We start from the raw sequence: 144,179 nt of genomic DNA on the forward strand, positions 1-144,179 counted from the left end.
TGCCATTGAAACGAATATGTATTCATTCGAATGTATTGGAAATGAAAACACACAAAAATGTGAGACATTCCATTCCAGAATGAAACCTTTAACACATATAACAAGATAGAAATGTTATACAAAAATTATAAATTGTTCTACAAAAAAGGTAAAGTGCTCCCCTGTGCTTACCACCACGCCATGAAGGCGTATAGGGTGTGTGGGGGTAACGCCCCGCACTTTCTTGATCCGGTCATGACTGGGGATGATGTGATCAGCATCACGCCCCTGACCGCCTTTACCCCCCAGGGTTTCCCTCCCGTACCCATGTCATTCGACGCTGGGTTGGCGCTGGGGCCGCTTCCAACGTTAGAAAAGTTCCCGGATTTGAACCGGCCGGGGATCGAAGCCGGGACCTTGAGCATGGTAGTCAGACGCGTTACCGACTGAGCCACCGCGGCCATGTTCTACAGTTACAGTTTTACAAATTAAAATAAAACATTATAATATATGCATTGTTATATAATTACAAAGTGTGAGACTAACAAGGGTATGTTATCTAAGTGTCCCCCTCAGATTTCCATGAAACTTGGCATGCGTATAGTGGGGCCCAAAGGAAGAAATACGTGTTTTTTTGTTTCAGCTAAAAAACTGTTTTAGGGGGCAAAATCCCTTCAAATGTCAAGGTGAGGACAAATTGAACTGAGGATCTGACCCCTGTGTCCCTCCAATTTCCATGAAACATGGCAGGTGTATAGTGAGGCCCAATGGAAGAAATACGGTTTTTTTGTTACGGCTAAAAAGACGTTTTTAGGGGGCAAAACCTCCTCAAATGTCAAGATGAGAACAAATTGAAGTGAGGATCTGACCCCTGTGTCCCCCTCCGATTTCCATGATACTTGGCAGGTGTGTGTATAAACGGGCCCAAAGAAAGAAATACGTGTTTTTTTTGTTTCAGCTAAAAAACTGTTTTAGGGGGCAAAAGCCCCTCAAATGTCAAGATGAGGACAAATTGAAGTGAGTGTCTGGCCCCTGTGTCCCCCTCCGATTTCCATGATACTTGGCAGGTGTGTGTATAAACGGGCCCAAATGAAGAAATACGTGTTTTTTTTTGTTTCGGCTAAAAAAACTGTTTTAGGGGCAACCCCCCTCAAATGTCAATATGAGGACAAATTTAACACATTGACTGCCACCGTGTAACTGAAAATGTATCTCTTCTGGGCCAATCCGATTTTCTTGTTACTGACCGACTGTGAATGAAATGTGTATGCATAATATCTCAATACAATTGAAATTAAGCCCATTGTTGAGGTTTTTGTGGTGTGTATGCATTTCTATACACGCGGCGTAGGTTTTCAATTTGACGTTGTATGCCACGTGTATATGATTTCATACACGTAATTATTCGCTTTGTGTTACCACATTTTGTCTTGTTCTTTCCGAATATCACACTGTTTTAAAATTTTGTGGTGATCAAAGTACCAAAATTATCAGACTACTGGAGCACTAGTGCTTTGTTTGATTTCCTCTTCCCCGAAGTATAATGAGTAGAAACAGTTTTGAACTGCTTCTAGGAATGTGGCATTTTGCAGACAATTCACGTGCTGTCCCTAATGATAGATTACATAAAATTACGAACATCACCAACAAACTCATTTCACAATTCCAAGAAATATACTCACCAGGGGAAAAAAATTGTGTCGACGAAAGTATGATACCATGGCGGGGAAGACTTTCATTTCGGCAGTTCATCCCTTCCAAAAAGAATAAATACGGAGTGAAAGTTTTCAAGTTGTGTGCCAGCAGGGGCTATACATGGAACATTATTCTTTATGTTGGAAATATAAATGGCCGGTAACATGCCAGTTCCTGAAACTGTTGTGTTACAGCTTGTAAGAGATCTTCTCGGTGAAGGCCGGCATCTTTACACAGATAATTATTACACCAGCGTTCCTCTTGCTTACCTTGCCATTGACAATAATACCCATCTGATCGGTACAATTATGTCTAACCGTAAATATTTGCCAGCAGATGTTGTTCAAGATAAACTGAGGAAAGGTGATATTGTAGGAAGGGAAACTCAGGAAGGTGTGACTATTCTGAAGTGGAAAGATAAGAGAGATGTGTTAGTCCTATATATCTACAGCTCACTCTGCTGAAGAGGTAACTGTAACAGAAAGACGTGGTTCAGAAATTAGGAAGCCTACTGCAATTATTGATTACACTACTAGCAAGTCCTTCATTGACGTAAGTGATCAATTCGCTTCATATGGGAATGCTCTGCGAAAGACTACAAAATGGTACAAGAAAGTTATTATAGAATTTATATGGGGAACGGCTCTCGTGAATGCCTACATTCTCTACAGTAACTGCATCCAGTCCAGTAACATACACATAAATGAATTCAGGAAACTTGTAATCCTAAATATTCTTTCTGAAAAATTACCTCCTGGACAGCAAACTCACTTTACCTGTGCAACAAGGCAGAAAAACTCAAACTCATCACTTGATAAACAAAGTAGGGGATAATGGAAGAAAGAAGCAAGGACGCTGTGAACATTGCTGCAAAATCTATGGCAGAAGTGGAAATTCTGACTCGACAGGGAGGAAGTTTGCCAGGTGGGTGAAGACAGTATTTGACAAATGTCCCAAAAATCCTTTTATGTGCCGGGAGTGTTTCAACAAAAATCATTGAACTTCCAAAGTGTTCGGTATAAAATATGCCATCCTTATATCTATCTATACAGGGTGACTGGTAATTAGATGTATTCCCTGAAAGGGGTTAAAGTAGAGACAATTTGCAATATATTTGACCATATGATACCCCGTCCGAAAATTAGTAGTTTTCGAGATAATCGAATTTCAATTGTTTTTTTTAAAAAATGACAATTTTCCACATAAAAAGATGAATTGAGAAAAAACTGCTCATTGTATGGAACTTATTTCAGCGTTTGCTGATAGCTAACAAATAAGTGGTTAGTTGAAAAAAAAAGTTTTTCCCAAATAACAATCACATGTAAGTAACGGGTGGGTCTAAACTTACAAGTGATGATAAAAAATTGCACTCTTAGTTTACTTGGCAACGTATTAATAAAAAAAGTGGTATGACACGAAGCGTACAAATTACTTAAATTACTTCCTTGATTCATCAGCTATCCAACAAGGTACAAATGTTGCTGACATTCACATTTGTGTACAAGAAATAACACTTGATTCATCTTCATGTGAATGGAATCAATGAACAATACAATTAAAGAACATTACACGTCTTGCTCAAAGTGGGCACCTCCGTTACGAATGCAGGCACACAGGTTTTTACGGGTCATTTGGTCTCGTAACTCGTGATGTGATGGTGGCCTTGACGTGTTGACCAGCTGTTAAGATCCTCTCCATGAGCTCTTCTTGCGAGTTTACCGGTGCCTTGTCATGTGGCTCCAAATGTAAAAGTCGCAAGGCGTCAAATCGGGGGATCAAGCCGGTCAGGGAATCGGTCCGCCTCGGCCAATCCATTTCTTTGGGTAATTTTTATCCAGCCACTGTCGCACGCCTAGGCAGAAGTATGGATGGGCGTAATCAACAATAATTTAATCGAGCTATTTTTCCTGCCCCAAATCTTAAATGGCATCACTTATGAACATTTTTTTGCGGAACGGGATGGCAATGTTGTTGGAGGATGTGCCTCTAGCTACAAGACGTGACATGATTTACCAGCATGATGACTGCCCAGCTCGATCCCCCGATCAATTTGACGCCTTGCGACTTTTACATTTGGAGCCACATGACAAGGCACCGGTAAACTCGCAAGAAGAGCTCAGGGAGAGGATCTTAACAGCTGGTCAACACGTCAAGGCCACCATCACATCACGAGTTACGAGACCAAATGACCCGTAAAAACCTGCGTGCCTGCATTCGTAACGGAGGTGCCCACTTTGAGCAAGACGTGTAATGTTCTTTAATTGTATTGTTCATTGATTCCATTCACATGAAGATGAATCAAGTGTTATTTCTTGTACACAAATGTGAATGTTAGCAACATTTGTACCTTGTTGGATAGCTGATGAATCAAGGAAGTAATTTAAGTAATTTGTACGCTTCGTGTCATACCATTTTTTTTATTAATACGTTGCCAAGTAAACTAAGAGTGCAATTTTTTATCATCACTTGTAAGTTTAGACCCACCCGTTACTTACATGTGATTGTTATTTGGGAAAAACGTTTTTTTCAACTAACCACTTATTTGTTAGCTATCAGCAAACGCTGAAATAAGTTCCATACAATGAGCAGTTTTTTTCTCAATTCAACTTTTTATGTGGAAAATTGTCATTTTTTTCAAAAACAATTGAAACTCGATTATCTCGAAAACTATTAATTTTCCGACGGGGTATCATATGGTCAAATTTATTGCAAATTGTCTCTACTTTAACCCCTTTCAGGGAATACATCTAATTACCAGTCACCCTGTATATCTACAAGGAACATAAGTTTACAAAAAAATATTATATAACGAATCGTTTTGTAAGAATTATGATGTACTAGCAATGTATTCCATAATGTATAATCGTTTACTGTGAATTCCAACCAGAAAAAAAATGTATTTACACATTTACCCTTCCTTTTTTAGTTGTCAATACATCTGTACTAGTGAAAAGAATACGTAAGCGTAAATAAAGATTTGAAGATTTTTTTACTCTTGTAAGACATTACAGAAATTAAAATTATTACTGCCCCATCTTAGCTGTACGCCACGGCTATTTAACAGTCATATAGTTTTGCTTGAACTGTGTATGCGTATCCATACACGCGGCCAAGAATCAGGTTCTTGTTTGTGTATGGAGTAGCATACACGTGGCCCAGAAGCAAGAAGCCATGTGTATGACATATCATACACACGGCAGTCAATGTGTTAAGTGGGCATTTGATCTATGTGTCCCCCTCCGATTTCCATGAAACTTGGCAGGTGTATAGTGGGGCCCAAAGGAAGAAATACGTGTTTTTTTTTGTTTCAGATAAAAAAAAGGTTTTATAGGGCAAAACCCACTCAATTGTCAAGATGAGGACAAATTGAAGTAGGGATCTGACCCCTGTGTCCCCCTCCGATTCCCATGAAATTTGACAGGTGTATAGAGAGGCCCTATGCCCCCTGTTTCTTCCTATGCCATATTTACGTGGTTTCGGGGTCAGATCCCCACTTCAATTTCTCCTCATCTTGACATTTGAGGGGGGCCTCTATACACCTGCCAAGTTTCATGGAAATCGGAGTGGGAGACTTAGACCTCCCTTGTAAGTGTATTAATTAATTATAAATCGCGCACGCGCGCACACACACTATATATATATGTGAATGTATGCATATTATATATATATATATATATATATATGTATAGTAGCAGGTAACAATATGTTATAAGCACATTCTTACTTTCCAAAGAACAACATGTGGGATGGCAAAACGGATCCGGATCCAAAAGTACCAGATCCGGATCCGAAAGTTTTGGATCCGGATCAGAAAGTTCTGGATCCGGATCTGAAAATTCCGGATCCGAAAAATTTTAGGATCCGGTTCCTTAGGATCCGGAACCAACCGGATCCGAATTTCGGATCCGCCAGGATCCGGATCTGGCCATCCCTACTTGAAACTACATATAAAATGTGAAATGTATGTAAAGTGTTACTTTGTTCTATAAACAATATATTCAAATTTAAAGTGATTCTATTTCTAGTTTAGCATTGCTAGCATTTCCTATTTTTAAAAGAGGTTTCCTTTATTTTTAAGATAATAAGAAAAAAGAGCACCATCTGTCGTAATTTTAAAATGAATTTATGAAAACTAAAAATTAGATATGCAAAGTGAAATATTTTAATGGAATATTTTTTTTGTTGTTTAAGTTATATAAATATTTTATCCTATCCAACATTTTCTTTCTGGTTTGTGTCTAAAAAAGCAACTGACGTGTCGGGGACTGAGAGAAAAGGGGATATTATGACTTCATTAGATAGCAACACTGACAAGACAACCCCGCAACGCGGTTGTCGTGTAGTGTTGATTTAGAACAGCTCTTTTCTAGTCCGCAGCACAATTAAGCTATTTAGCCTTTAATTCCGCTCTCAAATCTAGGTTGAAATGTGAGCGTGGAATTAGTCATGTAATGTTATCCTGAATTACTAAAAAAAATTCTCACCTTCGGTTCAAGTATTTAAACAATTTGGTTCCGTCGCGATATTTAGCGTTCTGCACATGTTCTGTCAGGTTTGTCGTTACGGGGAAAAGTGGTCACGTGAATATTATGAGGAAGATGTAATTGAATCAGATGTTATAGGTACCTTCCCTACGTACGACCATAAGACATGAGCTTCTTGTATATGCTACCTAAAGATTTTCTTAGCCATTTCACACCAGAGCTACAAAATGGGTGAAGTAAAGCCATAGAACATTTCATTTTCAATTATTCAATTTTATTGTATCAGTTGTGGAACTAGGATTGAAACCTTTTCCCCTGTAGTTCAATATTGATTGAATTCGTTTTAAATCCACTTCCACTTGATGCACAGAAAGGCTAGCCGGGACTGGGAAATCCAAACCACCATGTGTCTCCATTGGGTTTCAATGATTGAATTGGTGTTTTAAGTCCACTTTATGTACAGTAAGGCTAATCGAGACTGGACCTACAGTTTAAAGTGGGATCCGAACCACTATGAAAGTGTGGCAACCAATCAAATAATGCCTCAATAACATGTAAAAGAAGGCTCTTAGTTGCTTGAATCACGCATGCGCAATCACGTTGAAGTCTTTGGTGTAACTATTTCAACTACAGTATATATTGAAGATACTCTTTTCTTCTGGCATTTTTAATTTGTTTCTTCTGGAACTGTGTTTTGAATTTCATTATGTTGTTTTTTGTTTAAAAGCGATTGGAGTGTGTTTATTCAAAGGATGTGCGTCTCCTTTGAAATTGTACATGTACGTTAATGAAATTGAAAACAATTGAATGTTTACATTAAAAATATCTAACAGAAATTGTCTGTAGGGTGAAATGAGGTATGCAAATATCACACACGCACGTATCACGTATATCCCTCTAATCTACCAAACGAGGACATGGAAAAATTACCTGCAATTCCAACATGTTACTTAGTTGTCTTTTGCCGTATTGAAATTGATGTAGTTTACAGTTTACGTATGAATATTAGTGTGTGAGTACAGAAGGTTAATGAAGGTAACATGAAGAGATCATGTACCGTGGGCAAAATGAGCAAGTTGGGGAACAAAATTTAATCTGAGGACGTCCTCAGATCTACGGTCTAAGCACGCGCTCACACACACACATTGTCAAGAACTAACTACCAGAAAACAGGCATAGAAAGTTGATTTTAATTACTGTGTGTATGTGTATGTGCACACGCACACACAAATATAAACCCAAGGTCTGTTTCTGCCATTCAATTATAGTTAGTCTATCCCTGCAGACAGGGTCTTCCCTCTCTCTCCAACGGTCTCTCCTCGGTGTGTTAAAATATGGGAATTGGCAGCCAACCAAAGAACGTTAATGGAACCTCGGAACGCTGGGAACAAATACCAAAGTTTACCGACGACTCTGCGTCGGGAAAGATTCTTGTCAATGCGGGTACTTAATAGGGGGAGCCCCAGAAAGCCAAAGTCAAGCCTAAGTAGCTCCTTCTCGTCTGCAAAACTTCCAATACGAAGCTTGACCTTCAAACTTCCCCTCATATTTTCTGATAAGTAGGTCGACTGGGGATTTTCCAGGCGCGTTAGAAATTGAAAATGAACTGCGAGAAGCGTGGACTATTAACGCCAGTGACAGGTATTCAAACTACAAGGTTTAAAAGATTTTTTTAAGAAAATCTTCTTTCTTTCGACAGCAGGGGATGTAAAGGGGTGATCATATGGAAAATCAACCTCTGCCCCACATTGTACACTCCGGAAACTACATGCTCAACAAAGCTTATTTCCATGCAGTGATTTTAGTTCGTAGATGTGTTTTTCATTTTTTCTAGGTAAGGGTTTCATTTCCATAATATTTATTCTCGATAAGAAATTCATCTCATATTTGTTCTTGTTAAGAAATTTGTCTTCGTAATATTTGTTCTTCATACGGAGCTCATCTGCATAATATTTGTTTTTCGTATGGAGTTCAGCTGCATTTTGTTCATGAAAGGAGTTCATCTCCGTCATTTTTGTTCATAATGAGGAGTTTATCTGCATAATATTTGTTCTTGCTATGGAGTTCAGCTGCATATTTGTTCTTGACATGGAGTTCATCTCCATCATTTTTGTTCATGATAATAAGTTCATCTGCATAATATGTGTTCCTTATATATAACAGTTGGGCTGAAAAGTTCGTAGGCTAACATAGTAAAAAATATTTTTTTGACAAAATTCGATTTTATTATTCAATATAGTTGCCTTCGAGGGCGATACAACGATTATAGCGGTCATACAATTTTTCGATGCAATTTTTATAGTACGATTTCTCTTTAGCCTCAAAATAGGCCTCACTTTCGGCGATTACCTCTTCATCAGTGCTAAATTTCTTTCCAGCGAGCATTCTTTTAAGGTCTGCAAACAGGAAGAATTCACTGGGGGCCAGATCTGGAGAATATGGTGGATGGGGAAGCAAATTTATTATTGTTGAATATCGCTAAACATTGCTCCTAATCATCAAAACGTTGTTGCTTTTGATCGATTGTGAGCACGCGCGGCACCCATTTTGCACACAGCTTTCGCATGTTCAAATATTCATGCACAATATGTCCAACACGTTCCTTTGATATTTTTAAAGTCTCAGCTATCTCGATCAACTTCACTTTACGATCATTTAAAATTATTTTGTGGACTTTTTTGATGTTTTCGTCGGTAACAGCCTCTTTGGGGCGTCCACTGCGTGCATCGTCTTCGATGCTCATTTCGCCTCGTTTCAATTTAGCAAACCACTTCTCAACGGTTGATTTTCCTGGTGCAGAGTCCGAAAAATGTTTATCAAGCCAAGTCTTGGCTTCAACAGTATTTTTTTCGCCAAAAAGCAATGCTTTATTAACACACGAAATTCTTTTTTATCCATTTTTTCACAATAACAAAAGCTGCTTCACTCACAATGCTATATCTCACGAACTAATTATCCGGCAGCTGTGAAATTTATACACGTATCTTTTGAAGGTTAGTACTAAGTAAAAAACACATGGATTTAATTCTAGTAACGCCATCTATGAGTCAGCCTACGAACTTTTCAGCCCAACTGTTAGTTCAGCTGCATATTTGTTCTTGATATGGGGTTCATCTCCATCATTTTTGTTCATTATAAGGAGTTCATCTATATAATATATGTTCTTGATATAGAGTTCAGCTGCATATTTGTTCTTGATATGGAGTTCATCACTATAATATTTGATCTTTATACGGAGTTCATGTGAATAATATTTGTTCTTGATATAGAGTTCAGCTGCATATTTGTTCTTGATATGGAGTTCATCACTATAACATTTGTTCATGATAAGGAATTCATCTGCACACTACTTGCTCTTGATACGGAGTTCATGTGCATAATATTTCCTGTTGATAAGGAGTTCATCTCCAAAATATTTGTTTATGAGAAATTCATCTGCATAATATTTGTTTTTATATGGACTTCATTCCCATAATATTGTTCTTTTAGTGCCAGAAAGGTATAGAATAAAAATATTTTAATGCTTAAGGGAGGGAGCAAACAAAATAAAATGTGCAAGCTTTATTCACGATTCAAACCTATGATCCCTAGCATCACATAAATTGTCGCACATTCACCTCTGCTGTTTTACATGAAAATGAGTAATGAGCATTTCTATGTTTAAAATGCGTCGATATTTGTGAAATCTTTTGATTTTTTTAAATACGCTTAAATTTATTAAGAAATATAAATTGTGGATGAAAATGGACAACAGGTTTTCCTGAAATTATTACATATTTGCACAATTTTGCATATTTATCAATATATTATACTCTATTTTGCTGCATACTTATGTGTTGAGACCCGTGAATCTTGAGAAGAATGAAGCATACCAGTTTTTGTTTACCACCAACTTTACGAATTAAGGTTTGAGAGCTGTTCGAACATTAATTTTACATGTATTCATGTCATATTTCACTCTTTAATGTATCTTGTTCAGTTCAATACAGTTTTTGCATTGACTGCCGCTACCGAATTTTCTTTCACAATATAATTATAATATTAAACCAATATTCAATATTGACTTCGACCCACCTTGTAGTAGTGTAGCTATTTAATGTGCTGTGTATATATGAAAAATATAAGTGTGCAATCCAGAAGACAAAAATTCAGCCTATTTCAAATGTTGTGCTGATTGGTTGACAACAATGACCAGTCCCTCAACATTGTATATCTATTGTCTCTGAGGTTACCATTGTAGCAGAGTGGGTGTAGATGATGTAATCGTTTAGAAGAATAACAAAAGGTAAATAATTATAGTTGTGTTATATAGGTTGATAGTGTGTGGCAATAGGACATAAATTCTTCACCAAAGTAAGATTTGTAGAGATGGGTCCGTAGGACAAATCTTTTATGAGGTAGTCTCAAATGTGCAAGAAGACAGTTTTGAAATGCTTTTCTTCCTATCAAGGCTTGTCAATGATAATTAATCTGCAGTTAATTAGTATGAAGTAAATAATTGATTGAAGATGTTGAAATAATAATGTGATTATTCTTCTGAAACCTACTTACGGGTCAACGAAGTTAGTAATAAGGTGTGTTTTATACAGCGTATATTGATACACCTGTAGATTGAATTGTATCTTCAGTAAATATGCTGTATAAGGAAACAAACTGGCGGAGTACTAATTGAGGTGAGTGTACATATAAGTGATGTCATATAATAGTATCGGTTAAATATCCATACAGTCTCATCTCTCACCTTGTTTCTGAATTAATACTGATATTAACACGCATGCATATTAACATGCTCAAAAAAGCTAGGACTGTTTCAATGTATCCCGGTTTTATATTAGCATCTATCAGAAGTAATGAGCTAGAAGGCTCGATAGAGGAAAACATATAAAAATCGTATTTTTTAGAAAAATGGAATACCATGTTTTTGCCTAACTATTTCACAGCGCCAGGCGACCAAGCATCGTGAAAGGTACTATACTCTGTCCCGGGAATCTCTGGAGCTTGCGAACGAAAGCAAGTCTCTGCGCAAGTAGTGACTCGAGAGGGCTCGACCAATGAACAAGTGCGAGAGAACGGGATTGCGTGGTGGGGGAAAGCTACTGCCATTCCCAGCCTTTGCAGCGTGTACTGCTTCGATCCGCTCACTCGCTTTCTCCCCTTTATGCGCAGCTATGCTCCAGGGATTCCCGGGATAGAGTGTAGGGCAGAAGTCGCCAAACCATCATCACGAGCTAAGGTTGCACGCGGAGATATTTCCAGTGGCTTGTGAATAGTTTGCCCACACACTGGTGGCCTGGAGGGAATCGTTTGGAACACCGCGTTTTCATGCTGCTTGCAGTGGTGTGCTCGGGATTTTCTAAAGGAGGGGGGTTAGCCCTCATTTTGACATTATTTCCTGCCATTGACGTTCTTTTTTTTTAATACTGGGCCAAAGGGAGGTTATGACCCATCAATTCTCACTGGCTGCTCGCAACTCCTACATAGGAGCTTGGTGAATATTTCGAAAAGCAATAACAACAGTAATCCTCTAATACACTAGATTCATACTCACTAACACTAAAACATTGACACTGACGATCACTTGCGTGTCTCTTGCTTGTGTTTTATTTCTGACGCTTGGGTTAATCTCAACGGTGATGAGATTATGATACAGGTGAGAGGTAAATCACATATGGACAGAACACACGCCCCAGACAGAGAGGAGTGTGCTGGCTGTGAGAACAGGCACAAATAGCTCTCAGTATGTACAGTCACCGGCAATAAAGATGGGACACCCAGATCCTGAAATATCCGCTTCCCTGCAAGGCATTATGTGTGCTGCCTAACTGCCATTAAAAATTTGCTATAAAATTCACTTATCGCCGTAGAGTTAGGCAACACACATAGCCCCTTGCAGAGAAATTAGAAAAAATCGATATCTTAGTGTGTGATAATAGAGTAATCTTATATTTAATAAAATATTTGAAAATTGCAGCAACCGGAAGAGAAAGGAAGATATAATGAAGAAGATCGTGCAGAAACACCGACAACTGGATGGACATTCCATTTGTATATGAGAACATCCTTTACTCACCGACGAGTGGATGGATATCCCATTCGTATATGAGAACATTCTTTACACACCAAAGGGTGGATGGACATTCCATTCGTATATGAGAACATCCTTTACAAACCAAAGAGTGGATGGACATCCCATTCGTATATGAGAACATCCTTTACACACCAAAGAGTGGATGGACATCCCATTCGTATATGAGAACATCCTTTACACACCAAAGAGTGGATGGACATCCCATTCGTATTGAGAACATCCTTTACACACCCAAGATTGGATGGATATCCCATTCGTATACGAGAACATCCTTTACACACCAAAGAGTGGATGGACATCCCATTCGTATATGAGAACATCCTTTACACACCAAAGAGTGGATGGACATCCCATTCGTATATGAGAACATCCTTTACTCACCGACGAGTGGATGGATATCCCATTCGTATATGAGAACATTCTTTACACACCAAAGGGTGGATGGACATTCCATTCGTATATGAGAACATCCTTTACAAACCAAAGAGTGGATGGACATCCCATTCGTATATGAGAACATCCTTTACACAACAAAGGGTGGATGGACATCCCATTCGTATTGAGAACATCCTTTACAAACCAAAGAGTGGATGGACATCCTATTCGTATATGAGAACATCCTTTACTCACCGACGAGTGGATGGATATCCCATTCGTATATGAGAACATTCTTTACAAACCAAAGAGTGGATGGACATCCTATTCGTATATGAGAACATCCTTTACTCACCGACGAGTGGATGGATATCCCATTCGTATATGAGAACATCCTTTACACACCAAAGAGTGGATGGACATCCCATTCGTATATGAGAACATCCTTTACACACCCAAGATTGGATGGATATCCCATTCGTATATGAGAACATCCTTTACACACCAAAAAGTGGATGGACATCCCATTCGTATATGAGAACATCCCTTAAACACCAAAAGAATGATGCAAATACAAGGATAGTATGAGTTGCACACGCTACGAGGATGGAAGAATAATATTATTATGTTTTTAAGTATTTAGAATTGTGTTAAAATCCAGCATCAATTAAGAAGATAATTCCTTTTGTCTGAAAATGTTTAAAAATTGAATGTTTATTGTTATCTATATATGCTCAAATACATGTAGTCAGGAACCACTATTGAGCAATGATTCATTTCTTTTCAATATCATGAATGTGTTTGAAATCCATAAAAATTGAAATATCCATGTTGTTTGAAGTATAATATTATAAATTTTTTGAACTACTATTTGCTGTTTATTTAGCATGAAGTGTTTTTTTGAGTTTAATATTCGAACTAGCCTCAATTTTATTAAATGATATATGAAACCATCTTCTTACAAAACCACAATTTGGCTTTATATTTGTTTTGATTTGTTACTCTTTGTACTTAAGAATGTCATTAAATTTATCACACAAATTAGCATTTGAAATATAAATTAAAAAAGTTTTGGCATTTTTATTAGCTTTTACTTTATTTTTAAAGCTGTGTTCGGGATTATCTATTTTAAAATTATATTGGTTTATTGTATATTCTTCGTTAACTTACGTGCTTTCGTGCCATCTGTTGGCACCTTTTTAAAATTCTCATCTCTACAATAACGATGAATCCAATAGAATAATGGAAACGTGAAAACAAATCTTGTCTGTTATCACGCAATAATAAATTTATGATCAAATTAACTTCAAATTTAATCAATTGTATTCTCTCTAGACATTCTACATAGTGCCAAATGGATTGCAAGAACTGATACCAAAAAAGGCGGGTCTCACACACACACTTACTACATTTCTGGCTAAGCCATTGCATCTTTAATAAATTTCAGCATACTGAATCATGATTATTGGCGAAGCCAGGTGTGCGGTTCTAGGACCGGCCGCCTCTGGAATGTTTACAAAATTGCACTGTTATACAATGCATTTTTACAGTTCATCGTTGCCCAAAATTGATTGAAATTAGTAGATATAATGATAGGTTCTAAAAAAATTTCCATTAATAATATACCTCGAAATAATTCAAATTTAGCATTTACGTATTTTTTTATGTGGCACGAATGGGAGAGGAAAGAAGAGTTTCCAGGATTCTGGTTGGGAAACCTGATGGTAAGAGACCAGTAGGAAGACCAAGACGAATATCGACGGATAATGTTGAGATGGACCTAAAGGAAATTGGTAGGGACGGAAAAGAGTATATAGGCTAGATCTTGCTCAGGATAGGAACAGATCGAAGGCCTGTGTTGCCGCAACCATGAACCTTCTGGTTCAAGAAAGCGATAGAGTTAGTTAGTTAGTATTTCTTTTATTGTTTATCAAGAATTTACACTTTACACATATTTTGTGAAGAAGACCACCTCGAAAATTGTATACTTTCAGCTGTATTCAGTATTTGCTATAATATTCTAGCAACAGCAGTATTTTATGATCACAATGGTCTCAATTGATGTGGGAGGGCCTCCTCGATGACACAGTGGTATTGTCGTCGCCTTGTAATCAAGGGGTCCCGGATTCGATACCAGGTGGAGGCAAATAGTCGTTCGGATCCTACTTTAAACTGTATGTTCAGTCCCAATTAGCCTTACTGTGCATAAAGTTGACTTAAAACATCAACTCAACTTAACTCAATTGATGTGGGCTACATTGTGTCAGTACTATTTTTAATATCTCCTAACAAATTTTCATCACTCTTTCTAAGATTCGGTCCTGTTACAAGCGGGTCTGGTTCGGGGCATATCTAGCAGCTATCAGAGTTCTAAAACTATCCCTTCTAATCTAACAATTCCTAACCTATAATTCCGTTTAGGCCTAATAATGCATATGTGGCTAAGTTAGGAGGGGCACGTTTAGAGCTCTTAGGAATTAGTTTTAGCGCTTGGTAGCAGCTGGACGTGGGCAGTTCCAGACTCGTTACAAGCCACAAGAACTGCGAACTTTAATAAATGACAAGAGATGGCAGCACAAGATCTTTAGATACTTCAGTGACGTGCGGTGACGTCGACGCTTGGGGTAGTAATCAGTGACGTGCTCAAATGATGTAGATTTGGGTCATAACTAGGAAGCGGAAGTTGATGACCTAAAAAATATAGGTATATGACCTATAGAATGTCCTAAAAAATGGAAAAAATGACGTAAAAATGCAAAATATGACCATTAAATTTTTTAGTTTCAGATTAAAAATTGAAATGAAAAGGAAATTAAACAAAATGTAATCTTGCTTTTAAAAAAACGCACCAAATGATACCACATGCACATTCAATTAAAATATGCAACAAGGATTTCCAATGGAAACAACACAATAAATTTAAAACAATTTAATGAAAGAGTCGTATACACTGAATGAATTGGTGTAAAATGCATTAATTTCCCGCATCTTTCCCTGGTGATGTAGTGTGGTGTGTTTCTGTGGCACTGTAAAGAAAAGACTCAAGAATATTGCCAAAATGAAAGTCACAAAATATGACGAAACAATACACCGAATATTGCGAAAAATGACGGGAAAATGCCGAAAATCGGGGAAAATGAACTAAAATCTGAAAATTTGCAAAAAAAAAAAAATGCACTTTAAAATAACCTTTTCTGGGTTCTAGACGAAGTGTAATATTGTGTATATTTAATGGGCATCGTGTACGAGATGTCAGAAAAAAGATGACATTTAATCAACTTCCGCTTCCTAGTCATAACCCCCTTCCCCCTTTAAGGCCCAGTATTCCTAAAGAAAAGAACGTCATAGACATGAATAGATTGCAAAATGAGAAATGACTACTAAAAAAGGTAACTCCCACTCCCTTTCGAAAATCAAAAACAATTTGATTTGACTACTAAGCCAGAGATCCCATGTTCGAATCTCGGCTTGGCCATGAGTGTTCTTTGTGTTTGTCCCTTCATCAATTTTATCGTATCATCTTCGCGATTAGCCAAAAGTGGCGGAAAGGGAAAGTAAAATGAACAAAATCAAACAAACAATCAATGATTTAATTTCATTTCTGTTATTTAGAGTCGTTTTTTTTGTCATATTTGGTTAATCGCGAAGATGATATGATAAAATCGATGAAGGGACAAATACAGAGAACATCCATGCTCAGGTTGGAGTTCGGACCCGGAACTTCTGGTGTGGTAGCGCGCTGTGTTAACCACTCCCACGGTTGGTTGATTTGGTGTTTTAAGTCCAATTTAAAAACAGAAAGGGTAATCTGGACAGGACCTACAGTTTAAAGTGTGATCTGAACCACTATGGTGCCTCCACTGGGTACCGATCAGGACCACTTGCACTCCCCCACGGAGGTCGGCCAACACAAAGAGGAGAGGAAAGCGCTAGCCATTTGGATAAGTGGGTGTCGGTAAAGCAAACTGCAGTTTTCCCCAGTGGTAATTTTCAATTGGATTTTTGAAACATCATCTTTGTATATGATTAACGGTTGCTGTTTTTTTTTTTCAAAAATGTTGCATTGTTTGATTTCCATAATTTATCCATCTCACGATCTCGTTACTGAAAGATCCGGGCTCGAGCCCTGGTCTGTGCATCAGTGTTTCTTTGTATCTACCCTTTTACCACCACAATCAAAGTTAACATCACGTCAACCATGTTTACCCCTAACCACAGACTATTGTCCGCGTAATGTGTACATTGTGGCCAAGGCATACTACAGTATTTTGTATGCATTGTATAAGCTAATGATACTTAAAATTCAGATTTAATAATTATACTACAAGATGGGCGGGTGGATACCAGCGCTAGGCCTAATTCTTGTAAGGTAGGTGAGCCAATGGTAGCCCGTGTTCCCAAGGTGACTAACATTACGAAAATCATATTAGTATTTAACACAGCTAACAAATTGCACTACATTAACATACCCAGTCCCCCTCTGGTGCACCATGCAGAAAACGAACTGTTTCGGGTTGCCAGCAGCTATTTTATTTATGTTATTGTGAAACCCCTGGCGTCGTTGGGAAGTGCAGACCAGTCCTCCACTGAGGTTGGCTATTCGGGGTCACTGTATATAATGCATGTCAACAATCAAAAGTTAGGCACCAACAATTTTCTCCAATAAGTTGTAGAATCGTGAATAAACACGAATAAATATGTTTTCTTGAGCACAAGCATAATTTTCTAAGCCAACTATAAGCCGTGGGCCATCTTTGGGACCCATGGCCTACCTTGGGAGCAGATGTAACGGTTTTGTATTTTTTTATTTTTTTATTTTAAGTTGCAAGCAATGTTACAAAATATCCATTTGGTACACGTCGTTAATTAGTTATAAGAGTTATTTCTTATAATTTCAGAAATTTATCTTAACTATGGCCACCTTTCGTTCACCTACCTTAGTAAAGCACTGGTGGACCAAGAACGAATTTTTATCTCATCTTTCCGGCAACACTATTTTCTCCAACTTCCTTCTTGCGACGGAACGGATCGCATTTTAAACAAGCGACGCGGTTTTCTAGTCAGGATTATTGCGGTCGAGATGAAAACCGCTGTCACCAAGAGTTTACGTTCTATCCTGCACCAGCAGGATGCTCCCTTAAGTGGCGACATCTTGGGGTAATTCCATTCTCATGACGTCCAGCCTCCAGTGGAGACATCTGGTGCAAAGATATTGGCAATTCTGGGAGAGGAAGAAGAGAGCCTGGATGTTCTTTCATCTCACAACGAAGACCCCGGAAGAATTATAAAAGGTACCTTTCCAAAGATATTTAATATATATAAATATGTTGGGGTCTTCCTATATTACTTCTCAGCTGCGGACACTACTAAGACTATAAAAATGTAACGTATGGTTAAATAGTTAAAAGAATTGAGGGCTGTTGAGATTTGAGATTTATTAAGAACTGTTGACACCGAAAATGCCCCTGATTATAATGTAGATTCAATACAGATTATAATATGTTGACAGCGCGCATAATTTATATATGCATAAATTGGGCATTATACTTTTATAGTACTACAACGATGATATAAACAAGTGATTTACATTTGGGTGCCTTCTCAAAATGTCACCCCTTACACCTCTACACTAATATTTAGAAAATCCAAATTACATAATTTATACAGTATAAATTAATATTAAAAAATATTTAATTCCTGAAATTCTTCAATTGATTATAATGTATGTTCCAACAATATTTTTTTCACTTTTTAAAACCGTGGTTCTTTCAATATTTTTGTAACTATTTGGTAAGGAATTGTATAACTGGATACCTGTGTAAAATTGTATTTTTTGTATGCATATGCAGTTAGCAGCACTTGGGAATGTGGAAGTTATTTTCTTGCCTGGTACTGTAATTGTAAGTATCTAAGTTCTTTGTATCGTATGTGAATTTTCTAAAAACAAAGATTGCACGTGTATATCTCAAATAGTTAACGCTCGACAAACCTGGTTACAGAACTCTGACGTCATTTCAGAATCGTCCCATATGTAGAAATGCTATGTCTTTCATGTCGATAGTAATTTAGGCTAAACCGCCTGTCACATTACGACAACTCGTTACAGGGGAGACGGCAGACCGAGTTAAATTTAAGCACCAATCCACGAATCAACGTTCTAACTTCCTGCTTACAATAATGGGTCGCAGCTCTCCGCATGATCGGCGTCGTTGCCATAGGAACCCGCACTGACGTCTGTTCCGAGCCCACGGGTCAAAGGAACCACAGAATCACGCAACGTCATCTCCCGCGATGAGGTCAAGTAAACTGTTGCGTGAGGGAAGCTTGTCAGGCGAAGCATTGCTCTGTCCTCATTTCAAGCATCCCTTATCGGCCTCTCTTGATAAAGCATCTCGCTGTGTGGTCAATAATATTTCCCTGTCACTGTGCAGCCAAACCGTTTTCATTAGCAATCAGGCTCTCTCTATAAATTAACTTGCTATGAGGTCAACGATATTGTCCTGTCACTGTGAAGATAAGTTATTTTTATTTATAATCAGCCTTTCTTTGTAAACTTTTGCAGCGCGGCTGTTTTCCTTAAGAATTAGCTCCTCTTTATAAGCCAGCTTTACATGTCAATAATTCTTTCTGTGCAGCGCGGCTACTTTGGTTAAGAATCACATCCTACTTATAAACCAGCTTTACATGTCAATAATGCTTTCTGAGCAGCGTCGCTGCTTCCTTTAGAATTAGCTCCTCTTTATGAGCCAACTTTACATGTCAATAATGATTTCTATGCAGCACGGCTACTTTGGTTAAGGATAACATCCTCCTTATAAACCAGCTTTGCATGTCAATAATGTTAACTGTGCAGCGCGGCTGCTTCCTTTAGAATCAGCTCGTTTTATGAGGCTACTTTACATGTCAATAATGCTTTCTGTGCAGCGCGGCTACTTTGGTTAAGAATCACATCCTCCTTATAAACCAGCTTTACATGTCAATAATGCTATCTGTGTAGCCCGGCTGCTTCCTTTAGAATTAGCTCCTCTTTATGAGCCAACTTTACATATCAATAATGCTTTCTATGCAGCGCGGCTACTTTGGATAAGGATCACATCATCCTTATAAACCAGCTTTGCATGTCAATAATGTTAACTGTGCAGCGCGGCTGCTTCCTTTAGAATCAGCTCGTTTTATGAGGCTACTTTACATGTCAATAATGCTTTCTGTGCAGCGCGGCTACTTTGGTTAAGAATCACATCCTCCTTATAAACCAGCTTTACATGTCAATAATGCTATCTGTGCAGCCCGGCTGCTTCCTTTAGAATTAGCTCCTCTTTATGGGCCAACTTTACATATCAATAATGCTTTCTATGCAGCGCGGCTACTTTGGATAAGGATCACATCATCCTTATAAACCAGCTTTGCTTGTCAGTAATGTTAACTGTGTAGCGCGGCTGCTTCCTTTAGAATCAGCTCCTTTTATGAGCCAACTTTACATGTCAATAATGCTTTCTGTGCAGCGCGGCTACTTTGGTTAAGAATCACATCCTCCTTATAAACCAGCTTTACATGTCAATAATGTTGACTGTGCAGCGCGGCTACTTTGGTTAAGAATCACATCCTCTTTATAAGTCAGCTTTACATGTCCATAATGCTTTCTGGCCACCGTGGCTGCTTTTCTTAAGAACCAACCCCTCTTTTAAACCATCTCGCTACTACCCTGTCCCTACTTAGTGAAATTGTTTTGTTTGACAGTCTCCCCTACTTTTAAATTACCTTGTTAGAAATTGATATACTCTTTACCTTTGGAATTATGTTTCTATAAGGCCAATAATACAGATGGCTAATGCTAATTCCAACAACAGTTTTCATAATTGTTTTATGCTTGATCTCCAAATTATTTTCTTCGTTTAACCACTTTACTGTACAACCGTCTTTATTGACACATTTGTTTTCGTGGGGGTCAGGCTAACGTTCTAGCAAGACAAGGTACTTGGTTCAGGTTCAGGCATGCAAGTGCCATTGTGTTTTTTACTATCAGTATATCCTCACCGTATGACCTTACCGATTCAAAACAGTCAAAACTAAAGAGCCGATCTCCGTGGCGTAGTGATTAGCGCAACTCGTCACGACGCCACAGGTCCTGGATTCGAATCTGGCCTGGATATGGGTTCGCTTTGTGAGCGTATCATCAATTTCATCATCCTCATCGCCGCGATTTGCCAAAAGTTGCAGAAAAGTGACGCTAAATTTGAAAAAAAAAATGAAAAACCGAGAGAAGAAGAAAGATACTTTGTTTTCGGGCATCCTCCTATTGTTATGTTAAGAATTAAGGACACAAAACGCTCTCATCTCAACGGTTAACCTGTGTCTGTATTGAAAAGACCGCCCGCGAGTGTTTCTTCGCGCACCCACGCAGAATGATACGCCGTTTAACGATCGATCCGTGCGGCGATAGTCGAACACTTTTTTAGAACGACCGCAGGCAATCGATGTATCGATCATACGTCGTCACGGAATAGCAAGGTTAACATGATATTTGATTTTTTTAGGAACTTGCAAGGTGGCGCGAACCGGAAAACCACGATTTCGCATCATATATTTCACATTCGAGAAAAAGCGGTACCGTTCCTAGGCCACAGCTGCCTCCATGTGATTCTCTTTTTTTTTCTATTTTATTGCTCGCTTTTATGACGTTCATGCGCCTTCGCTTACGTCGGATGACGTCACTCCTTCACTCCCACGTAATCTGAGGGGGATTTTCCGGCGGTGGCGCATTCCGCTGGGGGGTAAGACCGCCGTGCCTCGACAAGGAATGTTTCATTTCCTTTAACCTCGCCGGAGGAGATAACAGCGTGGTTCTACCGGAGCGGTTTCCAGAAACATCTGATCAGGGCCCATAGAAACGTGGCGATTTGGGGTTCAAACACCGGATGCTGGCCCGCAATACTTCCTCCCACCTCTTAACTAGTAGGAGCGACTGCTATTGATTTCGAGAACCCGCCTCCGCGCCCCCTCAAATCGAGTTGCCTCAAACACGAAACGGCATACATAAAACCGTCCATCTTAGACAAAGGAACCCGCGATATGATGTTCCCAGAGTATTGACTAATAGTTATCTTCGCAAGGGCGTTCGTTTCCTTTTCTATTCAAGGGAACGTGTTGGATGCTGATGCGCACATAACACCTTGATGAACGATGAGGAAACTGGGATGTGAAGGAGGGACACGCCTATCTAGGGGAAATAGGATGAATAGGGTGGTTCTTTTTTCCGTGGAGCAACGGATTGTTGATCCTCTGAGCTTATTCTGGGAACTGCAACCTTGTAAGGTAACGAAAATGGATGGATGAATTTTGGATTGTAATTTCTTGGACACATACCCTTGTAGATTTTCATTTGATTTATATATAGTATATATATATATATATATAATATATATATATATATATATTTGGCGTTGCTTTTCTGCAAATGTTGGTTAATCGCAGCGTGGTAATATGATGAAATTGATGAAGAGGCACTCACAAAGAACACCCATGTCCAGGCAGGGATTCGAACCCTGGACGCCAGGCGTCATTGCGCGCTGTGCTAAGCGCTCCGCCACGAAGGTTGGCTACTGTTTTCAAGATACGAGTATTTTATTTATGATTTTAGAGTTATGGGTATCGAATCTTGCACGATTCGGGATTCGCGCAATGAATCTTGCAGACTCTTATTTTCAGATTTGCGTTCGTTGTTCCGGTAAAGATGTGCATGCCTAATGTTAGGGTAAAGAAGCCTACGTTTGAGATTCGGTAAAATAAAGTCCAGGTTCGAGATTTTGTTTAGAAGAAGCCTGGTTATGGATTTGGGTCAAGAAGTCTATGTTTGAAATTTGGGTCAAGAAACCTAGTTTCGAGATTTGGGTCAAGAAGCCTATGTTCGAGATTTTGGTCAAGAAACCTATGTTCGAGATTTGGGTGAAGCAACCTAGGTTCGAAATTTTGGTGAAGAAACCTAGTTTCGAAATTTGGGTCAAGAAACCTAGTTTCGAAATTTGGCTCAAGAAACATAGCTTCGAAATTTGGGTCAAGAAACCTAGCTTCGATCGAAATTTGGGTCAAGAAACGTAGCTTCGAAATTTGAGTCAGGAAACCTAGCTTCGAGATTTTGGTCAAGAAACCTAGCTTCGAAATTTGAGTCAAGAAACATAGCTTCGAAATTTGAGTCAGGAAACCTAGCTTCGAAATTTGCGCCAGGAAACCTAGCTTCGAGATTTGCGTCAAGTAACCTAGCTTCGAAATTTGAGTCATGAAACCTAGCTTCGAAATTTGAGTCAGGAAACCTAGCTTCGAGATTTGCGTCAAGCAACCTAGCTTCGAAATTTGGGTCAAGAAACCTATGTTCGAGATTTCGGTCAAGAAACCTAGCTTCGAGATTTGGGTCAGGAGACTTAGGTTCGAAATTTGAGTCAGGAAACCTAGCTTCGAGATTTGGGTGAGGAAACCTAGCTTCGAAATTTGAGTCAAGAAACATAGCTTCGAAATTTGAGTCAGGAAACCTAGCTTCGAAATTTGCGCCAGGAAACCTAGCTTCGAGATTTGCGTCAAGTAACCTAGCTTCGAAATTTGAGTCATGAAACCTAGCTTCGAAATTTGAGTCAGGAAACCTAGCTTCGAGATTTGCGTCAAGCAACCTAGCTTCGAAATTTGGGTCAAGAAACCTATGTTCGAGATTTCGGTCAAGAAACCTAGCTTCGAGATTTGGGTCAGGAGACTTAGGTTCGAAATTTGAGTCAGGAAACCTAGCTTCGAGATTTGGGTGAGGAAACCTAGCTTCGAAATTTGGGTCAAGAAACCTAGGTTCGAAATTCGGGTCAAAGAAACCTAGGTTCGAAATTCGGGTCAAGAAACCTATGTTCGAGATTTCGGTCAAGAAACCTAAGTTCAAAATTTGGGTCAAGAAACCTAGGTCCGTTATTTGAATAAAGAAGTTTGAGTTCATACTTCAGGTAAATGAGAATGGGTGGTAGGCCCGATGTTCGTATGGAAATGCTTGAGTTCGATGTTCTAATAGACAGAACATGAGGTTCATTTAAGAAATTCGAAATTTTTAGTTTCTTGTAGAGAAGCCTAGATTTGAGGTTCACGCAAAGAAACCTCGGTTTGTGGTTCAGATAAAGAAGCTGCTGTTTGAAATGTAGAAAAATATTAGTTTTTCATTCACATTTTTTTATTTTAGAATTTATTGTAGAGTGAGATAGAGTAAGTAAATTGAAAAACAGCCCTTCAGAGCTCTCTGTAATGGTAAAAGTAATTTCCACTATCTATGCAATGATATAATGTATTTTGTTATGTAGGTTGCTTGACTTTAAGGCGTGGTGGCTGACTCGTGTACAAAATTATACTATTCTCACTTATGCTCGTGAGTGTACAACAAATTTGATACATCAACCAGTGTGCAATCCTGCAATTGCAATGACAAACTTATAGAAGGAAGTAAAGGTTCATTATTATTATTACAATAAAAAAGGACACTTTGTTCCATTTGCAATTCAAAATTGTTTAGAACTTTATACATCGCCATGGGTGTTGGACGCTGTTGTGTTCCATGATGACACGAGAACAGTTGCAATGATTAGAACTCGTGATGTATCTCACACTTGGAAAATCGAACTGCCCATTGTTGTTCTCGTTTTGGCAGAAGGCTGAATGGTACTTTTGTGCACAAAGGGACGTGCTTACTTCTTCGTTCGTTTTCCCCTCAATTCTCTTCGAAATTTCGGTCCAGCAGTTTCCTCTAAAGCCGCAAATAATTGATGATACTCTCAGGATCGGTCTGGAAAACAGAAGATTGATTTCCAACAATCGCCGAACCATGCTTCGGAACCAAAGTTTCCTCCTTGCTGCAATTTACCACGAATCGAGTTAATTAAATAAAGCTATTTCTAACAAGAAATGTACATCGTGCAGAATATTTAATGTTATGGAAAATTCCGAAAAATCAGAATGTTAGCTTAGCCGTCAATGTCATTGGCTTACAACTAACGTCTGAATAAAGAATTGCATTTGTATTTTTGTTATTTAGCTTCACATTTATGAAACTTTTGGCTAATCGTGACGATGAGGATGAGTGAGGGTTATATAACACCCATGCCCAGACCGGTACTCTAATCCGAAAGCTGACAAATAATGCAATTCGAGTTCCCCGCCTGCTCACTTCACCTCAGGACTAGAAAGCAGCTGGGCAAGAATGGGGGAGCCACTTGCGTCGAGAGGCAAAAATAAATACTGTGGGGTGAACCATACCTTATTTCTTCAACCATGAACACAACACCACATTACACTCACTCGCGAATTAAAATACGAGAGGTTTCCCATTGCACGAACGTGACCGACTAAGCCTCCCGCTTCGCTCACTACCTCTTTTCCGTCCCTCTTATAACGCTACAGTATCGCTGCTCGCTCTGCAGTGCATACGAGAGCGCTCTTTCACAAATACGGCTGGTTGACTTGGCCTGATTTACATTTACAATAAGAGATTCCAAAACACCCAATAGTTAGGATATGAATGCATCACTGTGTTTGTCTCATCATCCATTTCAATATTCGATCTTATCGTTACGATTAACAGAAGAGGTAGGAAAGCGGCGTAAAATAGCCGAAACAGAAAGAAAGAAAGATGAATCATTAATCTCCGGATTCATACTGTAACATTCTTCCGAGAGTACTTACAATCAGGAATTGGAAACGTGGTTCTTTGCTGACTGCTTTTATTGACTGAAATGTAAGAGGGCTGGAAAATTGGATACTAGATAAGAATGACTAAGAAGGATAGATCCTCTCAGTGATTTTGGGTGGTAGAGGGTATAGACCCCATTTTATCGACGAAATTAAGGCTTATCGCGTTATTTCAAAAGCACGCTTGTGCTCACGAATATAAACCAACCTTATGTCTTATCGGGCATAGCTCTTTGGCCATGCAATAAGATATTATGAAAATGTATAGAAAATAGTTATCACCGGATTTAAAATTCTGAAAGCAAGAGATAAGCAAAATTGTAAAAGTTTCAATACAGAGAAAAATAAGTAGAAAAAGGACGTTCCCAGGACAAGAGAATAGGGGCGCATGAATTTGTGGAGGAGGGGGTCCTGTAAGGCTGTCCTGTCTTAATATGATCGAAGCGTGATGTAGTTAAAGTTAGTAAAAAAATATATTGAAAAACAGGAAAAACTTAATTCATTTTTTAAATATTTCATCTTAAGCCTATGGCAGGACAACACTACACAAATCCCAATCAGCTATTGCAAATGGTTGCTATGAAGGAGATTGTAGTAAGTCCCCGATTCTTAAACATTAACTTCAATTCAACTTCATATAATTTATAGCCTGTATATGGACAATTCCATTGTGACGTGTGTGACATTCAGACAAATTTATATTCATGTTTTAATTTTTTTCTTAGCACCTTCAAATATGTAACTCGATTAATTCATGTAATTTCATTTTCCTTGATGAAAGTTATTTCATTTCAGAATATTTCTCCCCCATCTCAATTTTCAGCTACAGAAAATACATTTCTTGTACTTGTGATGCCTGTGACACTTCTGAGACTTGACTTTAGGACCTTTCTCAGTCTTTCGGAAAACTCTTGGAAATATACGGGTTTACTGAAACTATTTTATTTTATTTTCACAAAACAAACTTTACTCGACATTTAGATCCTTTTAGTTTCTAAAAATATTACTACATGCTCTTTTATAAACATTTTTCTCCTATGACGGATGTGACAAATTTCGGGACGGGGGTGACACGATACACATTATTTACTTTGTAGGATTATGGAACAACACAAAGGCTATGAAAATTATTATAAATAGATTCTTCAAACTAAGGTTTGTTTCAGAAATGAAGTATGACACTCCAGAGCTTAAGATATAGAAACAATCAATGAAATAATTAAAACAAAATTAGAATTAATTTAGTTTTCTCGTAGTAATGAAACTAAATTAAGTGGAGACGTCACACAAAATATCCCACTTCTACTATAAAAAGTAATAGGTTTGAAACAATATGTTATTTAAAAGCCATTGAATTAATGTTTGTATTAAAAATTCCAAATTTCGCATAGTTTTCCATTTAATTTCAAATATAATAAGTGATACTTTGTAACATAATAAAATTGACCTTCTTTGTCCACTTTCACATGGAATGGATAATATGGAAGTATGGGAAATTCTAACAATGGTGGAAATTCTTAAGTTTTTTCATGTTTATAAATTAACAGGGACTCGCTGAGATCAAGAACGCTGTATCAGTGCTCATGTTTTAAAGTTTTTGATCTCGATACGTTTATGTTTGGTAGAAAGATTGTCTTTCAAGTACAGTTGTACGTGTGAAAAATGAACGTAAAATGGTGTCTAATTTAATATAGTGAGATAAACATGTATTTGAAAACATTAACATTTGAAACACTTGTAAAATAACATGCATTATCTCACTCTCATTACCTCTCATGCATTATCTTGGAGTTAATAAAGCCAGAAATTCAGTTCGACCGAGTCTAACTTGACTTATCCGAGCTTCCTTTTGCGTTCGCGCTGACCGAATTCGAAAAGAAGGGGGGCTTTGACCCCGCTCCAAAATCTAGGTCACGGCACCTTTTGTTGGAGCGATCAATAAGACCAAAAACCCGGGGAGGTGGCCAGCTGCCATAAAACTCCGTTGCCACTCGGAGGCCAGGAACTCCAAGAGATCATAGCGTGAGGTCGAGGTGTGCTCACGTGACAATGTCCGCACCCCCTGTTGCACGCCATCCGTTGGCATCACTGATGAGTCTCAATAGATTCTCAAACCTCCACGGCGGTGCCCTGGGTGATTTGATTTCTGAGCAAGGATACTCTTTAGTCATTCTCGTCGTCGCGATTAACTCAGAAAAGCAGAAAAAAGACGAGAAATAATAGAAATAGGTCCCCAAAATGTGGCACAACATAGTAATAATCAGAACTGGGAAATTTGTTTCATTATGGATGCCTGAGTTACAGGTATTCGTGTCTCACTTAATCATAGGTAGTTAATCAAATAAATTGCAGTCGCTCAAGGTGAAAAGTAACTGAATTTCAGTCCCTTTCAGTTTTAAGCTGAATGAACTAGTTTCTTTTCCTTGGAAATTGACAGGATTATAATTTCCTTAGCTTGAGAAGTGAGCAAATTATAATTTCCTTTGTGTGTAAAGTGTGAGAATTTGTTTAAAAAAAGATAATTAAAAAGAGTAGTTCTCTTTGTTTAGAAAGGTCTCAAGTAGTGTCCTTCGAAAAGTGACAGATATTATGGGTTCCTTTGTTTAAAAAGTGGGAGAATTGTAGTTTCCTTTGGAAAGTTATCAAACTAGTCTCCGTTGATTGGTAAGTGGGAATTATTATTCTCTTTGCTTGAAAAATTACTGTTCTAGCTTCCATTGTTTAGAAAGTGAAAGAATTAAGTTTACTTTGTTTGGAAAGCGAGAAAATTATATTTCTCCTTGATTAGAAAATAACTCTAGTTTCCTTTGAAAATTAGAATATCATAGTTTCCTCTGGAAAGTTGGAGAATTACAGTTTTCCTTTGTTTGGGAAGTGAGAGAATTGTAGTTTAGAAGTTACTGATATAATTTCCTTTGTTGGAAAAGTGTCAGTATTACAGCTTAGAAACTTGCTTGCTTGTACACTGACTAACTACAGTTTCTTTATTTGGAGAAACACTGAAATACAAGTAATTATATTGGAACTTAACTGACTTCCAAAACCTTTTCTTAAATTTAGATGGAATATATACCCTGTCCCAGCTAACTGTGGAGCAGGGCCGCGCATAGCGGCAGAGGGGGAGGAGTGAAATCGAGTAGTGAAAGCACAACGTTGCCAACCGTACGGTCCTGATCGTACATGTACTGAAATTTCATGATATGTACAGATAAATGTACGGCTTGTCAACATTTGCACTTCCTGTTTCATCCCTAATATTTCCCTAAGAAATTCTTAAATCAAACGTACGGAACTGGAGACAAAAATACGGTCCGTTTGCCATGTGCATACGGCATTATCGTTTTCAGAAGTTTGCAACGCTGCAGAGCGAAGCCGGGAAACCTGGTAACTCCAGTCGTTCATTACGCAATCCCGTTTCTCTCACTGTTCATTGGTGGAGCCGTCTCGCGTCACTTCTTGCGCAGAGACTTGTTCTCGTTCGCCTGGTCTACAGTTAGCTGGTACAGGGTTTAGTTGTATTTTCTTGGCAATTACGTAAATTATACTTTTCTTAACTTGAAACGCAGACGAATTAGCTGATTCTATTATTTTAAAGAAAGTAGTTGAAATACAGCTACCATTACTCAAATAATGAAATACACTTTTTTCTTCTTATTTATGAATTTCGATTGCTTTTACATAAGGGATCAAATTTCAGTTAGGATCTTACAATAGCCTAGCTTGTAACGTATTTTCACATCGTAATCAGTGGAGGCTAGGTTGGTTTGTCTCCCAATGTGGACTATGTTAATGCATCTTGCTATAAAGAAGGGATGTTCTGAAATACATCCGTACAAAAAGAAGGTTGTGTTTGTCGTTGGATATAGCAAGTAAATTTACGTATCTTAAGTTAGTTCTATGTTTAGGCTAGTATTCAGAGTTTCATGTAGGTTTTTGTGTCTGTTCATATTTTCACTGCCAACTTGGTCAAACACTCCTGTCCGGTTAGAACTTAAAATCTGAGTGTCATCAAACAATTTGAAATACTTTCGATATAGTTCTTGAGTTTGATATTATTAGAATAATTAAATCAATAAGACTTAGGTGGGCAGGCCGTGTGCCACGAATGGAAGAGGAAAGAAGAGTTTACAGAATTCTTGTTTGGAAACCTGATGGTAAGAGACCAGTAGGAAGGCCAAGCGTTGAGATGGACCTAAAAGATATAGGTACGGATGGAAAAGACTGGATTGCCCAGGATAGGGACAGATGAAAGGCTTGTGTTGCTGCAGCCCTAAACCATCGTGTTCAAGAAGACTAGAGAGTTAGCTATATTTCTTCAGTTGAGGCTAGCTTACCAAAAACACATTTCTGCCTTATTACACACACGTGGAATAGATACTGCAGGCTATGCACACACTACAAAAATGTAGCAAGTCTTTTTATAACAGAAAATAATTGAGAACAGGAAAAGATAGATGAAAGTACACTCATATTACGAAATGTGAGACGTCCCTGCACCACAAAAGACTTGAGGTTAGGATAAGGTACTTGAAAATACGCTCATATTGCGAGATTTGTTAACGAGGGTATAATGTGGATTTATCGATTAGTATAACCCCATCGTTTTGTAATCGAGAACGACCATGTGCAAATACGTTATTAGTTATCCGAATTTTTCAAATGTTAAAACTCTTGTGTAGTTTGGTCTTTTAGTGATATTTTCCTAATTATATGCCATCAGTTATACGTTGCTTCTGGCAGCAACAAAAAGGGTATTGTAAGAGTTAGTTATACAATGCGGACAATTTCCTTGAAACGGTTTCTGGACACTTTCCAGTTCGTTTCATTCCGTGTTCGTATTATTCCCCCATTTCCGCAAACAGCTTTTCGAGCCGTTCCGATCATCGACGGCGAAAGTTTCCAATCAACGAGATTTCAACAGTGAAGTTGCCAAGTTTTAGGTTCTTTGGGTTTTAATTCAATTAAGCCACTTGATTGCTAAGGAATTTGCTAATTGAACTTTGGTCTTCTGCTGCCTCAATGCCTCCAATGATGCTAGAATTAACATTATATTGGTTTTGTTTCTACAAAGTTTTTCTTTTCAAGTTTTCGATCCTTCGTGTAACTATTTTAGATTCGTAAGAATGGTCTTAGAAATTATATTGGATCGAAGATCTCGGGGAGTTTCTTGTCTAGTCCAGAAGTGTGCTACATATCGTCTGTTGCATGCTGTTTTGTCGTATCTCCGTTATTGGGTTTTTACTATCAATGCGTTACGTTCCGAAGCGACGCATCTGGATGTCAAGTGGAGCGAATTATCAACAATAGTAAAAGGTTTACGCAAGTCTTGTAGTCTATTGAGAATCCTAATACGTCAAACTTTAATCAGCTCTCATGCAAAAATCGTGCAGATGGACACAAGACAACATAGTATTCAAGCGGTCATACATTAAACATAAGCATTTGTTATGCTCATGTGGTTTACAGGTTATTAAACTATAGTATTATTTTGGAAAGCGACTGAACTTCAGTTTCCATTCATTGAAAAGTGACAACTGCAGTTGTTTCATTTCATTGGAGAGTAACTGAACTGTTGTTTCTATTCTCTAAACTCATTGGTCCGTCCAAGGAGTACAAATACATTTATGCTATACTTTGTCCCGGGGATCTGTAGAGGAAAGCCGCGCATAAGGGTAGAGACGGGGAGAAAGTGAGTGGGCGGAGCGAAGCAGTACGTGTTGCTGCTAACTGTTGATAGCTGCAGACGCATTTTCCTCTTCATGCATTCACTTCCCCTCTCACGTGTTCATTAGTGGAACCCTCTCGAGACACAACTTGGGCAGAGGTGCCACGTTTATCACCTTTCTGATGCTTATCTAGGAATGCATGGGACGTATTTACGAGGTGTGGCAATAAAGTTTACGTACTTCTGCTGTAACTCTTCTATTGAAAAAATCAGACAATCGAAATGTTGTATCCTTCAATATAGTCCCCTCCCCGATCCCTACCTCGCTCCACGTGGATCTTCCACTGTTAGAAGCAGTGTTGCAGGTCATTTTCTGATATGCTGTTCAAGAGTTACGTTGCTTTGGCTTTCACTGTTTCAACAGGCTCAAACAAGATTCCTTTTAGTCCAGACTTGACTTTTGGGAAGAGAAAAAAAATGCACGGGGCTAGGTCCGGCGAGTACGGTGAATATTACAACACTGAAATGTTGTGTTTCACCAAAAACTTCACAGATAGCGCGTTGTGAATTGGCACGTTGCCCTCAAGAAGAATCAATGAGCCATTCTTTCACATGTCTGGTCTCCTTCTTCTCACCCTTTCACGATCGGTCCCCAAAACATTCTTACAATAGAACTGATTGACAGTCTGACCTTCAGGCACCCAATCAATGTAGATAATATCGAAAGAAGCGATTACCATTGCTTTGAATTTGGACTTGCTCATTCGAACATTCTTTATCCCTCCCAGTTCATGGATTGTCGCTTAGTCTCAGAGGCGTGTAGAAAAATTCAGGATTCATCACAAGTGATTGCATTTAGGAGGAAGTCAGGAACATTTTCAATGTTTTCAAGAGTGTCAGCACAATTCACTAGATGTTCCTTTTGATCGGGAGTGAGGATTTTTGGTACCACTTTTGCACACAAATTTTTCATACCAAGATTATCGTGCATAACCTGTAACAGTTTCCTTATTGATGTTACAAAGGTCTTACATTTATTTCAACTAATTGTAAGTTTCCGTGGCGGATTTCCCAAGTTTTGTGAGAAATTTGAAATTAAGACGTTGTTCCACTTTCGAACTTAACATGATTTCGACGGAGCTCGGATGCACTGTCGGCTTCTAACAAAGACTTCAGCCAGACTGCTCCACGCACGTGCGTAAAAGTTTGTGCGCAGGCGTTCTATAGATCAGTATCCTACCCATCTCTCTGTTATCGACGTGGCCTGAAATGAATAAGAAAATCAATCCGGGAACTTTATTGCCACATCTCGCATGTGTATATTCAATAGTACCAATGGAGCATATCAATACTATATTCTGGTAATTGTACCAAACAGTGACGAAGCAAAAATTTCGCTTATAAATATTTAAAAATTATTCCTATAAGGAGTAAGAGACTTCTGCAGTCTCTTTGAGTTTTATTCAACACAAAATTTTAAAGTCCTTCTTATGCAAACTGAACAGGGAAATCTATTTTTTTCTTGATTGTCTTTCTATTGGTTTTTGCAATCGATACGATGAGAATGTCTGATATGCTCTAAAATTTGATAGGGGAAGTAACTACAGAGATCTAACAAAATTTTATTAATACTATTTTAACAAGATTTCTTTCTTTTATTGCATTGCCTAAATTATTCTGTCTGTCCAAGAGGGGTGGAAATACATATCGATTTATCTATGATATCTCGAGCATTAATACTTCTAGAGATGTTTGATGTTTTTTCTATTTCTCGATATTCACCTTGAGATTTTCTTGCATTTAATCACTAATTACGTTGTTCTCACTCAAGTTGCCAAGTCATTACATTATAATTAATGCACAACAATGGAAACCACATTAATAAAGAATAATTTCACTGGAACTTACTGCTGCTTTATGGAACAAAATTTGAAATGATTGAGGGTCTACATCATCGTTTGAAAGTTTTCAGTAACAAAATCATTGCATGAAAACAACACAGTTTTATAATGAATTCCTTCGTGGTAAATTTAATGAAAGTTATTAACGAACAAAGGGCATAAATAATTCTCAACATAGAGCCTTAGAAACTTTTATTTATAATTTATTTTTTCTTGCAGATGAAAAAGCAAAAATTTTTAACACAAAAAATTTACATAACATTTCTTATCTTGTGCCAAAACAGTACAAAATTTTTGTATTTTATTATTTTTACATTTGTATTTGTTTAACCTTATTATTATTTTAAACAATATACAATGGAACAACGGTAGCTTTGGATGCTTTTGGTATTTATTTGAGCCACGTTTAACGCTGGACAGACAACAGAGATTTGGAAGGAATTATTCACATGGACTTGCAGAAAAAAAATATATGAACAAAGAATATGTTTGTAGAAAAGCGCTTATTTGCTTTAAAATTCTTACTTATGAAAATATTATCCTTACTGTGTTAATGCACCCTCAGTGGCCAATTCTTTCACGTTTTCACGTTAAATTGGACATCTGTTATTTTCAGTCTGTGAAGCGACTAACTACTATTTCAGTTTTTTAACCGGCGAGATCATTTTTGCTTCTAATGCTAAACAATATTGCAAGAATATTTTTCTTTAATATTCACGTTTAAGCACCTGACATGTGTGTACATATATATAGTTTTTTGTTCATTTTATGCACAGATAGTCTAATTGGTACTGAATTTACAGTTTAAAGTGGGGTCCCAACCACTATGTTCCTCCACTAGGTATCGAACCGGGGACCCCTTGATTACAAGGCGGCGATTTTATCATTACGTCATTCGGAGGCATATATATTTGTCTTTCCAGGAGAACTTTGTGAACCATAATTCAATAAAAAAGCGCCTCAATATTCTTTGTGGCTATGCATAATTTTCTTTTGCATTTAGAATATGCCCTAGGCACGGCTGGCATTGTTTTTTAAGTGTATGAAAATAATATGTTTCAATTAGCAAGGCAAAAGCACAACTACACTTAATCTCAGAAGTCCATTCTTCCATTGGTTTTTGAATGCATGTGTAATAGTTTGCGATTGGTCAATTTGTGCACTTTCTTCCCAGGAAGCCAAAACAATTATTCCTAGTTACTAGCATGTAGCTTCTTAATGATATAATTTAATTTTTTGCTATTTAAAAATAGCTTTCAAATATTTTGAATTATATTTCTAGCTTACAGAGTATCATGACATTACAAATAATGTGTTTGTATTCGCTATAAAATGTAAATGTTAAAACAACGCAATTTTTTGTGTTACTGATAATGCTATTTTAATGTTTATCCAGTGTACTAATTGAGGCAGAGATTTTGACAGTGTTTGTAATAATGTTTATTCTTTTTTTTTCCCAAACAGAACTTATTTAATTTTGAAAAAAAATCTTGGTTAGACTTGAGAAAAACCATAGGAGAATCTAATAATCTTTTCTTTACTTCGAGGTTTGTTTCTTACTTTAAAATATCAAAAATTCCTAACTTTTGGAAATGTTTCGTTATCTCTGTAATTTCAGTTCCATTTCAGTGTTGCCATGCAATACCACGAAATATGTAAATTTGTCAAAATTTTAAAACCAAATATACTAATGTATTTTATAGTTTTTCGGTTTTACAATCAACCACCAACTCGCATACGTCATAATGAATGTAGCAATGAATTCCTAGTTAAATATTCCATGCGATTGCAACATTAAATACAATTGATATTCCTTCCAGAGTTTCCTGGACATACATAAAACATAGAAGAATTGACCACATGAAGGTTGATTTGTTAATACGCGTTGATTATGTACAAATGTGTTTACTTAAAAATGCTAAATGTATTGCAAAGTTATCAAAGTAATAATTATCAAAAATAGAAGGAAAATTAATGAACATAAGACGTAGAGTGGTACACAGCATGTTTTTTGCGTGATTTATACGCAAAGATGTTAACGATGGACATATTTTTTAATCCCCTGCACACAACTTTATCTTTGTACATACTGAGGGACCCCTCTGATTTTTCAGAATAAGTAGAAAGAATCATATTATTTTGTTATTATTATTATTATTATTTTAAAACACTAACAACTTGAATTCTGGACCCGGGAGAGTGCAATATTCCTTCCTGCTTAAACAATCAACTAAAGCGAACAAACTGACATTCAACCTCTTCTATTTATGTATTATTTCTTTTGTATGAGCAAAGAAACAGTCCACCACAAGTGGTGAATGGTCGTAGCAAGTTTATAAATATTAACATTTAGAAATATGCCATGCATTTATTCCTGTGTTTCTGAGAAAGCTTTGCATGAGTATCCTATATATGTTTCTTCCTCTTTTTATATTTTTAAAAAAACTGCCTTGCATTGCTTTTTATAATATTGTAACGTGGACAATACATGTAGCTGAGTAGTACTTGGAAATAAAATTGGGCGGTTTTATGGTTTCAGACTAACTTATTTCTGACCCACAAGCACATTGAAAAGTTTTGTCGCTTGAATCTTGTATGAGCCTTGTTTTTGTCTTGTTTTTTTCATCTTTTTTGTAAAAACATACAATGTAAAGTTATTCTTTTAGAAGCGTTCTGTTTTATAGCGATTGTCAAACCAACAATATCATAATCGCATAACACACAGTAGCCACATGGGCAAAATAACTACGAAGTTTCTTTTTAACAACACTTGTGTTTTTTAAAGAATATAGTTTCATTATTTTTGCTGCCATGTAAAGTTTTTTTTTTAACTAAAAGAGGAGGCGATAGTATTAATTTGGTGCTGGTAACACGAAGCTGATGAACTATATTTATTTAGAGGCTGGCTTTTGTAAATTATTATTTTTCATTGAAAGGAACGGGACACGTTCTTGCAGACTGATCTCCAGCGGATGTGCAGACGTTCTCCTTGATGTGTCTCTCGTAGTCTTGCGATCACACGTCTGCTATTGGCCCAGGTAGAGTTGGGATGCTTGTCGTCATTGACTTAGTCAAGTTTCTGCAAAGAAAAGACAATGAGACAGGCGAGTGTTTAAGTGTGTATTACTTGCGAGATAAGTCTTCTACAATATTTGAAATATTATAAAAAGATCCTGTACGCATTGGCGCCAAACATAGGTGGGCTCAACTGTAAAAACTTTTTTTTTACAATGTTTTACCAAAAATACCACTCTATTGCGCTCTTTTTTCGTCAAATTTTGTCTCCAAAGTTAAGGTGTGCATTAGAATCGATGAAGAAGTAGATTCCAGTGCAATTCTCTCTCCAGATTTAGTTAAAAATCACTGAATTGGTAACACTGACCTTTGTCTCTTGTAAACCCCCCACCAAAAAGAAAGTCTCACCGCAATCAACTCTTATTTGTTCTTCATGCCCATAAGTTTATTTGTAGTATAATTTACTTGACAAAGAATAATAATTGAAATAAAATTAAAAATTCGTAACATAAACCCATTGTTGTATAAAATAAACTTTTTTGGTAGTGTGCGTCACATTCGGTAACAAATAGGTCCATATATTGGTTCCAAGGTTTCAAAAAAATCAAGTCCGCATTGCATTCAAAATAAATTGCGGTAATATCGTATATGCCATAACATATCTTTCTTTTCACGGATTATCATGTTAAATAATGGCACGATATAGTTAAATTATACAATAATACACCTGCAAATGTAAATGATATTGTTTAGCTGCAAGAATGGTTAAACGTATTTTCAATAACTTGAAAGTTAGTATTCGAAATGTATTGATTCATTCCTTAAATAGTTATATTGTTATGGTTCTCCTTATAATATTGATTAATAAAAATTAGTGGTCTGCAGTTGTACTTGTATCAATAATGGAAGATGACAACAAATGGTTATTCGCTGATAGTAGAGCTATTGTTGGGAAAATTTATTCAAATTGAGACTGAAAGGGATTGCCAACATTAAGTATTGAACACATTCTTCAGTTTGCCAACACGCGGGCATTGGTATCCCGTAATTTAAATTTTAAGCTCGAAAAATACGCTAACCACTACTTCGTTGAGAATGAGAGCACCCTCGTTTGGAATTTACTTTCCTTCAGAAAATAGGTCAATATAATTTTCCTCCATTTTCAAAACTGCATTCAAAATCTTTTTCAGTAGTTGAACCCCTCTTTAAAAGCTTTCTTGGTGTGCCTTTGTCACGGGGGCTGGTCTTTGGTGATTTACATAATACGAAGGGGCCGGAGGTAAACATTTGACTTTCGACCGCACTGCCACAGAGCAGAAAATGGTCACATACTGTGCCCGCTATCGACACCGGTTAACCAATGTTCGCGCATGTGTGACGAAGCCCGCACGTGTAAAACAGTGCAAGGACAACAATGCGGTTGTTCTGAATGATGAGGTTCTGTTGCAAGGGAAAAGTCTGTACATAAAATGAGAGAGGATTATGTTTGTTGTGGTGAAATTTAAGGTAAACGTATAATAGGACCACGAAGAACTAGCCTAACTCGACTAGAAGGTTCCAAGGGCGGGAGGGGAGGAAGGTAGAAACATGAGCGAGACAACACCCTGGGTTTCAGATCAACATGTATGCTTAAATTTTTATCATCAACTCGTTTGTTTTTACCACGGTGACGTCACTGTATTCGGAACTTTAATGTTCTGCCAGCAGCAGAGGATTTTCACAAAACCTGCTTTCCGTCTGCGTTCCACTTGCAGCTGTCTCCCCTATTTTGACAGTTGACTCGTCCCGTTGGCGCATGCGCATTGCATCGATGTATCGTGACGAGCGCGATTCTAGAAGATACGAATTGAATAGAGGGAGCACAGAAATACTCGCCCTTCTAGGATTTTTTCAAGGCTCTGACTTTCTCAGTTCGTTCCCAATAAAGGTAAATTAATTTCTTCACCTCTAAATATGAATATTCATTAATACTTTTACAATTATAGTAGTACATAATTTTAAGGTGTGAACCTGACATTTCTTGGGTTCAAGTACTTTTCAAGGGTGGTAATCCCCATCAAATATGACACGCTTCTGAATCTCGTTAAAAATCCTTTTTCGGAGTGCCCGATAATGAACTTAGGCTTGAAACACGTTAAGTAAACGTTAGGATTCCGCTCTTCAAATCCTGATCAGTTTGAACTATTCAAGATGGCGTACAAATTAGTGGTCTAAAACTGAAAAGCACCAGAATTTCTCGCATTATTTGGTCATCTGTACTCATAGTTATATCTTAAAGGAACAACATGGGGAGGGGGGACCCCAGGAAGTTACTTTTAACATCACTAATGTGACATGGACAAGGTTTTCCAATTCGACGTTTCACTCTTTTAAGCAAATTCCTAATTCAAATTTTGAGCAAAGTAAAGAATAGTGAATGTTTACAAGAGGTATTAACAGGAGCTTGATACTGATCACACCACTTATATCTGCGTACAATAAGCGATTGAGAAACTGATCAGCATGTTCAAATATAATTCAGTCTCACATAACTAATACGTAGAACAATTATGCGCTTGGAGACCGTTACCTGCTATTTCCACTATGTCAATTCCATAGTCAATGAATAGGGTGTATATTGGCTAAATAAAAATAAATTTCATAAATGGCAATCGTTGACGCATAAAGACACACTTTATCTTTTTTCTTCTCTAAATCTACAGGGCTATGATTCAAAACTCATATGTCTTGTTGTTATACCGTATGGTATTAATGTGTGACTTGCGATTTCTTTGCCAAGCTAATATTACATGCAAAAACATGAATTTTGAAGAGCTGGACCCTGTGGCCGAGTGGTTAGCATATCGCGCTGCGACGCCAAGGGCCCCGGGTTCGAATCCCGCTCGGGCTTGGTTGTTTGTGAATGTCCATTCATCAATTTCATCCTTTCATCACTCATCCCCACCTTCGCAAATTAGCCTAGAGGCACAAAACGCGAAATAAAATACACTAAATCAAAATCAAAATCAAATGAATTTTGAAGATAAACATGATGAAATTATGTCTGACGTGAATTTTCTTAACGATTTTAATCTGAAGAATGATGAGTTTTATCAAAATTCACCCAAAGCTACAAAAATAATAATAATTTATTAGCTACACAACACAATTATAGGCGGTATTTAAAAACTAAATACAATGCATTTGGTAGTGAGTAAAAGTAATGGTAAAACTGCTGTTCACAATGCAGAACATAATTTGTAGAGTAAACAAATTGCATATTCCTAGTATGTATCCCAAGCTGTTTGTAACCCACTTAGCATCAAGTTCTGTACAACGGTGCTACTTGTCTTGTCCCCATATATAAAAAGTGGGAATGTCTGTACATCAAACTAGGTTGTTTTCTTATTTCACGTGCAAGTACGAAAAATTGAAGATTATATAACTCTTTCTGTACAAACCACAGTGCAGATTCCTTGAAAATATTATTTGTCACAATTGTTATTATTTCTAGAACTTTAGAAAAAGAATTTGTGGAAGTTCTACAAGGTGTAAACTAATCTTATCTTTGAAATTAGGAGAAAAAATAAATCAGTAATAGTCCTAAAAAGAAGTGCTATTATTCAAAGAAAATACTTTAATCTGCAGCTATTGAAGACATTTTTTCTACTCAAAAAGAATATCAGAGTTGACGAGCTGTATCTTTGCGGGTGACCTTGGATTCTACGCGCAGACAGATATATTTCCGTAATTGTCTTCTAGTGGTCGTCAACGCTTAGAAAGAAAGAGGAGAATGGAGCGCATTGGCTAAGGCAGCCCATAGCTCCTCCCCTTATTACTACGTGAGCAGGTTTGGTCAGGGTTCACCCGCAAAGATAGAGCTCGTCAACTCTAGATTTGGTAAAGACCATGAAAATGCATGTGGGAAAATGAAGTGACAGTTTCCTACATTTTTAAAAGAATGATTAATATATAGATACTCTAACATGTTACTATACAAAACTATATATCTCACTCATGAGCCCTATGGAATGAATATAATTATGAGTAAAAACTACCTTGTGCATTCTTACATGGCGCGTTCATGTGATTATGTCGTTTTGTAGACACAATTGTAGTACATTGAATGCTAAAATCAATTATCCTAATACATAACTCAAAAAGGAAGAAAATAGTCTGTGAAATACAATTCTACACTTAAAATAATACATAATGGTCTCGTTTTCCAATATGCACACCTCTTTACTGAATGCGACAGCATGTGTAAATATTGCTCATATCAAATTCCTAAACTTGCATCCACTCTATACTATATAAAGCATCTTAATTCAGTAGAAAATGTTTCCTTTTTCTTTGCACATTATTGTGGAATATATTTGCTGCAGTATGTAATACTGGCCAAGCTGTATTTGAAAATTGGCGGGATTCGTTTCACTATACATTTCAGATTTTACTTTCGAACTTTGTTTTTTTCATAATGTAACTGGTTGTAATTTTAGTTAGTACAAAATTATGACCATTTAGAAATCACAAACTGTTTAGCATAAGCAGTGAAATATTAAAACATAATTTAATATTTAAATAATTAAGTTTTATTTTATTGTGAGTGGTGGAATTTCTAAAATATTTGTTTTATGTACAAAATTTGACCGAAATAGTTTTCAAGGTTTGCATGAGTGAAAAACAACACAGAATAGAATTGCAGAAAAATTACACATAGTACCTGTGGCAGGAAGTTCAACGGGCTTTCGATTCGTCGTCTGGCGATTTTCCCTACCAATCTGTGTGAGGTCAGCCAAAGGAATGTCTGTCTTATCTGCGGAGACAGGAAGAACGAACCTACCACGACAGGAAGGGGGTTGAAAGATTAGCCGTCATACTCAGAAGACAATTGTTCAGGCCAATTCGACTACGGAACACTGAAGCTTCCATGCTGGCGGTGAACATTGCTTATCTAGGTGGTACGTACTAGTTTGACTGCTACTAGAGATGCCTGAGGACACACATATACGCTGAACAATAGTTTGCACCCAGTTAACTGTGGAGGGATGCATGCGAACACATTTGAAGATCAGGAGCGCTATGCTTATTAGAGTACTGCATAGGACCAATTTCGCACTCTCGAGCGTATACAGTGGAATATAATTTTAATGCGACAATAATGTAAAAATTTCCGTCCGGACAGTTTCAGCCCACGATCATGTTTCATTTTCATATATCACTGTATTGGTAAGATAGACTACATTTTAACATGGAGATAATGACTATGTTTACTTAAGTTTCAATTTCACATCGTCTTCCATCTCACGACCCATATTTGAGTGCCCACCACCACAGACTTATTAATCTTATACGTGTACTACTCGTCTTCGAGCGTATACCGCTCGTCTTGCCTGTTCGAGCGATATTCGCTCGAGCAAAGAAGCTCTCGATTCCGTACGCTATCTAGCGTCGTCCGTGGGAACTATTTGGCGCTCGAGCGAAATGCTCTTCCTGCAGCACTCTAATGCTTGTATTCGGCTGTACTGATTAAACACCATAGTATATGGTGTGTGATCATTCATTATAATTCAGTCTTAACTGGATTTTTTATTCTCTAATCCATCTTACTCTAAAGGTACGTTTCGAAGAGTCTCAAGTTTTATTTGACCATGAGTAACTTTGTATAACACGAATTTAGACATTCAGTATTCTTATTTGACAAAAACCTAATCTTTCACAATACTTTTTTCCAAATTTTCATCAAAGAAAAAATACTGTCCGTACTTTTTTCTTAATAATAGCGTCATGATCAAGTTCGCGCCTAAATTTTCGTGCGTTTATTACAATTTCCTTGTGCATACTTACAGTTTAGTAACTAATAAAACAAATCCAAATCTACTTACTCTAATTATAGTCCTCACAATCATCTGGATGCAAAGGAAAAACAAGTGAACACACGACACACAGACACAAAAAAATTCACAAGTTCGCAAACTATTATCTGATTACATAACAGTTTTAAAGTTCTCAAGGTAATTGAGTAGAATATCACAATTTTTTTCATTTTTTTAAGTATTCTTAAGAAGTTTCTCCAATTAAATGTTGAAATGTCTGCAAACACAAAAAAGAAAGTAATAATAAAGTTGGTTAAGTTTTAATGATTTTATGAGCAATTTACATTAAGGATTGTTTTTCTTAAAAAAAAAAATGTATTTAACTTTCAACTTGTTTAGTTTATCCAGTTCTTGAAAAGCTGGTTCATATTTATATATTATAGTTATATAGATATAACCTTTTAGTGTGCTCTTGCATTTTGACCTGTTTCATCAGACATTTACGCATGCATGTTATCGTGCTAGTGATGTACATGCATTTTGAGTGCATATAGTGGTTACTATGTAATATCTGCATCTCAATGTTTGTTTATGCTGCGTCATATAAATATAAATGATCAATATCAATTTTTGTAAAAGTGTTTGTGGTGGTATATGCATAGTTAAAAATAATAAGCAGTTTATCTTTAAGAGAATACATTAGTTAATCAAATTCACTGTTTCTTGCATTAAGAGATTATAGTTTATCTTGTGACCGTTTTAACATATTGAGCTGTTAGACTCCTGGGTAACATCAAGTTTCTAATGCGATGATGATGATGATAACGATAATGAATGAGAAAATGTAACCCCAGAATACTTGACTTTATGTAGCATTATACCTCATTGACATGCTTCCGTAATTCTAAGCCAATACGATAAAAATGGATGTTATGTCTCTATTGACAGCTTGCATTTGATGATTATTATGACAAACCCTTACCTATTATTGTTCTTTCTACAATAAGAAATATGTCATAAAATGAAATATTACTTCAGAGAGTAGAGAAGGATTTAGTACTGAAATAACATATCGTGTAATATATAGTAATAACGATATTCTTGCCTTGTTTTGTATGAAAATGAAAACGCGAAAAGAAATAAATTTCTGCGATAAGAAAATCAATTTCATTATGTGGAATTACACTGGAATGACTCATATATTTACCGATAATGATACGGAAATAGATGCTGATATAATCAAACATTCAAATTTTCACAATTGATAAATGGTACCGGGAAGATATAATTGGTTCTAAACGGCAATGAGAATCGGATCAATTTATTCATAGAATACATTTATGGCTAAATAAATGTTCTTCCTTCATTGATAAAACATCAGAAAGTCACAAAATAAGAGGACATTATCTTTGCAACAGAAGAAACCATACCCCAAAATAAATTTTCTGTCACCTCATACCACAATAGTTAATTAACATTTCCTTTTTTAGGGTGATGGGTCTTCCTGAAAATCTAATGGTTTCGGGTTCGACCTATGCTGGAGACTCGTTAGAGCAGATTGAAAACTGACTACTACGTGCGTGGTGGAGTGGTTAGCGCGCTACTAGGCCAGCGGCCCCGGGTTCGAATCCTGTCCTGAGCATGGGTGTTATCTTCGTGAGTGTCTTTTCATCAATTTCATCACATCATCACTTATCCTCATCTTCGCGATTATCTAAAGTCGCAGAAAAGCAAACCACGTCAAGTCGAAAACTGGCCCTGTTTATTGTCAGTAAGAAGGCGGAGGATGAGGTAATTAGGAGGTATATTGCTATGTGTAGCCTCGATTAGCCTATCTGTGCATAAAGTGAATATGTACGAAACATCTCAAGCTAAATAATATCCTACGTTCTAGTACTCAGTGCGAAGAACGCTTCTATACAATCGTCGTTTCAGTTTGCAAAACCAGATGCTACAGCTATCGTGTCGAAGAGAATTCCACGACGATACGAACAAACAGGCCTAGAAGCACACGAAAACATCTTTGAAACATTCAGAAACTGTGAGCGGTGAAGGAAGCAGACGACAAACACATCCTTTGGTGGTGCAGGATCACAGACAGAGAAGAGAAACAGACATATACAATGCAGTCAACGTACAGTTGGAGAAACGTCGTCCCTCGGTGCTGAAGACTTGTGCGTTGAGAGATCATTGCTGCCGCCTAGGTGGATGACTCCGCCGTTCCCGCTGTCTTTACTTCGACCAGGGTAATGCTACAACGGTTACAGGAGACCTCCTCAGAATTCTGGTCCAGATCACCATCCGGATCATCATCCCTAAGCCATGTGCAAAATAACCATAGACAAAAAAATACATGCACTGTGCTACATACAGCCGGAGTACTTCGCATGATCGTGCTATGTACCTTGAAAAATATACACTTTTTTAAAAAATATAGTGGTGATTGTGTGGTCTTCCCTGAAGCAAAGTGTGGGACGGCCATGTGAGAAAGTACAGTCACGAGAAGAAGTGTGTTAAACACAGCTGCGGGTTTTGACAACACAAATTCAGCATACGTAAATCCATTAACCGTAAACTTCACATACGCAAATCCATCATTCATGCATTCGACATACGTAAATCCATTATTCATTTATTCCACTGTTCGGCATAAGTAAATTCATCATTCATGCATTCGACATTTGTAAAACCACTATAAGGAAATTTAACGTATGTAAATCCATTATTCATGCATTCGGTATAGTAAATTCGTTATACGTAAATTCAACATGCATGAGCCCGAACTTACTTTGACACATGCATTACGTACAAAACTTAAGAATACGAGACCAGGTAGATAGCTTCGACGTTCCTCTATCTCCATGTCTCTCGTGCTGCGGAAGTACTCTCCAGACATTGATAGCAGCCGTTGAATATGAAGGAATTCCAATGTGCTGTATGGCACGACAGACGGTATTTTGGGGGTGCTGTTTTGAAATTAAATTTAGGCTTGCGTATTTGTGCGGTATGGGCTATATTAACTACTGAGGAAAGAAGGAAGAGAGCCCAAGATATACAAATTTCAACTTACGCAAAAAGTTTCTGAAGTATTCATTTACGTAAGTTAATCTTTCTCTGTACTTCAGAGTTATTATGGTAGTGTAGTACACGGTGACAAGTTCTCGGAGTAGTATTAGTTCTAAGTCTTGTGTTCAACTTACTTATACTTCCTACTGTACAATGAAGTGAACATTCGAAGCTTTCGGGAACTTATCTTCAAGGACTGAAGCGAGAAGGGATATGGCTGAATATGAGACTACCGTTTGCTCTCAATAGCTTAAGATCTTCTAGCGTAGTCACGAGATCCTTAATTCTAGAAAAGCTGTACATCATTTGTCGCCAAGAATGCTTCACTTTATATATTGAAAATATATGTTTGCACACTGTACTGATTCTCATTAATGCTCAGTCTGTACATTGCAGCTATAACGCAATTCATAACATATTTGATACAATTTTAACTACTTTATTTAATACTAGTTCTCTTTCTTGTCAGATTATCAAACATTTTAAATTTCATCTCAGATTCCACTTGAAACGGCAAAACTTAACAGGTAGGAATATCACCATTCTTGGAAATCTATTACTGATTTCTCATGGAAATTATGATATATATATCGTTGTTAGACTATTACGAGCTAAATGTTAAAATGTCAATTTAACCTTTCTTACCAATTCATTCTTCAAATGAAAGACAGAGGATAACCACAATAACAATTAGGACTATTCTTCGTCTACAAAGGTCTTTCATGAACCTAATATAGAATAACGAATCACATGGTAGAAAGGAAGAATTCCCCTTTCATTACGAGGACCACAAAGCAAAAAGAGTTGATATTTTATGTAGCAACCTTCCCATGGTCCTTTGAAATGGCCCTTGAAATAGCAGTCTTCTATGATTAATATAAATCGATTTTTTCCACCAAAGAATCGATAGACGACTGATAATGGAGAACTTTTGACTTGTTTAAATATTAAAAATAGTATTTATATCGTCCTATAGTTTTGTAATACAACCAAGTTAAACAATATTACACCTGTAGTCAGTGGCGGTGATTAGGGGGTCGAGGGGGGCAGTTGACCCCCCTTTTTTCCGCTTTTGCTCCCGCTCTATGCTAACTAAACCTTATGTAACAAGGAAAAGTAAACTGTTCTTGCCCCCCACCAGTTTTGGCACCTTGTCCCCAAGTATTGTAACTCAATCGCCGCCACTGCCTGTAGTTCAAATTATAAACTTAGATAAGTTTAGTTGCAGTTTTGATTAAAAATATTTTGAATAACTTGAAAGTAAATAATTGTGTGAACTTTTACCTCATTACTTGAAAAGTTAAACTGTTAATATGGTCATTTTTACAATAATGATTGATAAAATTGGTTGGATTCAATTTTACTTGTCACAAAAATAATAGAAGATGACAACAATGGTTGTTCTCTTGTAGTTAGGCTTTTGTAGGAACATTTGGGGGAAGGGCACACATCGCAAGATATTGTCAACGTTAGTTTTTAAACATATTCTTCAGTTTGCCACCACGCGGCACCACAACTAACTCGGTATTTCGAATATTAAATTTCAAACAATACGCTACCCACTACTTCGTTGAACATAGGGGCACCAAGAGGGAGAGATTGCTGGTAGACTGATGTACCTACTTCTGTTAGGCATCTCTAACATCGATGATGTAGGTTTTTTCTTAGGTGATTGGATACGATATAGACAAATATGCTGCTTGTATAGCGGTGGTTATGTAAGACTTCATTTCGGGGTTAATTATACGCGTATTTAATAGATGTAAATTTTGTTTTCTCTCTACAACTTCTCAGATTTTATTTGATTCAGAAAACATAATTTTTACGTCAAAAAGTTATACAAACCATATTTTTGTACTTCAATGATATTCCTAGAGAACTCAAACCTCAAATACCCCTCCTTAAAAGCGCCATTTCATTACGATATTTCAACATTTGTGTTCTCGTAATAGATTTGGTGTGTTTTAAAGACAGACGCGTTATCTCTGCGAGCAAACAGCTGTGTGTTGTTCCTCGGGAAGCAAGAAGAGAAAAAAAGCAGTTGCTTGGTTGAGAGTGTATTCTCCCACACCGGACACTCACTGTGCATGACATTTAATAACCCGTGAACGCAAGAACAGACAGCAGTAACATTTCAAAATGGATACAATACTCGATGCACATAAAAGCCTTGCTTAGCGTACACAATGGGATGTATTATTTATAGCCGTGCTATTGTTTTAAAAGATCGATTTTAATGACTTGTTCAAATCAGAACATGCATGCCAACATATCTCTCGTCATATATAAAGTTTAACAGGTGGATTTTGCAAGCTTTAGGAAACAATCCAGCGTGTTATGCAAGGTGCAACTGGTGAGAAACGTGGAATTAAATCTGTCACATGTAATAAAAGCCTTTGACTTGTTGCCCAACATGCTGTTAGAATTACTGGGGATTTGAATGCAGCGAGACAATGCAATTAACTTTTGCTACTAAATGAAAAAGAACCACAGACATTCTATTTATCACCCGCTTATACAGTTGGATCAGTGCAACAAATACTAGTATTTACACCCTTCTTTCTTTTTCTCATTCCCCCTTTTCTCTCCCTCTCTCATTGATCTCTTTGCCGTAGCTTTCCTATGCGATTGTCTCTTAACCTCTCCATTATCTTCTCGCTCTTTCTCTCTCTCTTTTTATGCCTGTTTCGTGCGTGTGCTTCTTTTCTTCAACTTTCATCACACTCTTTCCATTACATTCCTTCTTTTATCCCTTTTCGCACATAATTCACACTCCACTTCCACTCTCTAAATGTCTCTCTCTCTCTCTTTCTCTTTCTCGATCAAACTGTAGACTCATGAGCTGATATGCAAAGTTTTATATTTCCTGGTATAATAGTTCCTAACGCCTTATATGGTATATATGATATGTCAAGTTTCATCTTTAGTGCTATGACAGTGCTATAATACCTTTATATTGTCTCAAACTGCAGACTTTTATAATATGCCAAGTTTCATCTTTATTTCTATTGTAGTTTCTACTCTCTCTCTCTCTCTCTCTCTCTCTCTCTCTCTCTCTCTCTTTATTGTCTTGAACAGTAAATGGCGACTTTTGTCTCGAGAAATTTCATCTTCCTCGTTAGCACAGTTTTCAAATCACGCGAGCAAAGAACCTAACACATTTCATCAAGATATAACGAAGTGCTGCAAAGAGGGGCAAGAATGAACATCTTGGTAACTGCATACCGTCCGGCTTTCTCTTGGCATCGTTCCAGTCTCGTTTATTTCTATCAGATTCCCCTGCAGTCCAGTTGTAGCGCTTTCCTAGTTAATTCGCTTTTCTTCCGCTTCTTTGATTCTCAACTGTCGAGGAAAAGAAAAAGCGCCGACAACATTTGCATGCTTTGGTCGCCACACTTTACTATTTCACTGCATCAACCGCAGTGGCCAGACATGCCACGTCATCGATCTCCAATCCAGCGAGCCGAAATAAATTGCTTTTTCGGCAAAGGCTGCCAAACTTGGCACAATCTTCGCCCTCGGAAATTCCCTTGGAAGTGTCCATAAGAGCTGACCCGTTCTGTGAGACCTGAATTCCAAGGTTGTCAGTGGGTGGTACGGATAGAACTAAGTGCCTGCTCGGTAAGGTTTTGAATTAATCACTTTAAATGCAGTGATTAAAACTTAGATACCTTTTCAGAAGGATTTGGAGGAATTACTCCAATTGTTGTGAATAAACCTTGAGTATCTGCTCGGCAAGGTTTGGATGAATCACTTCATTGATGTTGTTAAAACTTAAATACCTGCAGGCAAGGTTTTGGAGGAATCAGTTTAATTGATGTGGTTAAAACTTAAATACCTGCAGGCAAGGTTTTGGAGGAATCAGTTTAATTGATGTGGTTAAAACTTAAATACCTGCAGGCAAGGTTTTGGAGGAATCGGTTTAATTGATGTGGTTAAAACTTAAATACCTGCAGGCAAGGTTTTGGAGGAATCAGTTTAATTGATGTGGTTAAAACTTAAATACCTGCAGGCAAGGTTTTGGAATAATCACTTTAATTGACGTGGTTAAAGCTTAAATACCTGCAGGCAAGGTTTTGGAGGAATCACTTTAATTGTTGGGGTTAAAACTTAAACACCTTATCGGCAAGGATTTGGAGGAATTACTCCCAAGGTTTTGGAGGGATCACTTTAATTGATATGGTTAAAACTTAAATACCTACAGGCAAGGATTTGAGGAATCACTTTAATTGATGTGGTTAATGCTTAAATACCTGCTCGGCAAGGTTTTGGAGGACTTACTTTAATTGGTGTGGTTTAAACTTAAATACCTGCTTGGAAATGGTTTTGGAGGAAACACTTATATTTTTGTGAATAAACGTTGAGTACCTACTAGGTAAGGTTTTGGTTGGTGTGATTAAAACTTGAATACTACTCGTGAAGGTTTTGGAAGCATGACTTTAATTAGTGTAGTAAAAACGTGAATGTCTGATTGACAAAGGTTTTGGAGGCATCATTTCAATTGTTATGAAAAAAATTATGTGATTGAAACTTGAATACCTATTTGGCAAAGATTTTCGATGAATCGCTCCAATCGGGGAAAATAAAACTTGAATATCTCATCGGCAAGGTTTTGGAGAATCCCTCCGATTGGTTTGAATTATGATCACAAAGCTCCAGCCGTCTTCAGCATTCAAGGTTTCTAACATGTACTCATTAATTAGAAGCTGGGTGAGCCCCAGAGTCCTTTTATGCAGGAACATTGTACTGAAACGTTCTCATCTGAGATCCCCGAACATGAAAATCGAACCAGAATTTTCAACTTGCAGTCAGATACCCTACCAACAAACAAAACGTCTGAGATAAGCTAAACTGAACGGTCCGAGGGTAACCAACACTTCTTTTTCGCAAAATGTGACGTTAAAAACTTTGGTACAGTCTCGAAATGGCATGTACCATTGACGATGTCGACAGAAATTTTCATGTTCATCAATGTATGAACAAAACTGTTGAAAGCCTACGTACCCACACTAAAATGTTTGATGGAAAAATAACGGTCCAAGACCATCAATTGCCGCGGCCATCCAACTAACGTAAGCCAATTAATTTTAATGATTCAGGTTTGAAGCAACATTTATAGTTCATATAATTGTAATTTATCCAATATAGCTATGTAAAGCCCCAATCCCACTGACAAATATTCTCCATGTACGAAGCCCCGGGGGGAAAAATGATCCATTACAAACAGCCACGAGATTGTCTGGAAACACTGAGAAAATTCCAAATTATTCACCCCATTTTTAAAGGTGAAAATGTCAATTTTTTACGTCCCTAGCAACGTCTGGGAAACGGATGTTGCTAGGGAATCTAAACAAAGGTATTTTTGCTCTAAAACTACGGTAAGTGATTTTCATGTAGGCCTATTGAGTTATTTTACACAAAACGTGTAACTAACTATTGTGAAACGAACAATACTTACTCAATTTACGAGTATTATTAAGGAATAGACAATAATATTTTGAGTAAACACACAGAACGTTTTCCTTCCTTCACTTCTGCATGCCAACATTTTCAAAGTAATTGCAAGCATTGAGGAACCGCATCTCTTAACATGCGAGCGCACATGACTATACATATTGATGCAAGAAAAATATTGAAATTTAATTTGGGGGGTGTCTATATGTATGAGTGTTTTTCTTTAATATTGCAAGAGGCAACCCACACCATGTTTACCTCCCATTGAAACCAGCCGAGAAACTTATACACTAATAAAAAAAATGCTTCAGTCTCATTTTTGTAATTTACTAGGAGGACTGTTAAATCTTAACTTTAGAATACTGCAAAGTTAACGGAGACTTCTAACAGTTAATGAGTACTAACGACTCTGGATTATTCATTATAATTTGAATTCAAAAGCATCTGTAACAAAGTATATATTTGTGTGCTAGTTGCAGCCTTGAGGAATCGACAAACAGATCGAAGACAAAACATCAATAAAGAGAGACATGGAACTGTCCGTAACGTGCAAGGCAAACAACAGAGTTCAAATGAGCATTGAGTTGCATGTTTTCTAGCAATACGGCATGCACCTAATGACGTTGGACGATAACGCTAAAGCATAACAATGGACGATCGCATTCTTCCATGCACTCACTGGGAAAAGAGTATTGGTGTATCGCCATATGCATACATGTTGTTAATATTTGTGTATCACTCCTCCATAGTTAACAAAAGCGTTTTATAAGAATAATGTTTGTAATCTGGTGTATTTCGCTGTATATACTAGCGCCAACATTTCTGAAACCCAGTGACTTAAACTAGCAATATTAGCGACACTGCTTCCATTGTAAAGTCGTTTTCACGTTCAGAAGACACAACGGCGCTTATGGAGAAACCGCACAGTGTTGCCAATACAGCGCTAGCTCATGTCGCCGGGAAATGATGAGCTTCCTTCACACTGAAGGTGTTACATATTTTGTATATATAATTATAATTATAAGTAATTATTAATATTAATATTATACTGTGAACATTACAGTTCATTAGCATGTCGTTTTCCCATTAGATTTAATTTAATACACAGGCACATTTAATATTCATTCGTCTTTCTCTGTAATTATTTTATAGAATAACATTGAGATATGGTACTGTGTTACATATATATATAAATTCATTATTGTCTATGAATTTATGTGTACGTTGGAAACTGAAAGGTGATCTTCATTTCAGTATTAATGTCGACAGTAATGTAAACAAAAACAACGTGTATTAGCGACATCACTAATGTTGCTCACAACAGCAGCATTGGAAATAATTGTCAATTATTAAATTAAAGTAATTGCAATTCTATTATAACAAACTGCATGAAGTTAATATTTTTACTGAATAGAAATAAAATAACAACTCGAAAACTTGGTGGTGATTAGCCGGAATGCTGCGGCGAGTCAGCTCAAGATGGCCAGACAACGTCTCCTTACTTCTTGTGCGGTTCGGGTTAAAAAGAAACTCCAAATGCATGGAATTAATATTTCTGAGAACCTTTGAGTGGTTATAAAAAATAATTTCATTATTTTCTTCACAACTTTGTCGCTGGAAGTTTTTACTTGGAATTACAGAACAAAAAATGGCCAGCGACGACATTTTCTACTGCACGAATATAAAAAAATCTCCACATACTTTATTTGAATATTTTTTAATGCGAATATGCTTTAAAGTATTGATAAATTCTGAGCACCACCATCACCTATGACAATTAGAAAATAGTGTCAATTTTTTTCAAAATGAATGCTTCAATTTTACGGTATGTTTCAACGTTAGGAATGAAAAAAATGTAAAAATTTTGTTTTCACAGAAAATTTGCGTTTTTCATTTATCTAAAAATATGTAAGCAAGTTACAAGTTTTTTGTGTCACCATCGTATTCTCTACAAAATGTCCTGCAAAACTGCAGGTACCGATTTTACGTAAGCTAAATTTGTAAATCGAGAAATTTCACAACAGCGCGCTCGTATTTTCCCATAAGCAAAGCATTATCCATAAGAGGCCATTGTGTCTTCGGAACGTGAAAACGACTTTAGAGTTTCAAATACGGTGATGAATGTGATTTGAGTTTTGTTGTCTAACGTCGCTTTGCTGGCACCTTTGGCTAATCGATGAGGATGAGTGATGATATGATGACATTGATGAAGGGACACACACAAAGAAAACCCATGCCCAAGTCGGGATTCGAGCCAGGGACCCCTGGCGTAGACACACGGTTTTCTAACCATATACTTCGCGTGCATTTATTTTCAAGGCATTGGCAGTTTTATCGCGAAAATGAGTAACTTCTATGTAATGCAGTTTTCATCTTTCTCGGTGGATTGTAACAGAGTGCATATTCAATTATATTGTATCTTTCCTATATCGCTAGTCAAGTTACGGCGACGAAGATGAATTGTCAAATCCGTGACACAACTGCTACAAAGTTCGTCAATGATTTACAGAATTAAACTGCAGTACCGCTGCATTTTCCATTTGTATTTTTTGTTATTTAGCCTCGCTTTTCGGCCGCTTTTGGCAGATTAGAGGTGATTAGATGGCTGTGATAAAGGGACTTTTGGAAAGAACACTCATGCCCACGCTGAGATTCAAACCCGAGATCTTCGATGGCAAGATCGAAAGTCGACCACTTAATGCTCTCGGCCACTGAACCAACTAATAAAATTTGTTACTTTCATGCATCTAGGATGTTTTCAAATTCTACCTACATAACATGTACAAAGTGTATAACTGCAAGTGGTTAGAAATGTTAAAGTTTTGCAGTACATACTTAAAAAATGAACATGCAATGTAAATTATCTATTTGACAGGCCATAATCTAAATAGTATTTCCTTTTCCTTTGTTCTTTTTACAGAAAATAAACAATGAACAATTAATTTGCACTCTACGACAGGATATTAAGGCATTGTCTTTTAATATATTCACTTTTGTTTAAATTTTATGGGTGGGTAAGGTTCTGATTGCATGTTTTATAATAGTTTAACATGAGAATTGTTAAATATCTGAATACTTCCGCAATTCTCTATCCTTACTTAATGGATGTCGTTAAGAGTCTTTAGATAAAAGGGAAAGTATTATTTCCTATTAAATTGAATGAATCAACGAAACTTTGCAGGGAAAAGTTTCATCCTAAATGTTAAGCAACCCAATTAACGACGGAGTGTTGTGTGTCCCGTAAATATCAGGCGTTCTGAATCCAATGCTTTAAGATGTTTCTGCAATGACTGATTCCACAATATATCTCGTAGAGGCGTGGTGATGTTCTACAGTTCGAACACTATATCTGCCCTGTAGATCATTAAGGAAAATCTTTGTCTACATTGCGTTCGCTGTTTTATACGTATTTGTAACAATTTTTCCGAACGCTGAGATAGTTTTGTGAGAAAAAATATATATATTTCGAAAAAAAATTGTTCAGAATGCCCCCAAATTCTAGTTGAACGTTAGTTCCGGAAATTAGTTAATTATTTTTCTTATATGAATATGAACAAGATTTAAATGGCAAAAAATATACATCTAAAATTATTGTTTGTGCGTTGTTAAAAAGATACGTACGAAGCTGATCGTACGAAGTACTCCTTCTGAACTTAAATATATGACTTAAAAATATTTTATTCTTCACAACATATTTTCACTACAGGAATTTAATTAATTGAGTGAAATTTAAGGTTCCCTTGTGTCCGTTTAACATTAAGATCTGTACAAAAATATAGCCAAGTAAAACATTGAATAAACAATGTAAACATAATACAAATGTTTATATCAAGCGACACATACGTACTTACTTAATTCCATACACTAAGACTGTTTTACAAGCACGCTTCTCTAACTAACACCATATACAACATGTAAAAGTATGTGCAACATGAGACTAACAGACAACAACACACGCGTGAGAAATATGAGGATGACGGAAGCGATCACACAGATTTCCATGGAAATGTGAATGTGCTGAGAAGGAGAAGACACACACAAACCACATCAAACATGTGCATTTGGATAGATATTTAATTTCTGTTGTCATTGCACCCTCTACCAAATCTGACCCTTGCTTTTGCAATTTAGATAATAGGCTATATCTGGAGTGTGGATATTTATGCTAGAACGTATGAAATCCTTCTCTAATGAAAAGGACAATGTGATATTTATGACATGGCCGTGGATGTTGATACATTCAAGAATTAAAGCATAAAAGGGTTAAACTCAGAGTTCACCATGCTGACATCTATTGGCTCACTGTTTCAATCTCATATCATCACTTTTACTGTCTTGCCCGACAAAAAAATAAATGTCAGTGGCAACCTTGAATCTGATCTTCGAGGATAGAAAATATCTTTGTGAGGGCTCGTTATATCGAAACGAGCAAACCGTTATTAAGAAAAGTTGTTCTAGACGCTGTGAAAGATTGTACACAAATTTCGGGGTCACCCTGTATATACACACAAGTATTCACCATTTCTGCAAGTTAACTTTCTATTCAGTACATGTGAAAAGAAAAGCCATGTCTAGAATCGAGCTGTAGTTAGCATGCGAGAGCGAGAGATCGATATGGAATCGCCACTATCGAGACATGCAATGCCAGTCACGTACAAACGATTTCCCGTGCGAATTTACCCAGTCTCCGGAGATGATAACGAATAGCCTAGAGTCTCGGTTAAAAGCCCTGCAGCCGTACGGAGGGAGATGGATCACTTCTTATGCCAATGTAAACATGTTCTGGCATTCAGTCTCCTTTTTCTCTTTCTGCTTTGAAACTGATTGATGATTTTTAAAAAAAAAACACGTGTCTATTTTCAATGCCCAGTAAATTACAAGGGCAATGCTGGAGACCGTTTAGTGTAAGGCATATACGGCCTGAATTGTTAGGTGGTAAAAACTTGCGAAATATGTACAGTCGCCGGCAATAAAAAGGGACACCTAGATCCTGTCGTATGTGGTGCCTAACTGTACGTCTGTAAGTGAATTTTATTAGAAAATTTCCAAACGGCAACTTGTACCACCACCGTAGAGTTAGGCAACACTCACAACGCCTTGGAGGGAAGTGAGTATTTCAGGATCTAAGTGCCCAATTGTTTTGCCGGTGACTGTACGTCAGTATGTAGGGTTTGATTGATTTGGTTTATTTTACTTCGCTTTTCTTCCACTTTTGGCTAATCGCGAGGATGAGGATGAGTGATATGATGAAATTGATGAAGGGAAGGAACACCAATGCCCAGGCCGGGATTCGAACCCGGGACCCCTGAAGTCTCAGGGCGCTGTCTTAACCACTCTACCACGGAGGTCGGCGAAAATAGATAGCAAAAATGACAAACATGTATATATATTAATATACATAGTAATATTTTAGTAGTAGGATGCAATCTTAATCGGACATTATGCACGGCCTAGTGCTTTATCTGTACTACGTTTCGAAAGGGCACTCTTCTCTCGTCTTCGGGGGAACCAGTTTCTTTTTGCCATGTGGGGATCGAATCTACGTCAGACGTGTGATTTTACTAGAAATCCGGATTTGTCTAAACGTCTTGTTATAATAAGTATTGGAAAAGGCATTAGACAATATTCAACTAACATTAAATGTTAATATAGAACCGTTGTTACTAACATTAAGTGAATCTTCTAGTAGTCTTCGATAACTTCATGAGCCTTCACGATATTTCTGTGGCTTTATAATTGAGGGCCAAAATATATCGAATCCCACTTTAAATTGCAGGTACACTTCTGATTAGACTACGAAAGCAAGTTTTGATACTTCCTTAGTTACCTTGCATCTTAGCAGGCTGGAAATTCATTTTGTTATTGGAACTTGTCATCTTTATGTTGTTGTATACCGGGTGGTCCAAAAGTCCCGGAACGGTTACATATCGTGAGAAATACACATCGAATCGAAAAACGAAAAAATACGTGTTGAATAAGTGAAAGAAAGCTATTCAATGATATCACACTTGATTCCCCCCCCCCCCGGACCAACCCGGTATATATAACTACTGCCTCCGGCATGCCGTAGTGGTAATTCTGTTGCCTTGTAATCAAGGGATCCTGGGTTCAATCCCCGGTGGAGCCATCTCGGTTACTTTATCTGTGAATGACACAAACTTAAAATATGTACATGACTAGCTCAATTACGACGGTTGAAATACCGCTTGCTTTGGAGGGAAATTGAAACCAGAACCGCTGGCCAATCAGAATGCTGCACGAGCTACTGCGCCACAAGCACGCCATCGGTGGTTAAGTAATGTCACTTGTTGTTGATACTGCTATTAAGTTAACAGCAACAAACGGACAAGGAAGTGTGAAAATATGTCCGTAGCCTTAGTGGTACAGTCACGGACACTTCTGAGTTGTAACGATTCCATTGAGAATCAAAGTATTCATTACAACTCTGACGTGTCAGTGACTGTACACTCAACTCATTTAGTAGTGCTGTGACTAGCTTTTTACATACAGCATTTTTGTGCAAAGTGTAGTTCGACCGACGCTGGAAAACAACTGGAAGCTAATTACACTAACAGCATAGGTAATTGCAAGCAAATTGTCCATTACCATGTTAATTCACTCTGTTCTGCGCAATGTGAGGATTACGAGTTGAAATAAAAATGTCCATAAGCGAAGTATGGTATTTAACATCTGCTTCCATTCCCTAAAGCAACATAGGCTGTTGAATAAAATTGAACGACTATAGCGATGGACAACTTGTCCCTAATCCACCGAATGTACAGTCAACGGCAATAAAAATGGGACACCTAGATCCTGAAATACTCGATTCCCTGCAAGGGAATGTGTGTGTGTTGTCTAACTCAACGGCGGTGCCATTGAAAATTTGAAACTAAAATCCACTTATCGACGTAGAGTTAGGCAACACACACAGCACCTTGCAGGGCACCGAGCATTTCGTGATCTAGGTGTCCCACTTTTATTGCCGGTGACTGTACCATCCTACAAATCTCCTGAAGTGGCTGTAGGAAACCACGGAAAAACCTCAGGATGAATGGCTTGAACATGTGATATCCAGAATCAGCACAAGTACGAGAGGAGAGCGAAAAGTTTTGAGCCTCACATGGAAGGAGTGATGCTGGGTAGTTAAAATTTTGGAGGATGTAAGTTTTGAGTTTTAGGACACTCTGCGCGAACTTTTATGAAATTCACATGTTTTCTTCTATGCTTTTCTCAGGTTGAAAATGAATGAAGTGTCAGAGAAGAGAGTGGCCGACAGGGCCGTGATTCGGTATCTCTGTCGGCAAGGCCTCACTGCTCACGCTGATTTGGTCGAGTGTGGCTTCACCGCACTTCCCCATGCACCTTATTCCCCCGACCTGCCCCGTCAGATTTTCATCTTTTCCCTGCTATGAAGAATTCACTTCGAGAACATCACTTCTACACAGACGAAGGCGGTCATTCAGTGGAGTGAGACTCAGGACAAATCATTCTACCAGATGACTGTAAACACATTGCAGCACAGGGTGCATAAGTGCATTTGATCTGGATTTTGTGATTATATAGAGAGATCATAATGAGAAACTGTAGGTCAAACATCCCTTCCCTGTGAGGCTCAAAACTTTTCACTCTCCCCTCGTATATCTGTACGCACCCATACATTCGTTAACCAGCCCAGCTCGCTTGAAACGGCACTGTGCACATCGCACGCAGAAACCTTGTCTTTTTCCCCACTAATCCTCGTTGGCCAATTAAGAGTTCGTCTCCGCACTGGAGTTTTGTTGATGGCTAGCGGACCTCCAGCGCTGTTTGCACTCGGCCATTAAGCCATTATCTTAACGCTTGGTTCCAGCGGTGGAAATTTGCATCAGGGCACTGGAACGATGCTCTCTTCATCTCGTCGTCCGCAGAAAGTTAGCCACGCCCCTGAGAGCTTTTGTCTCTGCCGACAGATTTACCCTGCATCAGCACTCAAGCCAGTCTCTTTAATGGTGTGGTAGCGTGTTGTGATGTCAGGAGTCTTGGCCAACGTGTGGGTTGTCGCCATTAAAATAGGTAGAAATGTCACGAAAAATATTCAAAAACATGTATAGATTTCGCATCGGTAGCCGAGAGTTGACTGGATGACACACTTGCTTGTCAACAAAGGTTCCAGGCTCAAGTTATTGTGTTCCTGTCATCAATTTCCTGCCATAACCGCTCATCCTCGTCGTCGCGATTAGCCGAAACTGGCAGAAAAGTGGCGAAAATAAGGAAAAGTACGAAACACAAATTAGAGTCGAGGTGGTCCAGTCAATAAGGCGTCTGACTGGCAGGCCGGTGGCGCCAGTTCGATTCCAGGGTTGGTAATTTTAGGTGGAAAAATTTCCAACATCAATCGGCTGTGGGGTTCACCCAGTCTCTAATGAATGGGATACAGATGGCCGGAGCATGGTGCTGATCACATCCCCGAGATTGTAAATCTGTGGGACCCTACCTCTACATCCCCTCCCCCTCCAACAATTTGTACTGTGCATGGGGAAGTTTTACCTTTGTACAAAATACAAATTAGTGAAAAGAAGCTTTAATGCTTCTTACGCAGTTGCGTAATATACATACTTCTTAATAACTGTGTTTCGCATTTAAAAACGGATAATGAAAAGATTATCTCGGGCTATTGACAAAGTGAGTTGTGGAATGGATTCCAAGCTCCAAGCTTTCGAGAGCTAACGTCACTCTCATCCTCATAGTCATTCGTCACCAGGAGAGTATCAAGGCTTACTTTAAAAGCGGATACTTCTGTAAATGGACACCAACATTGCTGGGAACATACACACGTTCTATGATGCAAAGGTTTATCCATTTTTAATAGATCGTGCAATTGTATTGGTATTCTTACGTCATATTTCTGTCCTTTGGGTAAATCGCGGCCATGAGGATCAATGATGAGTAGATGAAATTGAAAAAAGGACCTCAGTTCAATACTCTTAGGAAGAGACCTCTCCGATGGTGCAGATTTAACGTCGTCGCCTTGTAATCAAATGATCCCTGTTCGATGTTCGATGGAGGTACAGGGTGGTTCGGATCCCACTTTAAACTGTAGGTCCAGTCCCGATTAGCCTTTTTTGCATGAGGTGGAATGTAAAACAAACTCTTCGGAAGCGAGATCCTGTATCGACCATTCAACGAGCTTTACCATAGGTTAGGTTACAGGAATTTACAAAATACAAATAATAGAGCTTTTCATTATACCCTTACAAATATCTTGTATAAAGGAAAGAATGCATTATACATGAGGAACGTGTGCACTCGCGTCCTCCGCAACGAGTATGCTGCTACAATGACTGTCTCCACCTCTTCAAGCTCGTCCATCAACTCCGCTGTTCATTTGATTTCCCCCGGGGAACACGCCCTCTGTGCTGCGGTTGCACTTAACAAACCAACTTTTAATAGGAAGCGAGTTTGAGCTTCGTTTATTGCCGCAGCTAGCTTCACACAACAGGTTGACGCAGTACTGACATCATTCACGCCATAATAGCTATAATCTTTTAACTCTTGCATATTGCAAAACAAATAAAAATCGGGAGATTTTATGTAAGGATGTTTCGTAATTACAACATACTGGAGATGTCACTTAACACATTGCTGCAAACGATCCGCAAAACTAGATGAAACTTAGCTGAAAGTTCTTGTGCAGTAACCAATGGCGACTCCAGGTCGGGTGAATGTCTGGAGCGAGTCCCTTGAGTAATACCTAAACCATATTTCTGATTATATACAAAGTTTGTCCCAAAAGTAATGAGACGATTGTTTTAGTGCTTGTCAGAAGGATTGTGGGATGGATCTATTGGGCGGTGCGGTTGGTGGGGGATGTCAGGTGTATATACAGTCTAACGCAAAGTATGAGTCAAACTCTGTAAATGCGTTACCAACACGCTTGAAATGTTAAGACAAGCCTATGTGGACAAGACTTTGTCGAAAGTTCAAGTGTGCAGGTGTCACAAGGCGTTCAAAGAAGGAAGACAAGACGCGGAGCAACAACGCTCAGGGCGCCCATCAACGTCCATAACTGCTCACCATGTGACTGAAGTGAAGTACGTTGTGCACTCTGACCGACGTTTGAGTGTGAGGTTAATCGTAGATAAGGTGAGACTGCCAAAATAGGTGGTGCATCATATGATTTCGGAATATTTCAACATGCAGACACCTGGTTTCTCAACGTGCCATCTTCCTCATCACTGCAAGTGAGGAAATTTCTGGCCAAGAAAAATGTGGCAACGCTTACCCACCCACCGTACAACCCAGACCCTTCTTTTTGGGTCCAAAACTCAAATTTAACCTGAAAACAAACCGTTTTCGGAAGGTCGAAAATATCCAAGCAGCAGCGACGAGTGCTCTACAAGGCATCTCATGTCAAGACTTCCTGCGCTGCTACGAAGAGTGGCAGCAACGCTTTAAAAGCTGTATGGACGCTCAAGGATTCTACCTTGAAGAATATTAAGTGTATTTGAACCTAGTTTCAATAAAACTATTCATCCAGAATTAGTCTCTTTACTTTTTGGGCAGACCTTGTTCTGTATATGTTTTAGAAAGGATTGGATTTGTATAGATCAGAATTAACTGAAGTTACTGCTGCAAAGCATAATAAGTATATTACAAAATCATGTAGCAATTTAAGCTAACAGAGTACTGTTATCTTTATATCATTATGTGTGTATTAAATAAATACATACCTACAATAAACGTGTTCTCTAACAGTAACACTTAAAGTGTTAAAAGGGTAAGGCAATTACTTTTCGCAAGTTAAACAGTTAATATGTAACATGGCCAAGGTTTTTATTGGGCGGAGGTGGAAAGTTAGGTGTGCCAGGATGAAAAGCAGGGGGCGCCAGAAACCCACCTCTCCCTGGTGAAAGTTTTATCTTCAGTTGCCCCTGGCACCAATTTCCTATTCCATTCATTGTTTCAACTGTAACTTTATCTGAATAAAAAGGTATTGTATTCGGAATTCTTGTGTGCCAGAAACTACATATTTTTACGTTCATATATCTGTAAAGACGAAACTATGCGTAGATTGACATTATCAACTGACTCAAAATGTTATCTTCCCTGAAGAGAACTAGGGAACCTTCACTTTGGAACCCAATATTGCGTTCCGTGAAGGAGAATTTTGCAATTGCAACTGACGTCGAAAGTTTCGTTGCGTTGTCATAAATTACTTTGACTACCGTAGTTACAAAATAATAGCATGGCTATATCTATTACCATCCCATACCAAAATACAAAGATCTAGTTATGAGCCCGTGTCTTTGACTGAGGCATGTATTATACCATATGGTATACAGTAGAGTGCTGCGGGGAGAAGATTTCGCTCGAGCGCCAAATAGTTTGAGCGTACTACGCTAGATAGCGTACGGAATTGAGAGCTTTTTCGCTAGAGCGAATGACGCTTGAAGAGGCAAGTCTGGAAAGCTAGAAAACAGCGGCGATGGGACTTGATACGCTGACCACGTGGCACACAATAAAAAAGTCGCTCTGGCAGACCTGACCCTTACAGGGCTGTTGTATCATGGAGTTTGGTTCTTAATCGGGAAATCAATGGAAAGAAGCATAACTGTTATTCTAGCTTCCGAGAGTTTCGCCATAGATTTATTTACTTTTCACACGCAGGAGTTGCACAAGTATCGCTTTTCGATGCATGACGTCACTGAAACAAAACTAGGCTAAACTAATCTACTCACAACGTGTATGCCGGCTGAGATAACAGGACAGGTAAACGTGTATGTACGCCAGACGAATTTCGTTACGGGTGGTGCAGTGTGATTTACTCTTGCAAGCCTTGAGAGTCTTTACAAAGAACAACAACAATGCTTTGCTTTTTAGCGGCAATCTCAGTATTACGTTCAATAAGTGGAGTTAATACTCCCCCTAGAATTTCAATACCAAGAGAAAGTGGAGTTACGTCAAGTAATAACACATCTCTTACATCACCTTGAATGATTCCTGATGTATACACTTCGAGTAGGTTAGGCTAGTAGGTTAGGTTGCCTTAGTGACGGGTCTGTGCCACGTTTGGATGTGAAACCCGTGAAGACGATTGGGATTTTTGGGATATTGCGTGGGACCACGTGGTGATTCCCACACGCAGAGCGCCGTGGAACTTGGAGTTATCGACTGGCACTTGGCGTCAGCTCTCCTTGCCACACACAGCAGCCACAGCGTTCCTGCGGTCAATCGAAGAACTAACAATGGGAACTCGCTCCATGACTCCACGCACGCACTCGCTCAACAATTTTCCGAGATAGGGTCAATACCTAGACAAGTTGAAACTTCGGTTAAGGTGCTACGGCACCTGGGAAGTATGCTTGGCAAGTCAGTTTGTGATACACCATTATCGGTTTCATTTAATAGAGGTTATATCTATCTATCTATCTATCTATCTATCTATCTATCTATCTATCTATCTATATATATATATATATATATATATATATATACGTACGTACGTTAGTCATATTACTTTGTAATCGATACCCGGTGGAGGCACGTAGTGCAGGTCCAGCCTCGATTAGTCTATCTGTGCATAAAGTGAAATTAAACCTCAAACAAACGTATACTCTTTATAGTGGTAAAAATGTTCCATTTGGAAGTTGAAGAGTAGCTTCAGCAAACACATGAAGGATGTCGAAATGATTTTCAATGTTAATAATCGAAATCAAATGTTGACTCAGCCATGACGAATAGTATTATACAAAATTTGTGAAGGTTTGTTTGAAGTACCCTAACGGGACTGGACCTACAGTACAGTTTAAAGTGGGATCCGAACCACTGTGCAATGCTGATATCAAACCCGAAACCTTGAATTACAATGCGACAGCGTTATTGGGAGATCCACTATTATTCCATTTTTGGTGGTCAGTGATTTATCCACACACCTCTAATAACCCCCAAAATTTCCTCAACACCCCCGAAAATATTTCACTCAGGCCAAAGTTTTGGTCATTTTGGCCCTACTGTACACCCTCAGGTGGAAAATTCTACAGAGCATTCCCTGACATTCGCTACGAGACTCGGTGGCAAGTGGCTCGGCATCAGTGCTTGTCTTTCCCGGTGAACGGGTCCGCGACAGTCGCACGCTACAGTCTGTTTTTTTCGCTCTCCCTGCCTTCGCTCTCTTCCCTTTCTGTTGACGTTGCAGACTGACGCCAGTATAATCTTCCCTCGGAAGTTGTGTTGTGTCGTGTCTGTGTGTTGATTGTGGCTTAATATGGCACCACAAAAGTTTACATTACAACAAAGGATTTATCTTGTCGAGTGTTACTTCGGAAAGAGGAATTGTGGAGAAGTGCGACGACGTTTTGCAACGAAATTTCCTGGTGTTCCCGTTCCACATAGGACCACTATATTAAACCTCGTAAAAAGTTTAGAGTAACAGGGTCAGTTCTGAATAAAAGTCGAAAGAAAAATGGGGAAATCTAAAAAATAAAGTATACGAAGACAATCCGCACACCAATCGTGAGTTAAAAGAGAGTATTGTACGAGAAATCGGGAGAATTACAGTAGACGAACTTGCACGTGTAAATGCCAATTTCCTTGGGAGATGCCAGGAATATGTTGCAGCAGAGGGACATCATTTTCAACACCTTCTATACTCAAGTTTAGTACACAATATGAAAACTGTAATTTTAATAGCCGACTCTACCGACTGTCGCGGACCCGTTCACCGGGAAAGACAAGCGCTGATGCCGGGCCGCTTGCCGCCGAATCTCGTAGCGAATGTCAGGGAATGCTCTGTAGATAGCCACTGTAAAGTAACTATAGCAAGACACTTTCTTGCATAGATACAAGTTTCGTAACAAATTAGTGAAACGTTAAGTGCTCTAAAACAAGACAAAACTTGTCAAACACATCAATATCCTCCTTTCGAACTAGCGGAAAACTATAGACTAAACAAAATATTTAAAGCGAAAAATTATTTCTCTTTAAAAGCAGTTTTGCTGTAGAGCCGTTTTCAAAAGGTAAAAACTTAAATTCCATTTCTTCACTTTGCGTCAAACAATATAACAGATTACTAAAAACTTAGAAATACTGTGTAATCAATTCATGTAAGAGTGCCTGAAAGGTGACTAGGGGCGCTTGTCCGACTCTCCCCTGCCTTAGTGGACCAACGACAGACGATCAATCTATCAAGTCCCAAGGCCACTGGTAATTCCAGCGAATGGAACTTGGTAAAGTTTCGCAGTCTCTCCGCGAGAGGCGCCTAGATCGAGCTAATCTCCACTGAAGTGACAGGCGTCTGCAAGCATGGTGCAAACAAGTCACCAGGATAAATTGAAAAAGTTAAGTGAATGTGTAGATAACCACAGTTGCTTACTCTTCGTACGGGATGATTGAAATATAACCACCTCCCGATTTAAACAATTTGTTTTGGTAAACAATGTTGTACTCAGAATCGTATTAAAGTACAATGTACGTCAACTGTGTTTTTATACAAATATTGCCCAATTCAACAAGATAAAATTCACATTTGGCCTATTAGAAATGATCACAATAGTAAAAGTAAAATCAGTGTTGCTCGAAAAGAGGAAGGACAAAGATATTTTGTAGACGTTACGTGAGCAGTGCAAATTTTTAAAGGGCTATTTTTGGTCCACTGAAAGAATGAAGTGAATGTAAACAAACATCTGACTTACGATAGTTCATATGAGACTCAGACATGTACAGTAGAATGCTGCAGGGAGAGAGAGAGGGCGGAGAGAAAGAGAGAGAGAGAGAGAGAGAGATATTGACCGTATGTGTATAATTCTTACAATTATTACACACAATTTTACAAAAGTAGTTTAGCATAGTGCTATGGCTTTACCATACGTACTATATTCCTACGGATAGTCGTCTTTGAGATTAACCTATACGATGTTCCCACAAAACACGTGCATTTGTTTTCACTTTGTTCTTACAGTGGATAGACAATAGTAGATATGAAAACATGTTATGTTACGTGAATCGGTAACCTTGCTCTTCAGATTAAGTGAATGGGCGGAGCAAAGCACTACACGCTACTGCAAACAGCTGGTAGCTGCAGTCTGTTTTTGGAGGGGCAAGTTTCACCGTGTCCCTCCCGCTAAATTTGCCATCGCTGTGAACCAACTCGTGAAGGCGTTTTGTCACGGACCGTGCTTGAGACGTCAGCTTTTTTGAAACTAACAAGAACAAAACTTTCGCCACATGTTAAGAGGTGGGTGCGCTTCGTGCACATGATAACTAGTTAATTCGCCTGTACTTTATTTTTCCAAGCATTGTTAATGCGTCCGTGTAATTTGAAACCACCACCAAAAATCGTAACGCTGTACAACCAGGATTCTGCAGCAGACGTTTCTCTAGACAGCGACGTCTGTTTTGGCATCTCTCCATGTGGGTGTTGGGCAACCAGGCGGAGACTAGCCGAGAAGGCAGACTCTCTGCTTCCTCCAGCCTCCGCAGCCAGAGGGGAAAGGGGGAGAAACAGCTCCGACTAGGGACGGTGTGGAACAAAAATAGATTGTGTCCAAGCGGAAGTTCAGTATAGGAAGTGACAATTTCTTCCAAAAACAAACTAATAAAGGAGGAAATTCATGGGTGTTTTGACAGTACGGAAACTTGGACAATAGGAAGACTTAGAGACAGCAACTTTAAGCTGTAGATCTTTCAAGTTTTCCAGGAGTTCGGCAGCAAATGTTTTTCTTGATACGATCTATGGTTGATGTGAACTTTTAATAGTTGTAATAGCTTCTAAGTTTCACCGCTGTCTTAGAGCGGCCATGTCAGACTCGCGGCCCGCAGCAACTCGTAATGTGGCCCGCCTTGCCCATACGTACATTTCGTGACTGTCTATGTATACATAGGTAGTTATCCAGATTTTTCTTTGCTCATGAAACAAGCCTCGACTCGTCCAAACTCCACCAGATTGACCAATTTTCCCTACATAGGTACATTCTTGCATTCCATCAACGAGTAGGTGTGATGTCGGCTAAGCAAGTTGGTTTGACAGGTTAGTTATGAAGTACAAAAGTATCTTGTTGGGTGGGGGAAGGAAGCGTGCATACTTTCTGTCGCCAATGAGTCAGTTTCTTGATTGTGAAGGGTTTGCCTTCAAGGAAAGTCAGTTTCTGGTAAAGTTTCACACAACCATCCATGCCGTTGCCCAAGCGTGGAAAAATTTGTGCCCTGATTGAGTGAATTCATTCGCAAATATTTCTATTATCACGAAATACAGTTTCCGATCTCCATGGCAGAATGGTTAGCACAGCTCCTTACGACACCTGGGATCCCAGGTTGGAATCTCGACCTGGGCTTGATGTTCATATTGTGTTTGTTCCTTCATCAATTCCACTCTATCGTCCTCATTGTCACGATTAATCAAAAGTGGAAGAAAAGCAACGCTAAACAACAAATATCAAAATAAAATAAAAAATCAGAAAAACAGTTCAGGAGATACAGTAATTGATGACCTAGCAGACGATATCAGTGAACAATTGAAAGCCAAATTGGTGGTTTTGTTACATTTTCGCTCGCAATAGACGGACGCCTGTGTCACTTAGTTCTATTCATTTGGGAGTGCGATTCTCATCTCAATGTGACAACTGCTTGACGTGATTCCTTTCCGTAGCACAACAGGAAAATAGATTTTCAAAGAAATTGAGGCCATTTTGCAAAGGTACAGCTTTCTTTATCAAAGTTAGTAATATATATATATATAATTTATAAATGATGTATGTAAGTTATAATTTATCAGTCATTTCCAAACATGTCAGGAATACCAACGGCCAAACAGTGGACCTGATTTAAGTCAATACTCGTCCAAAGTAAAAATAGTACTTGATGAATTTGAAAACAGGTTTTAAATCTTCAAAGGCCGCGAAGGAGCAATTTTCCTTGTTCACTGCTCCCTGTCCTTTTGATGCCGATACTCGCTATTGAAAGAGAAATATCACGAGATGGGCGTTCCTAAATTATTCTCATATCTCCCACAGCAGTTTAAACCATTTTGCTGGTGAATGTTTAGCGATGTTTGGCAGCCCTTACCTTTATGAACATTGTTCTCCATTATGAAGAGTAATAAAACAGCCCAACAATTACGAATGACTAACGAACATTTTTCGTCTCCATTAAGTTGTTCCTGCTCACAAAAACGTAATGCGCACATTGAAATGCTCGCTTATGAGAGAAAAGGTGTCAAATCTCTGGGAAACGAAATTGTCCATAAAAGCTCTCTTGAAATTGTTTGCATATCGTAACCAATTTATATTTAAAAAAGGGATGTAAAATGGCATCACTGTCTACGAACATATATTTCAGTTTAATTTCATTTCAAGAAAATAAGAGTTATTATTAAAATATTTTCCATTACAATTACACAAACATGTAATCGTGTAATCATTCAGTTCTAAGCAGGGTATTGTATGTGAAGGGACATATGGGGAATTCTCCTTCTTTTTTATTTGCATCCCACTGCAGTTGCTAATTTTTAGCATTTTGGGGTATCTATACGTAATTTATATAATATAACGATGCTGCAAGAGAAATCACTAGACTCCTCCCCCTCCACAAGACTGCGAATCCCTTAGTTGTGAACTTCAAGGGGTTGGGGTTCGAGATGTTCGGCCTGGAGAGTTTTGAGATTATAGTTATGTGGCCCTACTCACGAATTGAGTTTGACACGACTGCCTTAGAATATAACGCAGAACATTCTGTAAAGTATATGTCCCGGGTTTTACGTGCATTATATTTCCTTCTTCATGATAAGATTCAACATTGAATGAGATAAAATTGTTCTTAATATTTTATCTGTAAGATCCTCATTAGGTGGATGCACTAAAAAATTATACAGTCCTGGACATCTTATAACGTCCTCCGTAGCCATAAAATTGGGCTGTGGTGCACACTGACAATGAAAGACTAGTTAGGATGGGAAGAGGAGGCGCAGGTGAACATTCTCCCCTGGTTCTTTTTCACACTTTATTCCTCGTCCCTCCCCATGGACATGCCGCCAGGCAGTGATTTATCCAAACACACACCTTTACACTAACCAATATTCCTATTTTTTTTACAAACACCCAGTTTATGGTTACTTTGTCTCTAAGCTTATCTTTACACCCAACACATACGATCTTACACGTCTCGATCTGGGCGTTAGAGTGACAGTTATCAAAGAGGAGTAGCCAGGGAAAGGGGGGTGAAGAGGCAACTGTTTCAGTTGTCAACTGTGGTTTCAACAGGAAGAGAGATGGGCTAAGGTCGTTTAAGACTGGCAAGAAGAATACATAGTAGGGTCGTCTAAGACTGTCAAGAAGGGTATCTGAATTTGTTAATATTGCTTCTGCCAGCCTATGTGTTGAACTGATTAACGTAACGTGCTACAACTCAAGAAGCTCTAGGTTCGATTCTTCGTTTAGATTTGTCCCTCTATTTCATAGGAATATCATTCGTATTATCTAGAGGGAAATAAAATTAACATAAAATAGCCGAAATTAGTAACGTTAATGATGTACAGTCATGCTCAATAAAAATGGGACACGAAGATCCGGAAATACTTCCAGTATATGATTATGTGTGTTGCCTAACTGTACGGCAGTGGACGAACTTGCCATAGAAGACTTCCTATTGAAGTTCGCTCATTGCCGCAGAGATAGGCAACACACGCAACGCGCAGAGAAGTGACTATTTTAGGATCTTCGCGTTACATTTTTATTGCGAGTGACTGTATCAATGTATTTACATGTGAAACATTCCGCCTAAATTGAAAATGATACTGTGCTTGATATGTCAACTTCAAGTCAGTTTTTACCAATTTAATAAATTTAATGATAAGAATGAGTGATGAGTGTGTACTAAAATCATATTATATACTGAAAGCAATTGGGATAAACTTACAATTGAGACTTCCCCATGACATATTGCCTTGTAATCAATGATTCTCGGGTTAGATTCCCAGTAGACAGGCACACATCTCAGCTCAAACTGTAGGCCTAGCCCCGACTCCCACGTGGCAGTCAAACGCCCTACCCACTACACCACCGTGGCTCTGGTGATCCTAAATTAACAAGGTTTTTTGGAATCAGATTCCAACGATCTTATGAGATAGTGAAAATGTGATGAAATATATCATCATGTGTCATCATATATCAAATAAGGTAAAGGTAAAGTGTTCCCCTGTGCATAGCACCACGCCATGAAGTCGTATAGGGGGTGTGGGGGAACGCCCCACACTTTCTTGGTCCGGTCGTGAGTGGGGGTGATGTGATCAGCATCACGCCCCTGACCGCCTTTACCCCCCAGGGTTTCCCCCAGGTACCCATGTTATTCGACGCTGGGTGGGCGCCGGGGCCGCTTCCACCGTTAGAAAAGTTCCCGGATTTGAACCGGCTGGGGATCGAACCCGGGACCTATAGCATGGTAGTCAGACGCGTTACCGACTGAGCCACCGCGGCCACCCATCATCATATATCAAATACATTTAAAAACAAATCCTGTTGTTAATGCGTGAATTCTGATATTGTACATCATTGCATTTGATATTCTACTTTGTTTACTACATGTTTAAGATTAGTCGCGGCGATGGAGGAGTAAGCCTCATATTATAAATAAGGGCGTCTCCTTCTTGAGATTCGTACTCGGGTCAGCCTACCTTCGTGTTGGAGTGGTTAGCACAGTGCGCTATGACGCCAAGCGTCAGCCTCTTACCGTCAGGCTATCCTTGCCGTACGAATTCTTGACCTTGGACACATGAAGGAAAATGTAACGACCTTCGTGGCTCAGTGGTTAGCGTTCAGGTTACGATAAACCGTTATTATGAAATCTTTGCAGTTCAGGCATGTCCAGGTACGGGTTCGAATCCCGGCCTGGTTAAGCGTGTTCTTTGCGAGCGTCGCTCATCATATCAGCACTCATCATTATCGTCGCGATTATCCAAGAGTGGCAGAAAGAAGACGTAAAATTACTTTATTCAATGAATCGTACTCGGGTTACGCTAACCGCTAACCCACGATCAGTCTCGGAAATAACTTAAATGCTCGGTCAACTCTCTATATTCGTGCCAGATAGCGTCTAGATGTCGGCAACCCGATTTGCAGTAATGGAGGTTGTCTACTTGCCAGGCGCTAAAATGTCCCACTATTACCGCACCCTTACAGTACGCCAGTCGGACCGTCGGGACATGTCCACGCGTGTTGCGTGCCGCCTCCATGCCCTCGATGCGTGGAACCCGCAATGCGGACGAACAGGCATTTATGAAGTCAATGGCGTATTCGTCGTACTGTTTCTGGATCTTGCATTTCCTGCAGAGGACCTCCCCCTGTTTCTTTGCCGTAGCAAGGACAGACAATGAGGAAATATATCGGGGGAGAAAAAACAGACGGTCTGCAACGCGCAAACCCCCTTTTGGGTCGGTAGCCGATGTTGCCCGGACAACTGCATAACAAACTCTGGGTGTTGCGTTGCCGTGATGCACGCGAACAGTCGATTCCCGACTGCCGGTCTCTCTCCACGGCGGCCTGCCTACTTTGCTGTCGTCATAGATCCCCCCTCCCCCACTCGTCACCGACACGACCTGGTATTGAAGCATCTCCTTACACGGAGAAGCACCGGATATTGACATCATGCTTACAATTAATCTCTCTTGCTAGACCTAGCGATACCAGACGTTGGCAGCTCCTTTTCAGACAAACGAGAGCATTATTTTGAATTAAAGACCTAAAAATAACTCATGTTTTCGGACTGGGTACATTTATTAGGACCTCACAAAATTGAAATATTCTTCAGTAGCCATCGTTAGTTAAAAAGGTTTCCATAGACAACAGTCTTACTGACCAACCAAATTTTGTTTTCAGTTTTAGACCGGGCTCCGTGGAGGAGTGATCAGCACATCACGCCACGACGCCAGGGGTCCCGGGTTCGAATCCTTGCCTGGGCATGGATGTTTGTGAGTGTCTATTCATCAATTTCATCATTACATCACTCATCCCCATCGTCGCAAAATTAGCCAAAAGTGGCACAAAAAAGCGAAGTAAAATAAATAAAGCAAATCAATAGTTTCAGATGTCAGCCAGAATTACAGATTACGATCTAAATGAATTACAATGTTTGCAGGTAATAAGTAATTTATAATTATTTACTATTTGAAACGAGTATTGTTTGCTTAAAATGGAAATAATATTTTAATCTTCATATATACGCTTGTTTCTCGCAATTCTTTTATTACTGAACGGTTGTTATTTGACGAAAAAGATGAAGCGATGCTTGGCTATTGTCCAAGGTGGGATGGATAAAAATTCCGCACTACTGTTCAATGTTTACTTCAGTGGCGCTGTAAATGTCTATCAGAACTAATAACTCCAAGTTCTTTGCAAGATAGCTCAGAATAATTAATACTTGCTTACAATGTAAAAGTTTCCTTAATTCTACGGTGGTGGCACCGTATAATCTACTGATGGTTTACCGTTTATTCTACAGTATTTTCACCGTAAATAGCAGAAACTCAAAAAAGTCGAATCCATCTTCTAAGTAAGTTACAAATACCGTATATGGTGACAAGCAATTTCAAATGTATAGTATCGAAAGGGATCCATGTTGAGACTGTCTTCTACGCTCACAAATAAGAAGTATGTTTTCTGTTTTCCATTGTATGTGTATTTGTTAATTAACCAGGACTAGCAGAGTTCAGGAACGTTGTATACATATCGCTGTTTTAAAGTTGTTGATTTCTATTCGTTTTTGTACAGAAGTAAAAATGTATTCAATGTAATTTCTTGTATTTAAATGCAAATTGAGTTTGTAAACGAGTTATTTCAAGAGAAATACAACCTTGGTGACAATGAAGTTCGACCAGAAAGGAATACGTGATTAAATGCACAGAGGCATAGGCGGTGGAATGGGTGACCCGCAGAAGTGACGCATGTGTGTAAGAGGAGGCGTGTGAGCAGGCAAGAATCGTGATCCCAGCATGTTGCACCCAAGGTCACGTAAAGAACGAAAACGGGGAACAATACGCGTGACATTGAACTTCGACCAGGCACCAGACCCATACGGAAAAATTCCAGATAGTGGCGCATTCGACGGAAGCATGACGTCACGGACACGATAAGGGAGTCTGCCGTATATAAGCGCGTGCTGTGCACCGAGGAACCGCAGTGCATCATCGCCATGGCCAGGGGCAAACCTATTGACAACACCGTGAGGAGAAGAGTGGTGGAGTTGCAACGGGAAGGACTCAGTGAACGGGAAATAGGGCGCAAACTGAACTTACCCAAGTCAACCGTCCACTGCATCATCAAACACCACCAAAATACGGGTACTACAGAGCCAGGTAAAGCCCCCGGTCGAAAACGCCTGCTGAGCGTGCGCGACCTACGGATATTTAGGCGCTATATCCAGACCAACAATCATGTTTCTGTGGCCGAATTACGACTGTGGATTCGAGAACGCTTTCACATTGAAGTGTCAACCAGAACCATTCGCCGTTACCTACAGCGATGCGGTTACCGAGTGTGCAAGGCGAAACGTAAACCCTTCCTTTCCGGTGTGCACGAATGTACCGGGGATGGACATTTCGGCAGTGAAACAGGGTTTTGTGGACGGACGAATCCATTTTCAATGTTGTGGACGGGAAAATACGGAAAACAGTCATTTGTCGGAAGGAGGAACAGAATGAAGCAAAATGTTATGCACGTCGGGTACAGAAACCTGCGTCAGTGATGGTATGGGGATGCATGACGGCATCTGGGGTTGGCCCACTACACGTCTGTGAGGGCATTGTGAATGCACACGCCTATACACGCATACTGGAGCGACATCTTCCCACAGTGCGAAGGCACCTGTTCCACAGGCGGCGTCTCATCTTTCAACACGACAATGCCAGGCCTCATACAGCGCGGCTGACAAGAGAATGGTTGACTCGCCATCACGTGCGAACTCTGCCATGGCCACCATCGAGTCCCGACCTCTCGCCCATTGAGAATGTGTGGCGTGTTCTTAAGCGACGTGTGCAACAGAGGGGGCCTACGACAGTGGCTGCTCTTATCGCCTGCCTGCAGGAGGAATTGCACCGCATCGATGTGGAATACCTTGAACGACTCGTCCGCAGCATTCCCCGACGCATTGCCACAGTTATTCACCGACGGGGCGGCGTCACACCATGGTAAACAGGATCCCCTCTAACAGTGGTCGAACTTCAATGTCACGTGTAGATGGACGAAAATGTTTTATTTTGTGTGGACACCATACATTGCTGCGTTGCAGCGGAAATTTATGTTTTCCTTTGTTCCATGTAGCCTGCTGAATAAAATATGTTCAGCATATGCATGTGTTCTCCTTCTTTCACAACGCACTCCTATATTTGTGACTGGTCGAACTTCATTGTCACTAAGGTTGTAATAACTTAAAAGTTTAAATTGTGTTTTAATTCTTGCAACAGAATATGTATAGCCCTAATATTATACAAAACTCAGTTGAGGGATAAGGACTTAAATTTCAACTTTAAAATTGTATAAAAGTCTGCTCACCGTTTGCGTGTGAATTAGAAATTCAATGTAATGTATAGTTGCAATATTGATTCTGAAATGCAAAATAATTTACATAAAAGTACATGAAAGTTGATATTCTAGTATCAACAGGTCTATACTACTGCTGCCAGGGAGAGCTCCGATGCGAAGAAATGAACGGCAAGAATGGTGTGGTTTTATGGTGTGGTTCATTGTTTCTACAGTTAGCGTTTCTTTTTACGGTGGAACAACTGTAATTTTACAATAACATCACTGTTGCCGTAGCTGCCGGTGATATTACAGTAATATTAGATCATTTTTCAGTGTAATAAGGTAGTTTAGTTTCGAATGACGTCATTGGTTTACATTAGGTGCCGATCCCCTCCAAGCCAATGGCGCATCCCAGATCATGTCACAATCCCCATAAAATATTTAATTTCGACATCGTGTATACCACTATCCCATTACTCAGAGTAATTTTTTTAACTTTATTGATCACTTTACATGATCTCCCTCCCCCATAATTCTTCGTTTTCTTCATCCAACGGAGTAAAATTGGTGTACCTAGTAGTAAAAGTAACTTTGAACCTGCAATAATAAATGAATTAATACTAATTACTTGCCTGACATTTCTGATGGTTCGTTGAAGTTAGAGTCACTTAAAGGGTGTTTTTTTTAAAATTTTAGAATCATTTCGTGATAACTCCTGATTGGTTCATTTTACTTCGCTTTTGTATCACTTTGCTAATCACGAAGATGAGGATGATTACTGATATGATGAAATTTATAAAAGGAGAGTCGCAAGGAACATCCGGGACCCATGACGTCGTAGCGCGCTGTGCTAACCACACCTCCACGTAGGTCGGCTAACTACTGATATCATCTCGCAAAATAATATAATAGATAGAAGCTATATATATCTGACGGTGCTTTCATGAAAGTGAAAATGAACATGTCGTCCCTCTTCCCTTATTAGTAACAGATTAGTAAATGGAGCAGTGAGAGTAGCTCCAACTTTTAACTTCTTCTTAAATCAATTCCATTTCTATCCTCTTTCACCGAACCTGGATAAATTCCCAACCAACTAATCAGAAGTAAGATTAGTGAATGTCGAAGTTATGCATATAAAATCCTAAAATTAAATCGTAAACTTTAGCTTAAACATTAAACAATTTCGCGAAGATTCACAAAACAATAGCATATAGTATAATTTCAATGTTCGTACAGAATGTGGGTACAAGATCTAAGTGCTTCTGATTATCCTTGCACTAAGTTCGCTAGTGCAAGTGCAGAGTAACACACAGTGAGAGTGCCTTTACGATCTAGCGCCAGTGGTGAATAATATACCCTGTTCATTGCGTACGTTGCGTAAACATGCTGTGGGAAAGTGCGTGTGTAAAGCTGCGTGTGAAACCTGAAGCTGTCTTACTTCATCTCGTGTTGGATAGGCGGCAGGATTTCCTTCCCGCTCTTTTCAGGCAAGAAACCAGGCTGCAGATAGGCGTCCGTGTTCGCGCTACCAGTGCTCGGACAATTAGCGTCTCTACAAAAACAGAAGAACATCAACATGAACATCACACGCACATTAGTAAAGCTTATTCGTGGACATATTCGTAAGCACACAGATCATACACTCACGCGTGCTCACGTATTCAAAGCAAGAATGACATATACTTACTGACCTCATTATTAATGATCATAAATTCAAAGAACAGAAATAATATAACAGAATCATAAAAGGATTTATGTTTCACCCGAGAGATGTCGCTAGAGTACCAGCTCTTCTAAAACCAGGAAACAAACGTATTTCTCTTAAAATATACCATAACTTCCTGTAAATATATTTTGCACTTAACGGCAAGTAACTTAAGTAAGTTAACTTAGATGAAAATAACACTTCCAATCCTTTAAAAACCTGGTGCAATATTAACTTCCCCATTTGATTTACTTATAATTTTGAAATAAATAAAAGTTGTTTTTTTATGTAAAACACTAAATGAGTACACAACTTTTTGTTTGGAGCGTTTCTACATATATTGTTTTTTTTTATTGAATTTTGCATCGCTTTTTTAAACATTTTAACCGGTATATTTAGATTTCTTGTCAAATATTTATATCTGTCGGTCAAGGGTTTGTGGTTTAACTATACACGCCGTCTCCTTTAAAACCCCATAAAAAGTAGTATTGAGTTTTAAATCAGGTGATCTTTGAATCTTGCATAAATTAGTCAAACGAGAAATTAATTACATTGTTAATTTGCTTATTTTCAATTCCTCCAGTACAGCAGGAGTAACTACAAGAAACTGGACAGGAACGATACTGTAACAGTATGTATAATCCAAAAGGTTTATCCTGGTATCGCTTCCGTCACTCGGTGATCTGTCGTCTACTGAAAGACCTTGCCAGATATCACGTGACTTCTTCCACCCACTGACAGGAGCGCTGGAGGCAGCACGTGCTTTGTTGTCTGCCAACCAGAGCTCGCCGTTCTCTTGGAGAAGCGAATTAGAATACTTGGTTACACAGCGAAGGGGAGAAAAGGCAACCGACACGCAGGCAGCAGGAATTTCAGATGAGAAATGGAAAAGAATTTATCTTTTAAGCGTTTCATATCCATTGCTTGCCCTTGCCTCGTACAACAAGAAGGTCAGTTTTCACGAAATATATGTCTGGCAACAACGGCCGTAGACGACAGATCATTTTAGTTGGGAGCTTTACCAGAATAAATCTTCTGGTTTATAAGGCAACTAGAAAATGAAAACAATATCAAAAGAAAGATAACACAAAGCTCCAAACCGTAAATACATTAATTGTGGACAACTCTATGCAACCGAGACGAAACTCCTATAAGAGCTAAATATGTTTCTTTTGGCTTGAGATCCCATTCAACTGCTTCAGTACAATCGATGGATAAGTGGAAGCCATCGGGTGTTTGTGTAGAATGTTTATCTTCTTCTTACGGCGATACAACTCTCTATGGAGTCTTGGCCAACTCAACAATCTTGTGTCAATACTTCCTATCCTCTGCTTGCTTTCTTCACTTGTCTTCTACATCTGCTTCCGTTTTGGTATTTATCTTAGTCTGGATGCAAACTGTTCGAGCTTATTCCATTCATTTAGTATGACCAATCCAGGCTATCCTTCGAGATGTAATTTCTTTCATTATGTTCCTTTGTTTTATCAATGCATCTAGCTCTCTGTTCAACTTGGTCCAAATATTTCTCTTTCAAAAATGTATAGCCGTTCTTCAATTGTATATTTTTAACATCCATGTTTCTCAATAATCGATAACACGCGGTTTTATTAAAGTATTTTAGGTCCTAGTTTTTCTACTTATTATTTTGCAGGTGTTTCCGGATTCTTCGTCCAGTTACTCTGAGTGAATGTTTATGTCGTGAGATGTTAAAATTAACAGGGAACTCTTGAGATTAAGAACGCTGTATCAATGTCGATATTTGTTTTAAGTTGTTGATTTCGATTCGTTTTTGTTATATGTAAGAATATTGACTTAAAGTGTCTTGTTTATGCATATTCTCGAAAATGTAGACTTGAAATATAAAGTGATTTTTAAGAAACAGCAAAATGGACAAAAAAAAGTGAATTATTTATAATAATTGTTATATATTTGTGATTCCGATTAATTTGTGAGACTAACTATCAACTTTAGAAGAAAACATTAAAACAGATAAAAAACAATAACGATGTCCAAAGTCGACAAGATAATGTTGACAGGGACAAAAAAAAAGAAGAAGAAGAAGAAATAAAGTGTCTTGTGTCAGAAATCGAAAATGAGTTTATATCAAATGTTATAAAGTGAAATAATATTTTGGAAGTTGAGTTGTGTTGTTTAATTCTTGCAATGTAAGTATAATAACATTATGAAAACCAGTTGGGCGCTGAGGACTTGCAATTTAATTTTAAATATGTGTTAAAGTCTGCTCATCCTTCGCCTACAATATATATTCAGTGTGAAGTATCGTTGCCGGGGGGAGGGGTCGAAGATTTGTAGATCCGGCACTGCTGCTGAACGTAGAAGCTACCAAGAAGTAGTGTATTTGGAGCTGCCAAAAACTATAATACTCGTGTTAAATGTAAGTAGACGAGGGGAAAAAGCTGTGTTTTAAAAATGTCTATATGTATTTATTAGTGTTGTACTGTACTGCATGCGATATTTTAAAGATCATTTGTGCATAGCATGGCATTTAGTTGTCGTACAAAAGATTATAAGATTTACCGCCATCATTGTCGTTGGTGCAGTGTATCCAACTGATGAACAGAAAAATGTTACACTTTCGGGCGAATAGGGTCACGAGAATCGAGTGAATAGGGTCAACACATGATATGCCTATTTGCCCTCAAATAGGCTTCTAAATTAATTTGTCTGCTACAGATGAAGAAATATACAAAGAAATCGTCAACTTCGTGGAATCAGGAGGACGTTCAGAAAGCGATGAAAGCATTTAGGGAACGTAGGAACAACGACATGCCGCAAAATATTTTGTGTTCCTATTTGTATCTCCAAAGAAGAATACAGAATGGCCAGGACAAATCCCTGAGAGAAAAGAGGGTAAGCTATCTTGACAGTGAAACAGAAGGATGAACTGGTATCGCAGTTACTAAAATTATGGTCGTGTGGTTTTAGCCTCGACCCCCAGCGATGTGAGAAAGGTTGCGTTCAAATTCGTCAAGTTGCCCTCACACTCGCATCGTCATCATCATGTTCAGAGTCGGAAAACGTCATTTATGAAGTCAACAATACTCTTTGTGGGTTCTGTAATATGAAGCACTAATACAACGACCCTGTTTCAGTGAAACTGGTTGATTGGATACAGTGGCAAGAAAATCTGGAAATGTGCGACTGCACAAGGAAGAATAAAGTTTATTTGTCGATGACGTGCGAACAAAAGATAAGGTCCTACACTCTGAACATAAGGTTTGTAATGGAAATTAAAGACTAATAATACATATTTCACTGATAGGTTACTGACTCGATTCGCTCTTACATGTGACCTGATTCACCCGAACTCTTAAAGGTGAATAGGGTCATGCAGAGTTAAAGTTTAAATGCTACGGGCAAAAAAATGAAAGAACTTTACAAATTATTAATTACTGGAAATTATAGTTAAAGGATCGCTTTATTACTAAATTCCCGATAATTTTAAATTTGAATGAAACTATAGGAAATACGTTACATTGTTTGATTTTTTTACCCTATTCACCTTAAGTTACCCTACCCTATGCTGTGTTTAATTACACAAAGACTGAAACTTTAAACTGAACCTAAACATTTCGGTTCGAACCGAAACTGAAGCGAAACTCCGCGCAAACTTGCCTCTGCCGTTTTAGTTCAGGTTCAGGAAAACTGAAAGTACGTCGGAATCAGTTTTTTTTGTGTTTTTTTTTCTGTTCGATTTCAGTCGCGATACCTGTTTTATGTGGGATATCGAACCGGATATCGAACCCGGGACCCCTTGAATACAAGGCGACGACGCTACCACTGCGCGATCGGGGAGGCCCATTCATATTATTAATTGTTAATTAATTTCAGAATGTTAATGACTGCTCTACTTTTCCTTGTAATCCTATACCTTGCTGAACATGCTACAATGCGTTGGTAAATATTGGATTACATTTACGAGCCGAGGTATTAAACGCTGGCATTTTCTCCCTTGTATTTATAGGCGTCAGGGCAAAGGTATTGTCAATGCTCCATTAAAAAAATTGCCGGTCTCTCGCTTTAAGCACAATACGGCTTAACACGTAATGGCTGCCTGGAGCTTAAATGTCAGGTCCTCGAACAGAGACTGCGGAACGGAAGAGTTAACATTAACTGAAGTTAAAGGAGACGGCGTTAAATAACGTTTGCGGGAAAGGAGGCGGCGGTTCAACAGTTACCTCGCAGCCAAGTCTTCATTAAGTTTGGCGGTTTCAGCCCAGACTTTGTGGTCGCTGAGTCTCGCGTTGGAGCCTCCTTTCAAGGGATTTCCTTATTCAACTCTGGCTGCCAAAACCAATGTAACATTTCGAGCATCTATGAATCTGAAATCTGAACAGAAACGGCCCCAGGAGATTGCCCCCGGTTACCAGAAAAAGAACAAAAATGAGATAAATATTATTTTAGCACAAATACGCATTTTTGTACTGTATTTACGAGTATAATAAGTAGGGCTAGGATTTTGATGCAAATGCATCTTTTTTTGTTAAGGCAGAAACGTTGCATAAGTAGATAGGAACGTGTTGAATAAATTGGGATGCCTTTGTTGGAGCATTTTATGCATTTCTTGTCCCTTTTTGGAGTAAAGGTAATTTTTTAAACTTTTTAAACCGTTTAAGTCATTTTTCGCCCTTTTAAAAGTCATCTTATGCATTTTTCTACATTTTGGTGAAAGATGGGGGGCATTTTACATGCAAATGTAAGTCTTTGAAGGAGAGAAGTTCCCGACTCTTGTCTCATTGCCTTCAGCGCAGTTCTGAACGACTGTGTTTGAAGAAACATATAAATTCTGTGCAGTATTGTTGATTCAAGCTGTTATGTAACAATTCAGATCAAACAATGTGATTTCCCCCTCTATCAGTAAATACATTGTCGCCGAACGGATTATTGTTAAAAAGCAAAGGGTACAAATTCTCGTGCTCTGTATAGGACATTTTGTCAGGGAAACAATTTGCACTCCATGGAATTGAAAGTGACTTAACAGCAAGGGATATTGTTCATTTCAAGTCAAGTTCATTGGAAGTCGAGAGAAGTTTTTCCGTGTACAAGGCTCTCTTGTCCGACAACCGACAATCATTCACTTTTGAAAATATGCATATGATTTTCATTGTGTAGTACAACTCAGTACTTAAAGTGTAGAAGATGACAAAAATGAACTTTCTTACTTGAACTACCATGCGCAATGAACATGTGATGATAGATACTGTAACGTTAATGTGTAATTTGAATTTCTCTTGGTAGTTTATAAATTTGTTCTACAAATCCTTATGAATTTTTAGGTTATTATTCTAAGTTTATAGGGCATTTTGTTGGATGTATTACGTCATAAATGCATTTTCTAAAGGTCGTTTTTTGACAATTTTAAGGTCATCAAAATCCTAGCCGTAGTAATAAGTGTGACTCACACCCAGAAAATATGTCCGTCCCTTGTACCTGTTTGCTTAATTAATGCTTATCTTTAAATTGAATATGTTTCATTAATATTGTTAAGATAATTAAAGAAGTAATGAAATAAATTATGCCTATATATATATGTAAAACATGTCTTCTTGATTTTATTTCAGGTTTAGTCTGCCCAATAACGTTTGTTTAATGGCCGCGGCATTTTGATAGTGGGTCTCATCCTCATCGCGACGATGAGGATGAGTGACGATATGATGAAATTGGTGAAGGAACACTCAGAAGAGACGTCCATGTCAAGGCGGAGATGATTCGACCCTTGGCGTCGTATTGCGCTGTGCTAACCACTCCACCAGAAAAAGAGAGAGATGAAGATTAGAAACGAGGAGAAACAGAGTAGAGCGAAATGAAAGGTATGATGAGAATGAGGAAAGAGGGAGAAAGGAATGCCATGGAGATTGAGGGGAAAATACAGAGAAGCAGAGAGAGATAAATGGAGGATAGAACAAGAAGAAAAAGAAAAAGAGGAAAAAGATGTTATGCCATGACTATGCACTGAAAACTTTTTCCATTGTCCGATTTTTATTCACCTCATCGTTTCTGCCTCATAAAAACGCAATCCTCCTGCCTCACCTCTGTACCCTATAATGTCGCTTTTCTGGAATATGGGTTGTTAATATTCAAACCCTGCTATGTTAGACGGCCGTTCGTCCTAATCATCATTCATCCCCATCTCCCATCGGAATGATTAATATCTGTTATGGATAACATCCCAATGGAACCCCAGAGCATCTACCTTTGGGAGGATATATCTCCCAGAGCTTGAAATGAATTCCAACAGAATCCAGCTATAGAGCCGTCCCGGGCAGCGAGTGGATAGGAGTCGATTGGGAAATCTCGATACATCGAATGACGTCATTCTAGTACTGGAAAGTGCCGTTAACGAGAATGCTGCTGCTCTACGCGGTCTGGCCAGTAGGTAGTAAGGCGGATGGCGTGTGGTACACACGTGTCCACTTGACTCAGCCAATTACGAGCTTTCTAGCTAGTGATGATTGCTGAATGGGGGGGGGTGATTTCCCCTCTGGTTGATGCAGCCCCGCAATCGTTGCTAGTTATTGACACCTGGGGCAAACTATATATATTTAATTTATATAATATCGTGATCCTTCAAAAGTAGATACTGGAATCCCCCAAGAGAAATATATGTTTTTCAAATAGAACACTGGGAATATTTAAATTTCTCGATCGTTCTTCCTGTCCGCCTATCAATTGGAGTGAAAAATCAATCTTTTAGCAACCTATCCGTAAAAATTGTAAGTTAAAATATATTTTGCGATTGAAATAGTTATCTCGATTGTGATAACATTTTGTATAATTAGTTATTATTCGAATGTTAATTAATTATGTTGTTATTATTATTAGAGTTACATAGAGTTGAAATGTCTATGAGCAATAAACCGAGAAATGCATCGATGTTCTGAATAGTAGCATATCGCCGCTACAACTTGTTCCTCTTTAACTTCTTTAAAGAATATAAAAAGACATCCAACTTTGAAATTATATTGTTTTGAAAGTAGTTATTGAAGAAATACGGTTAGGTTTAGACCAGGAATTATAAACATAATGGAATAATGCAAGTTTGGTATTGCATGTTCAGACGTGGTGATAACATCTAATTTGTCACCGATAGGACAAAATAGAGACTTTACCGTCTAAAATTGGGATCGAAAGCACTCGTGCTCGAACCAGGAATCGAACCCGCAAATTAATTACGAGTATAATTATGACAGTTTTACACATTATCCGGGTAACTCCGTGGTGTCAAGTGTGTGGGAAACGTGGATGGGACTGATCGAAACCTAATCAGGGGTTGGAAATCCTCGATGGCTGATCTCACTGAGTACTCGACTCACGACCTCGCAGCCGAAGATTCTGGTTCGAGTCCTAGTCTGACACGAACGGTTACATCTAATCGTCGTCGTGATTAGCCTAAAGATGCACAAAAACTACGTTGGAGGATGTGGAGGTATGGACCCACAGTTCACAATCTCGGCCATTTTTGGAGATGGCGTGATTAGTACCACGCTCCAGCCTCTTTTATCTCCAGACACCCATTTATTATGGGCCGGGTAAACCCGAGTGTCTTTCCATGCAACGGTCCTTGAAAAATTTCTACCGCCGGGAACCGAAATCTGGTCTTCCGTGTGGCTTCAGAATAAGGGAAATAACAACGCCATGCGGGAAAAAAACGCTAACAGCCGCAACTTATCAAAACACAATTTCCTCCTTCATCTAAAGTATTTGTGATTCCTCACACATGAACGCCTACCAAGCACAGATAGAGGTATGACAATACGAACGAATACGACACGGAAACTACCTACCCTTTAACGTAAACCATGCTTCGCGGAGAACACGTTCCACGATAAATACTAACTGCTCAATTTCTTGATCACATTGAGGGATGACAAGAAATAAACCATGCACTTTGAGTAAACACGGAACATCAAAGAAAAATACAATTACAAGAAATATCTACAATCTAAGAAACAAGTACACGTCGTACCAAGAAGAGATATACCACGGCAAAGTTGTGAATTAAAGTGAAGAGTAGTTTGTTTACTCTCGCAGTCACCTCAGACGAAATATTCCCCTTCACTTATGCCTGAGTGCCCCCGCGTTGCCATACAAATATATTTATAACTTCCCTCCGTTGCCAAAAAAATCAACAACGTTAAATTTCACGTCTCTGCTTTTGCTGAGTATGTGTTACTTCCATGATGATATCACGTGGTCATAATTCACGTTCACCTACTCAAAGCACTCTGGAGGCCGTTCGATGCATCGGATTGCGGTAAAACGTGGTGCAGAGGCTATGAAGACCATGGGGAAGCAAATGCTGACAAGAAAAAAATTAGTTCAAATTTTCACCACCAGGTGGAAATGCGGTGCTTAGAATTAAATTTTCCTTCTCAGAGCTATGTGGAGCCCATTGGAAGCATCGGGTTGCAGTGAACCTTGATATAGAGGCTATGGAGACCATGAGAATGCGAATGATGACGAAAAAACTAGTTTAAATATTCACTACCAGGTGGAAATGTGGCGCTGAAATCTGGGGCACAGAAAACGCTCCGTGCGACCATTGATCACGCTGGATTACATTTTAAAAGTGTCATTCACGTTGACGGAACGCATATTGAACACTGCTGTAGTGACATAAATTAAAAATAAAGTTTTGCATGTGCAACTTCTGCTTGTTATTTTAGCGCCACATTGCCACCTGATGGTGAACTATTTCTATTCATCAGAATTCGCTTCACCGTGGTCTCCATAGCCTCTATATCAAGTTTCACCGCAATCCGATGCTTCAAGCGGGTTCCAGAGAGCTCTGAGTAGGGGAAATTTAATTCTAAGCGCATCATTTCCACCTGGTGGTGAAAATTTGAACTAATTTACTTTTCGTCAGCATTTGCTTCCCCATGCTCTCCATATACCAAGTTTTACCGCAATCCGATGCTTCGAACGGGCTCCAGAGGGATTTGAGTAGGGGGGACGTTAATCATGACCACCGGTATAAACACTTGGGACTGAATAAAAGGTGACGACGTGGTGTCGAAGAACACGCATTATGGCAACGCAGGGGCAGGATTACATGGACAAAGGGTATCTCTCTTCTTGGTACAGCAGTACGTAAAATATATTGTCTTCACGACGCACCTCGCTAAATAATAAACTTGCCAGTAAACATTGAAACTAGAACAGACACTTCTACGCCATATCCAGCTACCACACGTACGAGGGGAGGACAACACACATCACGAACACGTTCAACAGGCCTCTGTAGGAAATTCATATACTCACATTTCTTTTACCATAGCCTTGATCAGAAATCTGTTTCGTCGTAATCAATTAGGGTAAGAGACCTGAAAAGCCGGGACAATTTGGATTAAGAAACGTTTCATAGATTTTGAACTTCAAAAAAACATTTTCTCTGTTTTACAACCTTGATACCTATATCCGCCTGTACCTTGATTCGTAGGCTTAATTTTGAGAAATGCAGCAAATATCAAATCTGTAAGCTTGGGGGGAGGGGCGGGGCATATAGCCCCACTTCTTGTGTCCGTAAATATGAGAAGATAACAAATGAAGTTATAGGAATTGTAGCTTTGCTGGCGACATGATTCGAACAAGAGTTCTCGGGTTACCAGCCAGGTTAAATTGGAGTTGGCTTCCAACTCCAATTTAACCTCGCTGGTAACACGAGAACACTTGTTCGAAATGAAGTAATAGTTACAGACCAGAAAATATCAAACAATGCGTTGCGATTGTATATGTACAGTCACAGCCAGTTCTGAGTTGCAACGATTGCATTTAAATTCGGAAGGGTCTTTTCAACTCAGAAGTGTTCGTAACTGTACATTACGTTGAGGAAAATGCAGTAAATTCATTAGTTGTTGGTACCGTAGTCTTTTATATTACTTCTATAGTACTGGCCATAAAGGAGATGTTCTTTCGTAGAAACTTAGAGAACAATAGAGTCGCGACCAAGGCTCGAACCAGGATCTCAGGCATACTGTACCATTTCTCTTCCTCATTTTTTGCTTCTGCTTTATTAACTTTACCAGAAGTGAAGAACGAGGTAGAGAATATCAGAGACCCGGCTTCGAATCCTAGACCAGTTATTTCAGTACGTTTCTGTGATGGTTTGTTAGAAAACTAAGGTCGTTTATGAGTAATCAGCCTCTACTATAGATGTGGTCTCGCACTGTATCTTTATATTCTCATCATTATTTCATTAAAGAAGCACATAAAAGTTGAGAAATTTCTTTCAAATGATCCACTTAGACGACTTGGTGGGTGAGTGGGTTAAGTGGGCGACTTCCGATATCGTTACTGAAGTTCCCGGGTTTGAGGACCGATCTGGGAATGGAAGTTCTTTGTAAGTGTGCCTTTATCAATTTCATCTAATCATCACCCATCCTCATCTTCGCGATTAGTCAAAAGTTGAAGAAAAGCGACGCTAAACAGAAAAAATACAAATTTTCTATTTTGTACATATTTGCAGCACTTTTTGGACCTTCCCGATGTCGTAGTGGTAGCGTCGTCGCCTTGTAATCAAGGGGGGGCCCGGGTTCGATACCCGGTGGAGGCACATAGTGGTTTGGATCCCACTTTAATCTGTAGGTCCAGTCCCTATTAGCTTACTGTGCATAAAGTGGACTTTAAAAAAAAAACAGAAACTCAACTCAAGATTTACAGTTTTTGAACTCAAATTATTGAGAAATAATGAATGTTCTAAAAAATATAAGGAGCATTAGATATGTATAACACCGTAGGTCGTTGTTCAGTGATATTTGTAAATTCAATTGGGTTATTTTGCAAAATGTTCTGAGGCCTCTACAAATTTAAAATAAGATTGTTGGTTTCTTAGTGTTAGAATCACTGTGGCCCAAATCTCAGATGAGGGAGGTAAAATTGGACAACTCGTCATAACCTTTCAATTATTAAAAGGGACATGCAGTACAATACACCAACATCAAACATATACGAGCCTTGTATAGTTTTGGATCATTGAGAGGCACGTCACCCCCCACCCACCCACCTATATTGGATGGACGGTGAAATAGTAGAATTACAAACTATTCTGGGTTCAACAATCATTTCAAGTGGTGCTCGTGAACGTATGAAAAATTTAAAACATCAGCATTATTATACGGTATGTTATACTGAATTATTATAAGATGTGTGAACACAAAAAAATTCAAATCTGAATAATATTAAGGTATGTGAAAACTATCAAACTTTTGATTTATTCCTGTCTTACAAATGGCAAAACGATACTAGCTGTAAGACAATAGAAATTTCAGCAAAACTAATAACCTACGAAAGTTAACAAACAAGTAGAAAAATATTGGTGAAAACATTAATTAAATAAACAAAGACTCGTGGATAGAATGAGATTTCTGGTCCATAGAATAAATCAAAGGTACAAACAAAGTTGATTTCTAGGTGCGAAACTATGTCGTTTTACAAGTAAATTATGCAAAAGCGCTCTAAACAATCACACATACAAAGGTAATAGTACTTTCCGATCATACCATGGCTGAAATACGTGTATACTGAAAAGAAAATTAATTTAAATTATCAATTCTACGAACTCGTGCAGCTAACCTCATAATTGACGAACAAGAAATGGTATTATAAATCCAACAGAGAGATGTAAGTTAGTTTTTACGGCACAGCAAAAGTTAATGAATAATTAGTAATAATTAATCCGAATGATTTGACAAGACGAGAGAGACAAGGGCACTCAACCTTTGACGATTACCATCAAATGTAATGTGCTCTCTAATGACGTATAACAGGCAAGGTAATCGCCCGAATTCAGGGCTCAACGCGAATTACCCGAGAGAATGTGTAATGGCGACAGCTTCTACCATTACAACATGACAGTGTCATTAAAAATGAGCGAGGTGTGGATTTACCTGTCATGCTTAGAATTGATCCACTGTTTTTCGCCTGCATGAAACATAGTCCATAAAAATTTGACTACCGTGCATTTTGGACATCACAATCTGGTTACTGCCCCGGCCCGTAACTAAGGATTTTTTTTTTATTTCTTTGTGTTGATCACAAAATGGCGGCGAGGTGAAACTGTTAACGCAATGTGAGAATTCAATGTAGCAGATGTTGAACACCCAAATACATAAAGCACAGATGTTAAACAGATTCATGCCCCATATGCATCTTAGCTTCTATCTACCTATATATAGAAGTATGTATGTTTGTGTGTGTATATATATATATATGTAAGTATGTATGTATGTGTGTGCGTGTGTAGGGCATGATTATTTTTAACATCTGTATTTTATGTATTATTTGTGTTTCAAATTATGCACACACACACATATATATAATTCAAAATATCCTTAGACTCTAAAATCTTATTATATACATACGACCGAAGTAGAATCCTAAAGCTCGACATCAGTCATAACTTTCTAATATGTTTAAAGCTACATATAATAATTTTTAAATTGAAAGTATTGTAGGAACTATGTATTCGATATTGTGCGGTCACTTCTGTTACAGGAGCAAATGATTCAACCTCTATAGTTCTAATCTTAACTATGGTACTGGTTGTGATTTTCGCTGGACATTTATGCTTTATTTGGGGTATTGATTAACCTAACCTACTCAGATGTTTATTTTTAGCGTGAAAAATTACTTCTCACTATTATATGCATATGTGAGTAAGTTAGAAGATTGTGTTTGATGTTTAGAATCTCGTTTTGGTCACGTAATGCATCGAAGGGTGAGGCTTTAGTTTCACGTCTGTTTCAGGCCCCGGACAACGCATAAAATCAACCATTGCAGAACTGTCTAGTCGACGAATTTTACTCTGTATTGCAGACACAAATTTTATCCCACTAAAGTAAAACTTATAGAGGAGAGTCCGTGGGCACTTTTTACGTTCGGATGTATTAGAGTTGTGACATAGCATACTCACGGGTGGGCTCAAAATATCAGTTTCGATATGTATTTTCCAATAAAGATGATGCAGCATAAGTTAGCTCATACGTGTGAAATTTAGACAATAAAACTGTTAAAATTATATGATTACTTTGGAACACACTTCAACATAGTCATTTTATCGTGTACCTTGAATACAATTAAACAACGTGCAAGACGTTCCAAACTTCGTCAGATAGTTATTAAATGTAAATAATAACATTAATCTTGGTTTCTTGCGCATTTCCCGATGATTACCTCTGTCTGTTTATAATTATTAACTAACTTTGTGAATTGTGCACTATGATTAAAATTTATCGAACTTGCAATGCAAAATTTGTCACTTCGTTAATAGTAAGTAAAACATGTTCCACGTTCCAATGAAATTTTTGAAATAAGATGACATGTTTGTAGCAATAAGTATAAGGATGAATTAAAGGAGTAAGTATACTTTGAATCTAAAATCTCTATTGTGAGTTCGTGTGTGTAATTATCGAAAATTCAAGTTATTATATAAATTGGTTCATATGATTCATTGGTAATAAAGACATAATGTGATATTTACTGCACTATGTACTGTAAAAACAAGACGGAATAATATTAATAATAATACGCGATGAACCTATTTCACACAACTTAACGACAGAATTAAAGCGAGAAAATTATGAAATATTATAGAAACAACAGTTATAGTACTAGTACTAACAGACATCATTAATAATGTGGTAACATAAAAGACTATGTGAAAAAAAATATTTGACCTATCAGGACTTAAACCTATATACGTCAAATCTGACGAATCGGGTGTTCGAATCCGCGTATAAAAAAGTGATGCGACTCTTTTGTTATGTGACAAATTTGAGAGCTTTTACCGAGGAAACATAATCTTGAAATGAGTAAAGATAGGAACGTTTTCAGCTCTTCCTTTATCTGTGAACCTCAAAGTCAGAAAGATCTCATTCAGGAAGCAATGTAATGTGCTTTGTATGTCGAGGTTCAAGGGTTGATCGTGAGAGGCTAGTAAGCAGAGAGAGATTGTGATCACATATCGATCGCAGCGCCTCACGTCGGACGGTCAAATTAAGGAATCCTTGCCGATCGCTCGAGACTCTGTAACCTCCGTGGGGATCAAGGTTAAACTGCACATTAAGGTTTCCCTGTCTACATTCACTTTACCCCCATGGCGTCTTCTATTACTTTCCTCGTAAGGACGTTGTAGGGGGTTGGTCTTGAACGTTAGACAAGTGCTTTACGTGGTTCCTTTTGAAAGTTTAAGAAAAAGTTATGTAAGAAGCTTCATTTGAATGTTTCGAGCAAGAATAGTGACATATATATCCCAATTTGGAATAATTAAACAAAAAAACAAGTGTTTGTGAACATTTGAAGCCAAACAGCTGATACAAGGTGGCGCAAAAGTCATCACCTGATTTTCTTAGCCTATAGCTTGAGTTTTAAATTAAACAAAGTAGGTTTTTTTGTGTTAAACTTTTATTGATACTTCTAAGTTTTATGTTTTCAATTTTTAAAGATAACATCAAAAATTTATGCAAATTTGGGCTCTTTTTTATTGCGTTTGCATTGTGTTGGAAAGAATCTGCGGGGAAATGTTTTCAATTTAATGCTGAATATTGTCCTTTAGTTGCTGTAACCTCTCTGGCTTATTCACATAAACAATGACTTCAAATATCCCCAAATGAAAAAAATCTGGAGCGGTCAAATCGGGGCACCATGGAAAATGTCGTCTAAATTCTCGTTGTGTCAATATTACAGATAGAGTATTCCTTAAAAATATTGTCACAATTTTTTCACGTTCTTGTGGGGTATACTTATTCGTTTTTGCACACAATAAATTTCGTGAATATCTTCTATTTAACTGACAAAACACTACTGATATAAACAACAAGATGCCAAAATAAAGGCCAGTTCAAATAGGATAATGACTTTTGCGCCATCTTTTATTAGTAGCTCAGTTTAAACAGGGTGTATCATAATAGAGTATACAACTTTAAGAATTTATTTCGACTAGACTATATGGAATACAACAATGATATTTGCTGTGTATCAATCATTAATTGAAGTTTCTATGAGTGCCTGCAAATGGTTAATGTGGCTTCCACCAGTTATGCGACAGACATCCCATCGATATTCTAGTTCTTGCCACAATTTTCCAAAGAACTCCTCGTCAACCAAAGCAAGCAAGGGCGTTTCTTATTGTCTCTAGCTGTTGCACATTCTGTGGCGCATAGTTCTTGTCTTTCTTGAAGCCCCAAGTGCAGAGATATAAGATCTGGGAACTTTAAGATACAGCCAGCTTTTTCTGCACCTGTGAAAGTCGTAATTTTCTTTAACACTACACCTCCTCCACAATGACCGTGTTTATAAAAGTATTGCGCATAAAAAGAAAACTTGAAGATTTTCTCATTGTTATACAACAAACCTCATTGTTGTCGTGTTTCAGATATTTCTTAATAATAAACCTGATAAGTTGTTTACTCTATTATGATACACGCTGTATTCGAAGCAATGTAAGTGGTATGCACAGCTCCATTTGAACATTTTAAGTAAAACAAGTTACATATTTAAACATTCGAAGCTCCATTTCACGGTTTGGTGGAAAATAAGCTAGATGTTTGAACGTTTCAAACAAAACAACTGGTATAAAGCTTCAAGAATTATTGCTATAAATAGCTCCATTTGAACTTTAAAGCAAATAAAGTTCTGGAAGTAGCTCTATTTAAACATTTGAAGCAAAATCAGCTCCTCCATTTCAAAGTTCAAAATGAAATAAGTGATATGCGCAGATCTATTTCAGGGTAAAAGTTGTGATTCATTTAAGCTTTTGAATCAAAATAAGTTATTGGCAAATCAGGTAATGTAAACGTGGTTTCTTCTGAACGTTTAAAGCATAATGCGAATTCAAAATGTTAGGAAGTGAAGAAATTAACCTTGCACTAGAGAAAGCATTTCATGGAATATACATTTTTGGTGCTCCCAATAGCCCGTACCTAGGACACTATATGCACCTCCCTCTCTACATTCGCCTCTACTTTCTCAGTGATTGACTCTTGAAAAATTAGAAGCACTTATTGTTACCTATAAGCTCTATGAAATATCGAATCTGTTTTGGGATAAGCAGGTAAAGGTTTGTAGAGACTTCCTTATCTCATTCGCGATCTACAGGTTGGTAGGTACGTGCGCTTGTTCATAACGCCTGTTCAGAGAATGAATCCTGCTCGAAATGGTTAATAATATAGATCCGTCCTGTGACCTCCCACCTCTTCCTCAAGAATACTTCTAGAACTTCTTACTCTACAGAGTATGTGCTGAAATGCTGCAATTAATTGAAAGTTAGAACTTAACACTAGAATGATGAAGATGTCTCTTACCCTGTAGCATTGGAATTGGCGTTCGGGGTGGCTTCCTGCTCTTTGGTCTCCTCAGCCTCGGCTGCTTTGGCCTGTCCGTCCGCGTCCTTGTTGGCTTCACTATGCACAGACTCGCTGGGCAGAATAGTGTCCAATTGAGGTTCGTCGTCCTCCGCGTAAATCTTGAAGTAAGCGATCCACAGGTAGATACAAGAGACTATGAAGGATGGAATGGGGATTGCCATGGCCAGTATCAAGTTCAAGTACACTTGGTCCATGTCTAGCTCCGTGATCACTATTTTCGGGTCTATTTTGCTGTAGTAGCATGTAAAGTTCGAGCCTATTGTTGCATACAGGTCCTCGAAATCCTGACACACGAGCATGGGAGGGTATCCGCAACCTTTAACGTTCGGGAACAACCTTGCCCCGATGAACCAGTCCGACTCGTTGAACGTGTCGTACTCGAAAAGGGATCTGTCCGGTTGGCTGCCCTTCTCCTCTGGTTCTTCGAGTGTTGCCAGGTCTTTTGGTGTCAGCTCAACTTCGTCCTCCATGCCACTTCCTTCCTCGCCAATCTCTTCCACGTCGTCCAGGCTCATGTTGAGCCTGTAGTTCACGAGGATCTGGGTGCACTTGAAGAGCTCTTTGGTGCATCCCTCCCGGCAGGAACTCCAGCTGCAGTTGCTGACGCCCAACTTCCTCTCGATTTCCACGGTCACGCACCAGGTGGGCGAAGTGTCGAACTCCATGAAGATGGTCGTGAACGACGGGTCGATGACGAAAGGCACCAGGAAGAGAAAAGCGAAGAGGCTGAAGGTACCAAGGAGGATGAAGAAGGCTGTCGTGTAGAAGAGAGCCTTCTCCTTGAAGGTCTGCTCAATAACCTCTTCTTCCATGTTCGCTTCCTCGCTGGGTGGAAGAAACTCTTGAGGGTATTGTTTTTCCCCGACCTACAGCGTCAGCCAGGATTTTCGTTGTATCATAACACGACACCAGGTACAAGGCGGCTTAAGAGCCGGCTCATAGCTAGTGCCTCACACTAGGATTCTTTGGCTCGCCGACAGGGAATGTTCTCAAAGGCTTTCAACATGGTTGTCCGCCTCTTCTAGAGCAAATCTTCAGGAAGCAGATCCCTGCAAAGGAAAAGACACAATTAGTAACCAATAACAACAAAGGAAGCACAAATAGCGAGACAATGAGCAGCTAGATCCTCAAATAACACACCGTTCGGAGTTCTCAAAAGACTCATATGAAAAACACAAATCTACAGGGAGGTACCTAGAGATATATTTCTGGGAGGTTCGAATCAAGTGCCTGAGAAATAGTAATGCACAGATTAATAATTTAATATAATTTATATGCGTTCATAATAATATTAAATTAATTCATATCGTATTCCTATTATTACATGAATAGGTAAAATGACGATATAGGAATAGAGACATACAGGACGTATTACTATCAAGCTTACGTGTAATTAATTAAGATCGCTAACTTTACAAGGAAATTAATGTCACAAAGATAAGGAACTGAATATTCATTACATAACAAATAAGGATGTTAGATCCAGTTGACGAAACGTAAAGTTCCTGATTAATATTTTGTGTATTTTTATAAGTAGGAGTGTACATAGATCTTCGTTGGCACTGGCATTCAAAACGAATGATCCTAATCTACTCCCTGCCTTCCAGTACCTAGTTCGGCGGAAGTAAACCCTCGATTATAATACAGCAAATGCTATATTTATATTGATTAATTGTAGTACTTGGTAAGTCTTTCGTGGGGTTCTAGACATCCTAAATACGTCCTTTCCAATCTACTAAATTTGTGAAATCTTATAACTAGCGCTAGGATTTTGATGACCTTAAAATTGTCAAAAAATAACCTTTAAAAATTGCATACATCCAAGAAAATGCCATATATACTTAGAAAAATGACCTAAAAATTCTGGAGGATTTGTAGAACAAATTTATAAACTACCAAGAGAAATTCAAATTACAAATTAACGTTACAGTATCTATCACATGTTCATTGCGTATGGTAGTACAAGTAAGAAAGTTCACTTTTTGTCATCTTTTACACTTTAAGTACTGAGTTGCAGTACACAACGAAAATCATATGCATATTTTCAAAAGTGAATGATTGTCGGTTGTCGGACAAGAGAGCCTTGTACATGGAAAAACTTCTCTCGACTTCCACCGACACAAGAGGAGCGTACTTGAAATTAACAATATTACTTGCTGTTAAGTCACTTTCAATTCCATGTATTGCAAATTGCTTCCCTGACAAAATGCCCCATACAGAGCACAAAACCTTGTACCCCTTGTTTTTTAACAATAATCCGTCTCGCGACAATGTATTTATTCATAGTGGGAAATCATATTATTTGAGCTGAATTGTTACACAACAGCTCGTATCAACAATATTTTTGTTTCTTCAAACACAGTCATTCAGAATTACGATGAAGGCAATGAGACGAGAGTCGGGAACCTCTCTCCTTCAAAGGGTTACGTTTGCATGTAAAGTGCCCCTTCTTTCACCAGAATTTAGAAAAATGCATAATATGACTTCTAATAAATGGCCGAAAATGGCTTAAACGGTTTAAAAAGTTTAAAAAATGACCTTTCCTCCAAAAAGGGTCTAAAATTGCAAAAAAAATGCCCTAACAAAGGCATCCCAATTTATTCACTTACGTGTAAAACACGTTCCTATCTACTTATGCAATGTTTCTGCCTTACCAAATAAAAGATGCATTTGCATCAAAATCCTAGCCCTACTTATAATGTATGTCTCCTCAAACTCAAAATTGACACAAAGGCGCTGAGGTCGGTGAAGCATGTAAATGGATTGTATGGCATACATATAATACCTGATAAAATTATTATTTTTATTATTATTCTTAGTGACCCTACCAACTCTGAGTCTATTTTGGTCATCTAGTCTGAATTTTTTGTCAAAATTAATTTAGTTCATTATGCACTTGTTATCCACAGGAAAAATTAAAGAAAAATCTTTAAGTTACATCTTCTTGGATATCCATAAAGGAGCCATATAACGGGAGGATTGGGATCCGTGAGGAGGGCAATTAAGGATGCAGGGAATGGAACACCATGGCAGCGCAAACCATTATATAGTTTGTCTCGAACTCTGTAGAAATCTAGACATTGTAAAAAGAGATGTGTGCCATCTTGATTAATTTTCCCACATGTGCAGGCTTGTTTAGATATTATGTGTAAACGTGCTAGATGATCATTAGTGCAAACATTCTTGGAAAATTATATGAATAGTACCAAGGATTATTTTGTGAATGTTCTGCAAGCCATTTGTATGTATTAGCCGTGGATTAAAATCGTACTATACAGCACTGTGTGGTCTATTTATTTTGAAGTTTATTTTTAACTCTTGAAAGTATGTCCGTATATGGAAGCCTCGCAAGTGAGATAGATTCCGATGATCGGACACAGAGGGCTGCATATAGGTCAGAATCGCTTACTACGCCCGCCTGGCTGGTCGGGCGGGCGGGTAAAACTATATACCTGAGTTTTTACCCGTCAAGCATCGAAAGCCCATGGGTAACTGGAAGGCCTTGCAAGACAAAGCTCGCTTATCTTCAACGAACGCTCATTCCGGTTTTGCACCGTCTCCAGATACATGAGTCACGCAGTCACCGTTGCCAATTTTTAGATTCTAAACGGTTCTAGGAGCACTTAAAATGTTCATCACTTTTATCAATTTGAAATTGCAGACATTTATTCCTTGCTAGAAAACATTTGTATCAGTCACATCCAGTGGCGGCGATTGGGTTCCAAAACTAAGGGGCCAAGGTGCAAAAGTTAGGGGGGGGGGGCAAGGACAGTTTAATTTCCCTTGATACATGAGGTTAGCGTGGTGCAAAAGTTTCAAAAAGTCGGGGGGAGGGAGGCAACTGCACTCTCTCGGCCCCGCCCCTAATTGCCGCCACTGCAGACACCTGTAAAGGAGTACGAACCAAGTTTTGTAAAAAAGTGCCATCGTAAATATTTTGGACTTTGTGTTACTGGTGGTTGCTCTACATTATACTTTTGCGGGGGCGGGGGTGCTCCCCTATAGCGCAGTGGTATTGTCGTCGCCTTGTAATCAAGGGGTACCGGGTTCGATACCCGGTGGAGGCACATGGTGGTTCGGATCCCACTTTAAACTGTGGGTCCAGTCCCGATTAGCCTTACTGTGCATAAATTGACCAAATAAATGAATCAATCAATCGAACAGATTTTCTCTCTGGTGTAATTTTGCCAATTCTGATATCTACAAATTTCTTTTGTACATTATTCTGTAATTTTATTTAAAGTGATTTCAATAAGTGATTTTTTTAAAAAATAGAATTCCCCAATTTAAATTTTGATTTAAATCAAACCACCTTGCTTAACAGAAAGCTGGCTTCTGGGCAGCGAATGATATTTTTACATTAGATTTTGTCCTTTCTCGTTCTGGAGTGAGATTACTGAGTCCGGTAAATTTGGGCTGAATCATGCCATTCGACACTACCTTCCATAAGTTTTTCCTAAGTTTCAATTTTGAAAAAGTTCCTTTTTCGTGGTTGTTACTTGAAGAGTAGGAAAAATAACAGAAGGCGGTACAGGATACAGAGAACACTGGAAGCTAGTGTAGAGCTATCAAGGAGAAGAAACTTTGCCAAAGCACTTGATTTCAGATTTAAGCACATTCCTGAAACATAAAACTTTATCAGGATATTCTGAAGATAAATCATCTTCATGCCCGTTACAAAGGGCAATAGCTGCATCTGTAGGAAGGAAGGAAGAACTACTAATATTATCCATACCCTTCCTCAGTTTAAAACACCGGGAGCATTTAAATGCCCCATACTTTGCTCCGTGGCAGTTTGAGGTGCTTTATCATTAACATCTTAAAATCGTGTAGGCTATGCAAGGTCACGAGACAGAAGAAAAGCCAAGACAAAGCGCTTTCTATTCAAGAAAATAATAATTGGATAAAATTGTCCAAGCAATTTTTGCGTTAATGTTTCACATGAGAAATGAGAATTGTTTTGACTTTTTTGGGACCCCTTAGAGCTCCCGCCTGCCTCTGATTTGACGTATTCATTCAAATTATAACGTTAAACTAGAATATAAAGCAGATAAAAAAATGTTTTAATTTTATTGCCCCAAAAAATTAACTTTTTCTATCTTTGTCACTTCCATTTATTACGTTTTTCGTATCAACCTCATAGGACGCGAGGCCCCTATATGCGCGAGGCCCAGGGTGGTCGCCCACTTCGCTCACCCCTTGTTACGCCAATGGTTATACAACCTCAAGGCACCTGCGCCTAGCAGAAATTCAAATATTTCCATGCGTAGTGAAATATAATGGCCGTTGGCAACACTGACAGTAGTGCTCGCCGTCTACCTGCAAGAACTACATCGAGTCTCACGGGTCTTCTTAAGACCCGGGTAATAGAAAAGCCTGGCAGGCATCGATGCGCAAGCGATTTCGAACACCTGTGCTTGACGTGCGTGTTGCATATTATTGTAGGCGCGCCTCCTTGCAGACGGGTTTTTTCCGGGTCTTGTGCAGGTCTCTAATCGGCCAGCCTTGGCATATATGCCCACACGTTCATTTCCCGTATTTACATGGTGAGCCTTTACGTAACTTAACTGAACGTTGATGTTTCTTCCATAAGCATACTGGATTTGTTGGATTATTAGTATGATAAATAACGGATGTTTACAAATCTGAGGATATGCAGAACTCAGCGCCATTAATACGCTTAAAGCATCTGTAATAATGAGAATTTTTGTGTAATTATTATGGATAGCGTATGTGAGAGCTCTATATATTGCATAACTTTCTGCAGTGAAAATAGAAGTATCAGGTAAATAGAATGCTATTTATGGTAATAGAAGGTGTTTTGTTTTTGAATATGAGTTTGTTATAAATGTTTTGTGGTATTTTATGTTGAGAGAGAAAAAGTGCATGATTATGTGGTTCCTTTTTTTGAAGGTTAGTACAATCTTTGTGTTTGGATATACACAACACTTTCATGCAAGACGTCACAATAGCAAACGTTAAGCGGGCCAAACCTGAAATACCCAACCTACTCACATGTTTATTTTAGTGTGAAAAATTATACTTTCCACTATTACATGCTTACGTGAGTAGGTTCCGCAGGTCAATTTTGTTGATGTAGCGCTTGCTATTGTAACATGTTACACGATAAGGAGGGGAATGGTCGAAAAGAGTGAAAAGACACGCCTCCTTCTTTGTATGAAAATAAATCATCTTCTCTATATATTTAATGAAATATGGCGATGACGATACATACAACAAGAAATGTAAGTAAGTCAAATATTGTGTATTGTCAATTATCAGTGTAAGTCAAATATTGACAAGACATTTGCCTATTGGCAGGGCTATAGCCTAGGGACCACACAAAAATGAGACACTGAAGGGGCAGAAGTGAAGCAAAGTATGAAGTGAATCCGGCTGGTGGCTATTTAAAATTCATTCGTGAAAAAACATTTAATAGCGATTTTCCCAAATCTTGACATTCCTCTTGAGATTCTGTTAGAATTTTATCAGCGGAGCGAGGTCATTCCAAACTGTTGGGCCAAATAGTCATGTTTTAAAGTGGTTAATTTTCAAGGTTTTTTGCACTGCAAGTGTCTGAAACTTCTCTGACATTGTTGGTTTCTATCTCAAAAATGCAATAACAGTCACTTAAGGGGAAAATGGTGTGCAGAATTAGAGATTTTCACAGTGTCGGGAAATTTCGAACATTTCCCGTCCAATAGTGAAATATTTCAGTCCCGAACTTCGGGATTTGAAAAATTTCCCGTCACGACCAAAAAATTTCCGTTCCGCACACGCTACAATGAACAAGTACTCAAGTTGCTTAAGATGTGTGTCTACAGAGTGCAGAAAACGCGCCAGCGACCATTTCCTGCAGTCCTTTGCGGGGACGATTCTTCCTTTCTTGCCTCTTCATTTCGCTTTCCATAAATTAGTGACTCCCTTCGGGAGCTGAATCAATATAACCCCATTTCCATCTTTCTATTTCATACGCGATGCGAACATGTAAAGGAAGACCATTAATTATTGGGTGGATCGAAGCTCCCTTTCCACGTCCAGCGGAGCCGATTGGTCTGGGTGTCCGCCATGACACGCGAGGGTGCAATTTATTAAGGGATTCGATGTTGTACATGAGGATGGTGTCTGGTGGACGAATGCAATAAGAAGAGAGACCTTGAAAGCAGCCAAGCTAGATAAAGTGTAGGCCTACTTGTTTTAAACTATGGCTGCCGATATTATAAGGAATGTGTAACTTATATTAATCTAAAATTATTTTGTGGGAGGGTACAGAATATGCTGTCAGCATATAATAACATGTAATGCTAAAAATATAATGTGCATATAATGTTCATATTTTACGACACATTAAAAATCTTATGATATATATATATATATATATATACGATATATAGCTACCTCAAGACGATTATAAGGGTTAGTTTTAGATCCAGTAATCGGGACTGGACTTTCAAAGCGAAATCGAACCAATGTGCAATGCTCCCCCACCAGGCTTGATTTGATTCATTTTTCTTCGCTTTTCTGCCACTTTTGGCAAATCGCGAAGATGAGGATGAGTGATCATATGATGAAATTGATGAACATACACGCCAAAGAATACCCATGCTTAGGTCGGAATTCGAAACCGGGACTTCTGGCGTAGCAGCGACTGTGATAACTGCTCAGCCACGGAGGTCGGCCTCACCAGGAAACTAACCCAGGACCCTTTAGTTATTAGGCGATAGCAATAGAAATAGTTATACGTTATTTGTATTAATTGATTACGTAAAGGGATAAGCTTTCCTCAGGCCAAACAGCAACACAAATGGGAAAATGCTCTCGCTTTGTGTTCGTCAGTTAACGTTCTTGCCTTGTAACCAACAAGCACCAGATTCTATTTCCAGCCTAGACTATTTAAAGTGTCTACTAAATCAAGCCTTCACAAACCTATTTGTGCTAAACTTTCTCTTATTTTTTACTGTCTTGAAAAAGATTGCTCGATCTTTTTTCTTTCCTTGTAATATAATTGTATCATTACTTTTTATAATAATCCCCTTTTGGGAGGGCCACGTGCCCCAGTACCCCTCCCTACAAATCCGCCAATGCTTAAACTCTTTGCTTTGAGAAGTATGACATCCATTGATTTATTTAGCTGTAATCAAGAAATGTATATATCTTTATAACATATTGTTATTAACAATAGCTGTAACAAAACTTTACAATACCATAATAACTATAGAAATATCTTTCAGTGCTCCATAGCAGGTATTTTTAACCTATTATTCACTGTGGATTCCCTTTAAGTAGCTTTGCTGTTGCGTATCTCTCAATACTTCAAGCCAAATATGTTCTTTTTTAAAAAGTAACTCAATAATTGTCTTTCATTACAATATGTTATATTTGATTGACAAAATATGTTCGGTTAGGGGTTTCTTTGTGTTACGTGCCTGATGGGCAAACACAAACTATGCGCGAGACGAATTAGTTTCACGAGAGCGATAACATATGTCAGTGCGCCGAGCGTGAATGAGAGGACAAATTGTAGCCTTTGGATGAAGGAAAAGATGGATGTATATATGAGAATAATTAGAAAAGAAACGTGGTAACAATATAAAATTGCATCAATAGAACAAGAGACATATTGTAAATAGTAAATTACTATTGTAAAGTATATGTTCATATGTGAGAATTTAAGGAAAGTTTATAATCGAAGAAACGATTGCAAGAATGTGTCCTTTTCCGATCTTTGGATCGGAATATTTTTTCTTACCACTGGCAAGGAGTAGGTTGTCAGATTTTTTCGTTTGTTTCTGTCTATGGTTGCGCTGTGATAAATTAGTCGCACCAAAGCACATTCTTGGTTGCGCTCCATGTTAGCGGCACTAGCCTACGGCTAGCGCTTCCAGTTAGCGATCTGTGGTTTTCCTTTTTTTATCTCGATTGGCCTAGGAGGTCAATAGTTAGTTAATAGGTTCCATGGTTAGACGCCCCTGAACATTTATTTTGTATATCTTGGTTAGGCCGACATGCCCAAGAAAAGGGAAAAGAGGGTAGGAAGAAGAGTACGAGAATTTATACTTGAAAGAAGGAAACAAGAAGGAGGAGAGACAATCAAACCTCCCGCCATAAGTCATGACCCGTTAGGTCTGAAACGCGATATATCAAGGAAGGAGAAGGAATTTAAGCTGGTGCCAATAGAAGAATCATCATCGTTGCGACACATTTACAAGAACTGCAAACCAAGTAACAATAACGATCCAAAGAGCAAAGATAAGAAAGATCTTTCCGCAATAGGAAAGAAGGCTTAAATTGACATTGTTATTAAGGGATTTGTACATAGTCCGATTGGAAGAAGAAGTTTCCAGTAATCCAATTGTATAAAGTAGAAGAAACTTTACATTAGCCCATTAGAAGAAGAAGAAGCTTTCCATTAATAAATTAGTAGAAGGATGAAAGAAGAAGAAGCTTTTCGTTAGTCTGATTAGAAGAAGAAGTATCCAGTAATCCAATTGTATAAAGTAGAAGAAACTTTCCATTAGCCAATGAGAAGAAGAAGCAGCTTTCCATTAATAAATTAATAGTAGGAAGAATAGAAGAAGAAGCCTTTTCCCAAAATAGAAGGAAGAAAAGAAGAAGAAGATTTCCTTTCAATGATATATATTGGGATTCTCGAATAGAGAACCTATCCCCTGAGATTAAGATATTTCTGTAGTGTTGGTATAAATAGTATAGTCAAGTACGTACCCCCAGGGTCGTATCATTTGGTAACCGTAAACAAAATATTTGGTTCTGATAAATAACCATTTGTTTGTCGCCTAAAAACGAACGCAACTAATTTGCTGTTGTTCCAAAAAATCTTTTTCCTCTGTGTATAACTTTATGTTGGCTTTATACTGACGATCTGTAAATTAGGGTTTTTTCAATAGTACATTTTTGTAAAGAAGTTTTGTTTTCATAAAGAAAACTAATAAAAAAACTATTAAATATTGTCACGTTTATACCTCTAACTCAAAGTGCATTACTAAATTTGATTCTCTCTTCAGGACACTATTAAAGCTCGCAACAAAGAGGAGTCAACACCAAAGTAAGTCAGGGAAACGAAACTTCACAACAACAATCGCTAAATAGTCAGTCAGTCAGGTAAGTCTTCGCAAACCATCTGGGTTGGGTTATACTGATTTATTACATTTCCCTCGGATTATTATTACATTTTTGCAACATATGTACTGATCCTGCACCAAATTTATAGAATAATATTTTATTTTTAGAAAAATGTTTGACATTCGTTGCGTATGTGAATTGCCGAGAAAACCGCCCATAACTTCGTCTTTCTGTCCGTGAATTTAGTGTGTAAAGTTCGTAATAAGAAGCTTTGCAATGGTGGAGATTTTCTCGTATTTATTATCTGTGGCATTAAATTTATTAATATATTAACATTTTTTAACCAACAATAACAAATACCTAAAATGTCGAGTATTTCTGGATAGTAAAACCGAGTGTACTGTACACTTCTAGTTTACGATTGTTACAAGCATTTAAACACTTTTTTTATATAAGGTTTACCGGAGAACACACGCTTCCTTCATCAGACATCACTGTTACAGTTAAATAATAGGATGAATTTAACAACACCATTTATGTATGTAATGATTCGCGTCAATAGTGTTACAGTCTTGCAACCTAAGAACTCAACTGTGAAATAAGCAACAATTTTTCGAGGTTATTAAATTCTAATTCTAAATTCTAAATATCCCTCACCTTCGGCCGTGATCAAGAAAGTGTGGGGCCCTAACTCCACACCCCTTATACGCCTTCATGGCGCATGGAGCACTTTACATTACTATTAATCCTAAATATCATCAGGCAATTAAAGGTCATATTTTCAACAAAGTTCCTTGATCTCTTCGCTTGGATTGAATTTCAAAGATGGCGGCTTACCCAGTTTTTGAAAAAGAAAATTCCGTGGTGAGTCATTCTCGTTACTTTCTTCCCATGTTCTTTTACACCCATACCCAGGCCGGGAACTTTATTGGGGAGTTTGAAAGTCGACCACTTCCCAACAATGTAACATTATTGACAAACTTGAACGTATAACTCTTTGTATTTTGCAAAATTTATTCTATTCTTATAAATCAGTGGAACGAATGGTGCAAGGAACAATTTATGGTTGTGGATAATACATATGGATGGATAGCAGACTTTACAACTAAAGACCCATGGTTCTATTTGTACACACTCCCACGGCAGGTCATAGTTTTCATCAATAGGTTAAGGACGGGGCACGTGCGTTCACCAGCACACGTAACAAAAATACATATTAAAACTCGACAAAATTCCAAATGTGGTAATGAACATCCTGAAGCGCAACATTTATTCTTCGAATGTCCAATTTTCTCACATCAACGAATCACACTCTATAAAGCTATACAACGTTCGAAAATTTCATTTCCCATATCACTCTCTTCCCTTCTATCAGAATTATCTCCTCCACTAATATGGCATCTGTACGGATATGCACGAAAATGTAGGCTTGAAATATAAAATGATTTTTATAAAATAACAGCAAAAGGATAAAAGGGATTTATTCATATAATCGTTTATGTTTGTGATACTGGTGAGCTTGAGTGACTATCTACCAACTTCAGAAGAAAAAACAATGACAGAAACGCTGACCAAAGTTCACAGGATATTGTTGACAGGGTCATGTAAAAGAAGAAGAAGAAGAAGAAATTGTTATAACTGTGACATCGATGGGTGATGAAGGGAGCATGTGTTCTCTCGAAACTTTAATCATAAGGCCTGTCTAAAGAATTCTACAGTTCAAGCAATATGTACATACATGATGAATTATACATCTAATATTGTGTGCACACTATCGATTTCGCAGTAGCCAGATATTTGATCAGAAACTGAAGTAGGGTGCGAATGAGTGCTCTTCGATTTTTGCCGAAATTGAATGCATTCAAAGTGTAGGCCAGTCCCCAATCAGTTTCTGTGTAATGAAATCACTGCGATGTACAGTGGGATCCATGAGTATTACCGTACCAATTGTCCATCAAGGTTCATGCACTTTATTTGACCCAATAAGAGCTTTAAGAATTAAAAGAAAACTCAAAACAAGCTGTTGACAACTTCTGCACCTGAATACATAAAAATCCATCGTTTGAAAACACATAGGATGTAAGAGAAACATTAATGAAAATAGTCATGGACAATTTGCACGGTAATACTCATGGATCCCACTGTACCTGCCACTCTAAGACTGTTTCTTTTAAAGCAGTCAAGAAAGATTTCACCTTTCTGTTCTATAGTTAGCTTTTTCCAGATAATCAATCGCTTACATTATCTTTATTTCTTAGTATGGTGCTGTTTAGTTTCATATTTTATACAGGGTGATTCAAAAGTTGGACACTAGAGCACAGTGGCGGCGATTGGATTCCAAAACCGGGGAACAAGATGCCAAAACTTGGGGGGGGGGGCAAAGACAGTATATTTCCCTTTGTAGATAAGGTTTAGCATATAGTACGAGGGCAAAAGTGGCGAAAAGTGTGTGGGGAGCAACTGCTCCCCCTCGCCCCAGCTAATTGCCGCCACTGCTAGAGCAACGTCGTTATTTGTGCAAATTAAGAAAAATTTAAGGAGAGGGAAGTTGTTGGGGATATGTGGTTTTCAATCTAAAGTGATTGCATTTTGAACGTATATAGAATGCACCGTTGATGGTGCCAGTCTGAATGAGAACAGAAAATGCCTTGTTGCTACATGCTTCGTCCTTATAAGGAGCATATGAAGAATTGATCACGCTTTTTCCTTTGCTCCTAATTATCGTCAAGTTCACGTAACGTTCAATATTTTTGCTTTACTAGCATATAACATTTTAGATAAGTTTTAAAATTAAACTCATTATTGAACTCACTTGTGTTAATCTCAACAATGAGTATGAAATATGAATTCGTGAAATTGTGATTGGACACACTCATGGGCGTATATATAGTTCGCGTAAGGGAGGGGGGAGTTCAACTTTTGGTATGATTAGGGTTCCTATATTTCGTAAGTGAAAATCCGGGACACTGCTGACCGGAAGCTTGTTGGAGAGCGGAGAGGTGGGGGGTGCTGGACCCGACAAAGTTGTGTGCATGTACGTACATATCCATTATCATATTCTTTACACCTCTAAAATAGAAACAGAAATTTACTTCGAAGTATATCATTAACCTTGAAATTCCTTTCCCGTGCCATAATGAACTAAGCCGCTATCTCACAATGTCGAAACTTTATTTGAGAACTGCGGACTGAACACTGCGGGCACCCAAGCACTGACTGTTTACAGTAAACAGCTTACTATGCAATGGAAGAGATTTTGCAACTGAAATTCAGTGCTGCTAGCAGACGGCGGCGCTATCGTGAAGTCAAATATCTTTGCAGCATCTTCTTGTAACTCGATAACTCTTGTATTATCGAGAGGGAGCGGTTCAATGTACAGTTAGATTGTTTAGTAAAATGAGCATTTTAATATTACTCATTTAAATATAAATAAAGTTAAGGTCTTAATCATTTCTTCTTTCCCACGTGATTCCAGGACATTTTTCCATCCCGAAGAAACTATTCGGGACACCAGGACAAATTATATTATTCCGGGATTGTCCCGGAAAATCCGGGACGTATAGCAGGCCTAGGTACAATCAGGCTATCAAAATCCAATCTGTCAACCAGGCCATCCAACATTTTGACACACTATTTCAATAAATGAAGGATAGCTATTTCACATTTTTTGGAATCAGTTGCTGCAATGTGTTGACTGTGTTCAGAGAAACGTGATTTCAATTCTACTACAAAATGGTCCAAAAATGGACAACGAAGGTTTACCTTGTAATATTCTTTTGTGCTCTCAGCTGGTGCATTATTCCCTCAGATTTGACGGCTGGGTGTTCTAGGTCTCTTCGTTTCTTCATCATCGTCTCTAAGTAGTTTCTCTGCTTTGGATTAAATTTCATTAAAGTTCTTAGTTCTTATTTCTTTTTTTTTTAATATCTCTATTAGAATACTGACATCTTCACAGTACAGAAGTCCACCTTTTGAGGTGCCCAACATAATCTTGTACTGCATGAAAACAATTTGGTTAGAACAAGTGGAGACAGTGGCGTGCCAGGATTTTCGAAAGGGAGGGGTTACGTACACTTTTTCTGTTGGATAGCTCTCATTTTACCATCTTTTCCTTCTTTTGTTATGTTCCTTTTTTAGAAATATTGGGCAAAAAGGGGGGATTATGACGATACCCACCAACCACCCCTTGGGCACGCCACTGAGTGGAGATGATCAAATTTTCCACAGGTTACACTGTGAAGAAACTGAAGAGCTTGCTGAAATATTTCTCTACATTTCCACGTCAGGCTACTTAGATTTGATACTTTTCTGTTCATCTTGTGTCAAACAACTTGAGTATGTTACGGTATTTCCCTGGTTTTCTTGCACTGCATTTTTAAAAACCAAATTCGTTTAAGAAGACTCGAGGGAAAAAAATATAACTGATTTGACAGTCCCAATGCAGTTTCTTGTGGCAGAAATTCCGAACCTATCAGAAAATTGCAGACATTTGGTCTGCAGTCCCATCTGGTGTGTGGAATTACGTAATTTCCTTCCCATCCGTATGCCGTGTTATACGTCTCGAATTTAGGAGAATAAAATAAAATAAGTCCGAAGACATTTTTATGAACAAACTAATAGAACAGGTAATCTGGTAATTTTACTGAACCAGAACCATAAGGAGGGTTTGGACCCGTTGAACACCCCCTTTAAATACGCCCATGGACACAGGCATTAATACAATATATCCGCGTCTCACCAGAACTCAAATCTGTGATCCCTGACGCTACTGCAAGTAATCCCTCTCTCTCAACGCGATATATAATATCGAACTGCAACAGCTCAAACTTCTGTCCACAACTGAGCGAAATATATTTTCTTTGAATGTGAAAGATTAAATACTTTAAAAACATCGGCGATAGTGAGAAATTTCCGTCTTTTCCTCCATTTTTTGTGCGATCCCAGACATATTTTCAAGATACCACACCGTAACATTTTTACCTAAATTCCAAACGAAAATGGGGTGAATTAACGAGGGGAGGTTGTCGAGATCCCCACCCGTATTATAACCAGTAACAAAGGTAAACTTTAATCCCTGCCCTGAACTTATTGCCCCTCATAAGAATATAATACACATTTAATGCTGTTACATAAATATTCCCGTTAGATTTTAAATATAAACTGCTCATTTCATGCTTTCGAGTACCATCAATCAACAGATGGCAGCATTGCTGACTATTGTGGAACGACTTAGTTCTGCAATTCGTAAAGAAGAAATACAATACAGCATTATTGTTTCAAATTTATCTCGGCCGATGTTTTAGATTTTAAGTAGAATTTTTTATTAATTAATGCAATTAATCTTGAATTCTTAGTGAAAGTGAAATCTTTTCTAATTAATTTTACAAAATGTTAAAATAAGTATATATCACAATTGCTCTGCGTAAATTATACAGTGCAACAGAGCATCAAGGAATATTCAACAATATATTATATATCTGTTACTGTTGACTAAAAAGAGTAATGTGAAATAAATGTAATAGAAAGAAATATATAGGACGGAAAAGTTTTGCGAAGTTTAAGCCCACTTTATCCACACATAGGCTAAATAGAAGTGAATCTACACACAGTTGAAAGTGAGATCCGATCCATCGTGACAGAAAAATCTGCATCAATGTATGGCTTCGCGTTGTGACATCTTCACTTTCAATGTTTGCATAAAGAGATTTAACCGAGGAACTCTTTCTGGAAATCCATAAATATATATAATTTATTTATTTAAATACTGAAGTTTATATTGTTTGTGTCCTGTAGTATGCGGTAACAATTTGCGAAAAAAAAAATCAGTTCCGCAAGCATTTGAACAGTGAATACTCAAGGAAGAGCTTTTATGCGAAGAAATGAGTATGAAGTTTTTATATTATTTTAGAGCTTTCTAATTATTAATTATTATTATGTATGAACACACTGATCCAGAAATGGACCGACCCCCCCCCTTTCAGAACAGACGTTTCATTTGCACAATGGAAACATATCCGCAAGGGGATAAGGGGTTTAAACCTCCAGAAATGCTGCCAAAATAATATAAATTAATGATAAATCATACCAATTGGTGACACAAGGTCACCAACAATGTTTCACAGCGTGTAGAGAACATCAATACTAATCCTCGGTAACGATTTCCCCGCATATATTAAAGGGTGCAAAATGGCCTTATGTGACGACGCATCCAACAATTTTAAATAACTCATTCCTCGTTGAGGCTTCGTTTCCACGCCACCGGCCCTCGAAAGAATTACATTTTTTATTCTGCGCCCGCCCCTGAACAGGAACGATATGACTCCCTTGTTTAGATATATTGCCAGATTACCCTTTTTGTATAACCAACATTTCTTATCCTAAGTGGTTACACGGCCCCTATCAACGGGCACACAACTAATCTCTGTGCAGGCAGTATTAATCGTTGGTCTTTATTGCACATTAAAGAAATCACAAAAACGGTCAAAATTTTTAGGATTATCTATTTGAAATGCCAGTAAATGGAGTGAAAACATAGTGAAATGTGGACCAAAATAACTTCCATTAAGTAATAAATGTAATTTTGGCTTGGAGCACAACTAGCGCCGTGAAACAGAATAGGTATCTGTGAGAGATCATTTATCTCTGCATTAACTGGGATTCGAAACACAATAACAGAGCATGACGTTATCGTTCTCCTTGGTGTAGTGGTAGTGTGTTGAGAAACAAGATTAAATATTGTGTTAATTCTCGATTACAGCCCGTTTCACCTTATCCCGTTTCGCCTTATTGCGTTTTCACCCCTCCCCCAATACAATTTCGCGTGAGTTATGTGACACTAACTTTCTAAGGCGAAACGGGACATCCCATTTCGCCTTGTCCTGTTTGGCGTTACACACAAACCTAACCTAACTTAACCTAACCTAAAATTTGTTATACATCACAAATGCCAGGATAAATAGTACCAAAATTACTAATACAGTTAATATAAATCCGTTTAAATAATAAAAAGAAGTATATATGTCAATGTAGCATGGTGTTTTATTACATTAATAATAAAGAACTCTTCATGTCGATAATATTCCCTGGTGGGAAATTTCTTGTGTGTAAGGCGAAATGGGATGTCCCGTTTCGCCTTAGAAAGTTCGTGTCATATAAATCATTTGAAATTGTATTGGGGGAGGTGAAAACGCAATAAGGCGAAACGGGAGGACACGTAATTCTCCAATCCCTTTAATGGACATTGTTGTAGCCAACCAGACGAGAGAAATGCTTGGGTCTTCCCGATGATGTAGCGTTAACGCCTTGTAATCAAGGGATAGCGGGTTCGATTCCCGGTCGAGGCAATTGCACAGTAGTTCAAGTTCAGATTAGTGTATCTGAGCATAGAGTGGACACAGCCTATCTATCGCCTACTGAATTGAGGCCTGACGTAACCTACAAATATTCCCTATATGTTCTACTGTGCCCTGGGTTCGAATTGGTGGTAGAACATAAAGTTTTCTTTGTTCTTTCAAACGCTAATCCAAATATGATTTTAGTGAATTCGCTAAAATAGCGTTAAAATGGTGTGAAGTAATTAAATAAATGTTCTGATCTGTATTGGAGACTAGCGTCATTGTTTTACTGTAATCAATAGTTTCTGCGTTCGACTCCCGGAAAGACTTTCTTCAAGTTGTTCGGATTACACATTATACAGAAGAGTCTATTAGGGGGTTAACAAACTACAACGACGCTTACCAAACTGCATATAAGGGTTAACATATCGCTTGAAAAACAGGGTCCCTGATTCTAACCCCATTTAAACCAATACTGCAACCTCGTGTATCGTCTGTGTCATCATAAATTCATAGTCATTAGATTGATTGATTGATTGAGTTGGTTTTTTAAGTCCACTTTATGCACAGTAAGGCTAATCGGGACTGGACCTACAGTTTTAAGTGGGATCCGAACCACTATGTGCCTCCACCGGGTATCGAACCCGGTTAGATTAGCGGTAGAAATAACGACAAAAATAGCCTAGTTTAGAAGAATGATTCGGGTATTCCCAACATGACAGATATCGTTCCTTGACGGGAAAATGTGTGATATTTCTCGTTTGAATTCCACATTAAGAGCTTTAGTTCGATGCCCGGTGTTTATCTACCATATCTGCTAATTATCATATTTTGATTGGTAAGCTGGCAATTATATATTCAAATGTGAGAAAGGGTTATTAGTGTCATAGCAAAAGTTATAGTGCGTTTGGTTTATGTTTATAATCTAGCGAATTTTGAACCTCCTGATTAGCAGCGTAGTTTGGGGAATAAAATCTAGCACCTGACAAAACTATGAATGATTTAAGAGACGGGACATTTGTGATTATGTTACTGTATGATTTCTCATGTTCATAACTTTAAACCTTAAACCACTTGACATACGCTTAAAACTATCACCGTGGTAGAAAATATTTTAAAAAAACATTAACGTTAACACAGAACTAAAAAGGCTCACTGTAATTCTACAGGTGTTTCGTCCAAACAGAGCTCCAGATATTTTGACGCACACTTTTTCCTCCTGTGACACTTGAACCCTTGGGAGCTGGGAAGCACACTAGAACACTACATCACTTAACATCACTTCAGCAACGCAACGTGAAAGACACAGGCGAGCATTTTCGCTCTCACTAACCATTCTCCCTCTGTGAGTGGCTTGCTTGTGCGATTGTTGCAGGGCATTGGACGGGAGAGCGAGACTACGAAGCCTCGACACTCAGCATGGCTCGCACTTACTGAACCAAGTAGAGATGGCGCTAGTCTCTGAGCGCTGTATCGATCCAACTACCGGACGCAACGTAAAACACCAATCACTGTTAACAACCTTTTCAGTCATATGGATTAAAAGTGAAAGAATAGGAACATGTGATGCAAATAGTTCTGATGAGACACATTTTTATCCTATGCTCTATTACGAATTCCCGCGTACAAAAATTTGTAATAATCCTTCAAGATCTCACAATCTAGTTTTCTCATGTGGTGAATGAACTCTGTTACTTCATAACGCCATTCAGCATAAGCACGTACGAATGTAGGCTCGGTGGCCACGATTTCGCAGCGTAAGTTCCCAGGTTCGAATTCCGATCTCGGCATGCGTGTTCTGCGTGAGTTATCGTCGCGATTAGCCAAAAGGAAATACTTGGTAGTGGAGACCTGGCTGATGAAAGTTATATTATTTGGAGGTACATAAATATAGTTAGTAACAACGTGATATAGGAGTGCTAAATAAACCTTCCCACTCATTACAAACTTGATAATTTCTTCTTTCAAGTACATAGAATTGGTCAATATTATTAGAAACCAAAAGATTGATTGATTGATTGATTTAGTTTATTTTACTTCGCGTTTTGTGCCTCTTGGCTAATTTGCGAAGATGAGGATGAGTGATGAAAGGATGAAAGTGATGAATGGACATTCACAAACAACCAAGCCCGACCGGGATTCGAACCCGGGACCCTTGGCGTCGCAGCGGGAAACCAAAAGAGAATAAACACTGAATTTATTATGGCAGTCAGGAATAATTATTTATATTACAGTTTAGATGCTTTAAATATAGTATGTAAGAAAGGGAAGGAACCTGATCTTCGATAATCTGCAGTGCCTTAGGCCACTCTCGAAGATATTAAGTCGCTCCAATGTTCAGCGCAGGTAGACAGACAGAAACAAAGATTTGTAAAATTAAGCTCCTTTTATCGGTCGAGTTCTTCGTCGAGTCCACTTTTTTTAAGTGCTGCATAAGTAATTGAGGAAGGGGTTAATTCCACTTCAATTGATCTCAACAAGTAGTTCGATATGGCTTCAGGTAATAATTTTAACAAGTAACTGGTTACAGCTAGACAGAAAATAAGTGTTAATTCTAGAAACGTGGAAATATGCATGGAACGTGTTAATGCATACAGTGAATATGAGGTGAATAGTGGTAAAATATTTTGAGCCCTGTTCGATTGGGGGGAGTCCCTGACACCTCTAAAACTGATGTTAGTTTCTTATTTAGCGTTGCTTTTCTGTCCCGTTTGGCTAAACCCGACCTCTCGAGCTGAAAACAATTGATCAAAGTAACGCATAATCATCCGACTTCGCCTCCTGCAGTCATCCTGTACTTTTTTTTCTACTCTTCCTTCCAGTTGTCCACGCACAGCAGTTATTTTGCTGTATTCCCATCCATGTGGTGGGGACGTCCAACAGGTCAGCCATTGAACGCATTTTCCTCCAGAACTTGAATCCTTGTATTCATTCGGATTACATGTCCTACCCACATTTTTTTTACAAATTTTTACATCCATTTCTTTGCAGGCTTTCAAGACAATTAATTAATGGGGTGTCAATACTTTCTTAGGATCCCAAGATATTTAGTCTTTTCCAGCTTCTCTTTTGACACGTTCGCGGGGTCGTAAACGTGTGGATAGCATATCGCTAAATATAGTCTCGAAAATATAATGTTCGAACTCTTTCTCTCTCTCTCTCTCTCTCTCTCTCTCTCTCTCTCTCTCTCCACTAAAGAAATCCCTTGACAATCTAAGATTTAACACTTTATCAAGAGCTTCCTGTCTGCCCCTTTAAATTTAATACTCAATCCTATCACCAAAATTTCCATGCCAATTTCAGACTTACTGTTGATATTGAAGAGTGGATATTGCCTTGACCAAAAAAAATACTTCTCAGTCTCCACACCAGAATTTTCGCAACAGTCTTAATAGTAATACACAAGAATTGGATAGCCCCTTCAATTTAATGTTCAATCCTCCTCTAACTAAAATACCCGCCAAAATCTAACACCTAGAGTTGGATACTGTCCCTCCCCCGCCCAACGTTTAATCCCCCCAGAACCCACATATCAATTAAGGCCTAAAATGTAAGAGTTGGATATTTCTCCCCCACCCATTCGATAATACCGTTAAACACTTTCTTTTCGTCATTTAATGGATTAAATATGGTGCATTTAAGGTGTAAAATTTTTACATACATTTTGGAAAAATATATAAATGTTGAATTTTATATTATTTGAAAAGAAACCCCCCCAAAATCTCGATGGCCCCACCCCTGTGGGCAGGCCCGTACCCGGGGGGGGGGGGGCAAGGAATCTCTAATTTGCAATCGATTTTGCAGATGTGAACAATAACACACACTGCTGGTGTGGGATGCACAACTGACTGTCCTTTTATTAGCCACATTTCTTGAATGCTAAGTTTTATTTTCATCTGATTCAACGGAAAAGAGTAAGTACATAAAATTTCTACAATGTCAGCTACATCAAGGTAGGGGAGTGTAAATTCGGTGTAGGGGGTGCGAAAATCATTCTCGTCCTGGGCGCTGAAAGCTACAACTCTGATAAGGAAATATTTCCTTTCGAGAGACCATTAATAGATTTACACCATTATAGAAACATAACACAATAAAAGTCTGAAAATTTAATTAGGCCTATCATTTTTAATAAAAAGCAATAATTAAATAATATCTAACACTTATTAAAAACATTTCACGTATCTTCTAATGTCTTGACATTTTGTACCAGTCGTTAAAGTAATTAATTTGCTAGTTTATAAATGTAGCAAATTAATTTGTTTATATATGTTTATAAATATAAATATATATATTAATTAATTATTTAATAATTGACATAAATATTTAATTATTTTTATATATATATATACACACAGGTATTGGACAAAATAATGGAAACACGAGTCAGAAGTGGGACATATTTTCAATGTGTCTGGTAATACTGAGAACGGCGGAAATCAACCTTCTCTTGTTTGTTGCAGGTAGTATGGACTGTGCACTGACAGTAGAGTGAGGCAGTGTGGTAGTGAACGTTGTTCAGGTGTAGCGAGTGACCAGTATAGCCGACCTGACGGAGTTTGAAAGAGGTCGAATTGTTGGTGCCCGTTTCACTGGAGCATCTGTGAGCAAAACAGCGAAGTTATGCGGTGTAACACGAGGCACGGTCTCGAAAGTTATGACCGCATACACAGTGCACGGTGAAACAGGGTCTGCTAAGCACAATAGTGGTTGAAAGACGAAACTGCAGGAAAGGGACCGCCGGGCTTTGAAGCGTATTGTGACGTTGCAGAAGAAAACAATGGCCTCCAAAGGGACTACAAAACTTAATCAGCACCTAAACACACCGTGTCATGCAAAACAATGAGGCAGGAACTGCATCAAATGGGTATCCATGGGCGTGTTGCTATTTCCAAGTCCCTAATAACTGAGACGAGTGCTCGAAGGTGACGTGCATGATGCAATACCCACAAAACTTGGACGTTGGAGGACTGGAAACATGTCATTTGGTCAGACTAGTCAACCTTTATCCTCTTCCCCACTACTGGACGCGTGTTTGTATCGCAGACACCCTCGGCAGCATACGATGTGGACTGTCACCGCCCGACTGTCAAACATGGTGGCGGCTTTATTATGGTCTGGGGCATTATATCATGGTATTCGGCAGCCCCCTTGTCACATTACACAGTCGGGTCTCGTAAGCAGTGTATAGAGAACTCTTGGGTAACCAGATCCACCTAATGGTGCAAACCTTATTTCCAAACCGGAATGCCATCTTCCAGGATGATAATGCCCCCATTCATACTGCTGGCACTGTTCAACAGTGGTTTCCAGAGCATGCTGATGAGGTTCAAAATCTTCCCTGGCCCACCCAGTCCCCAGACCTGAATATCATCGAGCCTCTGTGGGTTGTTTTGGAATCCAGGGTTCGGCGTTGATTTCCACCTCCTTCGTCTCTACCTGAGCTGGAGGCTGTGCTACATGAAGAATGGCTTCAAATTCCACTCACCACCATTCAGGACTTGTATCGGTCTATTCCGTCCCGAATCCAAGTTGTATTGCATGCTAAAGGTGGCCTAACACCGTATTACTACATGATGTTCCGACTTCCACAGGTGTTTCCATTATTTTGTCCAATACCTGTATATATATATATATATACCGGGTGTCCCAAAAGTCGCTTGACAGAGAAATAAAGTATTGCATTTATTTATTAAATTATTGTTGATTTAATAACACAAGTATTGTTTTTAAGGTTTCGGGGTTAGCCCCTCCAAAAAATCCTGGGTACGGGCCTGCCTGTTCTAAGTCATAACACGATGCGGACAACAGCTGCCGAATTCTCAATATTAATCAACTTTTACCAAGAACTTCTTAAAAATATTTTTATGTTATATCCCGTGTTGTTTGTCTATTCGCGATTAAAATTACCACCAGAGCGCTAGGGTCGTTTCCAATATGGCCGCTGTATATACGATAGATTCCTTGTTTAAATATTCAGTTGGTAGTAGTAGCGTGTAGTCATGACCCATGGAAGAAACGTTGAAGTTCAGCGATATTTTTAAACATTGGGAGAGCGATGATAATACCAGGAACTATAACGAAGGTGAAGCTGTGCTGATAACACAGAAGACGGAGACGAAACTAATCCGCGCTTTCCAGAATTCACCAGCGTGCATCAGACTGATGCACCTAAAGTGACGTCAAATTCGATGAAATCCGGAAAGCTTCATACTGCTACAAATGAAGGCTAGATTCGGAATGCGCACGCATGTTCGCGTTTATTAGGAACACAGAAGATATGTCATGAATATTATATATTTTCACTAAACGACATCTTATTTTGCATGTGCACTACGAATTTAAGTGGTATTATTTTGTAAAAATATCGAATATTGGGAACGGATGCTTTCCTGCATGTTGCAGCAGAAGACGGACGCATGTTTTGATGCATCAGCATAATTTATTTCACTTTGCGTGCAAGTGAAGGAGCAGTAGTAATAAAAATGTCGACAGTTTATGCCCGCAACCATTTTATTCGCCCTCCGTGCAACAAAATCGCCGTGACATTCCGTACTATTGCCTGCAGAACTTCTATCATGATTCAGAACAAATTTCGGTGCAGACGACACCATTTTGATTCACCAGCCGCAACAACCCTGGAGGCCGGTGTACAATGATGACGTCATGGTTTAACTTGGTGAAAGCTTTGGTGAGCACCGGTGAAATAGGGAACGCCGAAGTGTGCATCAGCTCGTCCACTGGTGGAATCTGGAAAGCGCGGATTGTATACACAGTGGTCCTTAGAAGCAGTGCTGTATCATCTGCACCTCATGTTGTAACTGGGGTTCTCGGAAATGATTTGAAAATAAAGCAATTGAAATTGTACTTGAAAAGCTGGGACATGTGAAAATTGCGAACATATCGTTGCAGTTCTTTCTCGAAAGAGGAAGTCTGGTTTAATAATAATATTCACCATTTCATGACCAGGCTATCCTCACTGAAAAAGGACATCGTACTGATTGAAACAGCAACATTAGCATGCCCATTTTTTTTTTCTGGTTACATTTAAGACATTAATTCATTATCAAGCTATTTTCATCTTATCACTTAATCGACTTGCACCTGTTCCAGATTTCATACGTACAGGGTCAACGAAGTTAGTAATATGTTGTGTTTTATACAGCGTACACTGAAACACTTGTATGTTGAATTGTATCTTCTGCAAATATGCTGTATAAAGAAACAAACTGCTGGAGTACTAATCAGTGACGTGCGGTGACGTCGACACTTTGGGTAGCAATCAGTGGCGTGCCAAAGAGGGGTTGATGGGGTCAACACCCCCACCCTTTAGGGCCCAGTATTCCTAAGAAAAAGAACTCCGAAGGCGGGAAAAAATTGCAACTTGAGTAATGACTACTAAAAAAGGTAGGATGTAACTTCTCCTCTTTCGAAAATCAAAAAACGATTTGATTTTACTACTAAGCCAGAAATCCCTGGTTCGAATCCCGGCCTGTCTACGGGTGTTCTTTGTGTGTGTCCCTTCATCAATTTTATTGTATCATCTTCGCGATTAGCCAAATGTGGCAAAAGAGACGCTAAGTAACAAAAAAAATCATTGATTGATTGTTTTATTTGGTTTATTTTACTTCGCTTTTCAAAAATTGATGAAGAGACACACACAAAGAACACCCATGCCCAGGTCGGGGTTCGAACTCGGAACCCGTACTGTCGTAGCGCACTGTGATAACCACTCCCCCCACGGACGTGTGCCGATAACAAAGAAGAGAGAAAGCGCTAACTATTCGGATACGTGGGTATCGGCAAAGCAAACTGCAATTTCCTCAGTGGTATTTTTCAATTGGATTTTTGAAACACCATCTTTGTACATTACTAGACCTGGGATTTTTAGGTTCTAAAAAGTGTGCTTTTAGGTTCTTAAATAGGCTCTAAAAACCCTAAAATAGGTTCGAAAACACTAAAATAGGCCCTGAAAATATAAAGTTAGACTCGAAAAATCCTGAAATAGGTTGAAAAAAATTTAAGTAGTTCAAAATTCCTGAAAATGCAGGTTGTGTATAGTCACCGGCAATCACAATGGGACACCTACATCCTGAATTACGCACTATCTTACATAACGTTATGTGTGTTGCCTAACACTAGCGATGGCAGATCTTACCATTGGAAATTTGGTTAGGCAACAATCTTTTTTCATGTTATCCATAGTCAAACTCCGCAATTTTGTCTGTGAAGATCATTTTATATGATGAAAATAATATTTCAACAAAAACATAGTCAGTGGTGCAAACTTCAATGCTGGAATGGTAGTTAGCAAGGCGTGAATGACACAAAGCACCAAAGTGACGAGAAAGTTAGGAAGACCACACAGATCAGACCACTTTGCATTGTACAGGTAACAGTGGCACCAGACATTTTGCTTTGTTTAGAGCTTTGAAATATCACCATGGACTTGGAGGAAGGGAAATCGACAGAGAGTAAGTTTCAAACACGTTCGTTATTAAATTTTTCGTGACTAAACAAAGCAGATTCCTCTGTGTGACATAAAAATCCTGTAAAACCTTTAAAAATATATAAAAAATTAAAAGTAGGCTTGATTTAGGCGCATAAAACTAAAATAGGTTCTAAGAAGCAAAATTGTTTTTTTTAGGCACTATAAAACTTCATTAGTTGTTGCGTTTTTTAACGAAACGCTGATATAACTTATTATTTGTTTCATACCTGTATAGGAAAAAAAATAGATTAAAACCTAAAATCCGAGGTCTATACATTACTAATGTTCTTTGAAAGAATAATCCATTTCTTGATTTCCCTAATTCCTCCATCTCATGATGTCGTTACTGAAGGTTCATGGCTGCAGCAACACAGGCCTTCCATCTGTCCCTATCTTGAGCAAGATCTATATACTCTTTTCCATCCCTTCCGATTTCCTTTAGTTCTATCTCAACGTTGTCCCTCCATATTCGTCTTGGCCTTCCTACAGGTCTCTTACCATCAGGTTTCCCAACAAGAATCCTGTAAACTCCTCTTTCCTCTCCCATTCGTGCCACGTGGCCTGCCCACCTAAGTCTTCTTGATTTAATTATTCTAATAATATCTGGACATGAATACAAATTATGTAGTTCTAAATTATGTAACCTTCTCCACTCACCTGTCTCCTCATCCCTTTTAGGGCCAAAGATTTTCCTAAGGATCGTATTTTCAAATACTCTCAATTTATGTTCCTCTTTCAATGTAAGGGACCAAGTTTCACATCCATATAATACTACAGGCAAAATTACGGTTTTGTATATTTTAACATTTAGTTTCTTAGATATTAAACGAGAAGACAAAAGTTTATGAAGAGAGAAGTAACATGCATTTCCTGAATTAAGCCTACTTTTTATTTCCTCTTTAATATAATTTTCATTTGTTAATATTACTCCTAAGTATTTGAATTTGGAAACTGGTTCAAACAAGTTGTTATCAATAATTAGATTTTGGTTATTACCTAACACTTGGTTTCGGCCTGTAAGCATATATTTAATTTTCTCTTTGTTAACTTCCAAACCTATCTCTTTAGCAGTTTTGAAAAATACTTTAGCATTATTCTTAATTGTATTGATATTATCTCCTAATAAGTCCACATCATCTGCATATGCTAACAACTGAGTCATACCATTTAATTTTAGACCTTCGTTAGTTTATTTTACCTTCCTAACAGCATATTCTAAGGCAAAATTAAAGAGCAATGGAGATAATGCATCTCCTTGTTTTAACCCATCATGAATTGTAAATTTGTCAGACACATTAATACCCACATAAATTTTACTTTCTGTTTCACTGGTACATACTTTTATCATACTAACAAGCTTCTTAGGTATTCCAAACTCTACTAATATATTATATAATTTATCTCTTTTGACCGAATCATATGCTTTTTTGAAATCAATGAATAGCTGATGGACATTTTGATTATATTCCCACTTTTTTTCAAGTGTCTGTCTAATGTGAAAAATTTGATCTGTAGTTGATCTGTTACGTTTAAATCCACATTGATAATCACCTATAATTTCATTAGGATATGGGGTTAGTCTTGTTAAAAGAATGTTAGATAATATTTTATATGTTGTTGAGAGTAGAGAAATTCCACGGTAATTATTGCAGTTCATTTTATCACCTTTTTTAAACACAGGAACAATTATGGATTCTTTCCACTGTTGAGGGATTTCTTCTTTATTCCATATTAAACAAATTAATTTATGAATTTGACATATTAATGAATTTCCACCATATTTAATTAACTCAGCTGGTATTAAATCAATGCCAGGTGCTTTGTGATTCTTTAGCCTTTTAATAGCATCTTTAACTTCAGTCAAGTTAGGTTCTGGAACTAAAGGTTCTGCTGTGTGTACTTCATTTACTTCTGATTTATCTCCTACATGGACATTTAAAAGGTCATTAAAGTAGTTCTTCCATCTATTTAGAATATCGCTTGGGTCAGCTAGAAAATCACCGTCTTTATCTTTTATCTAAACTCATTTACACCTTTATATAAATCTCTGATATTTTTATTTTTGCTGTTTGTTTCAATTTCGTTAATTTTGCTTTTCAAGTAATCTCTTTTTTTACTTCTAAACGTGCGGTTAACTTCTCGCTTTACTCTATTATAATTGTTTAGATTTGTATCATCCGAGTTATTTAACCACCTAAGTCTAGCCTGATTTCTTATTTCTATTAGATTATGACATTCATTATCAAACCATGGCTTACTTTTTCTTGGTTTATAGTATCCTATACTTTATTTAGCTGCTGATTCTATTGCTGTACGTATGTGCTCCCAATTCTTATTTACGTCAGTTTCCTTTATATTTTCATCATCATTTAAATCCTGCAAAACATCAAATCTATTTGACAATTTGATTTGGTAATCTTTCTTAATTCTTTCATCAGCAAATTTTCCTGTATTAAATTTTATAACTTTTAGATTTTGTTGCTTATGATTTATCACTCAGAGTCTTTCTCTTAATTTAGCAATTACTAAATAATGGTCACTGGCACAGTCAGCACCTCTATGTGTACGAACGTCAATTATACTAGTATGCCTTCTCTTATCAATGAGAATATGATCTATCTGATTATGAGTTTTACCATCTGGAGAAGACCAGGTATATTTATGGATATCTTTATGTTTAAAAGTGGTACTTTTCACAATTAAATTCTTTGAGGTTGCAAAAGTAATCAATCTTATACTATTATCATTACTTAATTCATGAAGACTTTCTTTACCAATCGTGGGTTTAAATGTCTCTTCTTTGCCAATCTGTGCATTACAGTCACCTAACAGAATTTTGCAACTGACTGCCCCCTCCGCGCAGAAACTACACCCAGGGGCTACGCAGAGCCCTTACACAAGGAGCTACACAGAACCTTACAAGATGGGGGGAGCGAGGCAAAAGTCTACCCATAAATGCTAACTTCTTACTAGTCGTTGAACACAGATTCTGGATATCTCAGGGCTTGCTGGGTGTAACTTGAATAACAGTGAAGCTCGAAATGAAAAACCATGAATATCCTTTTTGAGTGTGAGCAATGGTCATTTATATTTTACCGCAAAAAGTGAATACAAGGTATTTACAGAAATGTTGTGTTAAATGATAATCAGTTCGACCCCCGGGTAAAGCATTGACCCGTTAACAAACTTATTACATGACAAAATAATTTACCTTACATTTACTCTGGTGCTTGCATACAATTTTATCCCTGATAGATTAGAGTTAATTACAGTACCAGTTGGATCCAAATAACCAAAGTTTATTTCAGTTAGGGACCTCCTGTTTTCATGCCACGTGACAATTTTATTCAACTTAGGCACCAATAATAATAATAATAATAATACAAACCTTAGCCCACATGGGAACAACACACTACTCTACTTTATCCCACTTGATACAAATACGCGAGTTCCGTAATGTACTAATAATTATCCGGGCCACGTGACTAATTAACAAAAACCAATTAACAGTAAAAAGGATCCCACGTGATTACATAAAAGAAAACCCCACGTGACCAAAAGAAACGCCCTCTATCGAAATTGCCAACTGGGGGGGGGGGGATAGAAATAGAAGTTAGAGAAACATGATGCACAGGGTCCGCGGGTACCTCCTTTTGGGCGTGAGCCAGGTGACAAGCGTCGGTACCTCCCAACGAATCAGGACGGACGGTGTGCGAGAACCTGGTCGGGGACTCGTCCGAGGTTTGAACCTGGAACCAGGATCTAGGGGGAGAACCGGTCGGGGGCTGTCCAGGGTTTGCACCTAGGAACCGGTTCGTGAGGGACTCATTCATTTCAGTTCCTTGGTCGGGTACCTTCCCGGGGTTTGCACCTGGGAACCAAGGTACTGTTGAAGCAGGGGGTGCTCGTTCGGCGGCGCAGATCGTATGCGCAGTTGTCCGTGGATGCATTACGTCATCATCGAGAAGCTCGGCACGGAAAAGTCTTGTTCCTTATGCAAATATTGAGATATTTGACAACGAATATCTTCTAAAATACAGTAGCAGGGGAAAAGTTAAAACTTTTGCTGTTAAGATTCATCCTTTCTAATCAATTTATTACGAAGTTGATTCAAATGTGTAAAATGGTTTTCAAGAAATCGAGTTACGAAGGAACACCTATTTTGTTCTCTCCAGGCTTCCAATGTAAGGGAGTTTTAACTTAAGCGCGTTGGATTTCTTTTTGCTGTATGTTTCAAAATAAGATTATTTTGTTCTTGTCGACTGAATTCATGCCTAAATGCTACGGAAAACTGTGAAAACTATTATCAGAAAACTAACGAAAGAAATCTAAAATATCACAGCCTTTCCAGTCGGTAATTGCGTAAGTAAACGAAAAGACAAGATTGTTATAAAAAATGCGGGATTGCCCATTTTTGTGAAAAAGGCATTGTGCGAGATCTAAAAGCAGAACATTTTAATATTGTATGAATATGTAAGGGTGTAATAAACGTGACTGCTTCCCATAAAATATCACTACACTCTCCACGTTTCTCTTCTGTCTTTTCTTTGGCGGCGTCAATAGCTTCAACACGTTGTTTTTTTATACATATTTGTCACATATTTGTTTCAATTAGTATTCTGCTCGTTCCGCGACCTGAACGCAGCAGCTAGGGCTCAAAGAGCAGAGCAGGCTTCAGAAGTTAACTCATCCAAATTAAATTTAACAGGTATGTGCTCTCTCTAAATTTAAATTATAGTTTACAAATAATTTGATTAAAAGTTTTAAAAGTATCTGTTTTATTTAATAACGTATTAATTGATGCATTCTTCTCCAGCATAGCTATAGGCAGTGACCACACTACAGGGGGAGGGGGGCAGGACAATTTCTCTCTCTCTCTCTTATCTGCCCCCAGTATAACGACAAAAATAAATAAATTAATGAATGCTCTTTTGGCCAAAATATGCATTTTTGTGTCGTATGTAACGGAATAATAAACATGATTGCCCCGGGAAAATATGATTTACCCCTCCATCTTTACTATTGCGCCGTCACTAGCTACAACATAATTTGATATCTATTGTTCCCACATATTTATTTTAATTTTAGTATTGTGAATCATATTCCACTGTGTTACCTCACGTAGCCCCCCCCCCCCCACACACACACATGTACAATTTCAGTTGTAAGTTTTAGACTAAGCTTGTCAAATGTCCACTTATATCTTTGTATTCTCGAGCCATTTAAAGAGAATCATTTCGCCTCTTCTTCTGGACGATGTTTTCCCACTGGAAGCCCCTTTGCAGATCGAGATCCGGGGCTATAGCCTTCCCAAGCCACCGTCCCCTCCAAATACTGTCCTGGCCTCATGAAAGAAAAATATATGTATTTATACGAAATATTAATTTGACTTGGAAGTTTCTTTTTTCGAACAGGAATAAGTTTTAAATTTTAATGGCTTATAAATTTACACTAGCAATTTTGAGTAAAGGTTTTGCGTAATCCTAAAAGTACATTTAGAGACTGCAAGGTCAACTCTCGATATTTCAGATATATTAATAATTTTCATCACAACGTTTTGTAATAATTATTTGTTACTTCAATAACCACCTCGCAAATGTTTCTCGCATATTAAAACATAGATGCCATTTTCTGTTTATTTCCTTGTAATGCTGACCTCCGTGGCGAAGTGGTTAGCACAACGCTTTACGATGCCAAAGGCCCCCATGATCGAATCCCCGCCCGGGCATGGGTCTACTTTCCTTTCATCAATTTCATCATATCATCACGCATCCTCGTCTTTGCGATTAGTCATATGTGACAAATAAGCGAAGTCTATTAATCAATTACTTTTTAAACTCTTTAATTCTTCTTTAGCATGCCAATTTTTTGTTAAAATTATATTACGATTTGTAAAATGACGAAATTCTAAAGGAGAACACGCAACTTTCTTTGTAGCGCATCGGTCAGAAAGTTTCAGGAATATGGATTTTCAAAATATTTTTTTTCACATGTACTTTGCCCCCTTTTAAAAGTAGCGCGTTTTCAATTATGTTACTAATCATTAAAAGGATGCCTTAATACCATCTTGGAGGATGACAATTAATATTTTCCCCCTCCTAAAAGCAATAATATACCTTCGCTCTCTGAATCTCCCATATAAATGCTAGGGGCCGTCTGCTTCAGCCGAGCTCACTCCCTCTCTGGTGACGTCACGCGTTCGTGCAAGATCGGCAATCTTCGGATGGCTTTACCTAATCTCTATCTACCTTGCTGTTGAAGAAAGGACCCGGTCGGGGACTTGTCCGAGGTTTGAACCTAGAACCGGATCAGTAAGGGGGAAACATCAGTTAGGGAAGATCTGGCCGGGGACTTATCCTAGACCGAAGTGTTGGGGACCAGATCTTCCGATCCTTCCGCAGTTGGCATCTGGCAGTCAACTCCGCTCTCGGTTTTTTTTTTTTTTTTTTTTTTTTTTTTTTTGACCGTTTGAATTCGGTCAGGACATCGGCATAATGAGACATGCATCTTGAATTACATTTATCATTTACAGGCATCGCAATTTTATTCAGTGACAACAGTGTGGGGTTACATCATTTATTTCAGGGACCACTCTGCAACTGTCGCTAGAGGGTATATGGCATATGTTCCCAAACCCAAAAAACAGGGGACGACACAATACAATACGACAGAAACACATAGTACCCTAAGGTACGAGCTTGTCGACAAGATGAGTAATCACTCGCCGGCGCGTCGAACGGTCCGGAGCTTCCCGGATTTCTTGTAGTCCCTTAAGAAGCTGAATAAGGCCTGAAAGGACGTCGGGCAGTGCTAATTGATTGAGGAGATTCAGCAGAGACGCTTGATCTACAGTCTGAAGCTCGGCTTGGCGTGGTGTCGGTCGAGGCGCTGGTGTGCGATTGGCTCTTCGCTGCGGTGCTGGCCGCTGTACTGGCCGCTGGTTGGTCGAGCTGGTGGCTGTTCGAGGACGGTAGTCCCGAGCGGGTGTCGTCACCGGGACGTCCTGTCGAATTGGCCGGGGTGTAATCTGGCGTTTGGGGTCCGATGGGGCCCGTCTTTCGTTCTTAATTTTCTTAAATAGGGCGCAACCCCTATAACTGGCATAATGATCAAGGCCGCAATTCGCGCATCTTGGAGGTATCTCTGGGGCCTTATTTGGGCAGTCTGCATACTTATGTGGCCCCGCACACTTGACGCAGCGGGGAATGGCATAGCAGTGCCGCTGGCCGTGCCCGACCCGCTGGCACGCGTGGCACTGCAGTATCATCTGAGAGTGGTACTTCTCTACTCTGGTCAGATATGGGCCGATTTCTGTAACTTGAAAAATCTGTCGAGACTTCGTATCGTTAGGTAGGACTACCATTATAAGAGGTAATGGTAGTCTGGGCGTCTTGGGATTTGGCTTCTCGGTTGTAGGGTTCTTCCGAGTGCGGTCTGGAACGTTCAAGCGGCAGATACTATGAACAGTGAATCCAAGAGTACCCGTCAAATAGTTTTGAGTTTTCGTGAGATCTAAATCGATCGGGAGGTCTCTGAAGATAACTTTAAGTTTCGCCGCTGCGGATGATCCATAGGCGAATCCAATGTTGTTGGCACGAAGGAAATCACAGATTTCTGTGAAATCCTTCCGATCGCACGGAGTTACTCGACAACACCCTCTAGTGTATCGATAGTGAGTCCTGTTCTCGGTTAGCTGGCGGATCGTGTCTGATATCGCTGCAGTATTTGTATTGAAAATCGATATGCAGGGAGGCCTGCGTGTCGAAGCTGGAGCTGAGGAAACTGGCGGGTTTCCTCGTGTCGAACTGCTGGGCTGCGACCCGGACTGGTGGTCGCTGTCATATTCGCTATCGGTAGAGGCCTCATCAACTACTGCTGCTACTTCTGGTCCTTTCTTACGGGGTCTCTTCTTTTGGTTCCCCCTATCCATGCTCCGGGGAAAACCAAGAACGAACGTGTCCTCTCGCTACCTCTGCTGGGCTGTGAGGCCGAGGTACTACGGCCTCGGACCTGTCATTTCTGCAGTGCACGTACGTGGATTCGAAAGATGAGAATGTCCGCTCTCGGGCCGTCTGCGCTGCTTTTATAACGTTTGGGAGTGGCGCATGGGCGGCGAAAAACCTAACTATGAGTACGCGTTGCCAACTCACTTTAATCAGAGATACAAACCGTACGTTCAAAATTCTCTCAATCCTACTCGGTAAAAATCCCTAAACATAAAAATAACTAAAAGCACATTGCGTTGTACCGATTCTATACAGAAGAAATAGACAATTCTTTATCAGTTACAAACCAACAACAATGGGAAGAACAAATTCTTTGACCGAAAGAGAGATAACTTAAATCAATAGCGTACTTCTTACAAAACTAACATGTGAGCCATCGACAGTGTGCCGGCAGAATGTTTTTAAATATATATACATCATTATACCAAACCATGCCACACTTTACCACACCACCATGTAACGGTGGGCACGTTACAATTTTTATATCATACTGAGAAAATTTATCAAAGAGCTGTTTTAACTCTGTATAAAAATCATCTTTAGTATTATCATATTTATCTTCCGTTGGTGCATGTATGTTTATTAAAGTAATTTTACACCACCTACCCTGTAAAACTGCATATGATATCCTATCATTAATAAACTCTACTGTTTTAAGAGCCGAGATAATTCTATTATTTATGAAAAAGCCTGTTCCAAAATTATAATTTTCAGTACCACCATAGAAAAAAAGTATAATTTTTAGTTTTACAATTCCCTTCTCCTGGCCACCTAACTTCCTGGACAGCTACTACATCTAATTTATACTTAACTATCTCATTAACTGTACACTGAAATGCCCCAGGCCGGTAAAGGCTCAGAACATTCCAGGTGCCTAATTTAATGTCCTTTTTCCTAATGTAGACCTTAGTCCAGGGACCTCCCAAAGTAGTCCCCGCCCGGAGATCCGAACGGGGGACTATTTTACCTCCGGAATATTTTACCTTGGGAACATCCATGGCCTCATATTGCTGTTTCTTGACATTTTTTTTTTTACAGTACAGAGTTGTCAACTCTACGCCTAACCCCCAATATGAATGGAGGACCGTACTTGTCGTTGGTCAGCGAATCCCTCGGATCTAGCTGGGAGGATCACATTTTAGTCCACCAACCATACCCCACTTCTGCTGATTGTGGGACGCTCATAGAGCCATGACAGGACACCCTTCACCCGTTTAATTGAATCTACGTTCATCGTCAAGGCAGAAATTAGATAAACTGATGGAAGAGCAACTTTAAAAAAATGCAAATAATTTCTTCCCAGAGCACTTGAAGGGTACTGCAAAATCAGGAGTCCAGAGATCTCTCCTCACTATTGTCCCTCACGACTTCCATAAGCTCATTAGCTACTTATCGCGATTGAATCTATACAGCTAGAAAGAAGTGATGCGAGGTGGCAAAAATTCGACATATTAAAGGGGGATAAACTGGTAACAAAATAAACTTTTTGTAGTTTCTCCAATAATATTCTTTAGTTTCTTATGTTCTGGGGTACATTTCTCATTCCAAATTATTTCATTATTCACTGCAGAGTACAACACATAGGAACAAGAATTCGTGCTCGTCATGGGTTCGAATCCCGCCCTGGACATGGATGTTCATTGTGAGATCCCTTCATCAATTTCGTCAAATCATCACTCATCCTCATTTCCGCGATAACCAAATGTGTCTGAAAATCGAAGTAAAATAAACCAAACCAACAACAACAACAATAAGAACGCGTGTTCTCTTGCCCAAATAAATACATCCGCATTTATGACCGTTTAGCAAATCCGTTTTTTTTATTATTGTTGGAGAGATTAGCATATTTAAATAAAACACTACTAAGACGAGGGAGAGCGTCAGCAAATATTTGAAGTATCTTCCGCATTTGAATAAAAAATAAAAGAAACCATAACATTTCCAAGTACATTTTTGTCTGCACATAATATTACGTTCCCATTTCAGAAACAATAAAACTGTATTTTTTTTTTACATTATAGATACATATTATACAACGTGCATAAATACAGAGAACATAAGTACTGCAGACATTATCCCCTGAGTTCTTTAGTGTATTTAGAAAGGAATCGAAGGAAAACCAATCCCCTATCTGTCCTATAGGAGATAGACTGGAGGACCTGAAAGCTTTCAACCATTGGAGGTGGGGGGCGAGGAGCAAGGGAGGTAGAGGCAGAAATCTTCCCTTTTCCTTTTGGCGGCCAATTCTACCTGGAACTGGTGAGGTGGAGGAAGACCCAGCTAGTCCAGTCTTGCCGACTGATCTCACCGAGAGACAAGAAGCGCGTGAAAAAATAAGTGTTGCATGTAAGCTTTGGCTTCAACAAGACAATAAATATTGTGATTTGAAAATAATTAGAGACGTGAGACTGATTGAACTATCTCTGCTAGGCTAGCTACTCCTCAGTGCACGTCACTGGTACTAATTGAGGCGAGTGTGCATAATACATCGATGCATTGGGCAAGACGCTTCACGACTTTCCGAAAAAAAAAGTTTTATTTATAGGTGAGTTTCATGTGACGTCAGGATTTGCATTGCCGCCATGTTCGCGGCCAAGTTGTTTGTCGTCTGCAAGGAAATATCCACCACGTAGCGTTCGATACACCTGCGCAAAGTGTACGTTTGTTATTAGTACTGTGTAAAATGTCGGTAACATTGCATAAAATTAATGACAATGTCGTGCCATCTGGAAAAAGCGGTAATTTTTCATATGTTCAAACTATTTGCGCTGTCGACAGAGAAAGATGTGGAGAAAAAGCGAACGTAGAAATTTTCAGCGAAAAATGCAGGCTCAACCAGGATTCGAACCCGGGACTCTGGCCATTCACACTTTTCAATTGTTACAGTTTCTTATCATCTTTATACAGCATATTTGCAGAAGATACAATTAAACCTACAAATGTATCAATATACACTGTATAAAACATACCTTATTAGTAACTTCGTTGTCCGCACGTGTGGAATATGGGTGTATTTTCAAAATCGTGTGTGTGATAGTAATTTCACAGCAGCGTCCGTGTATTCTGTGCGCATGTATCTGGCAATGCTGGTTACTTACAAAACTGAAAAAAATGGCGGCAAGTGATGACCATCTGAACTGTGGTACAAGGCGCTGTAACTGTGGCATGGGGTGTGAAAAGGTAAATTTACTTTCTCATACTATTCTTTTAAGTGAAATATTTATGAATTAGACAACTTAAAGTGATTCAAATTTTACTTTTCTGAGCATCCATCAATGACAGTAATATGCTTTTCGGAAACATTAAAATCGGATATTATGTGTTTCTCATGGTTCGTACTTAGGAATTGTGTATTGCGGAGGTGACGGTTCCGATTGTTTTATGATTTCTCCAGCACAAGGACTAATTATCGTAGAATTTTGGAAATCATTGTCACGAAATTTCAACCTACCTTAAAGTAATGAGCACTGTTTGGACTCGAAAATAATTATTTATGTTGAAAAAAACAACTTGAAAATTACCTTACGCACTTCTCATGGACAAGATATTCTCCGTCGACAAGCGACAGTGAATATCGTAGAGGGCATGGGAATGAATGCAGAAGTAAATCGGAGCCCTAGTAGAATGCATTTAGGGACTTTATTTTAATGCTAATTAACCAATCCTAACCTGCCTAACCTAACCACGAAAGCATATATTGAACAAAACCTTAAGTTATCGCTAAAACTCCGCAGTATGTGTTTACAGACGTACATCGAAATCGAACCATGTAAAACTTGCTTCGTAGCATGCCTCTCGGTGGATTGCAACACTGTTCATTTTTATCGCTTATCGCTATCTTCAGGAACATATGATGAACTCGCAATAAAACAAAAGGAACTTGGGCCATTATTTTGGTTCCTTTCTTCCGTTGCGGAACATATAATATGGCGCGCGGACGTCAACAGGTTTTTTTCCAGGGAGGGGCAAGGAAGGGATTTTTTTTCCCAGGGGGGGGGGGCAAACAAGTCACATTTTCCCCCAAAAGAGAGTAGTTCCCTAAAAGTACATTGCTTAAATTTGAATTTATGGTGTTAATGCAATAATTAACACATACTGTTGTGGCTAAAACGAAATTATATGTGTGAAATACATAATTTTTGGTTGACTTTCATTTTCCGGATGCCCATGGCGCGCACAGCTATGGATCATCTTGCGTCTTGCTTGTTTTTTGTCGATTTGGAGTGGGTATTCAGTGTTTCAACCTTCTTAACCAAATAATACCTACTTTCGTGTTCATTATGGCATAACAAACCATTGACGGATAGCCCCAAAAAACATTCAAGATAGCCCCACGGACCTTTTCCGCCAAAGTTAGGTTAGGTAAGCATACTTAAAAAAAAGGCACGTTTGGAAACACTGGCGAGACCGCGTGACTTTCGATGCTCGTGCCATCTGCAGGTACATAATGGAAACAATGGCATAATGTTGTTGATTATACCCAAGTGCTTAATTCTTGTTGTGCAGCATTCTACGGTGAGAAAATACCTTCACGAACTTTCAAAATGCTACAGAAACTCATTTCCGTAAGTAGTTTCTTCCAAAAAAATGAAGAAATGTGTCTCCAATATAACGAACTGTTACCTATGTTTGCTACCAAGGTGCCAATATACATCATAGTGTAAATTCTGCCAAAAAATCTTCGAAAGTCCACTTACTATCTGTCCAGAATATGAAGTTAGCTCTAATTGAATAACGTGTAAAGCTGTATCTGTAATCACTGTAACCACAACCAGTGCCGCGGCATGATACAAGTTCCATTCTGTAGTTATGGTACAGTACGATAATGCATATTACATATTATTTTCGATACGTACAAAGTGCAGAAAATGAGTAAATGTTAGACAAAAACATTTTACTTCGATTAATAACTAATATTGGTGCATTTAACTTTTGTACTCACTGTGTGCAACATGGTATGGAAAGTGACACACCACAAAAATTGGTCCTATTCCATGTAAATAAAAAAAAAAGAATAAAATGAATCGCATTTAGGTTTAAATGTTTGCGAATGCATATAATTTGCATATTCCACCAACAAAAATTAATAACATCTGCACAAACAATGAAACAGCACAAGTGTGAATTGATACATGGTAAGATAAAACAATAATAAACTGAACATTTTAATTCCCACCAGGAATATAATGCATGGGATATTCAAATATAAACTTCAATTAATTTGGAACGCTTTTCTCATAAATGCTTTATAAAAATCACTTAGCACTTAGAATTCTGATAACCTGTCACCTTTATAGACTGCATTATTATGAAAATCTTTTTAAAAACTGGCAATGGTAGACCAAATTTACATTGCACCTGGTTTAAAAATAATGCACTGGACTGAAAAAAATCTTTGTTCTAAAGTGCAGCAGTAGACAAAAAAATGGCAGTTGGTTTATAGATTTGGTAGCCCATGCAAAATGATCGTAGGCACAGTGCATAATATGGGCACAGAACTAATGAAAAATGTGCATATTTGCACAAGTCATTGGATGTTTGGACTTTTATGATGGTGTCTTTTGGCACCTTGTGGAACCTTCAAGATGTAAGCATTGCTATTCTTTAACCACCGTGCTCCCCTTTTCCTTTAGAAACCAAGTGTGTGCCACATTTGACAGTGAAATCCGATCTTTTTGCTGTCTCAGTTGAAATGACTCCCTTCCTTCTGCACTTCCACAAATCGGGGCAAATATTGTATTATATTCACAAATGTGCCTATGAAAGGGTGCTGGTCTGGCGTACCATTAGCCTCCTCTAGTTCGCTGCACTTTTTTACACTAGGTGCATTCTGGTATAAAGAAATGGCATTCAACCAAGGAGATGAATAGCTGTGCACAGGAATCGGACAAATTACAGTAAATGTTCGTACATGTTGGTCCTGATATTTAGTGAATGAAACTAAGTATTGTGCACTGAAAATATTTGCAATTTGCAGTTCATATTCTGCAAAAAAACATAATTTATGCACCAAGTATGTTGCACTTGTATATATTGAGGCTGTGACTATTTTCACCAGGTGGTGAGAATAGCATGTAGGGCTTCTTTCACCAAGTACTGAAAACAACATATGTGCCTGTTTTCACGAGCAAAAGTTAAGTACCTGAATCATACCAAAAATTTTATCTTATTGTATTCGGTGGCAGTGTTGCTGAATTTACTGCTAAGAAGTTATTTTAAACTAAAAATGCTGGCACCAGGTAGTGAGAATGATGCTGAAGGCCAGAAATTACATGATTAGGTGTTGGAAAGTATTTACAGAAGTAATTTTAATGCCAATAGCCCTAAACCTGGCCCGACTAACCTAACACCGAAAGCATTGAGTAACATAATACTCCATCTTCGATAATCAAATTGTCTGATAGATTATTTTTTGTTTTACCCTGGAACCACCCATATTACCTATATCCTGTCTGCCGAACATGTCTCACTCGTTTATTTGGTCACTTTTTACATTCGTACTTACCTATGTGCATTGCAAAACATTCTATTAGGTGTAATTTTGCTTCTTTCACGAAAAGAACTTCTATTTATGAGGTTAACAGTTATTATTGTTCTTCCTTTTTCGCTTCAGTAATACACAATATGGCCACACAGCTTGATTTGCGTATTGAATATGCAGTGTTTCCAACCTCACTAACCGAAAAATGCCCCACACACAATTCACACATAGCCCCAAAAACCATTCACGGTAAGGTTAGGTTCAGTTAGGTTAGGCAAACATAGTTAAAATTTGGGCTTTAACCGGAAAATACCCCACACGCCATTCACGAATAGCCCCAAAGATCATTCCCGCATAGCTCCCCAAACCATTCATGGTAAGGTTAGGTTTGGTTCGGTTAGTCATACATAGTTAAAAAAAAAAAAAGGACGTCATTTTCTTGTAAAAAAACTGTGTGGTTTGGAAACAATGACAGGAGATTACGTCATTAAATGTGTGCAACCTCTGGTTCATTTAGAGAAAGCAAATGGAAGCAATGCGAATTGGGCGTTGGAGAGATATTTCTGATTTTTAGATATCGATATATGTCCTCCTTTTTTGGAAAGACTATAGCATTGACCATAGCAAATGTGCTGCACAGAGAATGCTTCCACATAAAACAATCATCATTTAAGGCTTATCACTTTGGGCACATTAAGTATTTGAACAATGGTCACCTAGCATCTGGGAGCTGAACACTATCACTTTCCCGACTGAGTCATTAGTAGGGTGTGGATTTATAGGCAGTAAGAAGGCACCCTAAATTTTTTTTAAAAAAAGACATTAAAATAGGCAATAAATGTGAACTTATTCAATTTTCTTCTTCCAATGCACAGGTATGCTGTATTAGCACTTCAGTTCATACACATAAGTGTGCTTACGATTAACAAACTATTAACTTTTGCCGCCCAAGGCCTTTTTCACAAGTAAGCCTCTATTGCCCAAGCCGATTTTGAGTAAAATGCAGAGTTTCAAATAAATAAGTGTAGATCGGAGGCTAATTGCCCTAGAGAGATGAGTGATATACCGTTGTACGCGGAATGAACCAGAGATTCAGACTATATGAAAATTCGGCGTATATGTGGCAGGGGGGGGAGGGGGCTAACTCTCAAAATTCCAAAATTTCGAGAAAAAAAATTTGGTTCCCCCACCCTCCCCCCCAAAAAAAGTATATGACAGTGTCGACATGCACATGGAAATGATCGCTGACATGTAAGGAACACAAAAATATTTGCATTATTATCATATGACCAATGTAACTTGAGTTGTACCTCCAAAAGGAATGGTCGGCACGCCACTGATTCAAGCTTCAAAATGCAGCGGTACCTTGAAATGAGCCGATTTTGAGTAAAATGCAGAGTTTCAATTAAATGAGTGTAGATCGGAGGCTAATTGCCCTAGAGATATGAAAGTTATACCGTTGTGCGCAGAATGAATCACAGATTCAGACGATATATAATTTATGCACATTCGGCGTACATGTGGAGGGGGAAAGGGGGGAAATCCCCTCAAAAATACTTTTCTTAAAAAAATGGTGTTTCCCCCCACCCCCACCCCGAAAAAAAATGTCAAAATGCAACATTTATGCAAATTTGGTGTATATATGGAGGGGGAAGGGAGAAAACCCCCAAAAATTATTTTAAAAAATTGTCACCACCCAAAAAATGTCCTCTCACTTGGGCACAAAACGACACCTACGCACAACATTCACGGACGAAAAGCTAGAAGGTAGTGACAAATGAGCGCCAATTCTTGCAGCTGCTTGAAATTCTATTTTTAGACAATGCTGGGTAACCCCTGTTGCCACTTGTGCTAAAAGAAACAAAGGTTTCCTTCAGCGCGCTTCGAAATTCCATCCTCACAACGCAGATTCAACAACCAGTATTCGCCCCCCCCCCCCCCATGCTTGCGCCCTCACAGAAAACTTTCATTTTGACATCGGATACTGATAAACAAGCTTCCTTCGAATGCACTTAGCAAGAGGGAGTGAAAAGCATTGCTTTAGAACAACAAAGCTGGTCTTCATTTGTAGGCAAAAAATTGACCTTGAAAAGAGACGCAGAAGAGAAGTCCCTTTCCCCACCTTTCCCCTCCATTTTCATGAAGACAAAAAAAAAATATGCAAAAAACAATTTCTGTTAAATACCAGGTGGTTATAATTAAAGTGACGGTGTTCAGAGTGGTACAGCACGGGCTGTAATGAGAGTAGCAGTCTGAAACTTCGTAGATATGATAATGAAGCAATGCGCTCGCGAATTATGAAAAAAAAAAAAAAAAAAAATAGTTCCAATTCTCGCCACCAGGGTAAAAAATGGCGCTGTAAGCAGTCAAAACGTGGAATTTTCCGTAACTCTGACGTCAAAGTCGGTGACATTGCCTAACCATTGTGTGAGCTCCCTGGTTGTTGTTGGTGACGCTTGTTGCTTTTTTTTTCCTTTAGTGATGTGAATGTTCGCCGAACATTAAAAGTTTGATTTTTCCCGTGTAAAAAGCAATGGCTATTGCGAAGAAAGACCGTGCACTGCTAGTGAAGTTGTTTTACCAGAATGGGAGCAATAGTAATGCTGCACTGCGGAAATATCGCCAACAGAAAGGGCTGAGAAGAGGGCCCATGTCAATTAATGGGCTGAAGAAAATGATGAAGAAATTCGAGGAAACAGGTGAATTGGGTGTTGCACCAGGGAGAGGAAGGCGGCCCATCCCCGTGGAAGTTGTGGACGAAGTTGCTGTAGCTGACCGTGCAGCACATGCCTCAACTTCTGCAACCAGTGCTAGAGCTGTGGCACGTGAATTGTCACTCCCCTGGTCAACAGTTCGCAAGGTATTGCGGTGCATTTTACACTGGTATCCCTACAAGATTCAAATTGTGAACCAATTGAAACCCCAAGATATTCCACAATGCCGTGAGAGTGCCCATCGGTTTTTGGCACGCATGGAAGTGGATGACATGTGGCCGGGGAATATTCTGTGGACTGACGAGGCGCATTTTACTCTGGTCGGTACAGTGAATACTCAGAACTGTCGCATATGGGGTTCCACTCGTCCACATGTTGTGCAGGAACAACCATTGCACTCAGTTTACGTGACTGCATGGTGTGGGTTCACTAGCTCCTTCATTCTTGGTCCGTTTTTCTTTGAGGAGATGACACCTCGAGGGCCTGTTAGGTGTACAGTGACATCTGCACGTTATAGGGACCTCCTTGTGCAACACGTGATTCCAGCTTTGCAAGAACGGAACTGTGAACACACCACCATTTTCATGCAAGATGGGGCAACACCACATGTCGCTCACCACGTGAAAGATTTGCTGCGAGAAACCTTCACTAATGACCGCATCATCTCTAGGCAGTTTCCAGATGATTGGCCTTCCAGATCCCCCGACCTTAATCCATGTGACTTCTGGCTGTGGGGATATTTAAAAGATCGTGTCTATCAGGGACATGTCCGGTCTCTGCCTGATCTGAAGGCTAGCATACAACGACATGTCGCTCAGATTTCACCAAACATGCTGCGAGCAACCGTCGACCATGCCGTGTTACGAATGCAGCATGTTGCTGAATTGGGAGGCCATATTGAACAGTTCTTGTAACCATAGTTCCTAATAAACATGCCAGAGCCATTGTTCTCATGTGTTTGATCTTTCCTGCCTTTTTCCTGTAACTATACCACGTTTTGACTGCTTACAGCGCCATTTTTTACCCTGGTGGCGAGAATTGGAACTTTTTTTTTTTTTTTTTGCATAATTTGCGAGCGCATTGCTTCATTAGCATATCTACGAAGTTTCAGACTGCTACTCTCATTACAGCCCGTGCTGTACCACTCTGAACACCGTCACTTTAATTATAACCACCTTGTACATGTGTTAGGAACAATATAAAAAAATAAAATCGAAATTCTAGCCAAAAATAGAAAAGTTATAACGTAAAAACTACGACCTTGACACAGCATCTCGATCGAGATGCTTGGTGTCCTGAGGGTTACTTTTGGGTATCTCGTTCGAGATGTTTGGGCACCAAAAGGTTAATATTCTTTTGATCGAAATACACATTTGCGGGAAATCGTCAGTTAATTAATTCTCTCAAAAAGAGCTTGTGGTAACTACTGTGCGAATCTGAACAAATCATGAAAAAACGATGTGCACCATTGTAACGAAAAAGAAATATTTTGCATCATTGTTACAATTGAGACCCTCAAATCTGGCAAATACCAGATATCAGTCAGTACAATATCAACAAAGCCTTCTTTAATGTAGAGAATTTGTAGGCACTATAAAAATGCATTTTTGGACTACCATAAAACTAACTTTAAACATTAAAGCCTATGTGTTACCACAAAGGAATTAAAAAGGCAAATAGGCAAAAATCCACACCCTAGTCATTACTATTATTCTAAGTTCTAACTCGTTGCTTCGCCCTCTGAGACTGCTGGAACGTATGTAGTCTGGGCAGTTCCTTTTTGATTGATTGATTTGGTTTATTTTACTTTGCTTTTCATCCACTTTTGGCTAATCACAAAGATTGGTATGAGCGATGGTATGATGATTTTGATGAAGGTATACTCACAAAGAACACCCATGCCCAGGCTGGGATCCGAATCCGGGACCGCTGTGCTAACCACTCCACCACTGAGGTTGGTCACTTCCTTTATACATAGGCAATACAGAAACGGGAAGTGAAAATTTTGATTATTAAGTAATATTTACTTTCATGAAATAACGAAGCGAAAGTGTAAATTCAACAATGATCTTACAAGAAAATATCCAGAAACGAATATGAGGTAAAGTGTAAAGTGGCTGTCACTTTCCCCTGCTGTTGAAAGAGTGCTAAAAATGTTTCGGGGCATTAAAATCATATTTCTCTACCTAAAAATTTAATTCGGTTTTTGGAAATAAGTTAAAGCTAATCTTAATTGTTACATATTCTTTGTCATTTGTTAAATAACTGATTAGATTAGGAGATTGCTTTCGTTGCTTAAAGGTAAGAGGAAGTTATTGAAAGAGATCACCTGAAAAGTATCTGTGAACAAAATGTTGGTGGGTTTTTTTTTATATATTTTAAATTCTGAGTAACAGCAAATGTGTTGCAATTTTTTGCTATGTCCTCTTTTTTTATGACTTTCTCCTCCTTTTTCGCCGTGCTCTGTGCTCTTTTCTGAATGTATGTGTCTGGTCACCCTAGGCGTGGGAAAAAATGTACTTAAATAATGCACATAGACGTTAGCTTGATACACATCTGTGTAGCAGGCCAGGCCGGATTGTAGATCATCCACATGTGCAGTTTAAGATCTCGTGGAAACAACTCAAAAGCTAACTTTACCACCTGGTGACAGTAGTCACTCCGATGTATTAATTTGCATTCAGATTATATAATTGTGGGTGTCTGACATTGTAAATTGTGTTGAGGTTAAAAAGATATTGTGGGTGTCTGACATTGTAAATTGTCTTGGGGTTAAAAAGATAATTCTGCTTTGTCTGATCTGTTTCTGTTTTCCAGGTGAACTTCAGCTCGGCAGTAGTGGATCTCAGCAGCACACTAACAGTTCACAATATGATTGGCTATTATGACAAGGCAAGATTGATGGAATACAGGTAAGTTGTTATGAAAGAATTCTTGAATAATTTTACTATTCATTAATATTATGTTGGGTAGTGTTTTGATTATTTTAGGCTCATTAGAATAACAATGGTCAGCTTCTTTCCCTGTAAATGAGAATAATATGCCTGCAGGTGCACACAATAGATGGAAAAATATGTTACATGGGTATGACCCATGGAGTGCATTGCTCATAATTGTACGTTAAATCATATATTTTTCAGTTGGTGTAGTACATCCACATGGTATAAGTTTCTTATTCTCCATTACCCAGAAGGACTACTGCTGAATTAACAATAGAAGAAGATCGATAATCTTGCCATAGCTAGAAGATCCCTAAAAAATTTCCAAATGTATGCCATTTGATGGAATGATGGGGTAGATAGTGTTGTACTTTGCAATAATTGAGGGGTAAGTAACTTTAAGTAAGTCTGTAGAGATCCACTCTCATCCATCATGTAGATGTAGTGTGCCAACTGGTGGAAGAATCAGATAGCCTTGCCATTTCAGACAATAACCCTGGTTTTGATATAATCTTGAAACATGTGTTTTCTACATGAATTGAATTAGCTATACAGGGTATTGCAAAACTCTTTCTACAGCTTGGGTGCTGGTACTACTTGGTGCTACCAGGGGCATGTGCAGGGTTGCCACTACCGTTCCTCGTTAAGAGAGACGACTTGAAAATAACAACTTTGGAGTCTTGCCTGAGCAAAATCCAAAACATTAATGATAATTGCGATGTTGTAAGAAGCATTCACAGTATTTATAATGGGCAGACTGAAATTCAAGATTAGCCACTCATTCTAAAATATCTCCATAATTGATTGATTGATTTGGTTTATTTTAATTTGCTTTTTTGACACGTTTGGCTAATCGCGAAGATGAGGATGAAATAACAAATGACACGAATGTCTAGGCCAGGATTTAAACCCGAGACACCTGGCGCCATAGCGAGCTGTGCTAACCACATCACCACAGAGTGTTTCGTGTATCATGCAATATCAACAATTGCAAGGAACACGTGAGATAGGGGAAATCCACGAACGAACCAATGTAAACATGATGTGTTTGCTGCCTCGTTTCGAACACACAGACTGTAATGCTATTACAATTTATTTAGTAGAAAATTGTGAACTAGCGCTATTGCGAATCGAGTCTGTTATAAAAAGAAGACACACCTCTATAATGAAAATAAACAAAAATATCCTGCAGATGAATATTCTTGAGCCACATCGGTGACAGAGTACGTTTAGTGACCAACACATGATCTCTCTACCGAATGTTCCAGACACGAGTTCCGACCTGGACAAAGGTGTCACTGGATCTTTCGTCCTTGTATTTACTATTTGGCTGAAAGTACAGAAAAATGACGTACAATTCACAAGAATTATCCCGGAAATTCATCTAGATGTCAGAATCTCACTCATTTGCTACAAAACGTTGTTCCCAGGGTGAACTAAAATTTGACATTTTGGTGCCTTCCAAAAGTGTTACACTTACATTTCAATGTTGATATCAAGTTGTTACAATGAATGATAAATACGTACAACTTATGACGTGTACTCAGTGGTTTCTTTTTGATTATATAATGTTATTACAATTTATTTGAAAATTATTCCTGTGTGTGCTAGCATTATTGCTAATTGTGTTCGTCTCATAAGGAATTAATTGCAAGGCTCTTTTAATTTAATGATTGATTTGCTTTATTTTACTTAGTTTTTTGTATCACTTTTGGCTAATTTGCGAAGATGGAGATGAGTGATGATATGATGAAATTGATGAATGGACACTCACAAACATCCATGCCCAAGCCGGGATTCAAACCGAACACCCCTGGCTTATGTTAGAAAACAGTGACACCCTATAAATTTTACCGAGAACTGATATGCATGTAAGAAAAATTGTGTGTTTTAATAGTGGGTTTCAAGAAAATTCCGATTATTTGCAATACTAGGAACATGTGAATTAAAAACTCTCTCTCCACTCAAACTTGTTCATCTTGAATGCTTTATTAAAGAATTTGTAAGAAGAAATTGATATTTCATTGAAAGGAATTACATTGAGTTCGGTGCCTAGCGCCTGTACTAGTTGGTTCCGCATTTCACGATATCGTTTTATATTGGTACATCAAGAGAAATCCTCGTATTTTACACTCTTTTCATGTGTGGGAATTAGTTTTCTTATTTTGTGTCTTTGCTTCGCATTCTTATCATCAAACGTGAAAGAAAAATAATCAAAAGGAAACCATTGAGTACACGTCACAAGTTGTACGTATTTATCATTCACTGTAACAACTTGATATCAACATTGAAATGTAAGAGTAACACTTTCGGAAGGCACCAAAATGTCAAATTTTAGTTCACCCTGGGAACAACGTTTTGTAGCAAACGAGTGAGATTCTGACATCTAGATGAATTTCCGGGATAATTCTTGTGAATTGTACGTCATTTTTCTGCACTTTCAGCCAAATAGTAAATACGAGGACGAAAGATCCAGTGACACCTTTGTCCAGGTCGGAACTCGTGTCTGGAACATTCGGTAGAGAGATCATGTGTTGATCACTAAACGTACTCCGTCACCGATGTGGCTCAAGAATATTCATCTGCCGGACATTTTTGTTTATTTTCAGTATAGAGGTTTGCCTGCTTTTTATAACGAACTCGATTCGCAATAGCGCTAGTTCACAATTTTCTAATAAATAAATTGTAATAGCATTACAGTCTCCATGTTTAAAACTAGGCAGCAAACACATCATGTTTACATTGGTTCATTCGTGGATTTCCCCTATCTCACATGTTCCTTGCAATTGTTGATATTGCATGATACACGAACCACTCTGTGATGGTGTGGTTAGCACAGCTAACTACGGCGCCAGGTGTCTCGGGTTTAAATCCTAGCCTAGACATTGGTGTCATTTGTTATTTTATGACCAATCAGCATTGGGCATACATGCCCACACACAAATAACCACAGACCAACCTAAGTACAAGGGCCATCAGGTTAGCATCAGAGAAAGCTTGTGAGAGCTATTTTCCCAGAGACTTATACCCCCCCCCCAATTAGAATCATGGGTAATGTTTACCAACCAGTTGTTACACTCATGGGAGGGGTAGAAGTGCCTTATTTATAAAGAATCCACAATTTTTAGGCTGACAGTAGCCATCTTGAAAAACAAACACCATGTGCTCCAAATCACGTGTTTATTAAATCTTTTATCCTTTATTGAAAATCAAAGATAACACTTACCCATAGGTAAAATAATGCCTAATTTACTAAAAGTAAATTCATTTGCAATTATCTGGCATAATTAAGCCAGAAAAGGTGAAAAAACACTTTTGTTTACACTTTTTAAGCAATTGATAACTCTGCCATCTGGTGGGAAAAAGTGACACTTTTCCCACAGACAAGGAAAGATCGGAGGACTCCAGCTGGCCAATGAGAAGCCTTGAAGGCTGTGACGTCACAGAGCAGACTTTCAGATGGCCTTTGTGTCTGAGCTTGCTATTCAAGCTCACTTGCATTCCAGACCCACCTGAGAGCAGGTCACCTGTGAAGTTACTGGCAGAATCCAGTGTGTTAATGGCCGCCTGTGCCAGCAACAAAGAATGCATAAGGGAAACAGGGATCTAAGGTCCAGTTATAGTAAACTCTGGCCTAAGTGTGTGTGACCAAGTGGGATATTGTGTCCAAAACAGCATTTAATGATCCCAGTGAAAATTTCAGCAATATAGCGAGTTTTTGTGTCCTCATCCAAAGTGGAAATCCAGACCACATGGTCGGCAGAACTGACGCTATAACAGCATCCATAGGATATCAGCAAATATCCAAGTTGTTCTCAGCCATCCATGCAAGAAAAGCCAGGAAAACTCGTCCATCACTCCCCCAAAGCCTTTGTTACACCAAGGAAGCATCGAATTACCATTTTTTAGTGTTGTGTACCCCAAAATTACCCATGTGTCGGGATGTGGCTATGAAGGGTGAAATATTGTGTGTGTGGCCCCAGGTATGAAAATTATAATGTGAAAGCGGCTGGTATGTAAGTACAGAATCTTTGGTATATCTTTTTTGTGTGTTATGTACAGTGAAATGCTCGTGTTTGGTGGTAGCTATGCCACAAGCGGTGCTTTTTATGAATAAATGTGTCGTTCAAAGGTGTCTGACCTTCTATCATTGAAGTGAATCATAAGCCTACCAAGGCCTCCTCTGGTTACTGCTTATTAAAAATAGGCTAAAGTTCGTCTGTTGCTTAACAGGTATCCCTTGAGATACCTGTTATTATACGGAACACCACACGTGGAATAGGGTCTGCGTGTGGCCGCGTAAAGCGTGGCTCTCTCTTTTGTTTTTGCTGTTTTTGATATATTATATATTTAAAGTTAACCTTTAAAACAAAAACAACACCCCTTATAATTTCATCATATCATCCTCATCTTCGTGATTAGCCAAAGGTTGCAGAAAAGCGAATTAAAATAAACCAAATCAATCAATCAATTATGGAGATATTTTAGAATGAGTAGCTATTCTTGACTTTCAGTCTGCCCATTATTTGTCTTGGTCAGTTTATAAATACTGTGAATGCTTCTTACAACATCGCAATTATCATTAATGTTTTGGATTTTGCTCAGGCAAGACTCCAAAGTTGTTATTTTCAAGTCGTCTCTCTTAACGAGGAACGGTAGTGGCAACCCTGCCACATGTGCCTGGTAGTTATGTCAGATCAAGCATTTTCTGTGTTGGGTTGCATACGTACAGGATAGATTTTAAGCGCTTATAGCGCAGAAACTAACAGCTTTCGAGGTAAACTTTATAGGGAAAAGTTACTTGTTTTTATGATATCTACCAGCACCCAAGCTGTAGAAAGAGTTTTGCAATACCCTGTATATATATATTGAAGAGTGATGCAGAGCAGAATCTGTAAAAGTTCTACTTTTCCATCTCTCTACTTCTAACCAACAGTCCAACCATTCATTGACAATGCCGCATTCCACAGAGAATAGGTTCATTCTTTTAAGCTGCGTATGTAATCTTGGCCTCGCATCCTCTGGGGACTTTCCGTCGAGGATAGAGGCCTTGATCTCTCGTTGAGAGGTGAGGACAGAGAATATTAAGAACAGTATAAAACGTCCCGCATGGTAAAACTCACTCTCAGTTGTTAATAAGAATTCGTCAAATATAGTGGGTGTGGGACCACGGAAATTTGAGTCGCTGTATAACTTAAGGTGCGAGATGCCTCAATAAGTTGCACCTTGAACCAAGGACTTACATGGATCTACAACGTGGTCAGCTCTAAGTAAGTGTAGAGAGAAATACCTCTTCTTTCTTCTCCTTGACAGAATAGGCAAATCAAGTTATAAAATGGAACCCTCTCGCATTGCATAATTTGCTACATCCCTTGTGACTCTACGACAATATATTTCAATACATATGTATAGGCACATACTGCACAGGTTTTCTGATTTATCATTGAATTGTTTTCTGTCCTATTTGCTTGCATGAGTGAGTTAGGTGATACTGTGTGGTCTATTTTTTTATGAACTTTTACTCTGCTGTATTGACCATTCAGAGAACAACGCCATGCCCAGTCTGGGATTCATCTAATGGAAATTTCCTTAATTCATGAACAAGTTTACATTTGAAAAATGTTTGTGTAACGAATGTCTTACGTAGGGGGATAAGTTCAGCCCTGCAAAAATCTGTGGCCTCCTGCCATAAAGTTAGTGTTTTAGTAACTTCCCGCTGTTTTAGTGTGTTGTGTTCATCCTGTGCAGGTTCTTTTTAAACCTTCTCAGGAAGGGTGGTATGTTATGTTTTCACCACAGGATGTCTGGTAGTGATATTTACCACTTCCACGTGGCAGCAATTTACGTGCCATTTCTTCACAACTACACATGATAGTTCAGTTCTGTCTTTTTTGTTCATTTGTACACATGCCAAGGTATGACATACTTGTATTACAAAACAATGTATTCATTGTTACTACTATCAACAAGTGCAAATGTATTTTTCCCTCTTAAGTATTATGGAATAGATGTTATATGTAAATTGGACTCTTCAACCAGTGCTTTTCCTCATATACAGTGGAACTTCGATGTTAAATTTTTGCAGGAGCACATGATTCAAAAGTTTCCATACATTAAAGGTTAATTGATCGTGGGGACTAATTCACTCAGTAAATTTTAACTCGAAAAATCTGTTTGCACTCCTTGTGATTGTTATGTTTCCTTTCTAGATGTCTATGTGAGACACAGTAATGCAGGATAAGGGTGCAGCAATGGAGACTAATGAGAAGAAGGCTTTGAAGAGGTAATGTATATTGTTACGAGACTAGGGTGATACTTTGGAAATTTATTCTCTTATTCCCAATTGATTTG

General features: G+C 38.5%; 1 protein-coding gene and 1 long non-coding RNA gene across 10 annotated transcripts in view; one reads left to right on the forward strand and one right to left on the reverse strand.

The window, feature by feature from the left end:
- Positions 1–33,066: 33,066 nt before the first annotated feature.
- On the reverse strand, positions 33,067–110,647 carry tipE (temperature-induced paralytic E). Of its 9 annotated transcripts, XR_014441792.1 has the most exons (6): positions 110,357–110,647; positions 91,724–92,835; positions 75,138–75,251; positions 43,838–44,014; positions 41,769–41,792; positions 33,067–35,968 (listed from the first exon to the last, which is right to left on the reverse strand). XR_014441792.1 is itself a non-coding variant. In XM_083124059.1 (5 exons), exons 2-5 carry the CDS (start codon positions 92,596–92,598, stop codon positions 35,961–35,963), a joined length of 1,113 nt encoding a protein of 370 aa, XP_082980185.1. In that variant the 5' UTR covers positions 92,599–92,835; positions 110,357–110,647; the 3' UTR covers positions 33,067–35,960. The 9 variants fall into 9 exon arrangements, 5 of the variants coding, with proteins under 5 accessions (XP_082980185.1, XP_082980189.1, XP_082980187.1 ...); XR_014441793.1 differs by lacking the exon at positions 41,769–41,792 and having other exon boundaries at positions 43,838–43,951; XR_014441790.1 differs by lacking the exon at positions 41,769–41,792.
- Positions 110,648–128,764: 18,117 nt separating this feature from the next.
- LOC145989441 (uncharacterized) overlaps positions 128,765–144,179 on the forward strand; it is a 22,155-nt gene continuing 6,740 nt past the window's right edge. Inside the window, exons 1-3 of the long non-coding RNA XR_014441847.1 lie at positions 128,765–128,874; positions 137,707–137,801; positions 144,038–144,111. This is a non-coding gene — a long non-coding RNA (uncharacterized LOC145989441). The remainder of the gene's footprint in view (positions 128,875–137,706; positions 137,802–144,037; positions 144,112–144,179) is intronic.

Source organism: Lepisma saccharinum, chromosome 6 (genome assembly GCF_977018435.1).
Source record: "Lepisma saccharinum chromosome 6, izLepSacc3.1, whole genome shotgun sequence".
In the NCBI taxonomy this organism is placed as follows: Eukaryota; Metazoa; Arthropoda; class Insecta; order Zygentoma; family Lepismatidae; genus Lepisma; species Lepisma saccharinum.

Coding starts and splice junctions, on each gene's coding strand:
- tipE (XM_083124059.1), bottom strand. CDS start 92,598: ATGGAAGAAGAGGTTATTGAGCAGACCTTCAAGGAGAAGGCTCTCTTC. Junction 75,252..91,723: donor GCCAATTCCAATGCTACAGG/GTAAGAGACATC, acceptor CTGTTTTTGTAG/AGACGCTAATTGTCCGAGCA. Junction 40,723..75,137: donor CCTATCCAACACGAGATGAA/GTAAGACAGCTT, acceptor CTGTCGTGGTAG/GTTCGTTCTTCCTGTCTCCG.